The sequence below is a fragment of the Glandiceps talaboti genome, chromosome 5, assembly GCF_964340395.1.
Source record: "Glandiceps talaboti chromosome 5, keGlaTala1.1, whole genome shotgun sequence".
NCBI classification, from domain to species: Eukaryota; Metazoa; Hemichordata; class Enteropneusta; family Spengelidae; genus Glandiceps; species Glandiceps talaboti.
Window position 1 is genome coordinate 7,052,657 of NC_135553.1, and position 144,179 is coordinate 7,196,835.

General features: G+C 35.2%; 6 protein-coding genes and 2 non-coding genes across 8 annotated transcripts; 4 read left to right on the top strand and 4 right to left on the bottom strand.

The window, feature by feature from the left end:
• Positions 1–1,262: 1,262 nt before the first annotated feature.
• Positions 1,263–1,335, bottom strand: Trnar-ucg (transfer RNA arginine (anticodon UCG)). The gene has a single exon. It is a non-coding gene; the product is annotated as a tRNA-Arg (tRNA).
• Positions 1,336–3,881: 2,546 nt separating this feature from the next.
• On the top strand, positions 3,882–11,851 carry LOC144435879 (short-chain dehydrogenase/reductase family 42E member 1-like). The gene is made up of 11 exons (XM_078124518.1): positions 3,882–3,980; positions 4,404–4,575; positions 5,659–5,754; positions 6,498–6,558; positions 7,190–7,305; positions 7,941–8,016; positions 8,876–8,958; positions 9,328–9,465; positions 9,986–10,115; positions 10,655–10,728; positions 11,618–11,851. Exons 1-11 carry the CDS (start codon positions 3,934–3,936, stop codon positions 11,849–11,851), a joined length of 1,227 nt encoding a protein of 408 aa, XP_077980644.1. The 5' UTR covers positions 3,882–3,933.
• A 7,990-nt stretch (positions 11,852–19,841) lies between these two features.
• On the bottom strand, positions 19,842–32,276 carry LOC144434943 (bifunctional apoptosis regulator-like). The gene is made up of 7 exons (XM_078123472.1): positions 32,170–32,276; positions 24,239–24,616; positions 23,484–23,667; positions 22,023–22,334; positions 21,158–21,334; positions 20,440–20,636; positions 19,842–20,019 (listed from the first exon to the last, which is right to left on the bottom strand). Exons 2-7 carry the CDS (start codon positions 24,595–24,597, stop codon positions 19,842–19,844), a joined length of 1,407 nt encoding a protein of 468 aa, XP_077979598.1. The 5' UTR covers positions 24,598–24,616; positions 32,170–32,276.
• Positions 32,277–32,375: 99 nt separating this feature from the next.
• LOC144435321 (poly(A)-specific ribonuclease PARN-like) lies at positions 32,376–45,499 on the top strand. Its single transcript, XM_078123917.1, has 19 exons — positions 32,376–32,540; positions 33,016–33,161; positions 33,988–34,055; positions 34,759–34,840; positions 35,389–35,449; positions 35,792–35,972; positions 36,752–36,817; positions 37,154–37,192; positions 37,993–38,035; positions 38,450–38,530; positions 39,084–39,218; positions 40,149–40,235; positions 40,579–40,654; positions 40,964–41,144; positions 41,960–42,015; positions 42,463–42,624; positions 42,902–43,058; positions 43,438–43,616; positions 44,024–45,499. Exons 1-19 carry the CDS (start codon positions 32,522–32,524, stop codon positions 44,068–44,070), a joined length of 1,866 nt encoding a protein of 621 aa, XP_077980043.1. The 5' UTR covers positions 32,376–32,521; the 3' UTR covers positions 44,071–45,499.
• Positions 45,500–47,762: 2,263 nt separating this feature from the next.
• Positions 47,763–60,045, bottom strand: LOC144435319 (methylcrotonoyl-CoA carboxylase beta chain, mitochondrial-like). The gene is made up of 15 exons (XM_078123912.1): positions 59,941–60,045; positions 58,466–58,617; positions 57,590–57,691; positions 56,786–56,913; positions 56,481–56,593; positions 55,946–56,059; positions 55,432–55,496; positions 54,418–54,517; positions 53,810–53,978; positions 52,978–53,054; positions 52,346–52,412; positions 51,345–51,501; positions 49,504–49,618; positions 48,861–48,946; positions 47,763–48,303 (listed from the first exon to the last, which is right to left on the bottom strand). Exons 1-15 carry the CDS (start codon positions 59,995–59,997, stop codon positions 48,186–48,188), a joined length of 1,620 nt encoding a protein of 539 aa, XP_077980038.1. The 5' UTR covers positions 59,998–60,045; the 3' UTR covers positions 47,763–48,185.
• Positions 60,046–61,161: 1,116 nt separating this feature from the next.
• LOC144435222 (fumarylacetoacetase-like) lies at positions 61,162–69,887 on the top strand. Its single transcript, XM_078123805.1, has 13 exons — positions 61,162–61,339; positions 63,030–63,140; positions 63,448–63,569; positions 64,008–64,148; positions 64,622–64,719; positions 65,322–65,374; positions 65,862–65,964; positions 66,661–66,791; positions 66,958–67,033; positions 67,190–67,236; positions 68,091–68,192; positions 68,605–68,722; positions 69,141–69,887. The coding sequence occupies exons 1-13, from the start codon at positions 61,259–61,261 to the stop codon at positions 69,215–69,217; spliced, it is 1,260 nt and encodes a 419-aa protein (XP_077979931.1). The 5' UTR covers positions 61,162–61,258; the 3' UTR covers positions 69,218–69,887.
• A 13,402-nt stretch (positions 69,888–83,289) lies between these two features.
• Positions 83,290–83,371, bottom strand: Trnas-cga (transfer RNA serine (anticodon CGA)). Its single transcript has one exon. It is a non-coding gene; the product is annotated as a tRNA-Ser (tRNA).
• A 31,134-nt stretch (positions 83,372–114,505) lies between these two features.
• On the top strand, positions 114,506–115,531 carry LOC144434944 (allatostatin-A receptor-like). Its single transcript, XM_078123473.1, has one exon. It carries the CDS (start codon positions 114,506–114,508, stop codon positions 115,529–115,531), a length of 1,026 nt encoding a protein of 341 aa, XP_077979599.1.
• Positions 115,532–144,179: the final 28,648 nt, after the last annotated feature.

The window sequence follows — 144,179 nt, forward strand, 5'->3', positions numbered from 1 at the left end:
GTATAGTAGAGCAAGTGTATTTTATAGATGCGTGTTCTATTCGGGTGCAACTCGTGGATATAACACAACATAATATGAGTAAGATTTTGTTGTGGTCATGCAACACTTTGTACGCTAAGGTTATAGATTATAACCCGTTTCGAAACATTTCCCTGTTTTTTTACAGCTAAGTCCAATGCATATTGTTTACTTGACATCATGCACAATAGCAACTAGTATGTATGATGAAATATATGTACATGTCTAAACTGTTATTGGGAATAAAGTGGCGGATCGGATGTAGGTAGGAATCGGGAGGGAAAGAATAGCTGTTTTATAACACAATCAGATACACAGTGTGACACTCCCCCGTCTTCAACTTTGTTCATTCTTTGAAAAAAAAAACACCACAAAGCCTAGGCCCTATAAAATATGCAGTGACAAATGAATGCATCCACTATTGTAATATAGTCGTATTTATTTTGGTGCATGAAAAAATTGGCGGAATGGCAAGTTAGGATTTTAAGACAATGCAAAGGGGAAAGAAAACACTGCTTGTGTACATAACTTGTCCAGTCAACCCGTCGTTTTCAATGCAACTGTTGGGGACCGACACCTTTCACAAGAGCTGAATATAGAGAAATAAATGACAACTCGTAAAGTAGAGGGGGGTTTCTCTCCTCGGAAAAAAGCTGTGCGTGTATTCAGCTAAAAAAAATTGTGTGGTTCCAATGACATTCAATTTTAAAATAGGTGGGGTAGGTAGATTTTTAAGTTTATTTTATTATATTTTTTTTTTCATGTTTGAGTGTCTAGTTCAGATTTCCCATGGTCTCTGTGTTGTTTATTTCTTCCTATCAGATGTACAGCTATTATGGATGGAAGAATAGTTTTATATTGCCTTTTTAAGTTGATTTCAAGTTTCCGCACCCACTATTTCTTGCGAGACTTCACGATTTTCACGATTTTATGATTATTTTTCTCGAATACGTAAAAAAAAAGTTTAGGGTCGGCGTAAAAAACTAGGTTGGGTCGGGTAACCGGAACCAAACAACTTTTTTTATTTGGCCTTAAAAAGAAATCCTAGCGCCTAAAGACTTACGACTACACTACAGTAATGAAACCAATCAGTTTTCAAAACAGACCCTTGGATATGTTCAGTATTTAGATGGTCACTGTGAGATAACCACATCTTTGTTGAACATTACATTTACCTTTTCTCTTTTACTTTATAGTAGATAAAAGTAAAAATAAAATAAGTAAAAAATAATGCCGAAGCCTTTCGACCACGACGGGAGTCGAACCCGCAATCTTCTGATCCGAAGTCAGACGCCTTATCCATTAGGCTACGCGGCCGGCCATGAGTTACGCAAGGTGAATACAGGATTAAATAAATTGAAACAGGGAGCTTCGCTTCACAAAACGCAAATGCCGTAAAAATCTGGCTTTTTTTTTTCAATTTTCGTAGTCTTAAAAACAATGTTAATAAATAAGTTTTTGTATTTCTAACGAAAAGCTACGGTTTGAATGACAAATGACACTCGTTTTCTGTCATTACACATGTTGACACCGTCGAGGGCGCTGTTTCAATATCAGAGGTGAAGTAGGCCAAGGTGGAAGGTGAGTGTATTGTAATGTAACTTCAACAGTCAAGTACGAGTGTGGTACTTAGACCGACCGACTATTATATGTGCACAACGATAGGGAACGGTGATGTAAACTAGGTCGAGGTCGTGTCCGACCTAGATTTTCCAGATTTTCTCTCAAGTCAGCGTGTCAACGTGTGTGATTGAGTGGAACAATCTGAAATTATTGGTTTGCAATGGTTTGGGTCTCTCCTAGTCTCTCCAATTATCCATAATCGCCAATGCTTAACTCCAGACAACAGAATGTTGCGTCTTTGAGCATGGAGGTAGAATCTCATTCTACCCTAGCTGCAATAATTGTAGCGTTTGATGTGATTTTGAGGGCTTTTTCGTCTGTTTTTGTGCCTTTTTTCGTTCCGACGTTTAAACCGAATCAAACGTATAACGGTATACAAACATGTACAATTCCACTAATGCAAATGCAAATAGACGGAACCGATTCAGATCTGAATCGCAAAGTTGGGCGGACCTTTCTGCTAAATTACGCCTTACCTGGCAAAATATCGGACATTTCCTAACGCCAACATTAATTACGGAGCCCTCAAGACCAAAGAAATGTTCAGAGGTACCCCAATTCCGTCAAAATCGGCAAATGTAACAAGGCATGCAGTTTGAAACGGGCAGTATGCTGACCCCTCGCTCACGTTTTCAATGTGGTCTCGTCTATTTGCATTTGCAGAGGAATTGTAGCGTTTGATTCGGGTTAAACGTCGGAACGAAAAAAGGCACAAAAACAGACGAAAAATCGCACCAAACGCTACAATTATTGCAGCTAATTCTACCCTAGCTCTGGATTTATACGCTACGGGGCTTCGACACGTCTTCTCCTATAGTGTCGAAACCCCGTAGCGTATAAATCCAGAGCTAATTCTCTACCCCTATCTATGCTTATGGTTGGAGAGAGCATAGAATCACAAAACCATAGGGGTATAAATATAAGAAGGACTTCCATACTCTGTCAACTGATACATTTGTTCAGATACATCTAGCTGATGTCTCAAAGAACAAAGAAGCTACAAAAGAATTACAAATTATTAAACTATATAAAGTTACCCAAAATACATTGCAATAGTTTCACAGCTCAGTTGCATGGCCACAAAGAGGAATGCCAGTGTAGGAAATAATCTGCACTGGAAATATCATATTGTTAGTAATTTTATCATATTTTCCAAGCAAGCAGATGTACGCAGTAGTTGAGATTGTGTCTGCAGTGTTTTATTTTACCAATGGACACAAGAGGTACAGAGTACATTGTCACGCAAGAGTCCAATCCTGATAACAGTGCACTCTGTACTTGGATATCATAGTATTATATTGCTTATGCTAGTATTAAGTGTGGGTACAATCAGTATAAACTTGTATATAGTACAGAAATTAACGTTAAATATATTGGTAGATAAGTAGAAAATAAGAGTTTTGATTTGAAATATAAATATCATTGTGCTATTTATTTTGTGGAAAATAACTTTTCCAATGGGATTCAAAACTGAAGCAAATGAAAATAATTGTACTGAATCGGTGCCAAATTAATGCATATATATGTCTTCCAACTAATCCAGCATATGGACTGTAAGGTAACGTTGTCTCTCGTCACCGTCAAAGCAAGTCTTGATCTTTCAAGAAACGGACTGGCCTATGAGGGTGCCCTGGCACAGCTTACCATACAGACTACCCAGCATGGCATAGTGCAATTATGTGTGTTAAATATAGTATTATTTGATTTATTCTTATGAAATAAATTGATACTATATTTCAAATTAATTTTGTGTGTGACAAGTTACTAAGAAAGCTAAATGTCACATGAACTTTACCCACATGGTCAAACTAAGATTGTAAACTATAATAACTGTGCAGTCATTGGCTGTTACTACTTGTTTGTAGTCCCTGACATAAAATTTATCAGTTGGCTGTATGGTCTTTCAGTGTTTTTGCTAAGGTTGGGGAACCCCGGTAACAGAAAGGGAGAAAGGGGTAAAAATGTCAGTGTTTCCCCCCGTAGACTCTATGGTAATTTTGTTTGGGAACCCAGGTAAAATGACATGGTAACCCCAGTAGATTTTACCTTCATACCGCCCTTAGCAAAACACACTCTTTTGACAAAACCAATATGGCTGCTGCTAATACATGTATGTGTGGAGTATCCATCATTACTAGTGGTTGTACATTTTGGTGGTAACCGTAGTAACAGTGTAATTGGCACATGCAATATCGATGCACCATCCGCAATTTATGATTGAAATTCTTATTTCACTTTTCAGATACTCTTTAGCACTCAGAGAGACTGAGTGTGCTCCATAGTTTGATAAGAATGGATGGTAGGACTGATATGGAATGCAATAGTATCCAAAGAGACAGGTATGTGGCCACACAAGTATTTAAAATGTTGACTTGTAAAGGTCTGTTTAGATGGACATTTTCAGAATTCCTGAAATACGGAAATAACTTTCATGTCTTCAGTGATTTACTGCCCTGACAGTGGTGATGGGTCAGAAAGTGAGTTGGCAGAGATAATTGATTTATTGGTGAAAGTTTGGAAAGAGAAGTCGATAGTAAAGCTGATCTAATTTTTCTTTTATATTACCAGGATAAGACACCTTCTAACAAGAAATCAGTTTTATCAAATTGATCAGTTTAAAAATATGAAATTCCATTTTTGAGGGTTTGAATCATCTTCCACAAATGATCTTTCTTGATGAGTAAGTGAAAAAAAGGACAAAAAAAAATGAAATAAATTTGAAGTAGATGACCTTAATATTAAACTAAACTTTTATTTTCCAGACTTCAAAAGATAGTCCATTCTTTTAAAGACTGTAAAGTGGTGATAACTGGAGGCGGAGGTTTCTTTGGTTTATACCTTGGTCACTTACTGCATTCACTAGGCGCTAAAGTATTGTTACTTGATATAAGACAACCAATACAAGATATCCAGGATGGAATACAGTTTAGACAGGTAAATCTATGGACAAGTGTTTTTGCTAAGGTCTGGGAACCCTGGTAATGTAGACCATTGCACAGAGTGACTCTACAGTGTTTTTGCTAAGGTCTGGGAACCCTGGTAATGTAGAACATTGCACAGAGGGACTCTGCAGTGTTTTTGCTAACCCTGGTAATGTAGAACATTGCACAGAGTGACTCTGCAGTGTTTTTGCTAACCCTGGTAATGTAGAACATTGCACAGAGTGACTCTACAGTGTTTTTGCTAACCCTGGTAATGTAGAACATTGCACAGAGTGACTCTACAGTGTTTTTGCTAAGGTCTGGGAACCCTGGTAATGTAGACCATTGCACAGAGTGACTATGCAGTGTTTTTCTAAGGTCTGGGAACCCTGGTAATGTAGACCATTGCACAGAGTGACTCTGCAGTGTTTTTGCTAAGGTCTGGGAACCCTGGTAATGTAGACCATTGCACAGAGTGACTCTGCAATGTTTTTGCTAAGGTCTGGGAACCCTGGTAATGTAGAGGGAAAATCAGGTAAAATTTGCATATATTTCTATTCTCTCTAACATGATTTTGTGGAACCTTGGTAAAGCATCTGTGAAACCACCTTAATTATATCAACACGGCTAGTCAAGCTAGGGAGTTATTGTTTGGGTAATGTTAGCAATAGAAATAGATGTAGACTCCCTAGCATGTCTTGATTGCTATCTTTGTCCAATCTAGAACCACTCATCGTTTTAAACTTGGCTGGTATTTATACAGAGGAAGTACGTCTTATCAACATTTCAGAAACTCTGAAAGTAAATATTTTGTGACAGTATAGTCTAAACAATTATAAATCATCTTAACCTTAAATTATGAATTAACAAACCACATAGATTTGAAGATCTGATACTTTGGGAAATTATTTGAGAGATCACTAATCTAGAGTTTCCTGAAGATTAACATCAGAACACACTGTCAGTGTTATGTACATGTTGTGTGTATATTTGAACTTTATGTTATATCATATACGTTTATGTCAGTTTCATTCATTATGTTCTTCGTAATGTTATTGCCATATTATGACTTTGTGTTTTCTCTCACTCTAAAAAGGGTGATGTGCGTGATCGTAATTTTATATTCCAAGTGTGTGCAGGAGCTGATTGTATCTTCCACTTGGCATCCTATGGTATGTCTGGCAAAGAACAGGTAAATATTGATATCAAGCCAATTTTCTCATTCTTTTGGTTTCAAGTCAGTGTGCTCTCTAGCTGTTACATGTGTCATCTTAGGGCACAAGTCAGTAGGTAAATGAATGCAACTGTTACAGTAACTTGAATCTCAGACTAGTTTCACACTTCAGCCAGATTTTTTGAGAAGTTAGAAGTGAATGATTTAACAAAACCCAGAGACGCACGAGTGTAAGTGTGGCATGCTTGGGGTATTTGTATGAGTGCTGTAGTGTTCTTTGTCCATAGTGTAGCAAGTGTAGTGAGTGAAAGTGCAGCAGAAAACACTGCAAGCACAAGTGCAAATACTCATGAGTACCCACACTGGAACTCACATGGTATGGGGTTCTGTTATTATTGCATATGTTTATCTGAAACAAGAAATTTCTGTAAAAAATTACACTATCTGATCACACACTTTTGTGTAGAATGAATGATCGCGTCCTCATTTGCATATCATTTGCATGCAGGTATGCAATAATGTTTTTGGTATTGCAGTGTAAATACCATTAGTATGCATGTGCTTCAGTGCAAGTAATCTCTGGTACGTATGTAACAATAGCTAGGCCACATATAAAACCCAATATATGACTTTAGTGAATTGAAATGCATTTAAATTTTGCCTTTGCTGATGGAACGCTTAGACATATTAAGCGATGTCTAAGAAAATTAAAACATCCAAACTTATATTTAATGTCCTTTGTCATTCTATTTTCTCTATAGCTCAGGGGTAAAGAATTTATAGAGAGTGTGAATGTTGGCAGCACCAAAAGTATTATTGATGGTAAGTGAATTGATATGGGTTGTTAAGGGGGGGGGGGGGCAAGTACTGGTTTCTTTTACCACTGTGGTCACAGGTTTATATGAAAGGTCCAGCAGTGCTTTATTTCTAGTCTGAAAGTAAGAAGGGTGTCCATCAGTTTAACTCTACTAAAAACATGTAAGTTGATAGTAAGCATTAATGTTGGCAGTATGAAAACTATTTTTATGGCAAACAGAGGTGGTTATATATGATAGGTTTTGTTAAATCAACTTTTAAACTTTCTTTGGTGTCAGTAAACAAGTAGAATCACATTGCGGCTCATTTGCTAAATTTCAAAATTTGCCAAGGACAAAAAAAAACAACAACAACAATAATAGCTGGAAATAGTGAAAGATAATTAAAGGGCGAAAAGAGAAGAGATTATCTCAGATGATGCAATAGAACTGTATTGGCAGTAGGTATACACCCTGTGTTTAGTGAAATAATTATCTTATTAACCCCGGGATGCCATATATCAGTCTATATACAGTGGCTTACATATTCCAGTGCTGTGTTGTGTATATACCGATGCAGCTGACTTGTGCTAGAAGCTCGATTTTATAGCTAATTTTACACTAAACCTGTTGTATATATGTTTTTAATGTACACACAGCTTGCTGTACATTGGGTATCAGTAGATTGGTATATACAAGTACGCTGAATGTAGTATTTGCTGGCCAAGACATTGTCAATGGGGATGAAACTTTGCCAGTGTTACCACTAGATACGGTAAGTAAGAACATTGGCAAGAATTACAGCCCTCTTATATTGTTCGCTATCATGTAATATTAGATCAAATTAAAGAAGTTTAGACATCTGCTAACAGACCATAAACATGAACAACAACATGGCTAACTAGATATACTAGTAATTCCGTATATCATAGATCTTGGAGCAGACGTCTACTCTAAGGTCTATGCTCTTATTAATACTTTTTTATGTGAATTGAGGTACCTTGACATCTCATCCTTATAAAAGTTTATATCAATCAAAAGTTTAAGTCAAGTTGTATGTTGAGGGTGCTCAACTTGTAAAAGCATTGGCAATGCAATGCAATCAGTTCTGTGAATTTGACTTTTGAGTTTGGAAAGCCAGAGAGAGGCAACACAAGGATGTGACTTTTTAGGAATAGGCAGATCCAATTTGTTGTGTTTGGAAGTATCCATACGTACTTAATGTGGTTAAATAAATGTCACTTCATCTATATATTCAAGAGGTACAAGTGTTACTTATACATTAAGAAGTGAAAGTGATCATTGTGGGTGGAAGATACTGACCATTGTTCAGGTATTCAGTATAAAAATAGGCCGTGTGTAAGAATAGTAAGGTAGTAGGTTTTTGTGTATGACTTTGTTCCACTACAGCACAAAGACCATTACTCCAGGACCAAATCAATGGCAGAAAGACTGGTTATCAGTGCAAATGGTAAACCAATCAAAGGTGAGTTCATCTATTCTGAGTTAAGGGGCTTTGTCATTACTACAGGAATCAATGGTGAATAATTGAGTTCACGTATTCTGAGATGAGGGTATTATCATTACTACAGGAATCACTGCTGAATGACTGAGCTCATCTACTCTGAGTTAAGGGTCATTGTCGGAACTAAATAGAATGACCAAGTCTACCTATGCTGGGTTAAAGGTACTACTGTTACTACAGGAATCACTTGCAAATTACTGACTGGTTCCTATAGGTAGTTAGTGGCCATGAAAAATCCTGTGGTGTATTTGTCAGTCTGTAAGGTATGCCATGATAGGGCGCCCTCATACATCACATTCAGTCAACTCCTTGGAATGCTAGCTGATAGCCTAAGGCTTAGCATAACATGTCGCATCTTACAGACTAAATACTTGTCCGATCAGATTCAAAGTTTTGGTGTATTGAGACCTAAAAACAGTGGAGATAACATGATGAAGTGTGTTTTATTAGTATTATGTGATGGGATGTGATAAGATCTCTTCAGATCTTGGCTGCTATGTTTTACAGAAAAGTGACTCCTAAGTACTCACGGCCTTCAAATAAAACAGTCTGTCATGATATTTATGCTGTTGTATATACATATCTGCTGACTCCCATGAGGTAATGCATGTTCATAAAAGGGCCTACACTGAAAAAGTGTGACAATCATCATGTGACAATGATGTGAAACCAATAAATGACTGTCCTGAGCCCAAATTTTACAAAAATGTGTTTATTTCCTGGAGTAGTGTTTCCCTTTTAATAATGAAAAGGAGAGAAGTGTGCACTAATGTGACAAAAACACCTGACAGAACATGTTGATTTTGTGATCATTCTGTAGGAGGGGGACAGCTTTGTACATGTGCAATAAGACCACCTGGTATTTATGGACTAGGTGAAACAAGACATTTTCCAAGGATTGTGGTGAGTTTAAAAACCATGATTCAATGAATTGTGATGATGTTGATGATTTACATATAGATGTGTAGGAATTCACAGGCTTGTATTTATGGAATTAAATGGGTTTTGATCTGTTCTGACGATACAATAATTAACTGAATTTCTTACATTTTCTTTTGCTCACTTATTTCTCATTGAAAGATCTGTTAAGCTTCTTTCATTGGCATGCATTTGTTTGAGACAAAACCAGTCAGAGTGTAATAGAATAAAAGAACCAATCAGTGTCTTTGTTTACATGCTTAGATATGCCAAAGGACCAATGAAATGTCTTTGTTTACATGCTGGGATATGACTGAGGACCAATGAAATGTTTTGTTTCATTCATGTCATTAGGAAATGATGGAGACAGGAGTTATGATGTTTACTATTGGTGGACCTGACATATTGATAGAGTGGGTGCATGTTGATAATTTAGCAGCTGGTCATATTTTAGCAGCTGAATCTCTGTCAGAGGAAAAAGAGCACAAATCAGTAGGTATTATTTTGACAATCAAAATGGTTCGATCTTATTTTATCACTCAATTATCACATTTCGTGCTGCTATAGAGTCCATCTTGTCACGTCTCTGAATCTAGATATTTGAAAAAAGATATAATTGAAAAGCAAGTACATATATTGCATTTTTAGCACAGCTGAACTAATGGTCAGTTGTGCTACAGTTGTGGTAAAGTGTGTGTGCGTGCGTGTGTGCTTGTGTGTGTGTGTGTGTGTGTGTGTGTGTGTGTGTGTGTGTGTGTGTGTCTGTCCTGTACAAGTGTGTGTGTGTGTGTGTGTGTGTGTGTGTGTGTGTGTGTGTGTGTGTGTGTGTGTGTGTGTGTGTGTGTGTGTGTGTGTGTGTGTGTGTGTGTGTCAAAGTCTCCACAGCTGATTGTTATGATATTTGATGGGATGTTATTTTTAGCGTCTAACTTTGTAATTATCACATATTATTCACCAGGTTATGTTTTACAAATTAAAAACAATAATCCTCTGTTTTGTCTTCTGCTGCTAGGCAGGTGAAGTGTATTTTATATCGGATGGAAACCCAGTAAATCAGTTTGAATGGATAAAGCCATTATACCGTGGACTAGGTCTGACAGTACCCTTTATATCTGTACCATACATATTTATGTATTGTGTTGGTAAGTACACTTAGTTTCTTTTCACCTACACTTGCCTAGACTGATAGATCCATCATTGTTGGTGCTACTGTTAACCATTAGGGAAACACTGACTGATTAAAGGAGTGTACATAACAACCAATTATTCAGTCTATTACTGGCCTTTATCGGTGTTGTACTTCCATCACATTTACAGAAATAGTTGTGAGCAGTGTGTTCTCTAACGACCTCTAAATGCATGTTTAAAAACAGTCCTAGAAGTAAAAGTAGTTAAAACAGCCATTTTAAGCAAGGGTTCCCTGTCAGTGTTTATATGGCTATGCCAGCATTTGAAATAAATACATGTATGTGGCTAATTAGATGGGCTAGCAACCAACGCAATGCAAAAACTATGCATGTGTGTCTTCAGGAAATGACTGATCTAGAGACTAGAGTATGTGTGTTTTGAATATACTGTAACTTTGAAATCTTGCATTGTAGAATGAGAAAGTAGTGGTTGAGTAGTATATGTGTTAGTTGTCTATCATAAACACACTTTGGTTTACTGTTATATTTTTCAGGATTTCTTGTAGAATGGATTCATTTCATAGTAAGGCCTTTCTACAACTTTCAGCCACTTATAACTCGTACAGAGGTAAGACAGTACAGCAAGACAAACAATTAAATAGTTTGAACACTAGGAGTGCTGTTACATTTTTCAGAATTTCTTTTAGAAAAGACTCATTTCATTCAGTCGCTTATAGCTTGTAAAGAGTTAAAGACAACACAGCATTGTCCAATCAGCAGAAAGACAAACGGTTGTACAGTCTGGCCACCAGGAGGGTTGTTATATTTTTAGGATTCCTTGCAAACAGCACACCTAGTGGCCAAATCATGAAATCTTTTGTCTTTTGTATCATCAGAATGTAAGTTGATTGACATCAACGGGTTTTGTTTAAGTGCATGCTTCTTAACTATGATACAATATTTGGAGGAATGTGATTTTAGTTTTCACAATATTCTGAAAAGATGATTATTCTCATCACTATTATAGTGTAATTTGTACTTTACGCCTGTACACCTGTCTTGGATGACAGCAATGTTAACTCATGTTAACTGTTTTTTGATATGTCAGATGAAAAGTATGCTTTGATTTGTGAGAACGCTTCATGAGAAAAATAGAGAGGTGCAAAGTGTAGAAGTTTACTCAAGACACAAACCCAAATTTGACTCCTATTGGTTAGTTATCTGATTTGTGCCCTTGGGGGTCCCATGCTACAAAAACCAGTAGCAACTAGGAATACTCAAACAAACCTCAAAACAAAGTTACACAATTTACAAAAAACTTTTGCCTCAAATGAAATCTGACGTCGTCCAAATAAACCATATACAACATTTGGGTTGGAACTTGAGATGTATAGAGCTTTCACCGAGATGCACCACATCTTGTGTGAACCAACAAACAAAAAGCACTTCACACTAAGATATGCATATCTGACAAGAACTGCAATACATCCTTTTTGCCTTGTTTCTGTATTTTACAGTTATTCCAAGTTGGAGTTACACACTACTTCAATTTAGACAAGGCAGCAAAGCATCTTGGGTACCAACCATTACCTCATGACATCACAGACATCGTCGAAGATTTCAAGAAAAGACAACTTGCCAAGAAACTTCAAAAGCAGACATCGTCACTGTCATACTGGCTTGTTAATGTTATACTCGCTGTAATGTTTTCATCTGTACTTCTCTCCTTTTTACCCGTTGTGACTACATGAACTTGACCTTTGTACTCCCAGGTATAAATTAACAAATATAGCAATAACTTTCATTTAAAATGTTCATATATTTTATGAATTTTTAAACTCTAATGATAAGCACCAATTGTATGATTTCTGTTTAAATCAGAATTGATATTCTTAAAGTAAATTTGATGTAAAAGTGTAAAATATTTGAATGTAGATGGAATTTATATTTGGTATTAATATTGACCTGAATCGGATCATTCAACTGGAACATTTACATCTGCCAAAACATTACTTATGATTAGGAATACATTTATAAGAGGAAATATTGTAAAAAAAAATTTTTGAAATTGATAGATATTTTCCAGTTATATAAAATCTTTTAAAGAACTTCAATGAAGAGTTGCAAATTAGGATATACAGTGATATTGAAATGTAGGGCTTTATGGAAACACTGTGATTATGTGTAAAACATTTTTAGAAAGTAGTAGTGTGAGTGTCATAAAGTATAAATCTGAAATGATATGAAATGTGAAATTACTGATTTATGACATCAACAGGGTGGCTGTCAGGAAAACTTGTTCACCTCTGTGTATGACATAAACAGGGCATCAAGTCAAGAGAAGTTTTTATTACTGTATGTATCATTTGTATGACTGCAAGGTCAAAATCATGACTCCATGTCGGATTTTTTTAGTCGTATTCTTCAAAATACTGATATTGTGCAATACTATGACTTAATCCTGTGATGTGTGAGTGTAAGTGTGGCATACTTGGGCAATTTGCACGACAGCTTGTAGTGTTTCTTCCATCAGAATGAAAGTACAGCAGAAAACATGTCATGCACAAATGCAAATATCCCCCAAGTACCCATACTGGAACTCAAGCTAAATGGAGTTCTCATGTTATTAAATATGATTCTCCAAAACAGTAAATTTCTGTAAAAATCATACTATGTGATTGCGTGATTTAGTACGCATGGATACTACTAGTATATGCGCACACAGCTGCAAGTAATCACTGGTACATATGTAGTAAAACTGAACACTAAAAGAATTACACTGAAATCTGATTTTCTCTTAATGTGGGTATAAGATGTTTTTTTTTTACTGTGTCATTCAAGACACATGTATATCATGTTATATTTATGCTGTGTACAAAATATAATTATATGAAATAAATATTAATTATGAAATAAAATCGACATGGAATTGAAATAAATTGTACATCTAACTTGTCAACTGTATTTGTTATTTGTGATCATTTATATGATAGTAAAGTTTTCTGTAACAAGATAAGATGCAAATTTGACTTGGTTGCCCTCATCCTCGTGTAATTTCACGTGTCGTGGTATTAGATTAAGCTTTTGTTCCAAACACAAACTTGAAAATTTCAGGTACCAATTTTCAACTTTGTGTTTGGAACTAAAGCTTACTGTAATACAGATTCCAAATGTCTTGGGAAAAATGCAATAGCAGCAGGTGTGGACTTGTCATGATATGGTTGTCTTAGAGTGAAACTGCCTGTAGGTCTTGTTTTTTTTTTTATATATACACTTTTTTGAAAATTATCAAAGGACGAGACAGGGGTATAAAAGGGCCTTAACTTCATGGGGTTTATCAAACTTGAATGTGTACAGTGAACAACACAGTGATTCCTCTAAGAAAATCCATGACAACAATGAGCAGCTGGTGATATTGATAATAAATTTTGTAAGTATGGATGTGTGAATGTCTTGGGAATGTGTGTTTTGTTACAGAAAGTTGATATTTGTACATGGTATATACAACTTTGGACAAACATGATCAGACTGGGACTTGTTCGTTACTTGTACTGAAAATCCATTACTATTCATTATTCAAAATTCAGAAGTTAATGTACTAATGACAACCAGACTGGTGGCCAGCTCAGCCTTTAACAAAGATGACCCGGTATTTCCTCTACTTTCAGCAAATAGATATTTGCTCATTTATTGTGATCAATCAATATCATTGAATAAATCCACCTGATAAACAGTCAGATTTGAAAAATAACATCAATGCTATGAATAAGTCTCTGACTGTATTTACTACTTTATCAATATCATATTGCATATTATTATATAAAAGGTACATGAACAATTTCAAATCATGTCAAGTTAAAATTGACATGTCTCTGAACCCGTTAAAACCTAAACTTTATCCATGTGACTTAATGTATGCTAATACATGCAAATACATGCAAATATATGCTAATCTGATCACATAGGGTTGACGATGAATACAAGCATCAATTGAAATATTCAAATCTGGTGATGCAATGATTAATGACTACAGAAGTTAAACTTCAACCATAAAAGTTAACAGGGTTTGTACAAGAAGAGCTTGTTCGGATTGAAAAAAGTCGGTGCTCCACACATTGGGGTAGCAAAGTATGTGAAGAACCATCCAAGATGATATTTTACATAGAGAATAGCATACTAGAAGAGATACAATATTTCAGGCTGAAATATACATGACAGATTTGAAAACTTTAATTGGGCTGAATCTCAAGTCATGACAATGTGTACTACAAGAATGATAATGAAAGTAGGACAGTTCATGCAACAAAACCTCAAACTAAATATTTCACAACTTACTGATTCTTAACTTGGCCTTTTTAAAAAAAAAAATTTTTATTCTTATTTATTTACAATTCCTTAAAGTGATCACCCTAGTTATTCTTACACTGTAGAAACTAGCTTTATCATATCAGAGATGAATTTATCAGCTTTGTACGATTTTCTTCAAACTTTCATAAGTTGTGTAACTGTACGTAATCCTCATGTATCGTCCAAACCCGAGAAACTGATATTTGTTCTCGTATATACGCAATGTTTATACGAGACTCCATCAGTGATCATAACACAACACTTTTGGTTAATAACTCATGTGTACTCAGCTGACTTTGGACTTGAATCATCCTACAAAATTCAAACTTGTCAAAAAATCATATATACATAGATTTTAAATAATTTTTCAAAGAAATCAAACATATCAAATAGAGGGAAGGCAACAAACACTAACGAAGATGTTACAACACTTTTACAATGCAACTACTGTAAATGTCTATCATTTCCCACTCTTCTTTGGAACACTTGACATTCCATATAGTCAATTTCAAACACTTGACTTCCCATATAGTCAATTTCAAACACTTGACTTCCCATATAGTCAATTTCAAACACTTTACTTTCCATATAGTCAATTTCAAACTCTTGACTTCCCATATAGTTAATTTCAAACACTTTACTTTCCTTTAGTCAAATTCAAACACTTTACTTTCCATTTTGTCAATTTCAAACACTTTACTTTACATTTTGTCAATGTCAAACACTTTACTTTACATTTTGTCAATTTCAAACACTTTACTTTCCATTTTGTCAATTTCAAACACTTGACTTTCCATTTCCTCAATTTCAATCACTTTCCTTTCCTTTAGTCAGTTTCAAACACTTTACTTTCCATTTTGTCAATTTCAAACACTTTACTTTCCAATTAGTTAATTTCAAACACTTGACTTTCCAATTAGTCAATTTCAAACACTTTTCCATTGTGTCAATTTCAAACACTTGACTTTCCAATTAGCTAATTTCAAACACTTGACTTTCCAATTAGGCAATTTCAAACACTTCACTTTCCATTGTGTCAATTTCAAACACTTTACTTTCCAAATAGTCAATTTCAAACACTTGACTTTCCATTGTGTCAATTTCAAACACTTGACTTTCCAATTAGTCAATTTCAAACACTTGACTTTCCAATTAGTCAATTTCAAACACTTGACTTTCCAATTAGTCAATTTAAAAAAAACCCCATGGATGTTGAGACTATTACATGTAACCACCATCACCTTTCTATCCCTACCACATTAAACTACACGAAATGATGAAAACAACAAATCATATACACAGCTTCTAAATGAACAACATATTGAAATCCTACAACACTTCATGCTACACAACTCAAAGGTCTGTACTAGGTCACTTCTACTAAAAGAAAAATTTGGCTGTTCAACATTATCACCAACCATTTTGATCAACATTAGTATTGTAATACTAGTACCTGTCAGAGTGAGTCAAAATATTTATTCTCTCTGAGAAAAATTTGACAAGATAAAAGATGGTTTTGTGTTATATTTGCCAACCAAAGAAACAGTGTGATCTGATAACATACATGTACAATGTACACACCTTTCTGGACATGATGTATCTATTTGTATTCTGACCACACATATTTTCTTTTTTCATTTTGTGCAGTAGCGCTATTCTCAGTTTTACATACAAATGTTATCATTGCTGTTAAAGGGGCAACCCAGAGTTTATGGGATGAAGATTATTTACAGGAGACATAGTGACTATTCTGTTGTTTTAGAATGTTACTTAAATAAATAGCCCTACGTAGTGGAACAATTAATTATCACACCTTAAAATAATCCTGTCTGACTAGCCCCTTTTAACTGCCATTGCAATCTTTGTATAACTGTATAGCAGTCAAATATGCCCTGAATTGTACAAACTGCTACCATGCATCATTGTGAACAACAGCTTCTTTTATGGCATCATCCAAGATGTACCACAGTTATTTCGCAGTGCCGCAGAAGAAACAACTCTGGTTTGTGAGAATGCTACCATGTAATTAGTAACTATAATAATAGTTATCACAATGACTTAATTCTCAAAGTCTTTGCTTGAGTGTACTCTTATTTCTGTTATATGTACCCAGTCTTTACCATATTTGTAAGATTGTTCAGTTAGAAAAGCCCGACATTCATTTTCATAATTACACTGAGAAGTAATTTTGCGGTCATTCCAGCTTGATTCACCATAAAAGACTTGCTCAAGAAAGTACCCTGTCTCCTATAGTATGATTTAAAAGCACCATGATACAACTATTATACTACAGCACCTGTCATGGTACAATCCTGATATACTATTTGGGAAGTATACAATCCTTACTGCATCCTTCATACAACAATCATATCCTATCAGGTACCAATTTCTACCACTGGATCATCACTTCATAGTTTCGTTTTAGTCCGCAATTTAGACCAAAGGAGTCTTGTGTATGTTACAAACTGTGTATGTTTGCTAGTTGGAGAATCTGCTTGTTTGCAAACTGTATATATATGACCACATGTACCAATTGTGAAAATCAATATTTCAAGAAATATGCAGCATAAATATCAGTAAAATGGTATTGGTAAAAGACCTACATGCATTCTGTCACCGTCTCAATTCCTATCTATATTATCACTTTCAAATTTTCAGAGACTGTTATTCTCGATCTCATTTTACAGTGAACCTTCAATTACTGTGTTGAAGTTCTATTTCTGAAAGGGGTGAGAAATCAAGTGACTTGATCTGTTTGTTCTTTAGCACACTTCCCATGTGAGTGACTAATGGTGTTTTATGACCAATGTGGTGGAAACTAGGCATACCCTGTGTATGTATTGTGAAATATTACAGATACGTTATTATGTACATTAAGATATCCGTGTCTGGATTGAGTGTGGTTCTGACAACAGAAAGAACCTCACAGCATACTTCCCTTTAGCCAAACAACCATGCCATTGTGTGTGAGGAAATCATTTGCCAATGTGCTCTTGTACAAAAAAACGGCATACATTAATATTTTTATTTATTTATTTATTTATTTATTTATTTATTTATTCATTTATAATCGTAATGAGTCATACTAGGCATGTATTGGTCTGTGTACATTGTATGTAATCAGAACACTTTCTGGCATTCAAACAACCTCTTATAAAATACATGAAAACTCATATACACATACATGTACATGTACTAAACTGCAAATTTCTCAGGTGCCATCGGTGATTTCTTTGACGAATACTTATTCTATGTGTTCACGTTCTTGGCTTTCAGAATAGTGGTAGTGGTTCTTCATTGTTTTTAATGAGCACAAACTCTCCTTTGCAAACATTTATACACACTATATCTGTTGACCTTGACCTCATAACACCAAGGTCACGTGTTCAATGTAACTAAATTGTACATGTACACAACAAATAGTCAGTTTAATACCAGGAATTTTTCTACAGGTTAGGGTATTCCTAGTTTCCAAGATATATTTATAAATTTCATAGAGTTTGGGGTGGTTGCCATAGTAATTCAAGTAAAATCTTATGAATCAGGTAATAATACCACAAGGTGATCTCATATTTTCAAAATTCATGTTATGAGTTTTGATGGTATGGTATGGTAACTTAGCCAACACTGGTGATACTGATGAACTTGGCAGGAAGAAGATAAAAGGGCCAAAAATGTGGTGTGCATAGACATGTTTGATGCATGAAATGTGAAGGGTACAAATATATATCTGTATCTGAGAAAACATACAAGTATACACAGATGCCACATGGTCTGGTAAATATATATCAAATGTGAGAATATACAGAAAGCTGCGGATGAGATATCTCGAGAATACATTGTTAACTAATACATTTACCTGCAACACTGAACAAGTGCAGTGGTACTAGGTGAACTGACTGATCTCAGATTTGTACATGAGATGGACCAGACAACATAGGGACATCTATGGAAGAGCAGTTGGTTAGGAACTACATGTATGTACACTGAATGGCCTAAATATGTGTAAATCTGATTGAGATAGCTGCAGCATATACATGACTAAAGAAGACACAGGTTCAAAGTGGCACAAGCTATATTCTAGCTGCTAGACCCCTAAGACTATTCTGCTTACTGTATTAACTGTAATGGTGACCAAAGGATGTGACATGTGACAGCCTATGGATTATTAATGACCGATTTTGGGGAACCATGTTACAGTTTGTGGGTGTTATCAAGGGCAATCATGTGACATTACATGTGAGAATATCTAGGGCAATAATGTGGAACTACATGACATTATATGGGTGTTATCAAAGGCAATAATTTGACATTATATGGGAGAATATCTAGGGCAATCATGTGGAACTATGTGAGATTATATGGGAGTTATCAAAGGCAACAATATGGAGTCATGTGACATTACATTTGAGAATATCTAGGGCAATCATGTGGAACTATGTGAGATTATATGGGAGTTATCAAAGGCAATAATTTGACATTATATGGGAGAATATCTAGGGCAATCATGTGGAACTATGTGAGATTATATGGGAGTTATCAAGGGCAATCATGTGACATTACATGGGAGAATATCTAGGGCAATCATGTGGAACTATGTGAGATTATATGGGAGTTATCAAGGGCAATCATGTGACATTACATGGGAGAATATCTAGGGCAATCATGTGGAACTACATGACATTATATGGGAGTTATCAAAGGCAACAATGTGGAGTCATGTGACATTACATTTGAGAATATCCAGGGCAATAATCTGGAACTACATGACATTATATGGGTGTTATCAAAGGCAATAATTTGACATTATATGGGAGAATATCTAGGGCAATCATGTGGAACTACATGACATTATATGGGTGTTATCAAAGGCAATCATGTGACATTATATGGGAGAATATCTAGGGCAATCATGTGACATTATATGGGAGAATATCTAGGGCAATCATGTGACATTATATGGGAGTCATCAAGGAACATTCCTATGGAATTATGTGGCATTCAATGGGTGTTACTGTGGAACCATGCCACATTCTATTGGCAGTACTAAGGACCAACTGATATCATGTGGCATTTTAGAGAAATTTACGGCCAATAATTGTCTAATAGGTGAAATTCTCCTGGAAGATATTTCACTGCTAAAAAAACTACTGAACTACAGGACATTTTGAAACAAACAAATAAACAATGGTAACTGAATCAAGTGTACCACACAAAGTCTATCCTGAATTATCTAAGACTCACTCATGAAATCAAGCAGTGATCTCAATGTGATGGACATTATCTTGTGAAATTCTACTAAGAAGAACACACATTTCAAGTTCAAGTGTAAGTAAACAACATTCAGAAATTACAAGCACTTGGATGACTTGTTTACCACTCTCTTATCTCTCATTACTGTCTCCTTTTCAAAACCTTATACAATTTCTCCAAGTTCATAATTGGTGAGAGGTATAAAGCCCAATAGAAAAGTGCATCACATATGAAGAACGGAATGACTGGCCATAGAAAAACCAATATTGCTGTGCCTAGCATGGCTAAAACATGTCTTCGTATGGCTCTAGGAATTGATCTGTATGGAGAGAGAAAGAGTCGGTCATTGTACTGTACTCATTGTATTTTCAAGATCTCTATAAGTGCTGTTTCTGAAAACAACTTGTACAGATTTTCTTGTGTTGTCTTGTGCTTGGAATAAGTCAATGACGGAATACAAAATTAGTACATATATTCGAACAGTACACATACATGTACATGTGCATGATGTAACAAAAAAAACAAGGACTGGCATAGGTTGACTGAATGGCTGGCTAACAGTGAATGACTAACACATGCACACTTCATGATTGACACATGCATACTTCATGATTGACACATGCACACCAACTGACTGACACATCAATGTTCTAACATATGTGTCTGTTTTTGATAATTTTTGAGTGAGAAGGGAGACTAGTAACAGTATAAAATGAACAGCGAACATTTTTCAGCTTACCTAAGGCCATGTCTCCATAGCCATCTGACAAGAGCTGCCTCCATAAATGTTAGTAAGACACAATTGATGATAACAAACCAACATGTCATTGCATGATTATCTATCCAGCTCCATGCAAACTGTGCTATCAAGAAGTACGGGAAAAACAGGTACTTGGGTAGAAACTCTATCCACTGCTCTACAGTAGGATCATTTGACTGGAAAGAGGAAAACAATGAAATATTTGACATTTCATGCAATTTACTTCATCTTTCTGATCCTGAAATATTACCTATACAAATGTTAAAGTCATACAGTATGCAAGCCACATCCATCTAATCCACAAGACACACGTCATGATATTGTCAATATTTCCCCCTAATTAAGACGAAATTATGAGCAACCATTGATAAACACATTGATTATGCAAATTAGTTTTATAATATGTAAATCACAATAACCTTGGCTATAGGAAATACATCCATTATAGACTTTCTTCTAGTACATCACTAAAATTTGTTAGGTCTACGACAAGGCTGTCACAGGCCTAGTGAAGCCATGCCCATGCTGGCAAATGAATTCAGGTCTGTCCAGTCAGGGCTGTGACAGACCTGAACAGCTAGGCCTGTGGCAGGTATGTTCCATCAGGACTGTAGCAGGCCTGCTGCATGCCTGTGAGAGGAGGCCTACCCTGTTACAGGCCTGTGGGTTTCTAGCTGCGTATACTGGTATTACTTACTTCATTAATAACAGGACTTTCCTCTGGTATACTTTCATTAGCTGGTACAGGACAGGTACCATGAAGGAATGGTAGAAAGATATCTTTGTAATCAAACACATAGAAGTATGCCATGGCAATTCGTGGGAAGTCCTTCAGTGAGTAGGCCAGGAATATTGACTTGCCTTCATCCATGGCCTATAAAAGGAAACATTACAATGGACATGAAACCACACAAAACATTTCATCAGTAAGTATTTTGACAAAAGATATATCATTGACTGTTTTCAGCAAATAAAATAAACTCCAAAACATTACTCAAGACTATATATAATATTTATTTATACACAAAACTGTATTTATGTTTCAATGTGTACATACTGCAAAGATTTAAATGTACGGTGGGATCTTAGCAAACTCAATTCAACATACTACTACTTTTATGGTAAGACACAAATAAACAAACTCACCCAAATATTTGAAATGAAATGAAATTGAGGAAAGAAAAGTGACATGTGTAGGAGATGGAGACGAACACACGTCCCCTGAATACTAGCCAGAGTGCTTTAGCCAACTAAGCTAATGTGTCAACTAGTAGATTCCATTGGCCATGCTGGTGTGTATCTTTTCTATTCCTCGATAGGTGAGAAGTCAACTGATTAACCTTTAGCCTTTCAACCTAAGGAGCCAATGAATTCACAGGGTCCCTCCCTACTAGTACACTGAGTTAAATATAAATTTACTCAAATTTCACATGAAAAACAACTGAATCGATCACAAGTTAATTTTGGATGAGCATTTCTTTAAGTATCACAGTGTGATATGCATCTATATTATAAGGTCAGAGAGAAAAATCTGAAATGTTTGGGATAAACCCTCCTTTTACCTTAAATTCCCACAAATCCTTAGGTGGTTTAACTCCTAGTTCCTTGACAGTTTTAAGTTCATGAATGATAGCTCTTCTATAAAGTCCCATTTCAATACTAAATGGTGGTGCTTTCAAATCTTCCTCAGTGATTCCTAACAACAAACGTCCATTGATTCTATTAGCAAGGAACATTTCCGGGTAGAGATTATCTCTGGACCAGGATCCCATCTCAGCAATCCAGTCTGCCACTTCTTCTGGTGTCCACTTTATTACAGGTTTCTTGACGAGTATTGTATCATCATCTCTGAGACCCCACACCAATACTAGTAACTAGAGATGAAAGGATATATAAAGGTCAAAATATGTACAAGTTATGCTTTCTGATTACTTTTGATCATGTATAGCCCAGAGACTAGCCTCTATACTTTGTGATCTGTGATTTGGCTTCGCTGTCTTATTAAATGCTTGTAATGTTATCAACAGCAACTGATTAATGTGGTTTGAAATTTATTCTCTCAAACTGAATGGTTCGAAGAAATGCACTCAAACTGATTGGTTGCAATGGGGAGTGATAATGTACAACAGCTTAATTGATTATATTCAAATAAAGTCAATATGTAAATGTACACATACCATCGTTGAGATGATCACAAAAGCGATGGAATTTACATACAGTGAATATTATGTAAATAGATACAAATAGCTGATAACTGTCGTTGGGAGTGTGGCTAAATTAATAATTTGACATTGCTAGTATTACGGGCAGTTAGTGTGACAGCAAAGCAAAATCCCAGACTGCGATGTACACAGGCTACCAAGAGACTTATCTTGGTCCTTCCATAGCTAACTTTAAGAATTACAACATGGTCATAATTTTTGTGGCATATATTCCAGGTATATATCTACGGCAGAATCCCTCACGAGTCTTAAAAAACCCCTAATTTATAGCATTTAGGGATGCATCTTATTCTTACTTCTAGTCTATAGCTACTACACCTCTTGGGCTATTCTGCCTACTGAGGGTGCTAGCCCTGTGCCCAGACAGAGGTTATACTCATCACCACTCAACATTATTTGGCAACTCTGAGGTCTTACTACAAGACTATCTGACTTCTTGACTTGGCAAGAAACGCACTTACCAGGACCACCAACATTGAAAAGACAACTCCTGAACAGAAACCACCAACTGAGAAAGAAACATACTTACCAGGACTACCACCATTGAAAAGACAACTCCTGCACAGAAACCACCAACTGAGAAAGAAACATACTTACCAGGACTACCACCATTGAAAAGACAACTCCTGCACAGAAACCACCAACTGAGAAAGAAACATACTTACCAGGACTACCACCATTGAAAAGACAACTCCTGCACAGAAACCACCAACTGAGAAAGAAACATACTTACCAGGACTACCACCATTGAAAAGACAACTCCTGCACAGAAACCACCAACTGAGAAAGAAACATACTTACCAGGACTACCACCATTGAAAAGACAACTCCTGAACAGAAACCACCACTTGATTTTCGACTTCCATCTCCTTGTAGCTCTTTGCCATACGTCTCAAATTCTTCTAGAAGTTTTCTGTTGTCAGGGTCATTCAACTGACCCCTCCTTACTGTTACAGTGATTGGAAACAACTTTTCTAATGTAGTTCTGTAAAACAAGTAGAATACCTAGTTATGTGGTGTGTCAACACATGCACACAATACTGTGATTGTTTGTGATCTTCATTGTTGACATAGTCTGAAATTCACTGATTTATCAGTTGAATCTGTCAAGTTATAAATCTAATAAAACATCGTTATGTATACATCATTAGTAATAGTAGTAGTAATAATTATCTCTCTATACCCATTTTGATAATAAATATAAGGGCTATGGAAAACCACAACAAAGTCTTATTCAAATAAACCTGGGGTATCAATCTAGGATTCTCTTTTGGAGGCAAATTTGTAGAGTTGTGGTGCCATCCTGTGATTCCTAGAGAACACAAGAGGAGTATGTACCCTGCACCTCCTTAAACAAATAATAGTAATAGCACACCACCACATCAGAGGTCAAGAGGTCAAGTGTACTTAATACCAGTATGTAATCTACCAATGTGGATATCAAGGAATGATGAATGCATCTAAAACACGTAAACTTTTCTAGTACTGGTATATTAGCAATCAAATTATAAAACATCTTAACAACAAAATTATTACAAACATGAGATGAAAAGTACCTCATAATTATATTGATACGAGGGAATCCTCTCCATGGTTGTCGGCATCCAGGACATGTTGTATCTTTTGATGACTTCCACCACCGTGCTAGACACAGACGACAAAAGCTGTGTCCACAGTTCAAAGTAGTAGGTTGGACCATGAGTTCATAACAACATCCACACTGAAATGTAGTTTCTGACATAGATCGTCTCATCGGATTATGATGGTGTTCATTAGATGATGTGACAGCATCATACTGTACTGGCTCATGAAAATTACTCTCACTGGATATATAAACCCCATGTGTAAATGTATTACTATTGTTACTCAGCTCAGAACTTTCGGATTCTGGGTTGGAAGTGTCTTCTGTTGCCATTTTATTTGTAATATGTGTCCTGAAAAGGAAAGGGAAAAGAAATTGTATGATACAAAAGTGATCCGAAGCAGTTATTTCAAAAGCTGTGACTTGCTGTAAGCATTATTCGTTTTTATGATAGTACAATACATTGCCTGAAAATTGCTTAATTTCTCAAAGTGTGTAACAAATTTTTTATTCATTTTTTAAAAGATTTTTGTAATGTATTGCGTTACAAACAAGGACTTGGCATATGTTGTTTCATATTGATTTTTCAAGTAGGACGCCATGATAAAATTACTATATAAATTAAAAATCCACAATAAATACCCAATCCTCTTCCTATGGCCACTAGTTCAAATTAGGATTAAATGCAATTGTAAACATCTGTTGTCTGAGTTTTTAAAGAGAACTCTAATGTACCAGGCTTTACCAAAGAATATTACACATATTTTGATAGCACTACAAAAATGTAGATATGGGATTAGATACTGCACTGTGCCAAAGTCTGTTAATCAATATTGATCTCAGCATTCACAGTTTACATGTATTTTGATAACTGAACACCAGAGGAGGGAAACGTGAAATGAAACTGCCCCCCCCCCCCCCCCCCAACACAATCAGTATTCTTTTCATTTACATCATCATTTACATAATAATCATCATCCTAATATGCTGAGGTCAAAGTTCATTGGTAAAGAGGTAAGTAGGTCAACAAACTCTTGTGATATTTGTATGAATGATAGCTTATAGGGTCTATGAATAGGTGCTATACATTACATGTCCTTGTTGAATTTTTTCTCTAAATTTAATTACACAAGAAATAGTTACAAATTCAAATGTCAGCAAAAGAATTGACAACAGTGAAACCTTATAAAAATCTAAGGTGAATATAATAATATTTGACACTTTTGACAATGTTAAATTTACAGTGATTTATAATCAACTTACAAAATGTAAGAGAGAGAACTTATACCTCAACTGAATATACCTGTTCATACTAAATACATACATCACGGCTCGAATTTTGACTTATACAAGTGACCTTTTTCAGCTTCAGTTGATTTCCATTGGTCTCAACAGACTAGCTGCAATAACTGTAGCGTTTGGTGTGATTTTAAGGGGTTTTTCGTCTGTTTTTTTTGTTCCGATGTTTAACCCGAATCAAACGCTACAATTCCTCTAATGCAAACGCAAATAGACGGAACCGATTCAGATTTTAATCGCAATGTTGGGCGGACTTTTCTGCTAAATTACGCCTTAGCTGGCAAAATATCGCACATTTCCTAACTCCAATATTAATTATGAAGCTTTCAAGACCCAAGAAATGTTCAGAGGTACCCCAATTCTGTAAAAAACGGCAAATGTAGCAACGCATGCAGCATTTTGAAACGGGCAGAACGCTGACACTTCGCTCACGTTTTCAATGTGGTCTCGTCTATTTGTGTTTGCGTTAGAGGAATTGTAGCATTTGATTCGGGTTAAACGTCGCAACAAAAAAGGGCACAAAAACAGACGAAAAAGCCCTCAAAATCACATCAAACGCTACAATTATTGCAGCTATCAACAGACTACCACCTTACACATTTATGCTGACTTTAGTAGTCTATATCCCATGCACTACTAAATTTCAAGTCCTGCACATATAATGTACACATAGGGTACATATTCAGTGTTGCAGCCAGCCTTTTGAAAGAGTGGAACAAAGTGTCCCAAGACTCATTTTCCTGGGTCATCATACATTTTTGGGGGGACATTACAAAAAAAAGCGCTAATGGTATTGTACCACAACTGTACAGTGTTTTCAAAATATTTACCTAAATGCTGACCCATGCTAGATATTTGCTGAATGATTATGCAGTTGCCTGTCCACCCTGTTGTTCTCTGTGCAATATACACAATCATTTGGCTGTTCCTATAGGTGTGGTCATGTTGCTAAACATATTTGCATACAATTTTAGTGTGGGTCATCTATGACCTGTTACTTCCAAAATTGTAGGTCAGGTAAAAAAATGTGTGTCAAATGACCCAAAAACCCCCTCTGGCTGCAACACTGCATATTATGGTGTAGGGTACAGTACATACAATGTATGTCAGGTGTATAACAATAACTCCAGCTGCATACATCTGTATTTGTATGAGTGACAACTGACATATGTTGACTTGTAAATTATATCAATGACTTATCATTGCCATTCTGAACAATGGTCTGAAATTAACATATCAGAAATTAAATAACTAGAAACCCACCTGTATCTTTCAGTTCCTATAGCAACTACATGTAGTTAATACTGCTATGGTAGGGCTTTAGTAAGACTGGGTTTCTGATCACTTATATGGTATACTAAAAAGACTATATTGAATGTTGCTGCCATGACGAATCTCATTTCACAAAGACTGAGAGTTGAGTTATGTCACCTTGTATATTGATTATTTATGACCATAGGGGCAAAGTCTAAGATACAAAGATGAAATGGAGGGAGGGACGGTGGGGATGGGTGGGGGATGGGTGGGGGGCAAATGTTTTCTACCTGATGAGAAATACAACACAATTAATTGTTCTACATGTAGTTACTCTAGGTATTTTATCCAAATTTTAAATCACAATGTACACCTCAGATTTCTTATATATCATAACAATTTTAAATATGTAATCATATAAGACATAGTACATGTCAAAGACTATGTGGGTTCAAGTACATACAAGTGTGGCTTACCATTATATTTATGACGCGGTACTATAAATCTTTTATTACAGTGTCACTGAAGGTCATCTGGGAGATTTGGAAGTGTATGTACCTTTAATATCAATGGTTTACAAAAGATTTTAATGTTCTCGATTTTTTGGCATGTGATCATTATAATATCTATAATGCTATGAGTCACATAATTTTTTACTAAAACAGTAAATCAGAGATATCACTTACATACAAAGGCTACAGGATGGTACATAAAGCTATTACTATGTTAGGTGTAGCCTACCTACATTTTTTAGTATACTAGTATGTAGACTTGAACCACGATCACTACCAGTGTGCCCTCTATGCCAATTTGATGCCACTGACGCACACAATTTCTCAGTAGAGACGCACCAAAATTTGGTGTTCTCCTATCTCTTACCATGTGGTGACTCACAAGAAATCTCGGTTTTTAACATTTTGACTCACAACAACAAAATTTGGCTACCATTAGAGGGCACACTGATCTCTACTACACTATTCCGCTATCCAAATTGTCATCGTTGGGAATGATAGCGAAAATTCAAAAAATCAAAATGTTGGTTATGATAACGGAATAGTGTAGTAGCCATCATGGTTCAAGTCTACAGGTAGGTTACATGTATGTTAGGTGAGTGTCAGGATAAAAATCTGAAAAAATGAGAACTTGAATATATGATCCATTGACAGAGACATTGGATTCTCATCCTTTGAGATATGTCACCCCTTGGACTTGTTGCCGATTTCCTATTGTTTTCTTGAAAGACTGACTTATGTTTGCTTTTCATGTCTTTCCCAATTAGAGTTTATCACAAAGCATGTTCAGTTCTCTGTACTTGATATGGATGTTATAAATGATTGTGATACATAGAGAAAATACTTTACTTTGGTGTTATGGGTTGTACTTGATATGGATGTTATAAATGATTGTGATACATAGAGAAAATACTTTACTTTGGTGTTATGGGTTGTACTTGATATGGATGTTATAAATGATTGTGATACATAGAGAAAATACTTTACTTTGGTGTTATGGGTTGTACTTGATATGGATGTTATAAATGATTGTGATACATAGAGAAAATACTTTACTTTGGTGTTATGGGTTGTACTTGATATGGATGTTATAAATGATTGTGATACATAGAGAAAATACTTTACTTTGGTGTTATGGGTTGTACTTGATATGGATGTTATAAATGATTGTGATACATAGAGAAAATACTTTACTTTGGTGTTATGGGTTGTATTTGATATGGATGTTATAAATGATTGTGATACATAGAGAAAATACTTTACTTTGGTGTTATGGGTTGTACTTGATATGGATGTTATAAATGATTGTGATACATAGAGAAAATACTTTACTTTGGTGTTATGGGTTGTACTTGATATGGATGTTATAAATGATTGTGATACATAGAGAAAATACTTTACTTTGGTGTTATGGGTTGTATTTGATATGGATGTTATAAATGATTGTGATACATAGAGAAAATACTTTACTTTGGTGTTATGGGTTGTACTTGATATGGATGTTATAAATGATTGTGATACATAGAGAAAATACTTTACTTTGGTGTTATGGGTTGTACTTGATATGGATGTTATAAATGATTGTGATACATAGAGAAAATACTTTACTTTGGTGTTATGGGTTGTACTTGATATGGATGTTATAAATGATTGTGATACATAGAGAAAATACTTTACTTTGGTGTTATTGGTTGTACTTGATATGGTTGTTATAAATGATTATGATACATAGAGAAAATACTTTACTTTGGTGTTATGGGTTGTACTTGATATGGATGCTATAAATGATTGTGATACATAGAGAAAATACTTTACTTTGGTGTTATGGGTTGTATTTGATATGGATGCTATAAACGATTGTGATACATACAGAAAATGCTAAATACATATACTTTGGTGTACATTATACTATAGTCTGGAATCCAACTGTAGTTTACCACAGTAAAGGTTTAAATCGTAATGATACTGTATAGGAACTAGACTAATTATACTAAAGTCACCTGTGATTTAAGAAAACATAGACATATAATTTACATAACACTAACGCCTTATATGGAAATAATATTGTAATTATCAAACTAATCCATTTTCTGGAGACCAAGCAAAAAACAATGATATGAACACTTAATAGTAAAACCTTTGATTGTTCTCTACATAACCCTAAGCTTTGTAGGAAAATTCTCCTCCTCAGAGATTGTCAAGGTGCCATTTATATTCTTGTCTAGTGATAATGCAATGTTTACCTGGGATGTTTTACTAACTTTGCTGCCATACACTTAAAGAAATGAATTCAAATACAATATGAAGACACCCATATTTTCATGTGTACAATTTAACCATCTCTACATGTATGTTTACAAAATTACGTGTATGTATACCTCACCTGGATACATACATACATGTACTATTAGTACAATGTATCACTTCCATGTACATTTGTATGTTCACTGTTACTGACTTTGAACAGTACACAATATACATGTACCTACACACACAATACAGTGTTATGTAATAGATAATGACTCCTTTCAGCAGATCATACATTTGTGTCTAAGCATGGAGGTACAAGGTGAGACTTATACCACCATGACATAAGCAAGTCACCCTAAATGAAAAAATGTCTTGTGATATCCAAGTTGCAAGACAGAGAAATATAGTTTTCAGCTGATGAGTGAGTGTAATTTTAATTTTGTGAAATGAAATGATATTTATATCATATTAACAATATTTGATACTATGTTTCATATTTTTTGTATAATTTAGTAATGAAACTGGTGCAACACACTTCATTAAAACTACATCCATATACTTTTGATGATACAAATACATACTTACAATTTGTTATTTTGTGGCAGATACAGCTGTGTGCTCTTCCCTGAACAATGTAACCAGGGTGCTAAACCCCTTTCAAGTTTCAATTTGTAATTTCCAAGTACCTCTTGAAGTTGAAAACACCAAACCACTAAATTGCTATCAAAACAAACATCAGACTCTACTTTAATCCTTAACAACTGCTACAGAAAGTGTTACTAGTATCTCAGATGTCTTGTGACAAAATTCTCTGGCGAACACTGCAGATAAATAGATAACCCCCCCCTCCCCCCAGCTTTCTGGTTGACCGATTTTTATTTTAAATTATAATAAGTAAATCTGAACATGCAGTACATTATTAGCCATCATAAATTCAAATTTCTACCATTCATTCATTCATTCATTCATTCATTCATTCATTCATTCATTCGTCTCCTTTAGTTTAAGAACAAAACTATTACATTAGTTTTGCTCACATCATCCCTTTTTTCTCTACATGAGACATTAGCCCCATCTACACGGCACTAAAAATCCTACATGAGGTAGGATTCATGATAGTTTGAAGCCTGTGTAGACGCAAGTGCGTCCTGAAACCATCCTGAAACTGTCCTGACTTAGGACACCTTTGAGAGGTTTCCTGAAACCCTCCTGACTTTGTCCTATGTACTGTCACGACGGAACACGCAACATCTACACTGTAACCTTCCTACGTGTAGACACAAATCTATCCTACCTCAGGTAGGACTTGGGACTGCCTTAGGTAGGATGACCTATATGTAGATGGGGCTATTGTCAGAACTGAGTCCTGACTTACTCCATCTGCAAGCATGACTACTATCATATAAACAGTGTGTGTAATTTCACTACATAATACACTGACATTTGGCACAAACAATTCAATAATTTTACGAGCCACCACATTATCCAAAACAACCAAACCTTACAACTGAACAATTTTTATACTTCACTGGGTTATACATGTATTGTGGTCTATACATGCACACCCCAAGATATGTTGTTGAAATACTCAAATGTATATTTTACTTGTATCCCTTATTGCACTCAAACAAGACTGTTTTATTATCTAGGTCTACAGAATTAACAGGTACATGTATTGATCAACAATCACCCTATTATGGTGACTTGAGGTCAGTACTAAAATTAGAAACAGCAGCTGGGGCAGATTACCCTGGAATAGATGTGAATATTGAAAGGAGAGCTAATATATGTGTAACTGCTTGCCAATCTCTTTTCAATACACATGACAACTTGTCTAGACCCAAGGCCCCTCGAAATGTGTTCACTGGACTGTAGTGTAAATTCAAATACAGTCTATTGATAAATTTGAAAAACACAAGATACAAATACAAATATACATAAACTAAAGTAACACATGTATGTAATGGAATTTATAATATGTCTACTAGTACTATTAGTACTACCATGGATGTATTAGTGATATTAGTGATACATCCGTGGTACTACTGTACCATATTTTTTGAAATTTGAGATTTTAATTTATATTACAACGAGTAGTTGTATCAATAACTTTCCAGCAACGACATGACATGACATGACAGGTTACTTTATTTTGATCATTACAAATTATCCATTGGCAAGCACTCCTACCAGCAAAAGTTCCATTATCCACGCATTCAATTCACGTAGTGACGTACGGTTTTAATTACAACACACATACACACATACAGTACACACACGTACACACCACATTCCCTCTACCAGGGATAGATGGACGGTGTACAAACCAATAAGATGTAATGTCGACGAAATAATACATCGATATTTTTCCTAAACTGGCCCCGTTCCTATCACCCCTAATATTGTAGCACATTCGGACATTCGGCGTGTATATGCGCTGTTGAATTTCATATCCAGATACGACAAAAAATCTACGGCTACGCAAACGACGTACGCACGTACGTACTATTTATGGTGTGTGATGAGATGAGAGAGCAGCGGCTGATGGAGGTTATTTCAGTTCCATCAGGGTCCAGCTCTCACCTCTTACCTTCTTCTCTAGTTTATATCTCTTCAGCTGCTTGGATTCTGGGGTTCTCAACTTTCCGACCACTCCGTCACGTCCGCGAGGTACCACTATCGGCCATCACACCGCCATCTTTGACCTGAACCTTCTAAGTGTCTCACTTTACAACATTGTATAGATTTGATCACTTGCCTAGGTGGTCTTAAAAACACATGCCCAGAAAATGATGTGCCCGTGAACAACCAACTGATGCACTGTGAACAGCTATCTCCTTACATTTGAACTTGACGTGACGTAAGGGTGAACCCAGCAGCGTTTCCGACGACTCCACAACTGACACTGTCCGCAGGTTGAGGATAAATCAACAAGTGAAAACATGGAGGTCACGAGGTCAAGTAAGTAAACACAGTCTAAATCTTCTCGACCCAGACTGCAGACTGGCGGAGATGATATATAAATAACTTGTATATATTATGACAGAGCAGTTTATTTCACTCGATGCTAAATAATATATAAAAATGTGCCCCTGGTATTACAGTCAACTAATTAAACAATTATTAATTTCAATAATATTACAATTTATTTTAATAACAATATGTCCAGAATTTAGAGTAAAGGTAATATCAATCCTTGTCCTAGTCCTGCTTGCATACGGAGGAATTCGGGACTCGATTCTGACAATTGTCCCTCCTTAGAGTCAAGTCAGTAATACAGACTCGTGCACCGTCATGTAAGCAGGACTATCCTTGTCCTAGCTATGATGTTGCAAATGTGACTCTTGACTTACACCTTCGACAACACCGTAGCTAAACACATCTAGGGTTATCCTTGTCTTTACTGTCTTTCCCTGATCCATATCTTCCCATTTAGATTTCAAGGAAATGCTGGCTAAGCTGACTTCTCTGATTCCGGAGTCCTCCTTCCTGGCTATGGATGCCGAGTTTACAGGACTGAATACTGCCATGGTAATGCATGCATTTGATACACCACAAGAGCGTTATATGAAACTATGCCAGGTAATTGACATAATATTTATACAATGTTACGGTGACATTCAACATTTTGAAAAGATTAAAGGTGCAGATGTGTAATATATAATTCACATGGGGTCGGGGTGGGCAGGTATGAAAATGTCAGGCTGTGAAGGGGGAGGGGCTTGCAAATGTTGAAGGTATAAAGGGGTGGGAGTTGAAATATTTTACTCATTCTTTGAACTAGATATTGAAATAAAACAATTCTTGTTTTTTTTAAAAATATTTTTTTATTTTCTTTTTCTTTTTTAAATTTTTTTTGGGGGATGAAATTTTGACAGCACAAAGCGGCATTGCGAAAAAATTCTTGACCAAAAATTTTCTCCTTGGACCCCCTTCCTGCATTCCCTAAGGCTAGAATTTGAAATTGTTGTAAACAACATTATTGTAGACCAGTGGTTCAACCATATAATTAGAATATTATTCCCCAATATTTTTATTCGTTCAGCCAAGGAAAATACAAGTCTTTGTCACTAATGAGTTGATAGACAAGTAGTAACAACCCTTAGGTCACAAGAATTTCCCAGCTGAATAAAGACAAATATTGGAGAATAGCATAATTATACCAGTGCCAGTATTATCAAAGAAAAATCTGGAAAGTAATGGCAATTTTGATCATTTTGATTCATATTTCAAACACCGCAGAACCAGTTATGTAGATACGCATTGTCGTGACATAGATGCATGTTATTGTGCCATAAAACGACCATACATAGTGTGACCAGAGTATATATTCCATATTTTTTGTGGCTTGTGCATGGTATATACAACATTACCATAGTGACTGAGTATGTGTACTTTTCTTTTATAGGGGTCACTTGATTTTCTTTTAATTCAGTTTGGTGTATGTGTCTTTACATACAAGGAGAAAAAATCACGGTAAGTGCAAAATGTCAAACAGTTATCACATGAAGTTGTTTGGCTATCAGGGTTGTGAATATCAAATTGACTTTGACAACATACTAAAGTACATATATGTCAATGTTATATGTAGTTATATGAAATGAATGACCCTATAAAACTCTCAAACATTTTCTTTTGGGTTGGGTAACGATATATTTGTACTGTATAATCTGTTCCTTTTGCCAGAAAAATAAAAGATTGTATAAGTTTGGCCACTACGGGTGCTATTTGGAGGAAGAAGTGTGGCCAGGATCGTTTAGTACTTTACTAAGTGTACTGTGACAATCATCCTGTCCCAACATTTCATGATGTATAGTAATAGTAGAATTATGACAACATAGTTTGTGAACACTGATACGGGTTCACTGCCATGCATTTGACATATATTATAACAAGTTTATTAAAAATCATTATTTTCTCTGGTCTTGGGCACATTTCAGAAGTGCGATGGGTTTATTGAAAATGGCTATAAAGTGGGTAATTTGGAATGTGGCAAATTGCTGTGTAGCTGTCAGTGTTCATTGATTCTTCACTTTTTGTTGATTTTTCAACTGATTGATGACATCAAAGTTTCTAGTGCCCCCAATAGATTCAGGCACTGTTTCCTTCCGGCATTTCATTTCAGTATGCCGTTTATACAGCTGTGGAATAACTTATAATAATATCATTTAATTTTCAGATATATAGCTCATCCATTCAACTTTTATGTCTTTCCCAAACCATTGAACAGACATGCTCCAGATAAGAGATTCCTTTGTCAGGTAAGGAACACAACACAGTTAGGTAAAACAACTCTTTTTTCTATCACAAATAATGGTGCCAAATTTATGACTTGACATGACATTTTAATTCTGTTGATACCGTTAAAACCACAATATCTTTTTCTTGTCAAATACTGAGTGTCAGATAAAGAAATTAGGGAATTCGTGATGTATTCAGCAGAGGGTTTTCCCATAACCCCTTGCAGGAAATTCCAAAAATGGACCTGATATACTTGTCACACACAGTAGGGTTTCTTTACAAGATTTCAAAGTTGAATAAGTTACCGAGATGCTATTTTAGCACCTAAAATCATATGTAGGTTGATAGCAATAATCAATACTAGAGGCAGATATGAGTCTGAATGGACTTTTCATCCTACAGCCACAGTGAAGAGAGTTATAAGCTAGGACATTTTGTAGAAGAATCCTGTTTCGTTCATTCTGTAATTTGTATTTGAATTTAATTGTGCTGTTCTTCCTTCATCACATTTATGGATCTGTATCTGTATCTGTATGTACATGTACTGACTGTTGTTTTTCTTCACCAGAGTTCAAGTCTGGATTTCCTGATTTCTCAAGGATTTGACTTCAATAAACTATTCACAGAAGGTAATAAATACTCTACCAATGTTATCTTTACTATTAGGGTTTATGCTATATCATACAAAGTAATTTTGTTTAAGTTTTTCACTGTGATTGCTACATCATAAATGTTAATATCTTATATTTGGGAGAGAAAATGCCAAGGAAACGCAAAGTGAATAAAATTGTCACAAACAACAATGCTACATAGAGAAAAATGAATTTTCTTATTACAGTTCAGAATGGCAATAGATTGGATAGAAAATAACCTACCAGATTGAATTACTCAGTTTTACGATAGTGTGCCTATATGCTTATATTCTAGTTGAAGAAAATATGACATCTTTCTCCGAACCCTCTTTTCTCTAGGTATTCCATATCTTTCACACCCTGAAGAAGACATGATGCGTGAAAGACTGTATCAGAAGCATACCATGGCAACGGAAGAATCCAGAGGTCATGTGACCAGTCCTGCTATCCTATCTCCTGTGGCAACAGCTTCTGTTATCCCCATTCCTGATGAACACAAGGAGTTCATTAATAACATATGGTAAATTTTTAGAATTTTTTTTTAAAAAGACCCATATCGGATTAGGATTAAAATTTAGGTGTGGGAAACAATTGTCTCACAGAGCTATACAACCCATAACACTAAAGTAAAGCATTTTCTGTATGTACCACAATCGTTTATAGCATCCATATCAAATGTACAAGTATACTGTTTCATTTGCTAATTGATCACATTAGAAAGGCCACATGCTAGGCTTGTAAATAAACCAATTGAAACAGTATACTTTTACACTTGATATGAATGCTATGAATGAGTGTAGCACATGGAGAAAGTGCTTTACTTCAGTGTTGCTAGTTGTAATATGAATTCTATGAGTGTAGCACATATAGAAAGTGCTTTACTTCAGTGTTGCTAGTTGTAATATGAATGCTATAAACAAGTGTAGCACATAGAAAAAGTGTTTTACTTCAGCAGTGTTACTTGTAGAAAATGTTGGTCCAGAACAAAAGAACTGTCCTGTGTTATATGTCATGGCCCCAAAGCCTGCAATGGATAAGATAACACTACTGACCAGAACCTGGTATTGAATCCCTGCCTTCTCAGGCAAGGATACCAATTTGTTGACTTTCAAGGTGATGAAAAATGTATGATTATCATTCTTCAAATATTGTTGGTCCGTAAGTAAAGGCGTAGAAATGTAAGCGTTTGATGTGAAATGACAGAACTTGCTTCCATTTATTCAACAAACTAATTTAACTTGGGAAGAAAATATTTGCTCTCTTAAACGAAGTTGCAATGATCTCCATTTAAATTCACAGTGAGAAAATAAAGAACTTTATTGAAGACAGTGACAAAGATGTCTTACAACTTGAACCATGTAATGGGTAAGAGTCTATGAAGTTTGTTTTTGGAATTTGTTGACATTACTCTTCAGAATGAATGTTTTCTTGTTACAGCTGACCACTAGGTGGCGCTGTTATCTGTTATAGTCTAGGAGCCTCCTAAAAGTTACTTTATCAGCTATAATTGACCATTAGGGGGCTGTGTTACCAGAGTCATGAGTGATGATCCCTTTTCAGAATAATTGTCACTAGTCCCATCTGAACACTAGAGGGCAGTATGATCAGCTAGTCAATGTTTTTCACTCACCTTGACTTGTATGGATTGGTTGTTTTCCTGTACTTAACTTCAGTACTAAGAATCCTACTTTCTATTTTCAGGTTTCTCAGAAAACTCATTTTCCAAACAGCAAAATTAAAGTAAGTGTCTTCACATGAGCACATTAATGTTTGATTTAAAATATATGTTCCACATTTTATTGTCATTATTTATCAAGTTGAGTGATTTGATGACAGGTTGAGAACTTTAGTTTAGCCCATAAACAGACTTTTATGTCTTTTCCACCTACGACTATGAACTTGTACCTGTAACCAGCCTAATGAGAGATACAATGACTCTATTCTTGACCGTGGAGTGACATCACATCCAAGTAGTTGTACATTTTACAGGGCCAGAATGACTTTGGTAAAAACAAACCCTGCTGCACTGAAAGACAGCAAAACTTGATATTTTGCTATTAATGTTTGGCAACAATCTTCACACAACATTGTATTTATAATCAGCAAGAAGACTGCTGTTGGTACAATTATTTGACAAACTAGTATTTCAAATGTGTTTTCTAAGATTAACACCGTTTTGTATTAAAAATTTAACTATGTGGATGTCCCAGAGTCATGAATAGTGTACATGTACATGCTAATGACAGTACTAGCGTACAATGATGATATGATGAACAACAAAAATAGATATCTTTTAGTAACTGGAATATTTTATCTAATTTCTAACATAACTTCTATGCTAGTACTTGATATGCAATATTCTGTACACTTTTATCTGTTTTAAAACTGTTTGAAAACCGTTCTGATAACATAACTTCTATACTAGGACTTGATGTAGTAGTATTATTGTTATTTTGACATTTTTATCTCTGATTATAACTGTTTGAATAAGTCCACATAAAATATGTAAAGTAACCAAATAACTACTTTATTTTTGTTAGATTTCCTACAGGAATATTTCTGGATTCTAGAACTGGTGAGAAGGTGAGTTATATACATAACAGTTATCAGTACAGGTTACATTCTGTGTGATGACACTCGTGGACTACTTTGATTTGACTGACCTAATGATTAGAAAAAAACAGTCTGCAGGAATATTAGTGATGTAGTGGGATTGCTTCTACTCTTCAGTGAATAGGGATAGCAAAACAGGAATGATATTGCAATAAGATAATTTGGTCAACCATGTAGAGAGACTTACTCTAATATCCGCTATTTGCTGGACAGTATGTCAAGTAAATGTCTCCCATAACTCACACATATTTGGTATTTTAAGCACCCATCAAAATGCACTATGCCTTTATGATGAGTTTACATGTCACAAGAAAACATCCAATATCTCACTTCTGGTATATCTCATTTTAGTTTGTTCAGATTTTGGACTGTTTTCTCTTTCAGAGAGAAAGGTTTATTGTTGTAACAAAATTAAACGAAGATGACATCAAAAAGAAGGAAGAGGCACAAAAGCAAGCAGAGGTGGTGAGTATTTTATAATGATATTTTTTTGTTGATTTTTTTTTTTTTTTTACACAGATTTTGTTTATAATGAACAACATGTGCTAGGTGTCTTGTCGTCAGTGAGACTATAAATGTTACAGAACCACATGACACATGAGTACCAGAATGACAGACATTGGATATATTGAAGAAGTGCTTGAACAGAACCAAGCCATACTTTCACAATATGAAGTGATTGAAAGTACAGCAGAAAACACCCCAAATAAGAATGTAGATACCCCGAGTACCCACACTGGCAGACAGGTGTCAGTGGATTCTGTGATTACTCCATATATGTTTATCAGAAACAAAACATTTTGTAATAACAACCGGGCTCAAATGTCAGATACTGTAGGTCAATATGGACATCACTTTATTTCATGAACTTCATGATGGTTTAACAATGGCTGTCGTATTTATTTGTCGTTAAATGCAGATAATTTGAAATGTGAGGGAGTATGTGTTCAATGAAGATTTGTGGCAAATTATGTTACTTCTTCTCTCTGTTAAACACAAATCTTCTCTTTGTTGATAGGATGAGTTAGAGGATGCTGTTGGGTTTAGTAAAGTGATTCGTCTTATTTCTGAAAGTGGTAAATTATTGGTTGGTCATAATATGTTGTTGGATTGTCTTCACACTCTACATCAATTCATACATCCACTACCACACGTAAGTAACAAAGTGTGTGCTCCATATGGTGAGCAGCCATTTTAAGCTCAACTGAACTGAGGTTCAGCATGCTATAGGGATCAAGTTTTATCTGTGTGTGTGTGTGTGTGTGTGTGTGTGTGTGTGTGTGTGTGTGTGTGTGTGTGTGTGTGTGTGTGTGTGTGTGTGTGTGTGTGTGTGTGTGTGTGTGTGTGTGTGTGTGTGTGTGTGTGTGTGTGTGAACAACTTAAAGTGAGAAACCGCTGGATCGATTGATTTCAAATTTGATAGGGACATTGCTTCTGGTTTGTAAATGAAAAATTGTTCAAATAAACACAATCCATTCAATGGTTTTCAAGTTACATCCGAAAAGAGTGATTTTCTGTCAAAATAAGTCCTTTTTTACAGTGGAAGTATGGGTATACAATGTTACATAATTGCTTGGCTAAAGTCCATTGGATGTTCCATTATCCTGTAGGGGGTATTTTCATGTTTGAGATGTGTTTGTCCCACGGCATGTGTATGTCAGACTTTGGATTTCAGTTGTACAAATTGCCATTGGCAGTATTTTTTTGATTTCTGATACATTCCATAGCCTCCACTGAGCAGCGGCCACACATCATCACTATCTGAACAATAGATAGCTGCATCATGTCTCATTTGTAAACTAGGATTCAACTATATTAAATCTATTTACAAACAAAAGAAAATTTCTGAATATAAAAATGTATTATCATATTATGATGTCCTTCACTATCTTGAATAACATGTTAGGCATATTTGATTTCCAATCAGTTAACTATCGTCCAAATTTATATTGAGATTTGTTGTTTTTATTGAGAAATGAAGTTCTGTCATGATTCTGATGAGATCATGAAAATGTCAAAATCTATGTGATAGGATATTATACTGCATGGTTTCAATTTTTTATTTTTGAATTCTAATTTTTAGAATCTTGATGATTTCAAATCATTACTTCAAGCAACATTTCCTAAACTACTGGATACAAAACTTATGGCCAGTACTCAACCCTTTAAGGTAGGTACATTAGTACAGTACTAGGATTAAATCATTCTTGATTCAGTGTATAGAATAATGGGCCATTACTTTGTATTCAGCTCTCTTTCAAATCAATTACATTCAATTTTGTTTGGAAATGGGTGAGGTCATGCTATTAAAAAAAGAAGAGAAAAAACAACGCAAAAACAAATTCATGCGGCTTCCGTCTGATCAAACATCCCATTGTAACAATATGACTCTAAATCATTGCTTGATTTTTTGTCATTTTAATAAATCCCAGAAGCTGAGAACTAAATTAAAGATGGAACACAAACACACAATTTGTTAATATCAAGTTGTTTCATTTCACTCCATGTAATAGGAATTGATATGTGTGACTGCATTGGGGGATTTGTACAGAACACTTGAAGGGAAACCATTTTCAAAAGCAATCATCGGTAAGTTTCCTGGACTCTGTTTGTCTAACGATGTATTATTCAGTGTAAGTAAGTCATCATTTGCATTACAAATTGTTTAATGTAAGTGTTATTGCTAAGCTTAATTGTAAACTTTATTTCATAAGACTCCCTGATGTAAGAAAAGATAATTACATTTTATTTTCAGTAATTCATGTATATTTTGTAATTTCCTTTTTTCCACATGTAGGATACTTTCATTAGTTGAATTTGACCTATGACCTATGAAACATATCAACTGAATCTGTAGTTAAAGTCAGTATCAGATATCTGCTTCTGTCTTTTGTTCAGATTTGAAAGGTTGTCCCAGGTATATCAATCGAGGATCTGAGTTACTTCACGAGGCTGGCTATGATGCATATGTCACTGGTTCATGCTTTATCACAATGGCAAACTTCATTGGAACATTTCAAGATCCTGTCAAAAAAAGAATACCGCCTAATTCTGCACTACTTCAGCCATTTGTAAACAAGTAAGATTCGTGTCATGTCTATGCGTATTTGGGTTTTTTGATGAATTTTGAACACAAGGAAAAGAACAGTGATAATTCACACGCTTAAGTAACTGTAACATTAAGTTTGTAATTTGCCAACCAGTGCTGGCCTGAATTAGCACCATGCATTGATTAACTTGGAATGGGTTGATCAAATTAAGTCATTGAAAATATTGGCAATGTACTGTTGAAATATTGCCAGAGAGATGCAATGAAGTTTAAAGTTACCCTGCAAAAAACTGAATTACTTCTAATGACAATATTAAGCTTTTAAAGCACTTCAACGTGACTTTGGGGCAAACTATGACATTTAAAACTATCAGAAAAAGTTGAAAGCAAAGTCAACAAAAGCCAAAGATTAACTCTTATAGGATATTTTGATACCAGTTTCACAAATGACCCAGAATTAAAAAGAATTCCTGGAAACCAATATTTCATAGAAAACATTTTGACAAAATACAACGAGTAACACTGAAGGAAAGCACTTTCTCTATGTGCTGCACCCCATTTATAGCATTCATATCAAGTGTAAATGTATACTCTTTCAATTGGTTTATTTACAAGCCTACCATGTGGCCTTCCTAATGTGGTCAATTAGCAAATGAAACAGTATACTTTAGACTTGATATGGTCGCTATAAACGAATGTGGTATATACAGAAAACGCTTTACTTGGGTGTTATGGGTTGAAGAACTTTTGATAATGGATGCGATATATTGCCAACAAATTATGAAGTGAATTCTCATTGTTTTACACACTGTTGAATTTCAAGTAACTATACTTTGTACTTGCAGGATTTTTGTGATGAAAATGCAAGACATTCCATACATCAATCTGACTGGGCCAGACTGTAAGTATCTAATGCGTTCATTCGCAGAAATCGCTATAATATTTAAACAACTGACCTTTACCAGTAGTATGTAGTATGTAACCAAAGTTTAGTATTTACATTCATTATCTAGTATCCTGATAACTCTCGTTACATGAACACAAACATTCCAATCTAAATTTTTAGTCAGTCATTTCAAATTGTGCAGTGTTTAGCTGCAGTAGTTTACACTTACCATAATTGTCCAGTGAAATCATACCAATAAAACTGTGACTCGATTATATTTCTTGTACATACCAGTGTGTAGTTCTAAGGTTTTTTAGACCAAATAGTAACAGTGAGAGAATATATAGAAAATTGAAAAGTTTATGTATCTTCAATATAGATTTTATCACATAGGTATACTAAGGTTGGTATAATCATTGACTACACCCATATAAAAAATATTGGATATGTTTCCATCATCAGTACAACCATCAAGAGACCATGTTTATCACATCACCTTTCCCAAGGAGTGGCAAACCAACGATCTACGGAATCTCTTCACTCCATTTGGATCCGTGTACATTGCATGGATTGATGATACCTCAGCATTTGTATCCATGATGAAAAGAGAAAAAGCTGACATGGGTAGGTGAATTAGTTTTTACTTTCAAATAATGCTTTTATTTGTCATTCTGTTAAGCAGAATAGTCTATAGTCTGAAGATCTGCTCTTTGAGCTCACAAGACACAATATGAATAATGAATTACCCCAGGGACTGTTCCAGCCTATTTCTCCACATTTATTACAGCACACCTGTATACCTGACTGTTATGTACAAACTCTGAAAACTGAAATGTCTTCAATTATGCACTTCCCAGTTTTGAACATTTACTGATCAATGACGTATATTTAATCTTATCAGTGTTAAAAGCGCTACAACAAGGCGACTCCTATCACATACAGACATATCAACAGTACAAGAAAATCAAGACTACTGGTAAAAAGAGACACCATGTTGACGTAGACATTTCATATCCTGGTGAAGTTGATCCAAAACGAAGGAAAATCCTTGACGCAAGGTAAATCGTGTGTTGAATTATTAAATTGCCATATAAGTTGTATTTTGGTCAGACATTGATATGCCGTTAGTTAAACAAGGTGTAGTGAACTGACAAACAAAAAGTCAGCTTTTGGACTGCCAAATTTAACATGCTTGAAAAAATTCTTGAATTTTTGTGATCAGATGTTGGTAAAATTCGACCAATCATAATTGTATAACTTTAGCACATGACATTTTGTTCCAAATTGAATTGTTTTTTCAAAGTTGAGAGAATATATATCTCCATTTATTGTAAAAAGAGGAAAACTAATTCAACATACTTTTTCAAAGGTTTGTCTCTTGATATTTTTTTTTTATTTAGCTGAATGTTTGTCTTTCTGTATCATTATTTTGAATAGTGCGCCACCTTTTGTGTCAAGACGAAGTGTGAGTCCAATCGCTGAAGATCCTGACAATGAAAAGATGGAAAATGACGATGATAAAGACACCAAAATGACAACGGATGAAGATAAAAATGACAACAATGACAAAGATAACAAGATGACAGTGGATAATGATGATCCAACTAACAAAGGTGGTATGTAATGTCAAGTCTGTTTTAACTGACTATAGAAAAGCTGACGTGTCAAAACTTAGTTTCTCTCTATGGGGTACAATGTTGTTAGAGATGAAACAAAATACTCAGAATACACATTGAGATCTGATATCTCTATGATCTGATGATCTGATGATCTGATGATTCGTATGATCTGATGTCAACTACAGTTTTTGAGTAACATTTCATCAGATCATTCATTTGGTATGCCAAACAGATACTATAGACCTCACAGTCACAGTATGTAAAAATAGCATAGTGAAATTCTTCATAGGAAATGAAAGTAACACAGAAAAATTGCAGATGTGGCTGATGTCACTTGCTGAGTTGTGAAGACTGGAATGTGTACTGTGCAACTCAATTCACCCATATTGGATTCTTGATTTCAGCTACAAGCTCTGCTGACAAAATATTTGAAGAACCGACTACTTGGTGATAAACAGATCATTTTGGGAAACTGTCACCCCCTGCCACAGTGTTCTGTTAGTATGTACATGTACAAGAGAATGACATGGGTATATATAGTAAAAGGACTTGTTCACTATACACATGGTGACTGTCATAGTTTGAACTTTTGACACAAAATTACGTTTGTCATTTATGGCAAAAGTAGTAAAAGGTACTTAATAATATAGACAGTGTGTCACCTGAATTTACTTATCACAGTACATGAGTGACTATATTGGAATTATAGTTTTGATTTAGACAAAGGTTCATTGGAAAATAGAATGCTAACATTCAGTTTACTGTCAACCCTGATAGTCAGAATGTAGTCATAATAATGATCTGCATACAGTCTGGATATTAGCAAACTCCTACGCATCGATGCTATCCATCACTGCCTTCAATATGGCAGCCACTTTTGCCCTAGTCGTCACACATTCACTACTTTTTGAAATGCACATTTGATATAAAACATTCATGATGTTAGTTATCATTAATTTATCGATAAAACACACTGGCTGTATATTTTGATATCTATTCTGTTAAATTACAATTATGTACAATTCCACCAAAGCTAGTGCAGTGTATTAAATACAAAGTTAGTAGTTGATATGTCAAACAGCGACCGGCCAGTGCTCCTTTCAATATCTTTCAAAAATTTGTTCTCTTGCTATAGACATTTCACCAAAACAGAAATTGTAATTCATATTTGCATCATTTATGAACAAGTCTGCCCTTAAATAAAATTGATATCATCAGTATTTCAATGCTATGGCCTTACAACAAAATCCAATATGGCTCCTACTGAAATTTTCAAATCTAGGCTAAAGACCTACTTTTTTGAGAGAGCATATTTAAGTGACACTTTGTAAAGCGCCAGTGAACATTTTAAATGGATACCAGGCGCTATATAAATTTGTTATCATATCATATCATATCATTGAAAGTTGGACTGGAAGTTGTGAAGGGTGACTTTTTTATGGCAACGCTGTGTAGAAGCCTGAGTTTATTAGCTACAGAACAATTACTCCATTCTACTTAAAAAGCAATATTACTAAGTATTCCTTGACAGATCAATTTTGTTTTGAAATGACTCCATGTATTCCTTGTAACTTATGGAACTTCACTGTCAAATATTCCAATTAAAATTGATATTGATTGATCATATATTGAAGTCTATCATTGTACATGTATGTTATTCCAAGTTTAGATTTAGATTTCTGATTAGTTCAGCTGCTAGACCCTTGGGGCTAACCTGCTTACTTTAAAAGTTACCGGAAGTCACCACTGAGGGCGCTAGCTAGACAGAGGGCCTCGTCTTTCAGTTTTATTTGGCAACCCCCAAAGCACAAATGTAAGTTTTTACTTCAAGACTAATTTCAGCTATACAATTTATTGAACCATGTATTATTTAGTCATAGCATATGTAGTTTTTTGCTGTGTATTTGGGCTGGTAATATTTACATGACATTACAGACATAGTTTGTTGTATAGATTCAAGTTCTGTTGTATATTTGCGTAGCAATTTTGTATAAGTAAAAAATATGTCTGTTTGTTCATTTTGAAAGTTAGTCTCTTGTACGTTTGTGAAATATATCATAGTCTGTTGTATCACAACTATTCTGTTTCTAATAATCATATCAACTTTGTCATGAACATATCAACTTAGAGAAATTGAACTGACGTGTAAAACAAAAGAAAAATATAGAATTTGCTGTCTTGATGGATGGACTGAAGGATTACATTCCTTTAACCAGGTCTTACTAATGGAGAACACGCTAATCTGATAAATCTGGTGTACATGTGGTGAAAGCAGCTAGATGTCTTTATTTACCTCTATTTCCATTGTTTGGTCTTTGTTTTGTTCCAGGTGATCGCCGTTGGAAAGCAGTGATTCCCTCGGAACAAAACAAATACACAAAGCGATGGAAATAGAGAAAAATAAAGACATCTAACCACTTTCACCACATCAGATTTTAATCAAATTGGATAACAGGCTTGAAAACCTTTCCATGTGGGTTGATCAAAATGTTTTCAAATGTGTGAAGTGATATTATCAAGATATTTGTACTGCTACAAAAGAACTGCATTTCAAATTAGTATTTTTGTATAATAGCACTAATCAGGGTGGAAACATTAAATCTTTATCTCCTTTCAGAAATGTTGTCATTACTATTTTGCATGAAATAAAATATGTTTATCACAAACAATACATTTTCATTTTTTTCATTTCTTTATGATGATGATGATGATGATGATGATGATATGGTGGTGATGATGATGATGATGATAGTGGTGGTGGTGGTGGTGGTGGTGGTGATGATGATGATATGGTGATGATGCATTCACAAACAATACAGTTTGTAACCCTTGGTTTTCACAAAAACACAACCAAACACATAACAGTTTATAAAGTTATCTTTATTGTACCTGCATTGTCCTATAAAACCCCATCTATCACAACACAACATAACACAAGCAATCTGTGATTGTCATTGTCCAAATAGTGTGGATTTTAATGACATCTTGTCAGGGTTTAGTTTTTAGTAGTTGTTGGATTCCAAGTCATGGGGTACTTGCACATTCAGTAGTTCAGTGTCGACACATGGCTGAATGAGGGGCACTGGTAAATTACAACCAAAGTTATTTTACAGATTTTGCTATATGAAGATGGGTGGAGGCCAGAAGGGGACACAGTATTTGATAATTGGGAAATCAAAAATCTCTGTGGTGTAGTTTGTTTTGTTTTTACTGAGGGTCACTATTTTTGGGGAAAAAAATAAAATATTATTGTATCAAACCACACAGCAAATGTAAGTCAAACCACATTGAAAAGTACAATGTATGCAATCAACATTGTACAATAAAAGATTACTCGCTATCCTATATATTTGATCTTCACAAAGACATTTTCTACAATCTCGCATAAAATGACCTGTCATGATGTGCATAGAAAAGGACTGTCATGGTTTTGTTCGACTCCCAATCAAATAATTACTATGAAAGGTAGAAGACCTCAAAGCAATCTATTCCACACAGTAACAGATCATGATATGGTGACATGCCATGTTTTTCTAAGAAGCACATATTTTCTCAATAATGAAGTTTTTGTTAGTAGGAGAATGGGTAAGCATAGTTGTATGAATTAAGACTCCAATAAAATAAGTAGAAGCAACATAACTAAAATTGATTTTTTTTTACAAAGTACCATAACTCGACATGGAGACATGCTGCATTTTGTCAACGAAGCACACTGATCTTTTCTCAATAATGAAGCTTTTGTTAATATCGGAATGGCAATGAAGTTTTGTATGAATTAGATTCCAATAAAATAAGTGGTAGCAGTATACAGTTGAACTCTTTTCTATCATTTTCTCTCATCGAGTAAATTAAAAGTATGGAGTTATATGGTTTCCTATTACTATGACACTAATTTCAACTTTAAGAAAGTTTCCATATATTTCTAAGTATTTTTTACAAACAGAAAAGATCAAAAAACATACTACTATGGACAAACTGACACACTTTGTGTATGTATTTCACACTATGCACTTAAAAGTAAAACAAAGCATTTTGCAAATTATACGAGTACTACAAGTAAATTGCAGTATCAATTTGGTTAAACAGGAAAACAGCAACAATGAATGTTCTGAGAATTTACGAGTACGACTGAAGTGGTTGTCAATTTCTCAGTCAATAAATAATGGAGGAATATTGAATTATATACACGGATTGCAACAACCTTTGTTCATGTATGTGGGTAATCTTGATACTGATTGGTTGGTTTGACCTTTGACCTAGATCTGGAAAACAGGGTCTGGAGACTGCTTTATAGGGTCGGCTATTATCAAGTACATCCTCTCTTGGTTATGAAAAGTCTACAAATTATTTCTGTTGGGCTATCATCCCTGAGTTTGTCCACTGACTGCATTGTAATACTATTCGTCTAAGAACGACTATGGTCTTGCATTAGTTGTGATTCGGTGTAGAGGCTGACTTTAACATCCAAATTGAAATGATCTTTATCCTTCATTATCATCCATCAAGATTGACCAGTTTACAGTCCATGTAGCCAAGTATATGGGGAAGGTGTCAAGGTCAAGATCCTCACATTCTGAAAACACCAAATTTAGTCTTCTCAATGGGGGCATTTAATGCTGCACTTAAACTGAGTCCTAAAACCATTCTAGTATCCACAGGATCTATTACACCATCATCCCATAGTCTGGAAAAATGGACAAAAAAGGAAAAGAAAAACATGAAACAGTGTTTCTATCTCAGCAGACAAACCTTCATTCACTTCCCATAATTTTTTCTCCATTTAACTCATTACAGAAACCAAGTCATTAAAAGGTTAATATACACAAAGACAAGATAGTCAGATGAGCTGTTACAGAGCCTCAGAGGCACAAGCTGAATTTATACTTGTTTTACTCCAGTGAAAACACTCACATGAAACTTTGATGAAACTATACTAAACTAATGTAAGGTTAATGCCAACTATTTCGTTTTCAAGCATTGTTAGCAAAGTTGATGGCATTATTGGGGCTATCTCAACATTTTAGTATAGAATATACTAAAATTATGTAATCATATAATAAGTTACTGGTAATCCTCTTTCTCCCAACTTGTACTTAGTTGTATACAAACAAATACCCCCTAGGGAGAAAGAGGATTTCAGTATGCTACTGGCATCTTCTAAAATATGACAAAAATAGCCCATAGCACATATAAACACAGCTTGCATATTTGATTAACTTTTCCAACCCAGAGGTAACTCACCTTGCACTTGCATAGTATGGATTACCTTCTTTCTCATACTTAGCTAGGATTGGTTTCTTCATGGCCAGAGTATCTTCCTCAGTCCACTGTAAATAGATTAATGACATGTATCGTTATCTGTAGCTAATACAATGGCATGCTGTATAGAGGGTATAATGTACAGTTCCCAAAACAGTGTCTGTTTTACTGACTTTGGTAACATGGACACACAATTCTGGAATTTATACTCTACTAGAAATATTAATTCGTATCAATACATTTTGACATTTACACAACAGTAATTGTGACAATTTATATTTTGTCATATGACAATGACCTAGACAAATTGTTTTTAGTGTTCCAAAATATAGTATATGAACATAACGTTTCACAAGTACACTCTCTGTTATGAACTTATACAGTTACTTCTGTGTATAGTCTGTAAGGTACACCGTGACGGGGCGCCCTCACACATCGGCCAACTCCTACGAGAGGAGGCGGTGAGGGCAAAACGTCACAACGTATCTTACAGTCTATTCTGTGTAGTGATCTTGACGCAAATTTCACTCTAACTATGACCTGAACTAAACTTTGACCTTACAATGACCCTGACCTTGTTGAACTCTGACATTTGAATGATATGGAGTCCATGGCTAGAACTTACTTTCTTCCCTTCTTTTCTGACTTGTACTTCTTTAACGGTTGCTAACACAGTAGCTGCTTGCTCTCCACCCATTACAGAGATCCTAGCACTAGGCCACAGATACAGAAACCTTGGGCTGATAGCAAATAAAGAACACAATAAATTACTTTCAACATTTTCATTTATTGATTAAATTTGTACATTTGACACCCTACCAAGGACTTTCAGTTTGCTGTAATGATTCTCTGAGTTCACCTGTAAGAAGTCTCAGTTGGTAGGATGTCTATGGAGAAAGACAAGCTATCGTTAAACAGTTTAATCTTTTTGATAAAGAACTACTGCTATTCACAACTTTACAAAGTGTTGACTGTTTTCTATGAATTATATAGAGAAATAAATACACATCGTATATTGTACAATTTGTGTTGTAATGAAATAAAGTTACAACTAAAATATAACGAACATTCCTGATTTTTAGTGCAAGAAGTGACACAAATTGATATCTCAACCAGTATATCTTTGCATCAGATACTAATAACTTGAGGGTACCTACTAGTATGTTCTACAATCCATATGAACCCTCCTATGAACACTGTAATTCTAGGTACTTTGGTGTAAGACACTGACGTACCTACCAATATGCTCTGCCAAACATCCCATAATTGCTTGCTCTGTAACAACCCCGTGATAACAGTAATTTTTGGTACTTTGGCACAGGTTACCAACTTAGGTACTTACCTATATGCTCTACCACACATGCCATAATTGTCTGCTCTACACAAGCCCCCCGTGATAACGGTAATTTTTGGTACTTTGGCACAGGTTACCAACTTAGGGGTACCTACCTATATGCTCTACCACACATGCCATAATTGTCTGCTCTACACAAGCCCCCCGTGATAACGGTAATTTTTGGTACTTTGGCACAGGTTACCAACTTAGGGGTACCTACCTATATGCTCTACCACACATGCCATAATTGTCTGCTCTACACAAGCCCCCCGTGATAACGGTAATTTTTGGTACTTTGGCATAGGTTACCAACTTAGGGGTACCTACCTATATGCTCTACCACACATGCCATAATTGTCTGCTCTACACAAGCCCCCCGTGATAACGGTAATTTTTGGTACTTTGGCACAGGTTACCAACTTAGGGGTACCTACCTATATGCTCTACCACACATGCCATAATTGTCTGCTCTACACAAGCCCCCCGTGATAACGGTAATTTTTGGTACTTTGGCACAGGTTACCAACTTAGGGGTACCTACCTATATGCTCTACCACACATGCCATAATTGTCTGCTCTACACAAGCCCCCCGTGATAACGGTAATTTTTGGTACTTTGGCACAGGTTACCAACTTAGGGGTACCTACCTATATGCTCTACCACACATGCCATAATTGTCTGCTCTACACAAGCCCCCCGTGATAACGGTAATTTTTGGTACTTTGGCATAGGTTACCAACTTAGGGGTACCTACCTATATGCTCTACCACACATGCCATAATTGTCTGCTCTACACAAGCCCCCCGTGATAACGGTAATTTTTGGTACTTTGGCACAGGTTACCAACTTAGGGGTACCTACCTATATGCTCTACCACACATGCCATAATTGTCTGCTCTACACAAGCCCCCCGTGATAACGGTAATTTTTGGTACTTTGGCATAGGTTACCAACTTAGGGGTACCTACCTATATGCTCTACCACACATGCCATAATTGTCTGCTCTACACAAGCCCCCCGTGATAACGGTAATTTTTGGTACTTTGGCACAGGTTACCAACTTAGAGGTACCTGTGATAACTGTAATTTTTGGTACTTTGGCACAGGTTACTAACTTAGGGGTACCTACCTATACGCTCTCCCACACATGCCATAATTGCCTGCTCCGTAAGAACCCCCTGTGATAACTGTAATTTTTGGTACTTTGGCACAGGACACTGCTGTCACCAGCTTGGCACCATTCTTAGCAATACCTCCTGCTTCAGCTGCTTTGCCAACCATGAAACCTATACATTGATGACAAAATAGAAATAATAATAGTGATATATACAGTAAACTACACTTTTCAAAATTTTCTCTCCAAGATTAGTCATTATCATGACATGGACGAAGTGAGTTTTACCTCTCCAAATACATAACAGTTTTGGCCATTTCTGCACAAAATTTACTGGACAGGTGCTAAAATTTGGAATTCAATCCCATCATATATAAAAGACACCTGTTGTTGGAGTAAGTTTAAAACAGACTTCAAGAACTACCTCCTCAACCATAAATAGATGCCATCTTTTTAATTCATATTTTTAGTATGTCTTCTCACATATTATAAGCTCTGTATCATATTCATTATTATTTGCAAGTTTTTCTTGCTGCAAATCTGTATACATTGTCTATTTGTCTTCATTGAGTGAGGTAAAACTTGATTAGTTGTTTTGTCAACTATGGTTGTCCTCATTTCCACATCTGATCAAATTGACAAATATATTTTGTTGTTTAGTCATTTTATAGTTTCAGTTGTACAACTTTTAATTTAGAATTTAGTGGAAATAAAGAAATATTATTACATCATTATTATTATGTGTAAAAAAAAAATACCAGTTTAGATATCAATGGAACTCCTTGCAAGTTCAAATTTGTGATTTAGCAAAATCTGATCTATGGCTTGACATAGCCTTTAAGATGGTTTCAGACAATGTCATTCACACTTATATAAAGCTGATAGCACCATAAAATATTATGAAACTAGTGTAGTTCTTTCATGTCTCCAAAATTGTAAACTGTCACGGTCTCTTCATTAACATAATGGGAATATCTACTAGCACTGATAAATTGTTAAAATACTCTCTCCAATACCTGTTATGTTCTGTAAGAATATAAGTGGTATTCCTCTTTGGCAACATAATTCTATGAAATGAGTTCCCTGTTGGATAAAAGAAAACAGATAATCAGAAATTTTAGCAGTCTAACAAAATTGGGATATGAATGTTTATGTTGGCCTTAGTGCAGCAGTATCACTGTTAGAGTCATGTGACATTTGACTACTGTGATTAAAAAACTAGATACTTGGTAATTATGCAGGTCATATCACCACGTGAAACTTTATCAACGACTAAAAATCTGAAATGGATTGAAATTGAATGTTTTCCATTATAAAGCATATTTGATCTCTGTAGAGATACATACAAAATCTTACTAAAAGGATTTCTATTGATTTTTGTTGTTGAAATTCTTGCACAGACTGACAAAAAAGCATATTTGATCTCTGTAGAGATACATACAAAATCTTACTAAAAGGATTTCTATTGATTTTTGTTGTTGAAATTCTTGCACAGACTGACAAATAATTTCTATTAAAATCAAATCATTTGCCAGTGTGTATGTGGATAGCATGTACGATATGACATGTCAAGCTATGCCTATCAGTCTGATTAGGGCTAGACACGATGTCTGGTATGTGGAATGACATAAAATTAATCTATTCTTACTTTTAATGCTGATTCTGAAAATAAGACACCATTGTTCCCTAGAATACCAACTGGATAACCATGTATTCTGGCAAAACCTGCAATCAAGTAACATAACACAATTATTACCAAGAATACAGACTAGACACCCATATATTCCCACAAAACCTGCAATGAAGTAACATAAGTATTCAAAATAGAATTCCACTTTGTTTACAGGTACAATAAACGACAAAAGTACACAAATACCAACATTTACAACCTTACAATGAACATGAGCATTAAAGAAGGCCACACTATGTATCATCAGTGGGAGGCACTTTCTTGAAAGTGGACACACAATTCGGAAAAAAATTATCTATTGATTTCTTTCATCATCTGTGGATCATTATACTTAAACAAGAACTCTTCTCTCCACTGGTCCTTTGCAGAGGATGTTTATTATTCTTTCTTTCAAATTCTCATTGTACATAAAGCAGATTTGAGGAAACTGTTGCAGGAATGTATGGTTGACAATAGACTGACACCAGTCACTCAGGAGATTTCTTTTTTTTTAAAGTCACACATCGTTCAAATGTTTTCAAATTAATTTTTAGTTTTGTAATGTCCATAACATTTAAAAAACATTTTCTCAGTTACTAGTAGTCTCCCTGTGGGCTTAGAAGATGTTTGTTTGCAATCACTCACTCAGGTCACTATTTCACACAAAAGAACACACTTCTGTTATTCAAATATAAAAAGAGTGGGAAAAGCCCAGATACTTGAGAACGTCTAGGTTAACAATAAAAAGTAAGGTTATACCCCATTCCAGTCCCTGACTCCCTAGCTTGGAAAAAAGGTTATCTCTACATACCTGTAACTAGTGTGGTTCCATACATGGCTTTGAATTCATCAAATCTACTGCCGTCAACAATTCTGGCAATAACTTCTTTGACATCGTACGGTTTCAGTAAATTAGTTCCTACAATACCATACATCTCATCAGCTGGGTGGATAGGATTGTCTGGTTTCTCTGTGGTTACCTAGCAACAAACCATAGATACATTACAGTCACAGTGTCTTCATTCTTCATTATATGTCAGAGTTCATGACTCAAAGACACATCCGTCATTGGCTTCACCAGACTAATATAAACATCCATTCCTGGAACCGTCACCTTTAATTCAACTCAATTCAGATATGAAGGTTTTCCATTCACTTCCTCTCAAGTAGCTTTCCATGGATACTTTGAAAACGTTGTCAGATATCTTCAGACTTCTCAACTGGAACTTAGTAGTAAGCAATTTTTCTGAACATGTGTGAAAGTAATAATATAATGTATAGCATAAAAACAGGTATAGCAATGTTATTCTGTTTCTCCATTTCATCAAGTGCATGTTTCAGACTGTTTGATGGAATAATTTTTTTTTAGAATTGATTAGCAATTAGAGAGAGTTAGCCTACTTAGTAAAACTGACTTACGTCTATACTCTTTTCATAGTTGAGATTTCTAACAACTCTCCTTGCCAGATACAATGCATGTTCATCATTTGTGGCATAGTGGTCTGTAACTCCTGATGTTCTGTGAATAAATCATTCAAACAAACTTGGTTAGAATGGAGGTACAGATCTACTCTGATACAATTTTTACAATGGCAGTATTGAAGTTGATATAAATTATACAATGGGGACACCTATTCTATAAAACAGAGGTGTTCACTTTGATACATTGTATAAAAGAGGTAAACACTTTATACATTGTACACAACAGAGGTTCCCACTTTGAAAAATTTTATACAAAAGAGGAGCCCACTTTGATACATTGTGTACAGGTGTACAAACTTTGATATATTGTATACAGCAAAGGCACAATCTTTGATACATTGTATGTAAGAGGTTCCCACTTTGATAAATATTATACAAAAGAGGTGAACACTTTGATACATTGTATACAACAAAGGTACACAATTTGATACATTGTATACAATATTGGTACAAACTTTGATACACTTTGTACAATATAGGTAACCACTGTGATATTTTGTATGTAATATAGCTAACCACTTTGAGAAACTTATACAATATAGCTAACGACATTGATAAAATTATACAATGTGCAATGAAGGTTTCAATTTTGACACACTGTGGTCCAAGCAACTTCTACAATGAGGTACACATTTTGATATATATTGCACAATGTAAGTGCAAACTTTGATGCAAGCATACAATGTAGATATTCATTTTGATACAAATTATACAATGATATCAAGTTTGATACAAATACTTTAATGCAGGTACCCACTTTGATACAAATTATTCAAAGAAGGTACCTCAAGATGATACAAATTATTCAATGAAGGTACCCACTTTGATACAATTTGTTCAATGGAGGTACCCACTTTGATACAAATTATTCAAAGAAGGTTATCCACTTTGATACAATTTGTTCAATGAAGGTACCCACTTTGATACAAATTATTGACTGATTGTACCTACTTGCAATGTAAATCAGCTCCACCTAGCTCTTCTGCAGACACAGTTTCATGTGTAGCTGCTTTGACCTTTATTGAAAATAATCAACATCATATTAACTTTAATATTCAACTGATCAAAAGAAGGCCATTCAATATCTTTATTGGGAAATAAAAGTACATATGCATTCATGCTTACTTCAACAGGCATGCAGCAAATCAAGTACTACCTTCTTATGATATTAATACCAGGAAAGTCATCACCCTTATTTTGCAAATATAGCATATTTAATTTCAGTAAGCCTAGTATATGTAGTTCAACATGATACTACCATAAATAAAAAAACCCATCAAACCCATTTCATCTAGTTCAATATCAAAATGGAAATGTGAACGGCTGTATCATTATTACTGGTAAGACTATATATTGTATCTTTTTATACAGCATATTTTATCAGTTGATGAACAGTATTAATCAAAAACAGCGACAGATTAGCTACAAAGACTAACCATTGTATGACAAGCGAGAAACAACTTACCAAAGGAGGACCAGCAAGAAATATGGTTCCCTGTTTTCTAACTATAATACTTTCATCTGCCATTGCTGGTACATAAGCCCCACCAGCAGTACAACTGCCTAGAACAACTGCAATCTGAATAGAACAGGATATTGTTAAACCTGAACTAGCTGTAACTGGGACATTTTTTTAAAGCTATACTAACTAAAAATTGGTCAATATCCCATGAAAAGAAATTGTATCTTTTAATTAAGTGGTCAATATTATCCATAGGTAGTGTAGTGGCAAGTTTAAATCTTTAGCAAAAGCTCAGTTTAGAATCTGTCACCACGAAAGCATTTCTTAAAATATGGAAAGTTCTATGATATGATTTTAGTGTAGTACTTTCAAGTTTGCTATTTGGTTTTCTGGTTCATTTTGTATTAATGGCATACTATCTGACATTCTGCACTGTACTACAGTTTTATCCGTATTGGTCATACATTTCTGACAAATTGTGGTTGGGTATCTGGGTGAACTAATAATACAGTTATTGGCATATAAGGAGAGGTCAAACCTGGGGTATTCCTTGTGATGACATTGTCGCTTGGTTGTAAAATATTCTACCAAAATGTTCGCGATCTGGAAACACTTCATCCTGTCTTGGAAGATTGGCCCCACCAGAGTCAACTGAAAACAAATAAAGTATAAACATTTATATAAACTTCAAAGAGGAAAGTGTATTTCATTATTATGAATACAAATCTCTACTCACACAGTCAATCATCCTCTGCAAAGAGCCAAAGGCTGTCACTGGGGTTCAGTTCCCATTAGTTGTAATGAAGTTACAATATGTATGTGTATTCCTTGAATGATACCTACCTAAATATATACATGGTAATCTATTTTCACGGGCAATTTCTTGTGCTCTGACATGCTTCTTCACTGTTACAGGGTAGTATGTTCCACCTTTGACTGTGGCATCATTTGCGACAATCATACACTCAACCCTGTAAGTGAGATGGTGAAATCATTAACTTCAAGTTGGTAAATCAATGAAAAGAAACTCAGACATGTCAAAACACAGTCTGTCTTTGAGTGGGAAGAATTTTGAAAATGAAGCAAAAACTCAGATTATCTTTCTCAAATAATGTTTGAATAGTTAGTGTAATTTCCTTAGATTCTAAGCATCTGAAGCTTATCTCGTAAATTTCTGTTGACCAAGATGATAAAATGTAGTACTGATGGTAAGATTTTTGTTGTGCCAGACGATAAAATGTAGCAGTGCTTTGTCAGATGATGTGTTGTTTTATGTTTCATGATTTTCATTGTACTGTGTATTCCCTGAGACCACCAAGACTACAGTATTATACAAGTAACCAGACATGGTCAAATCAGAAGAAATAGACAAAAGACAACCATACACTAGTACCCAGATATGAATTTGAAAGCGATAAGAATGATAACAATCATCTGATAACAAGATAATAATAAACTTCTATTAGTATGAGAGTAACAGTAGTTTAATTTTTTGAAAAAATAGTTTTTTCAGCCATACTACCAAAGTAACCAGACATCAACAAATTAAGAGAGATAGGAATCTTACCAAACACCTGGTAACAAAGAGATGGATAAACTACCAAAGCAAAGTTGAATTTTTTGAATGAGTACACTACAGTTTCTTACCCAGCTACTCTTCCAATTCCTGTAACGATGCCACCAGCAGGAACATCTTCACCGTCATATAGTTGATGACCAGCTAGTTGGGAAAACTCTAGAAATGGCGACCTAGATTTACATCAAGACAGAAAAAAACAAATCATTCAAAAATCAAAAAGTAAAATGCAGTTTAATATTTACAAGAATTAATCTCTTTCAATGAAGGCTGTGTTGTCTCTCTGTCCATTTGCTTTCACAAAGATATTTGTCTCTTACTGTCATTCACTCATGTCTGACTTATTTATATCTCACTTTGTTGTCTCCCTTGAAATATGTGCCTGGCATTTGAGAGTACATATATTCCAATAAAACAGTGTTATGAAAAATATAAATCGAATGAATCATCAGGATTAATTAAAATCACAGGCCTATAATACACAAGTATACTCTGTAATGTGTCTATGCCAAGTAGTGACAACTACTTGTATTAAAGTTGAAACATTTGATCCTGCACATTTTGAAGCCAAAATTGACATTGCCAAATTGGGCAGGGGGGGGGGGATAAATTGCAGATTACCACTCTTTTCGTCCATCAGTTTCCCTACAGGTTAGTATGATGGTACACAAGAGTGGCAATAAGTTTGAGTTTGATGAAAATTGCAGTTTTCCAAATCTCTCAAAAATAAAAAAAGAGCAGATTTTGTGCATCAGTCATTTAGCATATCTTTTTCTGAAAAATGTGTATGTGTCAGTTTGATAATATAACATTCTGTTAAAATTTGAAAAAGTAAAACATTTCAAAAATGGTCTGAGTGATTCAAATGAAAGCTATGTAGTTGCTGTGTACACTAGATTCCAAACAGGTCACTTTATCTCAATATTTCATTAAATAATGGCACTTACCCTGGATCCACAAGAGTTGAAATCCTTTCCCTAGCTAACATTTTACCTCTTGCTGTATGTTTGTTTCTAGCCTTCTCTCCTCCACCTTTAGTTATTATCGCTACATTGTTTTTGAGCTCATCTACAACTTTCTTCATTTGAGCATAATTTTCCTGGAAATCAAAAAACAAACAAATAATAATTATGAGGTGTAGCCTTCATTTTGAGATACATATACTCTGGAACAATACTGCAAGTACAAATTTTATCATCAAACCGGGGTATAGTAATGCTGTTTCCATAACATGTATAAAGTTGATCCCAGATTCAGAATCAGATTCACACTGGAGGACAATGTGAATATGAGACTAGTTTCATATTGAACCTCAGATTCAGCGTCATGCATGTATAGTCTCCGACTAGTATACAGAAAATCACAATGACATCCAAAAAAAAGCAGTCATACAAGAATAATACCATTCAGGATACAGGCAATGTTCCCTTTCACACCCACTTGAGGGAAGGGGGGGGGCATCTAAGCATTTACAGGAATAATTACGAGAAAATTTTAGATTTATAATTGTCATCGAGACATATAGTAGGTCAAAGTTCAGCTGATGTATGTTTGTTGGTTGGTACTAATTCCAAAGATGTATCTGGTAATATGGCTGTTTATAAGGGTTTCAGTCTCAAAAGTCTGTAGTCTGGGTTTGAAGGCGAACATTTCCTGTAGCCTCAATGGCATTATTTCTTGTTTAATGACAGCTTTTGTATGGTGTCACCATGATTTTCCGTATATATGAGACTATATGAGGCTGAATCTGACACTCAACATGAGATGAGTCTCAAATTGTCCTCCAATGTGAATCTGATTCTGAATCTGACACTATGTGTTTCCATACCTGGAGAACACTTTCACCCACCCTGCTAAAACTGATTAGACAGTAGACAAAGAGATGAAATAAGTATATATAAATAACAGCCATAGACTCAATCTTTCAATTGTGGTTCCTATGATACATAGAAATCTATCGATAAATTCTATCTTTCATAACTGTAACTAAGGGTCAGGAGACAGTCATCTATTTTTTAAAAAAAATTGGCCTTACAAACTCTTGTTCGTTTTTGCCACCAAAATTATCAAACATTCTATGTAATTAAATATTTAGTACATTCGCGATATGTACATTTAATAAGAAGTATGGCTTTAACATTTTTAGTAACAGTAGTATACGTACAAATGACTGCCTGGGGATGTACAAGTTCAGATGATCTCATGAATATGTATTCATATTTATGTATGTCTGCAATATTGTCAATGTAGATCATTTCAAATATTTCTTAAATTTCCAGGCCCACCACTAGTACCATCTCATGGTTATATAATTTAGATATTGAGCAACTTAGTTATGCCGCGTCGTTAATATCAGGAAGAATGCTATGTGGAGTTATGCATCATTTCCATCATCTGCATTGGCCATTGCCAGGCACCTTACCTTGTATGTATCCGAGTTAACATCGGGTCTACTACCTATCGGATTCACTTTATCCATGTAATATTGCCTTGAAAATGAAGTATACACGGGCCTGAAGCCCACATGTCGGAGTTGTCTGGCTAGTTTGATCATTCTGTCTTCTAAAACTGAAAGTACTATTGCTAAACAAACAGTCGGCAAGTTTATCTTATGGACAGCGCCATTACTATACCATCATGCAACACGAAGAAGGCGTGGCCACTTTAGGGACTTCGCACTTTGCATCGGGGTAGATCCAAACACTGGAGTTTGACAGAGTACACTGAGTCCGGTCCCGATTTATCATCTAGGGGGACTTTGGGCGAAGGTTTTTGTTTTCACGTCTGTTTATTGAATGTATGTCTGTTTCTTAGTAGGTTATCTAAACAAATAAACATAGCCTGCTAATGTGGTTCTACCATGACGGAACTTTTGTGGAAAGATGCATGGACCAAGGACCGGTCACCCGGCGATTTACTCTAGATGTACGATTTTAGTGATGATTTCACTGATGTCACGGTAGAATGAAAAGTCTATAGTTTCAATAGTTTTGGCAACTTGCAATGGCCGTTTCAATCTACTTTGAATTATAAAACACAATTTGATTTTAAATGTCAACAGCGAACGTTCACCATATTGTAAAACTAGAAAAGCACTCGTGTTTTGCACAAAAATTGTGCTGTAGTTTCTCAACCGGAAAATTTATATACCACATCTGATCTCTCTCTCTCTCTCCCTCTCCCTCTCCCTCTCCCTCTCTCTCTCTCTCTCTCTCTCTCTCTCTCTCTCTCTCTCTCTCTCTCTCTCTCTCTCTCTATGTTTGTCAATAAAGGCTTCTAGGTAACAAGTGAATATGACAGAGCGAGCGAGTGAATTATATTTATAGTAGTGAAATATTGCGTCAAAAAAATAGTTTTATATTTTAGCATATGATGTATCGTATTTTAAAATCGTAGTTGGTACCTCTAAAACTAATTTATCTATAAATCATAATGTACTAAATGTCATGGGAATGTTAATTGGACATGTTCGAAGACCAATTTCAAAATACAGCAAATATTATGTGCTAGACTGACACTTCATGTCATGTTGTAGTACAACGCCCGCTAGCGTTTGTCATCACGAATCCGATATACCAGTATATAGTTTTGCAGACCTGCGCTACCGGAAGTACTACTACTGTACTATAGGCTTTATATTGACCTTTACCATTGTTAGAAGCAAGCATCGTGTTTGGCAACCCATATTGAGATTTACCCAACACTGAGCTTATTGACAAGCTAGGCTCAAAGTTATAACGATGTCTTTCATTCAATATAGCCCCGAATGCAACTTTTCTATTCACAATTTGCCGTATGGGGTGTTTTCCACGGCAAAGAACGTAAGTAATCAAGGTGTGAGGTGAGCATGTGTACTGATTGGGTGAGAGTGGAGGTGTGTCGAGGGCACGTTTTCTGTTATACATTAATTGACACCATAGCAGACGGAATTCAGTGGTTCTCAGTAAATCGCTGAACTGACATTGTAGCTACGTAAGATAAGGCGTGTGATCAGTCATTTCGTATCGATGTGTGTAATTGAATAACGATTGCCTGCCTACACAACAACAGTGTTGTTCGCTATCGATCAAGCCAGCCATGCTGACACACAAGCCATAAATAAACCACTTCACACTGCCCACATTTCCATATATTAAAAGGTCACAAAATATTGCCACATCATTTGAAAGCAGGGATGAAAACGTCAGATTACTACGTTTACTGTTATCAGAAATCAAAATATGAAACAAAAACTACCGTACACGTGTTCAGCAAATAGCAAATACATTCTTACAGTAAGTTACACATGACTAATTGGAAACTTTGCAAATGAAGTAAAATTATCAGACAAGCAAACTGTACCACAATTTTCTGTTGTTTATTAACGTATTATAGCACTAAGAATTTATAAGGTACATATGTCATTTCTGTAAAGTGTTTACATGTAAAACTCACAGCAAAGCTGTCTTAATATTAAACTCAAGTTTTGTACTTCTGTTTTGATACACTTGTTGTTATATTCTTCCCCATTATGATATAAATACTTGAATTCTAGAACTCCAACAGTTCAATTGTCAAGATAATACTAGAGATGCTGTTTTTTTAATCCCCTTCAGTTATTGTAATTTGTACAAGTCCAGTATTTACTTATAAGCTCCTCTTCTTATTGTATTAGAGAGCTCTAAACTCTACTTGATTCAATATACAGTCAGTCAAATTGTTTCAACATAATACAAACAGCTTTGTTTGTGAAAGGATTGAGTTGACAGTAATACCAATATATGATAATTGTGGGCTTGATTTGGTGGATGGTGGGGGGTGAGGTGAAATTGGTAGGGGAAGGTGTTACAGTTGCAATTCAAATCTGCTGTAAGTTCAAAGAAATGTATGGAAAATAATGCAGATTTTACTACGATGTATGTTATCCTGTATCTGTTCTTTGACAATTTTAAAATGTAGCATAAAAATTGGTACATGTTGCATGTGTTTAGCAATTTATACATATTATAAAAGTACTACAACTCAAATGAAATATTCAAGTCAGTTTAGATGTAACTATTGAAATGCACATAAAACTGTTCTGATCACAGTATAAAATCATATACAAGTTACCCTAGGCCAGCCCTACTGTCATTTTAATAGTCAGATAAAAGAGACCATTTTCTAAATGAACATTCAAGAATAAAGACTTTAGAAGTTTTGCTTGTATGACTTCAAGAATTTAGAAACAGTTTCCAAGCAGTGTAACTGGCAAGGACTACAGCAGTGCTGTGGTTGTTATAGTTTTATTGGATTTGTTGTACATCTGTTTGTAGTCATAAGATGACCTTGTGATAACCTGTCTTATCAAAGTTCATCCCTTCACCTCTAAGGACTGTTTGTTGATGGGAATGACAACAAAATCACTCAGCTGTTGTCATGAAGTTGTCTTAGGTCCATTGGCCCTCGAAGCCAATGTAACCCCGGAGTTAACTGAGTACAACAAATGCTTATTTTAATCTTTTGCGCAATTCCATTCTTTTGTATTTGCAGGAACGTCATCGTATTGGTGTAGCCATTGGTGATCAAGTCTTGGATCTCAGTGCCATTAAAGATTTGTTCACTGGTCCAATTTTGTCAGAATGTAACCAAGTCTTTGATGAGGTTAGTTTTCCTATCTAGATATTACAGTGTTTTGGTTTGCATGAAATCTTGTGTATTTTAATTTGTATATTGTGCTGTAGTGTACCTATACTCAAAATAATAGAATTGAGATACATATATAAAAAAAAAAATAAGTGAAATTACTGGTATGTCACCATGAAGCCCCATTCAAATGCTGTGCAATTCAAGGTCACCATGATGAAAATTTGTCAGCTGTCATTTGTATCATGTTTGTCTGGAAAATTTTATATTGTGATATTTAATTTCTCTTTGATGAGTGGATCTTTCATCTTTTTCCCTATTTCAGCCTGTTTTGAATGGATTTATGGCTTTGGGCCAACCAGCATGGGCAGAGGCAAGATCTACACTGCAGAAATTGCTCTCAAAAGATGATCCAACATTGAGAGATAACAGTGAATTAAGAGCTACGTAAGTGAAATATATGGTGCCAATTGCACTGAATGATATGTGACTTTCAGGTTTTGATAATGTTTTGTATTTGTTCATTGTGTCAAAAAATGACAGAAAGAAAATCTACAAAATGGTGCAATCTGAGTGAATGTTTATGGACTCAAGGTTCATACTTAATAATGAACATTTCTACACACTTAAAATATAAAGCAAAAACATTTTGTTGACTGTATGAATATTTCTTGGACTCTAGAGTAATACACTTTCAAACCTGTCCCCGCTTTTTACAGAGAGACAAAAAGGCTGAACTTTAGTTGAAACAAGCAGGCAACCATAGTACCTCATATAGGTTAATGAAAAATGTCTTACATCATCCAGCAGGCTTTAATACCAAATGATATTTGCTAAGTGAATGCATTGGTCTAACATGTCCATTATATTTGTATTATTTTATAGAGCATTAGTTCCTCAAAGTGAGGCCATAATGCACCTTCCAGCCAAGATAGGGGACTACACTGATTTTTATTCCTCCGTACACCATGCAACGAATGTTGGTATTATGTTTAGAGGAAAAGAGAATGCTTTGATGCCAAACTGGTGAGTTTTACTGAAATTTGATAAAATCAGACAAGGAGAACATTAACAGCTCATAAAGTTTATGAAACTTGAAGTTATTTGCCTCAAGCAGTATGAGAGCCGTTTACGGTAGGATAGTAACTTTTAGAAAAACAGTTCATAGGATAGCAGCTGCTCACTTCTTTGTAGGACAGTCACCTTCAGAAAGATAGTTCAGAGTAAATCAAGACTGGTCTTTATACGAAGAAATGGGACTAAGAAAACAACTTGGTTAACATATTGCTGTGATGACATGAAATGGAATATTTTATTAATATATTAATAGACCAAATGATAAACTTTAAAGAAATATTGTATTGGTTTTGATTAATGTGTGTGTGTGTGTGTGTGTGTGTGTGTGTGTGTGTGTGTGTGCCTGCACATGCATATGAATGAATGAATGAATGATTGATACCATGTCATGAAGTCGTCAACATGATATTGTGATATTACAGGAAGCATCTTCCAGTTGGTTATCATGGCCGTGCCTCCTCAGTTGTTGTGTCAGGTACACCCGTCAGAAGACCATGTGGTCAAATGAAACCAGACGAAAGTAAGTGCTAGATACACCATTGAAATGACACCGTTTACGTGCATGTCAACATTCATTATGTTAAAGGCTGTCTAATCAGACTAATTTTGTCCGTATGTTTTGAGTCTCTCAATGTATTGTACTTCACAGGTGTGTATTAAAAGTTGATGTTCCGTTTTCTCCTATAGTGTATTTTGGTTAATTAACATCACTTTACATGCTGTACATGATGTTATGAACTTGCTAGTGAATTGCAGGATAATATTTCAGATACCAGTTAACAGCACAATACATGTAGTGTTGGGATGGGGTGGGGGACTATGTCTTTGAAAGTGAAAGACTTGTTTTAGGACATATTGTAGTGAGAAATGACAATGACAGTGTCTTGTTTGATAAATTAATTTCTACATGTACAAAGCATCAAGTGTAATTATGTTTTAACAAAGCCTCTGATTCAGTAGACTGTAAGATATGTCGTGTCACTCCACCCTCACCGACCTCCTCTCTTCAGTGAGAAGGATTGACTGATGTATGAGGGTGCCCTGCCATGGCATACATGTACCCTACAGACTACTGATTCAGCTGTGTACAGCATTGACATAGTCTCATCTAATTTGTTTCAGCACAACCTCCCACCTTTGGTCCTTGCAAACTCTTTGATATCGAACTGGAAATGGTAAGTTAGATGTTTGAAAACAGCATACCAATGTATAATTAATAGGTATAAGGAAATGGAAAATTATAGATTTTACATAATATATTAAATAAAAGGGACTTAAAATACTTATTCCTTTGTTAACTCCAGTGTGTGTGTGTGTGTGTGTGTGTGTGTGTGTGTGTGTGTGTGTGTGTGTGCTGTCACTATGTCTGTCTATAGGAGATGGGTCTTCAGAACATTTGATTATGAAATTCAACATATGAAACTCATACATTTGTGGTTCAACACACTGATAAGACAACCTGTTCAAAAGTTTTTGGGTCCCTATTATAATACTATCATTGATGCAATCCTTTGGAGAGACTCTTGTATACACACACTGTAAATCAGTAACAATTCAGTGAAATAATGCTGTAAATATTATACCTAGGATAGAATATATGTGTGAATATAAAAAGCGCAATTACATATTTGTTGTATATATTTTCTGTTGTATACATGGTAGGCATTCTTCACTGGTGGACCTGCAACAAAACTTGGTGAACCTATCTCTGTGGCTAATGCTCATCAGCATATCTTTGGAATGGTCATTATGAATGATTGGAGTGGTAAGTTGTCTTAGTTGGTATATACATGTATGTAGAGCAGAGATTTGTCATTGACTTTCTAATCTAACAATCCTAGCTATACCAATGACAAGCTCAATGCATTTCTCAATCTGTTGTTTTGGACTATACATCAAGCTGGGAAGCCATAGAAATGGATGAATCACATTGCAGTGTTTCTGGTACATTTTTTGTGCATATGCATGGACACCCTGTCAATGCATATACACTGTGAAAATCATTGCATACACATGTATTTCTATAGAAAGATCTTCAAAATATGTTTATTTATTTATCTATTTATTTTATTTATTTAATGGGAGACTAACGAGAGCAGGTTCCTAAAAAGAAAAAGACAAGAATACAAAACACACAAACATGTCAAACAAACAAACAACATTGGTATAGGATTGTTACATTAGAAAACCAACAGAAAGTGTCTGGTCTGACAATTTAAACATTATCTTTTTTATTTTGTCAAATCAGCTGTAACTTTACAAAAATCACTAGGTCATCAAAACCAGTAATTATACACACATGTCAAATGAATCTCAAGTTCTCCTAATGTTGATTATGTATTGATTGGAACCCGAGTGTGAAGTGTTGTGTCCTCTAAATTATTAACAATACAAACATTAACAGTACAAACTGTACCCTAATATTCTTATGATTGCTTGTTCACTGTCTTTTTTTCCACAGCCCGTGATATACAGAAATGGGAATATGTTCCCCTGGGTCCATTCCTTGGTAAAAGTTTTGGTACTTCTATATCTCCATGGGTAGTCACAATGGAAGCATTAGCACCATTTGCTCTCCCAAATCCAACCCAGGTGAGGAATATATGCTTTGAAATTCCTGAACTAATTTGTTGAGAAGTCTACACAATGAATGAAACTATTTGAACATGTAGTCTGGCATTTTAATGTATATGTTGTGTGAAATCTATGATATCTTTTACCCGTTGGATTGACTTGAATCATTTATATTTTCTAACAGGACCCAGAACCACTGCCTTATCTAAGACATGAAGACCCATACACATTTGACATCAATTTGTCTTTTGCTGTGAAAGGTATGTCTCTTTCAACCTGTGCACGTTTGTGAGCCAGTCCAATCATTAAACCCAACCTATGGTTAATTTGTTGCTTTTGTACAGCTTCAGGAATTTGGTAATTTTTGATTTTAAGAAATTAATGTTTATCTACCATGATCATTTCATTTGTTATAGGGGAAGGAATGGCAGAACCAACGGTTGTCTCCAACTCTAATTCTAAGGCAAGTAGGATGTCTTGTGTGAATTATTTAGTTTTCTTATCCTTGTTGGTAGAATGCCTCAAAGATACAGTGTTGCATTCTAGGATTTGACATCACCACCACCACCACCACCACCACCACCATCATCATCATTATCATCATCAACATCATGACACTAAAATCAAATTTAAGTAACATCATCATCATCATCATCATCATCATTATCATCATCGTCGTCCTCACTTTAATCCTTACCTAAAGGCTTGTAAAGTGTTACAACAATATATATATATAACAACACTCAAATGTAAAGATTCACCCATGATACGTCTACCTTAAGTAGATCATACTTTGTTCATTGCACAAGATACAGTACATCACATTTCACAGAGAGAAATTTATGATTGGAAATATTTAAAGAAATGTCACAAAATGTAACTAATAAATTTACAACACCACAAATAACAGATAGAAGAACAAAAACAGTTATTATGATATTGGGAATATAAAGAAATGATACTAAATTCAAATTTAAGTATTATTTATTATTATTAATCTTTATTTATTAATCTCGATAACTCCATAGGTTTTTAAACCTCTTTTCGTGGAGGTCGAGATACATCAAAATACAAAATAACAACACAATTAAATACACGGCAATACAGTGCACTACAAATATTCAATACCAAACAAACACAGTAACAGTATATACATACATTGTATGCAGCTGTTGTGATAATTCTGATTGACATTTACTAAAGCATATCCACATCTTCCATGTTCTTATTTTGGAAACAGAATCATTGAGCTGGAAACAATCCAGAATATTGTGTTTTAAGTTTATCAACTTGAAATTATGTTTCGTTCTCTTACAGTACTTGTACTGGACAATGAAGCAGCAGTTAGCACATCACACTGTCAATGGATGTAATATTAATCCTGGTGATTTGATGGCATCTGGTACAATCAGTGGTTCAGTAAGTTTTATATCAGTGTTCCAAACACAACCAGAAATGATGTAGTAAGACGATCTAATTCTCAAAAAATGTAGGGGAAAATAACTCAGCAAACAAAAGGTTACTTTATGTCTTTACTGCCACACAATTTGACATAAGTATCAATTTTCTCACAGTATGGTATCCTACAAATAACCAACAATTTCACCAAACGAAATGTTACTTTATAAGAAGGTTTTCTGACTTGAACAAAATTTGACATAACTATCAAATTTCTCAAGCATGGCCCCTTACAATCAACAATTTCACACCAAGCAATTTCAGATTATATGTACTCTGTCACCTGACATAACATGTGACAAGATTTACCATCCATACTATACAATGTATAATCTGTGCTTATTCCAACTGTTCTTTCACTGATTCTTTGTAGACTGAGGATTCTTATGGCAGTATGTTAGAATTGTGTTGGAAGGGAACTAAAGTCATTGATCTTGGAAATGGAGAGACTCGTAAATTCCTTAAAGATGGTGATGAAGCCATTTTGTCAGGTAAGATGATGTTACTCAGGTAAAATGTGTCTCGGGGACCAATTCTCCTTAAAAAAAAGTTTTAAAATATTTTCAATATTTACCATGTGAAAGTTTGCTCCTTGTCCTTTTGAAATGATAAAAGGATTCACTGTTGTAAAGTGACAATCTTTTATTTTTCATAGAGTTAATGCAGTAATTTGGAGGCCATATTGAATTCTCAAATGACTTAACTTTGACAGCTTTGATATCTTTGATATTTGACCTCTGTTTCAATATTTGTGTGGTGACCTCCTGATTTGTTTTAAAACTGAGAATGATCTGAGAATGATCTGAATCTGAATCTGATGGTCCGACAAAAATATAGTTTTTTTATTAGACGGCATACTGGGAGTCATGTTTTATTAACATCTGTATCATGTTGTTGTTATTAATGCAGGATACTGTCAGGGAGATGGTTATCGTGTTGGTTTTGGTGATTGCACTGGAAAGGTTTTACCAGCACGTCCACTCTAAATTGTCCATACTACAGTAAGGTAACAGATATTGTGTTGCACGATGCAATGTAGGTGGCAGCTGAGATATCCAGGATGACCTAGTATTCTTTATAAGCCACACAAAAATCTAGCTTTATTTAGTACTCTGGCCATTCTGCTGTTTGAGTAGTTTCTACTTATGTGGTATTTCCATTTGATGTGATCTAATATATGAAGTTTTAGTTTTCTGTATTGTTTATATTTTATTCATCATCATAGTCTGGTCTAAGACCGACTGACCTTGAAAAGGGTGTAATTTTATTTTATTTCTCCTAATTTAGCTATATTGACACACCACCTTACCTACATATTTTAAATGGGCTGTATTTTACATTCCAAAGGCTGAGATTTATAACTATATCCAGAGTTGAAAAATATGATTCAGAATTGTAAATCTTAACAGATTTCATTATGTACTGACATTAGACACAAATCTCTGGCTTGCAAGAATGTATTCAAGTAATCCTGTAATAAGTGAGGTGACTCAATGTGACTGGTTCTTGACTTTGCTCGGGATCCATAGACTTCCACCTAGCATTTCATCAGCATTATTTGCCATAAGAAAAGAATGGCTACCTGTAGAAGAGATATTTTACCTGCCATGGTATGCAATGGATTTGCTTTATTTAGGGGATAACAATAAAGATATATCTACACTGATACCGTTCTTTTTTCTTTTATTGATCACAAGCATTCACCAGAAAACACAGCAGTCTTTGTTCTTATTGCTTCATATTAAAGTTAACTAAATATTTCATTGTGGTTTTTGAATGATTAGCTTTCCTGTGAAGTAATCAGTTTTATCCTTTTCCTACCATGGTGGTTGTTGACAATAAACTACAATGTGCGAAAAACAGGTTTAACTTCAACCAAGAGGTAACACAAAGGGGGCTACTACAACTTATTTTGATGCGCACGTGTGTGTGTGTGTGTGTGTTATGAGAAAGCGTTAAAAGCAAATGGCATGTTAATTCAAGTTCATCATTACTATGGTGAGTATGGTGAGACTTGTTGATACTTGAGCGGCTACAGTAGGAGAAACAGCAACACTGTCTGTAACAGCATATTTTGTAACTCTAGCTATTGATGAATGATATTGGATGTTAAGGAATATTCACATACTGTGCCAAGTTGATATAGTTATTGTTAGCTGTATGACCACACTACACACGAGTATAAACTCGTTGAAGGTTTGGCACTATGTTCCTAAAATGTTAAGATGTACAGAGTCTTCTAGGACTTGGTAAATGAGAATGAACGAGTCATTTTACATGGAGGTACTAAAATATGAAGAGGTTGTGAATTGTCTCGTTAAAATGTTGTTTAGAGTTTGTGTAAAGACTTTTCCAATATTATATTTATATGCATGTCATACCGAGGTGAAAATTTCTTTGAGAGGAGACCATGTGAGGTTAAACATGGTCTGCTGGGAAAGACACTGAAGATATCCTCTCTTGACAACACTGGATAGGTATATATTATCATAATCCTTTCAGCCTTATACCATGGTCACATTCTTGTTTGCCTTCGACACTTAAGGTGAAGATATATACTAGGTAAGATCACAGTTGTGTGTGGTAAGATGTAGAATGGCATAACCTTTGGTTGGCGATACCATATCCTTCAAGGGGGTATTTTTTGTGGGGGATGGGGGTGTTGGAAATATCCCATGCTTAATGTATTGACATAGTACAATATTATAGTAAAATGTATTTATATACTCTAGGATGGATCTGGACAGGCGATATTCGGATGGACATAAAATGTAGGTTGGGTCTGGAATTCCGGAAGGAGATATTTGGGTGTAGGCGTTCTCTAGGTCTGATTTGGGACAGGAGATATTCGAGTGAAGGAATACTGTCGGTTGGATCTAGAAGTGAGACATTCGGGTGGAGGTATACTCTGGGTTCGATCTGGACAGGAGATATTCAGGTGAAGGGTGAATTTTTCTGTTCTATGTGGGACCACAGTGGAAATAAATCTGAAACATCCCAGCACAATGGTGTATATATTGTATATTTTCGGTATACTGAATTTTTGTGCTGAAATAAATCAAATCAAATCTGGACAGGAGACATTCAGGTGAAAGCATGCTGTCGGTTGCATCGGGACTTGCGGCATTCTCATAAATGATATCCTTACATCACAATAGTTGTGTGTAGGATGAACATTCCTTCCGCTCAAGCTACGACCCTTTCTTTTAATTAATCCGTTAACATGGGAGGAGGAAACACCCATTGGTGTAAAGACAATGATGTACTGATTACTAATACATGGAATACTCGAAATTGTAATGTCATATTAGCCATACTGATTGTAATTGGACTATCATAGCTTTTCCGACATGACATGACGTGAGGTATTTATATAAATTCAATCCGTTTGTCAACATTAAATTTGCTGCATTCTTTCATTTATAGATCTCTATATTAATTACTGAATAACCCGGAACTTCGTTAAGAGAACACTAAACTGCTTTATTTCAATTAGATTCGATTTGATTAGATTGAAAGTAAAGTATTATTTGGTATTAAATCGATAATTCAGTTCTCCGACATGGTATCTCTTAGACTAGTTCTCGTTTGTGAAAACAGCAATGGACAGCAATTGATCATAAAATTAATTTCTCTTCCTACATACTGATATTCAAAGTCTGGTAACGTGTTCCTCAGTATTGAAAACAATATCAAAATATTCGACGTTTGATATTTGTAGAGGTATTATACGATTATCAATAAATTGGTGTGTGATTGAATTTGAAATGTGACAGTATACCATAGGTGTACAGGTTGTTCAGAGCAGTTTGATATTGTGTATCCAACATACCGTTGACTGCAAGACAAGTATAAGTATGCACACAGTGAAAAAGTCCTTGAAATTTCGAATATACCGCCACCAATGATTATAACGCCTGGTAAAATTTATTTTTAGTACGCTCACGACGTCAGAAAGTTTTATGACGAAAATGTAGCAGGTGTTTATATGTTTGGTTACCTATGAAAAAAAACTTCGCTGAAAGGGTAGTTTATGTTTCCAAAAAGAAAAAAATATATATCAACGTATTTGATTCGGTGTATGATCGTCAGCCCAAGAATACTGGTTACTAGACATCGTCCTTTCAGAAGGAGTTTTAACGCATCGTATTGAAATATGCATCGGATACAACTGATTCCAACCACAGCCAACACACACACACACACACGCACTCCCCGTGATGTCTTTATACACACCTGGAGCGTTTGATATTAAGACAGACAATATATTTGTAATTGAATTCCACGGTTATTCCTCGGCTGAGTTCACACCGATGGAGTTCATTTATCGGATGTGTATATAACTCATCATGGGTGTTCCCGACTCCTTTTAAAACGTCTGGTCGGTGTTCTATAATACTGACTGACTACGTACTGTTTTTAATAATATGTTCGGCGTCTCTTTAAGAAAGTGTTTTTTTTTTTTTAAATTCTCAAACAGGCAAGTTGGCCTTTGCTAGGAAGTAACGCAAACATCAACACTGTGGGCTTACTGACGTAGATGAAACAGCATGCTAATCGCAGGTACAGAACTCGTTACAGTTGTCATAAAATGCCAGACTGTCATTGAAATGGGTCCAAGGAACTAGATAAACACCATCACAACATAATGCAGTAGCTATCTGACAGCTGTAACGATGTAAATGAAGGCTTCAACTACTATACTATACCATACAACTTACTGATAAAACTTAAAACCCATTTTCAGACTAACGGATTAACAACTTTAGAAGTTTTTTTAGTCAGGGACCAGTAAATAAAGTTGTTTTAATATACATTTCTTTACTTCGGGGAAAAAATTAAGGAAGGGTTTGAAGTGAATTTATAATTTGTACTATTTCAAATTACATACATGTTTTGAAATAGAATGTAAATATTGATTTTAAAACATAGCAGAAAGAGATTACCAAGTTTCGTTGTTTATACCATGATGGGTATTGCACATTATCTCTAAAAATGATTGTATAGATCATAGAGGTAGAAGATATACGCTACAAAGATGATGATTGTTTGCCCTTTAAAACTTTAAATCATTTTATAACTTTGTGAAAGATCTAAGACTAAAATTATAAAATGATTTAAAGTTTTAAAGGGCAAACACTTACGGGAGGTAAATATATTTGTCTGACGTTCAACCCAGCACCGACTATTGTGGAACAGATCTTGAAGGAAACAATATAATTTAATTCCTGAAATCTCTTAAAAAGCACACTACATTGTGTCTCGGTGCGCTGTACAATGCTAAACATGTAGACACATGGCTGGAATGAAAACAATTACATAAATATACGTGGCTAAAACTGATGATGAAAATTAGGAGGCAAAAATAAGAATAAACTTTACACAAAACTACACTCTGTAGTATTGCTTAAAAAGACAAGTTTTAAGATCGCGTTTAAAAGAATTGACAAGAAACTACATCAGTTGTACAAACCGAGCGAATGCTAAGAGAAGCTTACTCCACAAAATTGGAGCCATGACTGAAAAGGCTCAGAAACCATAATTTTTTGTAGCACTATTTGTATCTCGTCTCGTTAAAATCAATCTTATCGGATGAACGAAGTGTACTCTGTGGAACATAAATATCAATCATTGAACGAATCTTTGCCGGGCAGGTACGCAATGAAGTTCGAATAAAACAAGTGTAAAGTGTTCTTGTTCCGAGTAAATTCTTTTGTCGGTAAAGTTGATAGAAAAATGATTTGCTCTATTATCAAATCATGATCTCTGATGCAGGTATCTCCAAAATAAACCACTTCTTCCTTCCGATAACATTATCACGTGACAAATTGTAAGAAAACATCACTTATTAATCGACAGAAATTCTACTAATACGTGACCTCTAGTAGCTATCGGATAAAACACCTGATAGTATGTTTGTTATGTTCGACACGACTCGGAGGATTTGACAACAATCACCAGTTTTTGATGCCTTACACAATATCAATGGCCATGCACGGGTAATTTAGAGACCCTAACATAAATTCAGATGAGTATATCCTTTAAAAGAGTACATATTAGTATAGTTTCCTAAAACACGGCGGATGTCGTTTCTTGAGAAATACAGAAGCGAATTTCAAGATGGAAGTATATATTCATTCAGCCTACCTGCGGTCGGATGAATCCATTAGATTTGGCGAGTTTACATTTTGGTGTCTTATGGTGAATTCATGTTACAACATAGACACAGCAGATGCGAGTACTTTCATCATGCCCTAGGCGTTTGACACATAATGTCACTGCGGATGCGGAGAGCAGTTTCTTAAATAACAATGGGATGTATGAGCAATGCTTAACTTGGTAGAGCTGTTAGTACTAGTAGATAGTTGTCGTTTCTAATATTGTTGCTATTACTGTAGCTATATTGAAACGGGCTTTTCATATTTTTTTTCTGAAACGTGATTCACCCTCATTTGACTTATCCACCTCACTATCTAGCTTACATCCATCCATCCATTCATACATACGTACGTACGTACATAGTTTTTATACATACAGACATACAGACAGACATACATACATACATACATACATACATACACATACATACATATTGCATACGTGACGGAACGAACCTCCACCTCCTAAGATTGTTTAGTGTTTTAGTTACCATAGTAATTACTGTTCACTATAGTTTAGATCCAAAGCGTGGACAGCTACCTTAAGGAACCGCCAGTTTCTTCGGCCGGGGAGGGGGGGGGGGCGGTGGATTGGTAATGGGGCCATCCTCTTCTTAAAATTGGCATGGGGGGGGGGGAGGGTTATCCTGTTTTGAACGTTTGGGATGGGGGGGGGTTAGTGTGTTTTGGATTTTGATGGAAGAAAAAAATCCACGAATTTACGGTGGCTTGACCTTGTCTGCACTGTGGAATTTTTTCTTGTCCCTATTTCTTAGCTATATTCTTTAAAATTACTTCACCTGAAGTGTCGCTCAAACATAACTATACAAATACATATACATGTATTCCACACTAGTTACAGAACATGCCATGTAAAAACTCTGGTATTTCATAATCAATGGTCAATATGCTTCACATACATTGAACTTTGCGGCAAAAGTTGAAATTTCCGTAATGGTAATATTCATAGATAGTTTATAAATTAAAAGAATTTAAATTATTCTACTCTTCGGTATTAAGGGAGTAATACAGATTGTATGCTTTCTATTTCGGACACTACATGTTATCGACACTACAAATCACCTCATCAGACTCCAGTTTCTATTATACATAGCAGGTGTGAGCAACTGAAGTTCTCTAACCATACCAGTGACTTTACTATACTAGTATCTGCAACAGCAATGTCACTACAATGGCGAAAAAATGGCAACAAAAAATATCATTCAAATGTACGTAAACAATCAACAAGCAAAACATATAAACTCATCGGACTACGCAAAGTTTTTGAAAAACTTCCCAAGCACACTGAAGATGTTTTGCGAAGCAAATTTGCCATTTTATTAGTTGAAACATCATTTAGCATTTTATATGTTTTCCGTCGCTACTTTCTTAGTAATCAGTGGCCACGTCGCGTCGCGTCGGTGGACTCGGGAGAAACTTCAGTCCTTGAACTCCAGTAAAATTGATCACGCAACCCCGATAACATCGTCACTTACCGGCCATAAAAAACACCATATAACAAATTGATAACAGTACTCTTTTGTAAAAGGCTTCCAAAACTTATTCTGTTGTCGGTATCCTGCTCTCCCACGATAGTGTGCACTTGTTTGGTTTCGCTAGGGGTCTAGTAGTCCTGCTTGCATACGGCATAAGGGAGCGATTACGACATACATGTTTCTTGTGATATGCAGTGTCTCAGCAGGAATACTTTTATTGATGCCAACGAAGTGTGAGACTACATTCATTTCATGTATTTAATCAAATTCCAGTGATGAATTACAGCAAACTACGGTTGGTGAACACTTTTAGATATTTAAAAGAAGAACGCAATATACAAGGTAGGTGCGATGCTATTGCTTACAATTTGCAGATGTTTTCGATAGTTTTTGTTAAAGCCTTTTTTGGTAAAGTTTTCAGCGTGGTTTCCCACTATTATTTGTGGAGAAATAGCTATATAAGCAAAACGTGACTATTCAGAAGTATATTGTATAATGCTAAGATAGACAAAGACACACATGTTAACATGCACAAACATTTTACAATTTAATGCAGGGGCATGTCTTGTTATAGGAGTATAATAATGTATATCGATACATTCCTGTTATTTCGTGAGATATTTATATGAAATGCCATACTTCTATCTCATAATGAGAATGATAACAGCATTAAAAATAAAAAATAGCTTCATTTTGTGATAAAAATAGTCACACCTCAGTATCAAAACCCGATTTACAGTATGGTAATTGCAGAACACCAAAGGGAAACCCTCGCAACGCAATATAACATACAACTGTCAAAAAATCGACACCAAAATAAAAATGGAAAGCAATTATTCAGAGTGTTTTGACATCAATTTCCTGTAGTCTGCGAACACGTGGTCTTTTTGCAAGGATATTTATGAGAGGCATAGCAACAGACGTGGCAAATACGGCACAATGGCACCACATGTCGTGAAATGTTTTTCCATAGGTGCAATAAGGGTCAAATATAGGGTAAGACTTATATAGTATGATAGAAAAACTTTCAGAACAACCTTGCAGGCGCCAATCACAGTTTGATATGTTCTCATACAGTTTTCTCATCAGCAAAACTGTTCGTATGTGTTTCATGTAGAAAACACGTCGTCATCTAGTTACCTGAATATTGTGAAAAAAACTGTATGGCCGACTTTGATTGAACTTCGTGTCAATCCCATTTTCTATACAAGAATCTTGCAATTTATTGTCACTGAGGACAAGGATGTCATATGAAAGAAGAACGTCAATTTTACGTAGGGCACAAGATTGAAAATGAGGTTCAAGACACGTTACAAAACATTATTATGACTGATATAAAACACTTATATACGTTGAATCGTTAAAAAACCTATATGAATGGTTTGCTCAAGGGACAGGAAAACCATTGATTTGAAAGTAAAAGGATGACATCGGAATTCAAAACGTCAACATTTAAAAACGGAGTCAGTTTGAAATAGTATAGTTAACTGCTTTTTGTGGTTCTTTATGTTGACACGTTTCAAATTCATATCTGAGTATAAGCTTATGGATATATGGATAAATACAGCTTTGTGTATAATGACTGGAGTTATGCAACCGTTAAGAGACAAAACATGTAAATAAATGGGCAAAAATGAATTTTATAGAGCTATACTTGCTTTGGTATAATAATTATAATAAAGAAGCTTGTAATGTTTTGGTGTAATCAGGTAGATAGGGATGGGTCTAATCTAGCACAGTAGAAAAGGTTACAGTGAGAAACTACGAATGAGTCAGTCCATGTAAAGAGATTTATTGGTAGATCACAACTTTGTTTAGTCAAGGTACTATTGGTGGCATTGAATCTCAAGATTTCTCTCTGCGTCTAGTGCATTGAGATCCTGAGATTAAATGCTACATTCAACCTAAGCCACCCACACAGTCATTAACATAATTATTGTTAATAAAGAACAGAATTTTGCCAGATGATAGGTTGGTGTTTATTGGGGCAGTTACATAAAATATTAATGTTCACATATGGTATATTTGTCAGAGCAGGATGTTATTCATGCATTGTTTTTAATCATTCTAACAGTTGGGAGTTTTATACTCATTTGCGTGATAAAATTTTGGTTCATGATTTGTCATTGAGCTAGACGTGGTAATGAGCGAGAGGATGCGATAGCACCGGGGGAGTTTCGAGACTAAATGCAATCACAACAATGTAAACCAGTTAAGTAGACAGATACAAGTCAACTGAAGCAAGAGAAACCTTGCTATACTCTGCTACATTATTTTGCCTGGCTTGAAAAATAACCTATTGACATTACTAGATCGTCGCATCTTGTCTATCAGGACAACATTTTCATTAAAATTGTTACAGATTATCACCTGGCACAAATCCAGAAATCGACTTGTTACATTTCAAATTACTGACATGCCTGCAAAATATAAGTTGATACAATGTATATGATTCGTCGGTGATCCGAAAAGATAATGGTAGCTCACGAAAAGAAGTATATATAGCAACGTTGGTAAGATTTCTGTGGTTAGGGATCGATCTCACACAACCAACACAATACAGCTGGGGCCAGATAATGCAAGGAGACACAGTTAGCAAGACGTCTGTTGAGCCAGGCGGGAAAATGTATAAAAAATTAATAGAAATATCTTTTTCGAGCCAGAATTATTTGTTTCTACTCGACTCGCCGTTACCGACTTGCATGAAGGCGTAACCATAGCTTTGCAAAATAGTCTAAATCCTTATCGCTGCTCTTTGAAGACAGTTGATTGGACGAAAGTCTAAGATGAAATCATAAATCTACATCTGCACATACAAAAGATGTCCAGTGACATTTGAAAATCAGTATTTAGAAATAATAACTAAAGATGTTATGGACATATATAGCTGTATTACTGTATAAAATGTAATTGTCATGAACGATGGGAATGGCACGTACTCGTTATTGAAAAATAACTACCTTTGATATATATTTATATAACATAATGTAAACACATCTATGTCGTGTTATAATGTTTTGTAATGGGTAAACACATAAATGTTATCATATCCGTCCCAGTATCACCCAACCGTAGTATAACTGAGGTAGAGACTGATGTATTGTCAATTTTCGTTTTGTTATTAAAATCTATATTAACCATAATCTTTGTATAGAAATCGGCTTGGGCTTTGATGTGTAAAGCTTCTTCTGACTGAACTGATGTATGAAAGGAAGTTAGGTGGATACGTTTTACTTTTGTCAACTGAAGTGTAGTGAGATAAGGGAAAATGCATGTTACTTCAAGTCATGGTCAATTACACATAGAATAATTCACAAAGGGCATCACCTTATAGTGAAGGCAGGAATAGTAATGAACAAGCGTGGTGTGAAAATCTAGGAAACAACATTTTGTAACACTGAAGGTCAAATGTTTGATAAGAATGCGCAGGTTCAGGGCTAGTAATGTTTTTCATCAAACTTGCCATTCATCTGCGCATCTATTACCGACAGTAAGCTTGTGAGTTTTATCTTAAACTTCAAACTATTTCTGCCTTTGATATACTGTTGGAACATATTGTTTCGCAATTATTCAAGCTTGAAAAACCATGCCAATAGAACACATGTATTTGATCAATCACCTATCTGTGGTACAGGGTGCTTACTTAAAATATTGAAAGGCAGTGTTTGGGCCATACTCAACATTGTCAACAGTGCTGTGAAAAGCATCAGCCAACAAACCCTTTGCTAGGTTAGCTGTATCGTTAGTATTTAGTTAGTAGTTTATTCTGTATGTAGATTAACTTCCCCTTCCTACGATGTGTATAAACATTCAATAATTATTTGATAAAACACCATCTCTTGTAGCTTTACAGGGTCATGGGAATTAAACAGCAACATAACAAGTCTTTGCCGACTATCATGCTAATGTATATATTTCGGACAAATGTGGCCGTCATTCAGTCTTGAACGTGATATACATTTAAATTCACATGTATGTGTCATATGGTATATATCACCTCTTTTTAAGAATTTGAAGAAATTAGCCATACTCAAATACTATAAAGAGTGTGATGTAATATAGGCTTGATTTTGACATTTGGCCATGCAATATAGCAGTACCAGCTGAATTGTTATATCTTACAATATAAAGATAGTCACTTGACTTAAGACTATCGTAAAAATACAACAATTATGGTTTCCATTCAGTGAAAAGTGATAGGACCATCAGCATAATATATGCAGATATGTTCACATTCTGCACGACCTTCAACAAGATTTAAATCTAATAGCCACATTTAAAGACTTCAATATGCCAATAACTACTTGCCTTCGATGATGGACACTGGTGTACTTTCATGATATCAGATGAAGATCGTATCTGGTTAGTGGAACCCTATCCCCTTTCACAATGTTGTTTCACATTGAATTGACTTTACATGTACTCAGGTAAGAAGCTATGATAAAATTGTTTAATGAAATGAAAAATCCAAAAATAGATACCCAAATACCAGATCCTTATCCATATGGCCACTTTAAATGATCTGACATTATAGTAAGTTTCCTGTTTTAGCTGAAATGTTTTGAAATCTATTAATATAACTTTATATATCAATGAGGTATGATTGACGGATTGTGCCTCGGGCCATCTTCTTGTTGGCATATCTGTTAGTATTTCTGAAGTGTATTAAATGCTAAGATCGTGAGTTTTTTTCGAAATTTACGAAGGGAATTGTTATGCCACACAAATAAACGGCTGTGTTATATTAGTTTATCAGTCGTGCTAGACCATGGTTTCATAAAACGCTACACGTTTATGAAACAAAATCTTTAGTGTTTAATAGGAGACGCATTATGTCGGAATTTACCGCCGTTCACTGAATTATGTGATTAATCCAGTTTCGATTCATTCATATGATTGCAATGTGTCTTGCGCATAAAGGTACCTAGTTGTTAGGTTTCGATTGAAAAGTTACACGTACTACATGATCAAGGAGTTCATCTTCTGAAATTTTTCGTCGTCCTTTGTCTTCAAAACGCCTATCAAATTTCCTAGCACGTTGGCTGTTAACAAGAGTATTGTTGAGATTGCAGTAGGTGTTGCGTCACTTCCAGTGGCATTTTCAATATATCTTTAGCTTGAGGTACTTTCAATGGTTTAATAGTGGTAGCGAAATACGTGTTCATCAGTTGTATGGAAAGTATCAGGATAAATAGAGAGGTGTCATTGTGATTAGGAACATACACACACAGCAGACGTAAACTTAATATTTCCATAAGGACAAAGGACGGCAATTGATTGTTTCTTACCTTTGTCTTTACAGCTTGTATATCGAGATGCATTGACATTAAAAACTATATCGACAAACCTCATAGGACATGTGCGCTTCATTTTTCATCAATATATGTATCAAACTACACGAATTTTGAAGACTGTCTAATTACGAAAAAACATTAATTTTGCAAAAGACATAATTATTTATCCAAATGATTTATTGATATTCATAAAGATGTTTATCAAAATTAAACCTGATTATGTCTTGCTATTCCTATGAGAGATGCGTGTATTACGCTTCAAGAAGATTGATGTTGTACAGACAAAGAGACAAATAGTCAAACAGACAGACATTCAAACAGAGAGGTAGGCAGGCAAACTCACAGACACGCATACACGCACACACATACGTGTTGCACACATACATACATACATACATACATACATACATACATACATACATACATACATACATACATACATACAAAGGTGATATGGGAAAGAAGCCTTTGGTTTCCATTTTGTGTAGTATAATACGAAGTATATGGTGTGGACACCTTCCGCATAGTAACTGCGTAGTCTGTTCATTGACTGAACTGCCATTGTGTCTTACACATTCAACAATCTATCCACCGATTACTGTAAACAATGTACTATTTGTCAACATAATCGTAAAAGATACTATGCTAACATTTTTTATAGTAATGTGAACGAGTTAAAACAATAACATTAATATACTAATTTCAGCTACATATTTTAAGCATATAAAAGTAAGTGAAGACAAATAAAATGTTGGCTCACATGAAACTACATTTTAAAACCGGAACCGGATATAAGTCTGCCATTATCAGTTGAAAACAAGGTTGGCTTCTCAAGTTCGTCTTTCATATTCATTTAGATACGCTGTGGGCAAAGTCTGTCAGTTTCAGATCAATTAACCTGCCCACTTTCGAATTCTTCACTAGGTTCCCAATACTTAACGATCTCTAGCAGCCATTGAAACAAATGAACCTGAGGCTTCACATTGTTCCACACACATATTACTTTCAGTAATGAGCACAGTATTTGTCATCACGAACATCGTTAGAAATCTTGCATAGTTCATGAGCGTTTCATCAACGAATGTGTCTGATTGAAAAGCGTGATTTTTATAAACTTCCGGTGTTTTTTCCGGTGTAAGGACAAGCAATCCATACAAGTTGTATCCGGTTAAATTCTGGATTGTCAAACTGTGCAGATGTTGGCGACATCCAATTCTAGTTGTCATTCATTATAAGTATTTAAAAAAGTACGTTTCCATGGTGATGTCTGAACGTCGGCAAAGCAAAAATACTTGTTTGAAAAAGTGTGTGCCCACACGTTCTGCGTTTATGATATTGCATCAGTAAACTCAAATGACGACATGAAGTGTTTAAATGTCAACGTATCAAAGATTATTTTCAATTCTGACTAGATTGAATTTTAACTGAAAAAAACCCGCACCAATTGGACCAAAAATCAATTACGCGCGTACGTATCCTGTCATATCATATCTTTGATAGTTCACACAAACTTGTCTCATTAAAACTTATCACCTCTTCTATTCAAGCCTCTTGGAGTTAATTATGGTAAACGTATGGTGTGATAGTGATACAAAAGAAACCCTCGATAACATGGTATGACAGACTTGTGTAACAACAGTCTACAGAATTAGAACAAATCTCCCAATATCAGTCAAAAAGTGCATGCGTTGCTTCCAAAGCACCATTCGTTAAAACAACATTATATGTTTCTTAAAAATAGTGAACATGGTGAATTATTAGGACTCGAATGTGAAATTACCGAACGAATTAGACTCACAACTTGACAAGATTCGTCTGATTTCATTTTGATGACGCAAACCCCCAGAGAAATGTTATGTATGGCTTCACAATTTTGTATGATCTTGAAAAGACTGATAACGCTATAATTGGCTATTTCGTACTGTTAGTTTTCTGTCAGTGAATCGCAAAATAAAACTAGTATTATGGATTAAATCGTCAACTAAGCTACATGTACAGTTTGTACTATATTGTACATTGTGATAATATGCTTACAGCATATTGATCAGTTGGTATTGTAGACGAGAAAAAAATACTCACTTCAAAAATAGTTTTTGAACGCAAAATAGATCGCTGCGAGCAGGGTTCGAACCTGCGCGGGGAAACCCCATTGGATTTCGAGTCCAACGCCTTAACCACTCGGCCATCACAGCATGTCGTCTTCACTATCATTTCGTGGCAGGATCTAGTTAAAGACAGTGTTTTTGTAAAGACAGTCAAACATACGATGGCAAACATTTCAATAAACTAAACCACCTTCAACTGAGATGTCTTAACAGTAATGTTTTGAATATAGCACACAGTTGTCTGCTTGGTCTTTACACAATTTATCACAACAAAATCATTGCTCGTAAAACCAGGATATTTCAGTACAGTGTTTGCAGAAAATAAGACAAGATATGTAATGAATGATGATATCGCAAGTTGCAGAGTAAATTCAATCTATGATACTGCGACCAGTCCTTTTGTGTGAGCTACATGCAACGCATAAGTGACGTTAAAGGGCCACAAACGTTTATACTTTTTCGGGAGTAACTTTTCCTGTATATTTAAAAGGTACTCGCAGCAACCTATTTACTAAAACATACTTCCCCACCACGTGCAATAGCGGCTGAACTCAAACCTTGTTTTAAGATATTACTTATAAACGAGGTAATTTATAATACGTATAAATATATTTGATTGCAAAATATATATATATACCCATGCTCTGTTGAATCTAAAGAGTAGGTATTTGCAAACTTGTATAACTTGTGATTCTAGCGTCTGGTTGTGCAAAAGACTTTGTGACATAAATGTTTTGTTCGCAAACCTAAGAGCCCTTTGTTGGTTTTAAAGAATTTGTGACATAAAGGTTTTGTTCGCTTACCCCTTTGTTGGTTTTAAAGACTATGTGACAAAGGTTTTGTTCGCAACCCTAAGAGAGCCCTTTTGTTGGTTTTAAAGACAATATTCGCAAAACATTTGTACACGCTTTTGTTGATTGTAAATTCTTTGCTAAGCATACCGTTCCAATGATGACAATTTACAAACAATATTTACCTGGCAGGATGTTTGCCTATAACCATTTGTTCGTTTTGTATTTGCAAGTTCATCATTATACTGCATGCGGAAAGGAAATAAAATATAATGTATTTATATTTTGACAGTAACTAATAATGCCTCAGACCTAAATGTTGATCGGATACGTTCCTTCCAGCACACACACGCACTCAAGAGAAGACATTAGTGTTAGCTTATACTTGTGTTGCTTACGAGAACTCCCCATATCTTACCATTTGGTAGTTATATCTCTCATTATAGGTACATTTAATCTCTCCATGCTATCCTCTTTTCAAAGAACTCATTCATTCATTCATGTTCTTCAAGATTTGGCTTGCAGGACAAAATATAACCACATATGACGCGGCTTCCTGTTCCCTTGTCAGCAATGGTTACTAATCTGACACAACTCTGACGACACGTTCCATGTTATTGATATCACGATACAATATGCTTTACATGTTTCACCGTATGATCCATAAATTCACCGTTTGTGGTTATCTTAAACATCAACGCAAATGCACACTTCTTTTAGTGGTGCTACCACAATAACGTATCGTCATTTCTTTGTTGTTATTAAGCTGAATTGAACCAAACATGATGGGCACACTAAATATATTTTCGAATGTTATTATTCTATGGGATGTACAGAGAAGCAAATAAATCACTCTTTTATTATGCATAATATTATGATAAAACACCAGCTCGGTGTTATACTTTAAAGGGACAGTAAAATTATAATATTACGTGTCGGATATGTGTAATGTGGACAGCGACTGTACCACAGAGTCACTGATCTTTCGCTGAGTGGTGTCTTTGCAAGGCTAATAAATCAATTAGCGCCGCAATTCTTTTTCGTCCTCTGTCATCACTTCGCGTTCAGCTGAAAGACCTGTGTGTTACACACGTGACATTATTTTTAATTTTTAATTTTTTAATTTTTTTTTATAAAACTGCATCTTATTTATCGAAGACATTTTCATAAGGAACTTGCGCGAATTGCCAACCCGCCATCTTGAATATCTTGAATGGTGCATCATGGGAAATAAGATGATAGATATAAACAATCAGTATTGTAAACAATAAATTTCAGCCTAGGAAGTCAACCTTTGGGCAAGTTATTCTTGGAGCGCAAAGTGCAGGTAAATTCTAAATCTTACGAGCAAATGCTCCGCAACTTGAAACTTATGACCGAAGTAAAACAACAACAACAGTCATTGCCTCTTCATATTCATAATGTTGTTCATATAATGCAGCTAGATGTATACTAGTACCTGGTAAATAGCTACTCAGTATGGGTTGAGTTATAAGTATACTGAGACTGGAGGAAATAAAAACTTTCCTCAATCATATTTATTGTCAATAATGGGTCACTGCTCATCATTTCCAATAGCATATTGGATAATCATAATCCTGGTCAGTAATATTTTGAAGGTAATATTGATATCAATCCCACAGTCCTTTTGCGTCTGCATGTTCGGTATGGATAGCAAGTTTCCTATTAAGAAAGCGCTGACTGTCAATTATTGCACAGTCCAAGTCTCGTAGTCTGATGGACACATAATGACGATGATGTACAGTTGCATTGATAATTACTTTGACAAAGAAGGAAACACTCATTTCCATAGCCCTTTTTGAATGTCAATTGACGCGCTAAACTTTGATGATCATTTTCAGGGTGTTTTTTTTTAAGTTCACTAAGTATTTGATATTTCCTTTGTAATATTTACTTGACAAATTAGGAACCCGCTCAGCACCATCTGCAATTTCCAATATTAGCATACGAATATGTAGTACAGAGTGTCGTGCTAACTTGAAGAAGGCATTATCCCTTAAAGATACAAATATTTGTCGAAAATCCACGTCAAGATGTTTTCGGTTGAGAGCTTATACCATCGATATCTTAAGGGCATGTTTGGCTTTTGCATCTTAATGGCCTGAATGTGGGTACTGAATGAATGTTGACATCTTATGGTCGTGTAAATCTCTGTGACTGTAAGGTTCATGTTGATATGTTGATATGACATTTTCTTATCATCATGAATTCATAGAAGTACATCTTTACTAGAGGATACGTTAGGAGCATTCCGAACATTGCTTTCAGAGATCTCTTCTTCAATAGTTGTAGCTATAGAGATGGGCGTTATGTGTAGAGTCAAGTATACGTATTTTATATAGAAGCTCAGACTTAACAAAGATGTGTCCACGAGATAATACGTTATGTATTCAGAATAGTGAACATAATGTGAAGATTCCTGAGGTAAAAATATTGTATTGAGGAATCTAAACAAGCAATAACGCTTTGAACTTGAGAGGAGAACAGTAGTACATTGCTGAATAGCTTTTGAACGCTTCCGTATGATAAAGGATGTCATGTTGAAAGAACCAGAACTAGATTTGGTGACAGAGAAATGTCAATTGGTGTACGTATCACACAATCTAAATAACTCTTAGGCAATTGCACTATGGACGACACTGTTAAGTCTGTTGACTTATTTCTGATTATTTAATGAGATGTTTATTTGATCTCATTTTCACCACATGGATATTTCATTTCTGTGAAGACCACCCATCCAAAAGCTACTCGTTTCGTCGGATGTAATATTACATTTCTGAGACTACCTCATTCTAAAAACCAACATGATCACCCATTACATATACAAGACTCTTAATAATACTAACAAAAGTAACAATATACGTTCGCTGCATTTATTGAATGCTTATGTATTGCTGCTGCCGGAGAACATTCTAAACGTGTTGATAATACTTCCGCTGTAGACTAACTAAACCTAAAAATGCTCACGCTGTCTTTCTCTGTGTATAGCTAAATATGCACGCGACTACGTGGGAAATGAATATTTCTGTGAACGTGCTCTTTATCCTTGTAACTTGTAAAACGTAAATTGTGAGTACTCGTTTTGTTATATTTATATCATGAAAAGAAGATTAATTTAGTTGATATAGTTCGTGAAATATGCGGTGCTTTATAACATTTATCATTAGCGCTACTATCTTGTTATCACTTATTGCGTCTAATCTCATGCGTACATGTGATTTGCTATTAATGCCCTCGTAATAAGAAATCAAGACTGTATATCACATTGACACCACTCTCTCTGCAATGAACATGAACAAGATTGAAAATGAATAAGTTAATCCTATGGGGAAAAATGTGCGTAGATCTAATGAAAGTAGCGTTCCCCAAATGTTCTCTCTGCATGTAACGTTTTCCGGCAGGGAATCAGGGGTGTACTTGAAATGCTTTAACTTTATCAAAGTGAAATTGCTGTACAGTCTTCACATGATTGTGATTCGTTATCAAAGTGGATGAGATTAAAATGAAACTAGTTTCGATAACATCTTGGTGTATAGCATGTGCAATCAAACGAAATAATCTGTCGTCGTCACCACTACATGCTTCCAACATGCTTCCATATGAATAGCTGTATCACGTGAATTAATCTTTTAACTACACAATTCTTTAGTAGTAAAATACTTGTGGACGTTCATACAATATGCCTACAACTCTTGTGAAAGTTTTTAAAGTAGTCATGATTCCTTTCGAACAAGTAAAAGCGAATACGATGATTATGGCAGATCATGGGATAATTTCATGACCGTTAATATTAGAATAACAAAATTTAGTTTTTAAAATTACTGTGTGAATTTAACTTAAATTCTTACTTATACCTATCATATTGTAAGATACATGCAACATCATTAGCTACCACAGTTCACCCAACTCAGATGCCACCAAGTCAAATGGTAAGCCATTTCTTGTCAAGCTCAAGGCGGAAAAGCAAATAGGGGGATTAGGTTGGATGATAAAACAAAATGAAAACATTCTAATTGACCCTGGTGGCATCACAGTAAGTGTTTCAGTTTAGGAGAAATTCGATAATTGCTTTTTGTTATCCAAACTGAAAAGACGGATTTACAAATGAGTGTATATGAAACAGTGCTTGTCCTGTTACTAGTAGCCTGTCGAGTTAGCACGAATCGGCCCATAAGTCTCAAAGTCTCCTTCAGGGAACTGACAGCTAACCTCGAGGATATTCTCTCTTTACAAAACACTATAACTCATCGATAGTATAATGATAACGTAAGAACATGTGGATCATTTTGGACACAGCAAAGTTATACTGTGGACAACAATTTGAAGGCTATCTTACCACGATCAAAATCACGTGTCTGACAAGGTAATCCCTATTTGATTAGTATCTGTACAGGGTTATTTCAACATCACAGTCTCATGGTTTGTAAAACCGTCAAGAGACGTAGGGCACTAATAACTCTAACTTCAAAGCAGGCCTTGACCGTGGCCTTGTTACATGTTGATGCAAGTGTAAGGGCAATTGTAATCTGGTGCATTTTCGTTTTTGTTTTAGAGGACACACGTAGCAGCTAGGTTGGTTTCTTGACGAACATGAGCAAAATGCAAAATTAGTTTTTATTTTTATTCGTCAATTCGTAGAAGGCAATGCAGGCTGTCGATAACAAAATTATGACGTCGTGATCAAACAAACAAACAAACAAACAAACAAACAAACAAACATTGGTTTATATCAACCCATAAAAGACAGATAATGGAAAAATGAACGATTCTTTGCAGAAATGTAAAAAGTTTCATGTAGGAATAAAAATGGGGCGTCAGCACCACATGTTCCAAGTCTCTCATTACGCAGTTATATATCTTCTAAAAACAAAATCCAGCATAACGCATTGGAAAATGACGAAACTATCACCAAACTGTCAATCAGTCATGGAAAATTAAAGAGTGCATCCATAGTTTCCACAGTAAAAATGGAACGGAAAGAAGTCTGACTCCAAACAACGGCCTTCAATTATTATTTGAACATAAAGACGTGATAGCACGTCTTAGTGGTATATCATACATTTTGGATCTATGATTTGCATACACAGTTGTTACATTATCAGTTATTATATTATCAATTGTTAAATTACCAGTTGTTACATTATCAGTTATTATCACTGCAATATTCTGATAATGATACAACCAATAACATCGATAATTTTGTCGGAATTTCGCACATGGTTAGTTGTGAAATGTGAGCGATGCATTCCAAAACACACTATCATGGGCAGTGTTCATAATTCTACTTGAGGTTTTCTATGCGAATACCGTCAAAGGTAAGTTGTTATTGTATCACTGGTGTGCACTTTCACGCGTTAAGCAACTTTCTACGAGTTAAAGATAATTATGCTACATAGGTACGTACTGTTGAAATAATAAGGTGCAGGTTCTAATACGGACTTGTGAAAAAATCAATTGACTGCTTGTTACTACGGCAATTGGTAAAATTGTGTTGTACATTGCTGTGTACTTCCTAACATGACCATTACGGTTTTGTTTATAATGGCATACATCCTAACATAATTGGCATTTATGCAATATTACATGTCGGCTAGTATAACAATTGCCATTTTCTACTTCATCATACCTGAAGAGATCTGATCAAATTTGTTTAAAAAAAGTATTCCAACCCCAAAGGGATCACAACTCTTTGTTATGTGGCATTGGTTTTTGAAGTGTTTGCCGTCATGTTACCCACAAATACGGCAAGTCAGATAAAAAAGTAGTAAGGAAAGTAATTAAGTCAGTGTTATGTGTACATGGTTGTTATTGCCTTTCATAGACCAATGCGCATAGAAATCCCAATGGTAATCAACTCGCGTTATTAAAAGCACGTCCTCAAGTGTTTTTCTTGTCTGTTTTCATAAAAGTCTGGATTTCGAGAGATGAGGAGGCAGCACTAGAATTACATTATAAATGCTGTAAAAAGAGCGAATAGAAAAAGATTGGTAAAACAGCTAGATATCTGGTCCATTCGCTTCAGCTATGACATGGGTAAGAATACCAGATACCTCCAATGGTCATTGTGAGTTAGTACACAGGCCTTCCATTTCCGGGTACTTGATTACAACACTCGTTCGAAATGTCAGCTTTGAATTTTCGCCAAAGATGGACAGTTCCCTTTTTGTCAACGTCGACTGGTTATGTATTATGTGCGATAATATGATATTTTCCATTAAATAAGACTTTCAGAATTCTTGTAACAAACTTTACTGTGACATTTTGTAAAGTGCTGTGAATTCTTCTAAAAAAAATCTCGGTAACTGAATAGCGTAACGCCCGGGGGGATTATGGGAAAGTCCATTGCACTTCAGGGGGTATCAATTGAATGAATGCAGTGGAGTATAAAAGTGATACTGTGCCTAGTTAGCTCTCTATATGCTTCGTACCGACAGGACGTGTACGTTGAATTGTAAGAAAACTAATTCAGTCAGAACATTGATTTCTTCAGGCTTTTGTTCCTATGACAACCAATAACAAATAGTCTACTAGTTTGGAAACGTATATATTCGTTTCTTCTTGTGATATGCTTTAGTAATCATTATTTTTCCGAAGACTTTTACCTCGGCTTCGACAACGTTAGGACTGCAGTATATCTGACTGTGGCGATCTACAGCGATACGAAAACTAACCTAATTAGCTCAACAAGGGAAGCAAGGTAGGTGTACTTACGTTGACTATGTGTGTCTCATTTAGTACATTATGGCAAATAACCAGGGCTTAAATTAACTAAATATATTTTGTAAAGAGATGCTGGTTTTATTTAAAACAATGTAATGTGCAGCACTGCTTATCCGGGTTTCGTTTTGAGCTGATATGTTGTACAATGCTTGGTATTAACTTTTGATAACTGTTATCGGTCATGTTTATCCAACGATTAGTTTAGTGATACCTAGTGAACAACATCATACATGCAAGATGTGTAACATAGACATGAAAACAGAGACATTAACATTGAATATTGACTGAACAATCAATTATTGTCATTTTGCCTGGACCTCTTCTTGTAGTAAATCTCTTGGGTATGCACACAAATTGATAAATGCGTTGAAAACTGTCTAGTTAAGGCAACCAGTGTGTAATAGGTCGTCGGGGTTAGCTAATGCACTATTCATTAAGGTAATTCCTTGATTATCCTAGAGTCATTGAGTTTGTTAAATAAAACGACCAGTATTAAGTCGATTCTTTCATACTGGGATCTGTATTCGGTGGATCCCATTATATTTTACGGAAGTCTTTGATGAAACTGATTTAAGTAACAGTTTTACTCGCATCATTCGGAAATTGTGTTTTAATATATGAACACAATCGGAGACACAAAAAACATAAAGTGTGCTAGCACTCGCGCACCGATAAACCGACACACATGCGTATACACATATGTACTCCATAAATTTGATACGTACATTTTGTGTTTATGACAGCAACAACCTTTAAGAGGTACGAATCACCATTATCAAAGAAGTTTTTAGATTCCATATTTCATTTTGTCCCCAGAGTACTCATAATTAAGTAATACCTACAATCTATTGACGCGGGACTATCGCGAAACAGTAGAAAGAGACAACAGCAATATCTCCACCAGCACCGCAAACAAAATATAGTTCAATGTATTAAAGAACAAACGTTATAAGATTTATAAATATGTACGAGCTGATGCTGTTTTTGTGATTTTGTCATATGGTTGTCAATGTATAGTATGAACATATTAAAAGCAAACACAGACGGACACATAGATGAATGTTGACACATCCATACATGTTTATTTGATATTTACCTCGCAGGAACGGTTTGGCAAAATATTTGTCGTATAGAACCATTTGCAGTAATGAACGCGTAAACGGGGTGTTTGCGCTACCACCTCATCCTAACGTAAATTTGCGATTCAAAAACCTGCAGCTGAATTGTTATTCTCATAGCAAGCACGTTCGTGATATTCTGATATTTCGTGATAGTATACTACTGTAAATGCCAATATCGTCCTTCCACTTCCTTCTTATTCCTAGAAATGGTAATGTCGCAACAGGAAAATACTGCGCCGCCATCATTTGGAGCTACGTTTGTGGTACAGTCATCTCTGTCAGTTACACAATTACATTTACTACTTTAAGAAGTGTTGATACTGCAAGAAGGCTTTAGGGGAAAATGCAATCGGTCGATAATGTACAGTATTAATTCTTATGTCTAGTTCAGTATGCAATGAATAGGGAAAGTCGGATATTCAGATACCACTTATATTTAGTTGAGAAATTAAAAGACCACTGTTTCTCAGAAATAACAGACAAGTTTTCGTCTTTGTTAACGAACAATTTTGGTCTCTTTTTTTAAAACTATTTCTATGAGATGCTATGAAATAAGTTGTCTGAATGACTGCTGGTATGGATGCAATTAAAATAAGCGTGTAATGTGTGTTTTTATTGCTAACATTTAATCAAATAAGTAATACCTTATTGTTTCTGTCAATTATTTTTCTACTAAAAATTCATTAAACGTTCAATGAGCGTGAACGATTTCCCTTTAACAATGTAAACCAGGTGCATGGATTTAACTGCGTTCCAGACATACAAACTAAAAGTTTGCATTTCGAGCTTTCTCGATAACTTCACTTCGGGAGATCTATGATTGTTGAAACCATTATTTTAATATTGAAAATCAAATGTTACCTGTGATAAACCTTTTTACCCACAAAGTGTATCAACAGTCTTACACTTGGATTACTCTTATACAGAAACAATTACGTTATCTGAATATCCTCCTTGACAATATCTGTTGTAACATACATGATTTTTGTGTTATCAACGTAACATGATAAACCGTGAATATTTCATATACGATGGATAATAAGCTGATGAATTAGATGTTTGCATCTTTTGCTACATTTTGGGGGCATTTTACTTTTCATTTCGGAGTAATAAAAGCAAAGCTAAATTGTGTTCGTGATAGTATGCGTCAGTATAACCTTGTGTTGCAAAAAACTAATCAGAAAGGCTTCCACCCCAATTCATTCAAAATACCATACCTTACAATTTTCGCAAATCTATATAATTCGTCAAACGTTCAGTGAGTTTCGCACGAATAAACAGTCATAGCAGGCGTGTGAGTGTAGCATCAACTTTATGATTCACAAATTACAGCAAATGTCGATTCTCTATGCCAAACAGTTGACAATTTTCAACCATACCCACAGACATATATGACACAGACATATGTATGTATGTATGTATGTATGTATGTATGTATGTATGTATGTGCGCGTATTTTAAAATCTTTGTGAGCGTACCTTACCGTTGATACTCGTGCGGTTATTGTTCTATTCCATAACATTCAAATATATAGTCGGGTTGTTTACCTGCTGTATATCGTCCTTGATAAAGAATGTTGATTCGAAACGTCGGATTGTATATATTTATTCGGACTGTGTAACTTGTTCATTATGCATTTTTCATGTATGTATGTATGTATGTATGTATGTATGTATGTATGTATGTATGTATGTATGTATGTATGTATGTATGGTGTCATTGCAGTGATGATTTCTTGTAGACATCAATAGGTCAAACATACTTATGTACTTATTGCTTTACCTATTCAGACCTATGAACACACTGACGCAAAGTTGATGGTTTTGTCGTCATCTAACCTCAATTTGCTGTCTATACACACTTTCTACCTCTACAGGCTATCGAGTATGGCAACACTAATTAGCTTGATTATTGAAGTTTATAACTAAAATAATGTCAGGGATTTCAATTTAAATGAAGAACTTAGACCAATAAAAGACTTTGTTTGTTTTGGAAAAAAATGAAAACGATTAATCTATTATACCAATAACAAATTATTTTCCTCAGAGAAAGGTCTTTGTTACTATTTACTTAAAGTGTTTGTGTTAATGTAAACAGTTCAGGTTTCAGTTGACTTCATCTTGCAAGGGACAAGTTGTGACATGCATGTAGATTAGGTCTTGTGAAAACCTGAAATTTGCTGCATATACTAAGAAATTCGTGGTCGCATCGTTAACCCTACAAGATTTAATGTACTGGAGTAATTTTGGTTTTTTTTGAGAATCAGAAGAGTTCGCTTACAATAGAGCACATTCTGGGTAGATTGTTCAACGGTACCATAGCAACGTTAATTCTCCCTGTTATGGTCTGCCTGTTTATCTCTCTGTGTGGCAATACCCATACGGAGTTCCTATTATAGAGATAAAGGAAAGTGGTCTACGCCCCCATTAATTAAATCAACTCATTGTAATGAAAATTTGACAAACCTAAGTAATGATTAGAATTCTGGATGTTGAAAATATAGGAGACAGGCCATTTTCACTCTTATCTTTGTTTTTTTTTATCTGACGGCGTCCATTTGGCCTTTTTTCTACCCTGACTTTTCATGTCCAACTTTAAGAAGCGCTCTTGACGAGTTACATTCCATTTCTTTTATACATATGGTCATAAAATATCTTAATCTTAATCCGAATCTGAATTTATGAATAACTGAATAAATCTGTAAGTGACGGCCATAAATGACAAATTTGCATTCCTCTTTCCAGATTGTCAAAACCATTATCTATAATCAAAATTTGCCATCATTCACTTGCCTCATATCATGTTTCGAAGAATTTAAATTTGGGATAAAATATATAAATGACAAATGTAATGTTATGGCTTATGGGATATCCTACACGATTAGTTACCCGTTGACGAGCTTTACTACACGGAGAAGGACAAGTGCTATGTTTCCCTCTCTATTGTCTATGGTTTTGGGGCATATCGTCTTTACTAAGGAGATTTCCATATGTTGCTTTGTTTTTCGGTGGTAAGTTGAATACCAAGTCAATGTAAATGGTTGTATATGCAGATTCAAATGCCCTTTCCATGTTCTTTAACGACTCAGTTACGTGGGTTAAATTCTCGAATTTTTATCTTTCGCAAATATGGGCTATAATGATGGTATCAGTGGTATTTTCTTAATAATGAATCCCAACATAGGTTTTATCACAGAATCATTTATGTTACAAGAATGAAATTGACAAACTGGTCCGGCTTTGCAAAGATGATACTATGGATTATTACATATGTACCATTGTGTACGTTGGTGTACAGTCAAAAATAAAACCGGTATTTTCACTGGTGGCTATGCAAATGAGATAAAATGAGATAAAATAGATCCAAAGGTAAAACCAATTCCCGATGAAAATAAGCAAATAAATGCATTTTTTTAAATGCACATATGTGTCTTTCCTGTTGTTACACACTTTTTGAACAATTTTTTGTTGGTTCATAATGTATTTCACTATTTTTCTCGACCATCGCAAGTTCTGGGGTATCAAATAACTATGCAAATTAGTGCCTTACCTATCAAATAACTATGCAAATTAGTTAGGTATTTTCACTGTTCATTATGCAAATGAGTAAACAACCTTTCGAACTACTTTATGTTTGTAAATATTGCCGGCGACCACTACTTTACAAATGGAAGATATTTCGGTGGATTCTGAACATAACGATTTGTTTAATTTGAATTATTTTGAACTTTCTGAGAGTGAATTTTATTATGATCAACAACAAAATAAAGCTGACCCGAGGCATGCGCCCAGCGACTACGGCCACCGATGCTTCGTACACATCAACAACGCCCAACAAATGCAGCCGATGGGAGATCGTGCAACACAATCCTCAGGACCATCAACCAGCCAGAACGCAGTCAATCAATTCCCACAGTTATGAGGAATGTTTTGAAAATACCCGTATTAGCGGTGGATCTTTCAATTTCACATTTCATGTCGCCGGAAACACCTCTGTCAAAGTTCTTGTCAGTGTGTTTACATTATAAAACGCTGCAGACAATCCGTAATCTTTTCCGATTCTGATGAAGACTAACTTTTATAATATTGTACATTTTGAAAGATTTTACTGAAGTACTATTATATAGGACACTAAGAATACCACGCTGTTGAATTGTATCTGTTTCTACTACTAAAATAATCGTGTATGCATTTCTTCTGATCGGTTTTGTGAATGAATCACAGCGGAGCTAGCTAGCGAGAGCAGGTCAACACGTAATTTGCATATCAATACTTATTGTTGTTGACAACCAATCATCGCTCATAATTCACGTCTGTGACCTCTGCCTGACCTGAATGACATGAGCTGGTGACCTGATACATATTCATGCGAATATGTTGTTCGCCCTTCCCCACCTGCATTTTATTGCGTTTTTGGTGTACATATGTAATAATAACAGAACCCCATGGCCTCGCAATGGACGGCAGGGCATACAGAAGTTATTTTCACTCGTGATTCGGTTTATTCTGCTGTATTTTCACTCGCTATCGCTCGTGAAAATACGCGGCAGAATAAACCGAATCACTCGTGAAAATAACTTCTGTACGCCCTACCGTCCATTGCGAGGCCATGGGGTTCTGTCATATTATTCTTTCTGAGCTAACGTCACTTCAAATTTTGCAATGCAAGTGAAAATTCTGGACAAATTGTTGTTCGAATATGATGTTTCAAATTAACACAAAATATAGCCACTCAGTGTCTTCTGTAGTTAAGACTGTTTTTCAGCATGCTTGCCCTTGGTACATTGAATGTACTCCTTTTCCTTTCACTTCGTTTCACACAGAAAGTTAATAAGCATCTGATTTTGATTAATATCTGTTAAGGAGATATCAAACGCTATGGGGTTTCAATATCAAACACTGATCATCCAGAAACGGTATGTTATGTTCTGATTTCATATGACGTCAATTCAAAAAGTCCTCTATAAAATACAGTAGCGACAATTAACTACACAGTTCTCTCATCGTTTATATTTTTCAACGGTGTGTTACTCCCCCCAAGTATATACATGACATTGTTTACATTGAAATAGTTATTACAAGTTACAGGGTCCCAATTTTTTTTCTTGATATTAACTCGGTCATGCGTACCATTTGAGGATCATTTCAAGCGAATCATTTCAATATCTATTTCCGAAAGACATATCAGGATGGCTGCATACAATATGTGAAAAAAGACGTAAGACGGACCCAATCCACAATATGTTGAACGTATTAGATATGCAATTCTCAAGAGAGACGTGAAAAGAAAGATTTAAAATGTCTAAGAGGGATTCAATCATAATTGCCGTTTATAACCCAGAGGTTGATTTTTCTTCATGTTGTATTCCATACACGTATGAATTCGATAGTGAGATAGTTTAGTGCTTCTATGTTCAGGATATTTTAAAGAGTTAACCCCTTAAACTTACCGGAATAGAATCTTGCATATAGTATTGCCTACGGACCCCATATTACAATCCATGAATTGCCAGATGACACTTAAGACGACATACTCGAGACCGACGGCTGAAATTTTGGTACGAAAAACGGTCCTGACAAAAAGTAGAATTCAACATCAGTCGTCATTGTAACCACCGGGGTTTTAGTTATTGAAGATTTATCCGGACTCCTAGAGTTTCGATTTCACTTATTTTCAGCTATGGGATTGACGTTTCTCAGAAAACATGATAAAACGTTAATATCCAGAGGGTGCAAATGCCATCCAGCAGATAGCGGCAAGAAGAACTCTTTATCATTGTAATTAGATGTCCTTCCAGTGTGTTGAAACTCTTCGTTTATGTGTTGAGCAGTGTGAACGACTTATGTGTTATAATTGTTATCGTATCAAGCTACAGACTTGTCAGAGTAAGGAAACCGATTTAAATAAAGTATATGATTTCTATGTAAAGGTTCAAACAATCACTGTCACCAATACAAAGTATTATGTTCGTCGCTACGTTATAACGAATGTCGATATGCCATTCTCTCCATAGTGTTTATTATGTGTTGTAATGCTTAAAGCTATTTTAAAACAGAGACACAGAGAAAGAATCTGAATTATTTTGTTCTAAGATTATTGTACATAATGACAAAATGCCGGCAATCCACGAAACTTAATCTTCGTTTTCCCTTTTATAAGGACAGTGTTTTTGCTAAGGTTGGGAACCCCAATATCAGAAAAAGGAGAAAAGGATGTGGCATAGTTTCCCATATTATCTGCCATAACTCTGTTTGGGAAACCAGATAAAATGACTAGACACCTTTGATAGATTTCATCTACTCACCACCCAAAGCAAAACACTGACGCAAATGTGTGAAAAGTTTCTTTTGTTATATATCTTTGAAACTGTTTTTTTATGGATTAAAGAATCAATCTACATTATGTATTACATCGCAGTATCACTTACATCTTTGGATATCATTTCCACAGACGGGTTTCGTTAAAACATCTACGCTCAATCCACCATTCGTCAGGCTAGTACGTGTTATTTGGAACAACTCACTTCTTGCTTTTGTTTTGAAAAGTTTCGCTATGTTACCCTGTAAGTGTTTTTTTTCAACATGTTTTGCATATACAATCCCATTTTGGACTTCCAAAACTTCTAACCTTTGAGGTTGTCACGAAATAGTAAAAGCTAACGTGATAATCTCCAATAGTCTTGTATTTCATTCCGTACACAAAGTGTGAATTTAACATTTCACATTTACCTATTTTGTATAGCGCCCTTTCTATTATAAAAAATATATTCTAAAGCGCTGAACAATAACAATAACAAAAGCATTAGGAAATGAAATAAAACTAAATATATGTACAGTTTCTCGTTAGAGAGTTCCATAGTTTTGGCCTACAAATAGCGAAAGATCTGTCAATCAATTTATTGAACGACCTGGGCACTATTACATTGTACTGAGGTCAAGTAAACCTAACAATGCCACTTTTTGACGACACACACATTGAAGAATGTCAGACATCATCCTATAAAGTGAAGTTTCAGTACTATCGAAATGTCTATAAGCTGACTAATTAGCTGGTAGAGGAGCATTGACTTGCATGTGGACGGTGAATTGATCGATAACAGTGCGTTCGACTAATTTTGAGATGAAGCTGAGATTACTGACTGGTCTGTAATTGGATAAGTTTGTCCCGGCATCTGTCTTTTTAACAGTGGTGTGACTATTGCATCTTTCCAGGATTCCGAAATATACCATGACGAGGATTCCGAAATATACCATTACGAAGAGAGCAGTTGGTCATTCAGGTTATAATGGGTAGCAGGACATCAACACATTCTTTCAGTAACCAAGTTGGAATGGGGTCACTCATGCATTGCTTTGAACGGAGCCTTTAGGATGTAACGCCTTATTTCGTCAGATGTCACAGGTGTGAAACATTCCAACTTATTTTCAACCATCCTGGTTGCACAGTGGTTCATTGGTGGTACTTGTTCAGACTGATTGGCTAACTTTTCCCTTATGTTTTTGACTTTATCGATGAAAAGGCGATTAAACGAGTTTTGCAAGTTCAGACTTTTACTCATGATCGGGCATCGGTGTCTCACTTGAATATAACAAATTAATACTTTGAAACACAAAATAGTTGACGTTAAACATTAACATGTATCATTTTTTGATTTCAACTCTGTCTATGCTTTTAAAGTCTGTTTATCCTATGATTATTTGCTATTGTCATACATTTTACTGCAAAATATCACGTTCTATGTATACTAAGTTTTATATCCGACAATCTTTCAGTGGATTATTTTGCTATCTTGAAACTTGAAACATCAACTTAATCGTCGATCCCTGACTAGACTCATTCGTTACATTACAGTCATGTCTAAACCGTGAATTAAATCTCACTTACCATGTGAAGGAATAAAAATAACACGAGTCGTGATATTTACTGTTACTTTGAGTTACTATTGACGTGCATACCGGATCATAAAGTCAGCAAATGGAATGATTGAATTTAATTTTTTTTAAACAGAGTTTGTTTTCTAAAGCTCACTTTCTACCAGTTGGTTTCATGTTTTATGTATATTAAAAGGGATAGTCACAGAACATACATGGTGTTTTTCCCCTTTATGATAAACCTCACCTGGTGGCCATGAGAGATTACTGAAGCATCCCGTTTATTCATCTCAGTATTGCCTAGATGACAGACTGCAAAAACAGGAAATCCCCTTATCAAAATCACATTACCAAAAATCATTCAAAATTCTATCAATAGTTGAATTATAATAGATAACGTTTCACTGCGGTGCGCAAATCTCCCAAATGGAGGTTTTTACGATGAACGTTGTAATTATGTTAGCATGTTTACGTACGTTAGTGGCTGTAAGAAAGGCAATGTGTCCAAACGAACTGCATTTGTTCACTTTTTACACTGATAACGATGGTCGATGTTTGACAATATATGAATTGAACAGGAAACCATATTTTCACACGTATTCATGATAGCCACGATAAGTCTAGTACTTGATGCAAACTATGTAACATGTGCCTGTGTATGTGTAGCGTCGCATTGTTGTTGTTGATATGTTTTGTGCCAGAAGGCGATGTGACTAGGTGTGAGGATTTTTCTTATCCACTGTTAGCTTTGATGATCAAGTCCATTATTCGAAAAATCATCTATTATAACCGAAACCTTAGTTCATAGGTGTCTCAAAATTATGATTTATACTTTCGCATTTAACAACAAAATCGTAACTGTACAGGTTGATGTTTACAAACAATTCAACGTAGTTCCGACTATATTCACTATACTTCTGATGTCAGAAGTTTAGTAATATGAAATGTATGGATTTCATAATACTGTCCTTTGATGTCACACCCTGGGAATATGAGTGTTTATGTATAATAACGGAGAGTATTATGTTTTTAGTGTTAGATCTGCATTGACATTGGACAGAACAATTTCAGACCACTAAAGGCATATAACAATAGAGCATTGCGTCCGACACTCGATTTTGACATAAGTTCTAGAGAATATTTAAAATGTGTACCTCACATAAAAGGCGAATCGGCAAGACACTTTCACAAAAGGTTGTCCAAATGTGTTAATATTGGTAACATGTGTTTTACCCATGAAGTGCCTTTCTGTAAAGACAGATGATTTTATATCGTACTCATGTTAAAGAGATGTCGCCGTAATACTATGCAGGACTAGCATACAGAGCAATTAGCCGAGTTTGTGAGTGAAACTGTCTTTTAAAAACATCTAGCGATGACTGATATACTGTATCGGACTACATGACGTCTATGTCACACAGGACTGGTTGCATGTAGTACATACACATCAACCAAATGAACAGATTCTTGCTAACAAAGCATAGAAAAGCGTACCAGGTAGCTTATTTCTCGTATTAATGTATTAGTTGACTAATAGGTAATCATAGTTTGTCCTTTTAATTTGAGTAAATTGAAGGAAGCTATTCACATGTCAGCGCTACATAATAACACATACCTGATGTAACTGTAAATCGCCATACAGTGTAGATTCGTCTGTTTTCTGCTGGCGCCAATCTGTTGTGTTCATTCTGAGTATTTTCGTGAAAAATTTATCCTATTAACTTCTCTTAATTTGTATCAAGACAAATAAACTGTCAGTGTCAAGCACATTTCCCAGATCAAACGTTACATGTAGCTTGTTAAACATACTATGTCTGTTTGACCACCTGTCCTACTTTACTCACCCTCCTCTCTCTCCCCCTCTCTTAGTCCATGGGCCAGAGGGGGTTACCGTGCACCCCCTCCACAAACCTCCAACTTAGGTATGTTTTGTTCATTGGAGTCTACTGACTGAGAAACAAAATGTTAACAGTGAAAATGTTGGGATGCACTACCTGTTTGGCCTCGATTTCAAATTACATATGCGTCCCGCAATGGCGTAAAAATGTTGAGGGTAGGGGTAACACATTGTCTTCCATATGGCAAATGCAAGCATGGACTTTATTATCCATTATATATTTGGAAAGCGTAGGAAATTTCCTTTCTAATGACATAATGTTTGCTATACATATGCCAAGAAATAAAATTTTGGCTTTAAGTTGTCGATTTTTGAAAAGTCAACAATTTTTCCGCAAAATTAAGCATAAACTTTCCATTCTTTTAAAAAAAAAAAACATGTCTGATACATATAAGGGGTGTTTTTTATTCAGTTGAATGAGCTGAACAGGAAAAAGTAGGTCAACATTGAATATTTTGAGAGTTATTAATGATTTCTCAGCATCTTAGGAGCATGCTGATACATTTTTCTAATGGCTAGACATAATAGCTTATATTTGTTTACCCCTACCCTCTACTATCAGTATTTCAAAATAATAGTGTATAGTATGCCCGAGCTCGGCCTTCGTCCCTCGATATCAGTATGCGATTATAGTAGTGTTGCGCCGGATCGGAGCGCGGCGACGACTTAAATTTAGATAAAACGTAGGAAAAAAAAGGCGCGAGCGACTGTCGACAGTCTAGGGTATAAAGTTTTCTTGTATCATATAATAACGCGAATCCTCTCTAGTTGTCTCTCTGTCGGTCGGCTGGCCGACACGACACCTCAAATTACAGTATCAATGCTCGCGTCAGGTGACGCACATTCATGTTCCTTATGGTAATCGCAAGAACTGATTATATTTTGATTGAAACCCTATGCATTTTAATGATCCTTTGCTTAAATAATGATTTTTAGTAATTATTAGGAAATCTGTGCAATCCCCTAATGGGATGATAATGCGACAATTAGTGACTACAGGAGACAAATTGTTGTCTTTCCTCGCTCTGTCAAATTTGCCTACCCAGTTGTCTGGAAACCACATGCAGTCAGCCTTTTATAGAATTATTGTTATCTAACAAACTTTAAGACATTCGTCATGGCTTTTGACAGATGGCGTAGGTAATACCGATCACGTGTCATGACGTATTTCGTCTAAAATGACCCTACGATAAATACCAGATAGTGCTAATTCTACAGTCTAGTTACATTGATGTCAATCAAACCTTAAGAGTTATAGTCAGGTCACAAAAGTCACAATATCTCATAAACACAGTAATGAAGTATAGATATGATTTAATTGAGACCTTGAAATACATGTATTAATTACTTATGCCGAAAGGCAACCTTTGACTTTGTATCAGCCAGTTCATTAAAATATGTTATCGTACAAATTTCGGTGGTATTTGGGGAAATGTTATTGATTTCGGCGAGGTTATCTCACCAACTTGGGTTTGTTCATCATTATGCCATCGGCAATGTTCATGAAGAAGTAGTAAGGAAAATTGCACACACTTAAAAAGGAGGTGTAATAACAGCAATTTAATTTTTGAAATGCAATAGGCAATGGTACAAATTTGATGCTGAAGTACATTGTGGTGACTTTCTTCGCACACAGGTAAGGTATTATCGAGAAATGAAGATCTTAGGAGAAATATCTTGGATGATAGTTTGGAATATCAGGTATGATATAAGTTGCATGATTTAAGGTTCTTGTAGATACTATATAAACGTCTACACATTATTGCGCAATAAACTTAAAAGGAAACAAGATACGTAAGCATAGTTCCTCAATACCTATTTCATCTGACCCATCCAATAATAGAAAACTTGTTCGCGTTATTTCCAACGTGATTCGGCAAACCTCTGAGAGCAGTTATGAGTCAAAAGTGTTGCTAAGGCAACCTCTGTTGTAAACCACATAAATTACTAGTTTATTAAAATAATTCTACTGTGCTCACTCTCTGCCGAAACCATTGCTCCAGGTAAATGTAATCTCTACTCTTGACCATTTGGTGAATACTGCCTTTTACTTAATATACGCCGAAATGTGCATTTATGAGTATGTTTTTCTTTAGATGTGTGTTCAACATTGTAATTGCATATTTTGTACTGCAAGTTCGCTTTTTTGTTTCCTTTGAGTTTGCCTTTCTCAGAAGCCTGGAATTGTGTTCAAATATATTTATTTAAATGCAGTATAAAGAGAAGCATGGATTTCTCACTATCTGAGAATATTTTTGTGGCTCTTTACACAAATTATCTCGTCTATTTATTGCATGGAGAACAGGTCGGTAAGTCAGTATACGACGCTTATACATTATTTTATTCATATCAGTTTACTAACACTGCGTTAGTGCATAAACGTGTATAGACAATATGCATTGCGCGTCCCTCCATACAATTCCATGTATTGTGTACGCGCTGGGGGTTTGCACGCGCAACTCGGGGATGGTCGTCACCTGACCGTACGCTGGGTTTACCTGTTAAATCACTGTCTGTCATTGATGGTGTTTAGTCTTTGTTCTGTAAAATCTCTCATAATCAAAGAGGTCAACATGTGTTTCAATAATTTCCTGAAGAAAATGTTATTTCAAACGTAATATAAACAAAACAAGACTAAATGCAACAACATAAGCGTCATCATCTCGCGCAATGCATCTTGGAACTTGAAAATCGACTATTGTGGCGCAGGTGCATTTAGGTCTAGAAGCAAGTCAAATGAACATTTAGATTAGGAGACAAGGAGGTTAGTGGAATTAGAGTTAAACATATAGTAACTGTTGGTGACTATGTACATGTTTTCAGTATAGACTTTGTCTTACCACTTTACTTTAAATCATAATAGTATTTCTTCCTTGGTGTCAGTATTAAAATATTGTATTTCGATCTCTTTAACGGTGATTCCTTGATGCTGACAATGACGCAACGTTCAAAAACTAAGGTTGATTCTCGGTCTAACCAATGTTGCCGGCCCTTATGATCAATAGGAAATGAAACGAATCAAACTACATTTGAAGAAGAGTAGAAACCATTATTCTATCAATACCCGTTTGTCGCCAGTTGATTGATCCCTTCAAAAGCAAATCTTAATCTCAACGGACAAGTTACTAAATTGATTCAGTTAGTTGAGTCTGTAGTCGTGCGATACTCATTCAAATAAGCCCTCATCCCTTTTGCGTCGTGTAGCATAATTTTTTTCTTGTTTTTTCCCCGACAATATTTCTATTCCCCATTCCTGCACCAAAATTGTGATTTACAAAATTGACTATGAATAAGTAGTTTGCATGCAACTGAAACTATGCAGTATTTCGATTTAAATGTCTTAAAGGAATTTTTAACAAGGATTTTTAACAAGGATCTAAGGAAAATGCTTATATCGAAAACTTTGATTGAGACAGACTGTAAACCCTAGAGCTTGTTGTGGTGAGTAACATTTCTATAATTATGTGGCTTCTTAATAGGTATGTATGCAAGTCATATTCGATTATAAGTTATATTTCAATCTCGGGTTTAATTTCAGTTACCTGCAAACTTGCAAATGATAGCTAAGTATAGTTCAGAATGTACACTACTGTGAGCACCGTTTAATATGCAGACAAAAATTACACCCCGCAAGCATACTAACTCAGCTTGTGTCCCTGAATGTCGTCTTTATATTTTACATAGTTGCAATCGGTTTCTTTAAACCTTCCCCTTGATTTACTAGTCAAGTGTACCTAATTGGGCCCTAAGGCATAAAACATTCCGATTATCCGACCATCCTAGTTTTCCCGACCCTAAACTTTTTTTAAATACATATTCGAGAAAAAAATAATAAATCATAAAAGTCTCGCAAGAATTAGTGGACGCGGAAACTGAAATCAACTTAAACGGACAATATAAAACTGTTCTTCCAATTTGTAATGGCTACACTTGCGATGGGAAGAAACTAATAACACAAAGCCATTTGGAAAACACACAATTACCTGAACTAGACACTCACAACTGAAAAAATAAATAAAAATAAAATAAAGAATCTACCTACCCCACCTATTCTGAAATTGAGCATAATCGGAACCACACAATTTTTTTTATTAGGCTAAGGCCTAATAACACATTGTTAATCAAACCTCACTAATTCAATCTCAAAGTCTAAGCCAGTTGTATCAAAAGATACACACGCATGCAAATGTTAAGCATGGACTGTTTACTCCAGTATATCGGAAAACGACGATATACTGAATTTGGAGCTGTGGATTAACGTTTCCTTGCTAATGGCTAAATAGGGACTACAAATCTAAAAGTCAAACCTTTCTAGAATTAAAAGTTCGCCTTCCTTTTAGGAGTACAACTAGGGACAAGGTTGATTACGCAAAGTGGGATTTTTCGTGGGTGTTTCCATACTAGAAATTTCTTGAATATATAAAGTGAAATTGAATACTAGGAAACGTCGTAACCTGTAAAGATTTTCGAAATGCGTTGCTATAGTACTGTATTTCAAAAGACATTTATTAGGAAAACCCGTAAACCTCAGTATGCTCGAGCCCCCATGAATATCACGTGTTAAAGATAATAACCATTTTCATGTTAGCGAAGGTGAAAAGAGCACATGTGAAACATGCGATTTTTATGTTCATTATTTTAGTTGTTCAATGATAGAGAGTTCATATGATATTATCCCAGCAACCAAATGGCTCCATGTGGAAAATTGATAACCGGTACATCTAAGAAAAACATTGTTATGCTTCATTAGGTAGTACACTTTCTTAAAAGGGTATGTCTCTCCTTTCGTGTGGTGTTGAAATTATGACGTATCGATCGTAAATCACTGTAATTATGGAATTATCGGTTGCCAAAGACGACATGAGTAGGCCTAGACGGATGGAAACATCCGTACAGAACCCAACAAAAAAAAATGTATTAATACCTTAATGTAATTTGTACCATATTCACAGGTGTAGTTATAGAAATTGGGACATGATCTACACAAGAAAGTAAAGAGTGTTTATTCTATCTGTATTCTACCTAGTTTGCAGCAAAGAACTTGATCTTCGTTAACAGTTTTTAATAGGTATTTGATAGCGTCAACGAATGCCACTGCCTGTTTTTGTTACACATGATTATACAGCTTGTGAGATAAAGCAGATGTGACCATAAGCATATTAATTTCATCTCCAGTCCCGATCTTCTCTCTCATACTATATGTAGAGTTTATTGTGAGAATTCGTAAGGAATATGTTTGTCTTACAATTCTACACTTAGCGCATTACATCAAAATTTCGATACTTTACATAAAGGCAATCATTACCCCTTTTGTAGACCAATAACGTACGGCACAACGACCTCTTGTAACTTTTCATAACTCGGGGATCATACATCCGTTGAGGCACACAGGGTTAAAATCCTCTGTACCAGATCCCCACTTGTACAACTCGGTTAACTGGGACACACTCGTAGTTCAAATCGATGATCAACTTTCTGTGTCTTCAAACTTAGGGGAGTAAGGGGGGGGGGACTTCAACAGTTAATTTCAACAAAACTCCAGTTTACGTGTTGAGCCTATAATACAGGCATATATTGTTCGTTGATATCCCCTGTGATATTAAGTTCATTACATTCAAATCTTTAATCTTGATATTTGGCAACCTTTATTTGATAATGCAGCATCAAAATAATCTCATTGATGTCTTCGATCAGCACTATTTAAATCAACGCGAAGGTGATTTAATATCAAAATATGTATGTATTCTCCTTCAGTGACTATCTGTTCTTTGAACAGCGGTCTATTCTACTAGGACATTTCTATACCCATTATTAGTATTTTCGATCAGTACTCCGGTCCTTTCCTGTAAGTCAATACCATTGACTCGCAAGTAACGTCTAGGGCATATTAATCTTGTGGCACTGCTGTGTGAAACCATCATACATGAAGTAATCTTGTGTATCTTTATCGTTAGGACTTTGAAGTAGAACATATATAAGCTGCAAATTGAAAGTCACCAGATAGATAACACTAGATGCGAGGCACGTAGGGATAACTGCAGCTTTTATACAGTCATGTGACTCACTAAAAGGTTTGGTCTTTGCAAGGTTCATAGGACACAGCCACCTTCTCCGTCATAAAACCAGGTATGGTTAATTCTTTGTGAAAAATATGTAGGAAATTGACAATCAAGTGGTACCTTTTGTTATTTAAACTGGATTACAGACTGGTATGCTGTAATTGCTTCCTCTCTGTATGTTATTTGATCGAAATTCGTATGATAAAAGATTAGCGAAGAGAATCGACGTAAACGTTGGAATATTACTCAATCATTTACTTCGGGTTATGAGTCCTCGATGAACTTTGGTCAACATGTAAAGTTTTACAATCAAATTACTGTGCTGGAATGTGACCAAACAATATACCGTCTGCACATTAAGCGTTGCTCTCAGTTCCAGTCTGTAGATTCGGATATTGCGATGCAATTTGATTTCAGAAACAGTATGGCGTGCCTGTAGTTAGAACCAGTAATTGGCTGATAAAAGCGAGCCTATAATCTTACCCGATCGGAACATCAAAGCAAGACTCTTAATATTACGCAAGTTGTTTATATTCAGTTTTTTGATAAAGAAATTAATGAAGTGGAAGTCAGTCACATCTCTTTTTTAAATATGTGTCCCCCTGCCACAAGCAATTTAAAAGAGAATTGTGGCGTCCGTCTGTATTGATTACAAAGCTATATCTATATTTGGTCTCGGGGTACCAGTACACATAACACAAATGCAACGAGTTGCTTACTACACAAGCTGGCTGTCGTAGTCCTTCGTCAAACGGTATGTATATAGCATTATTGCTGTAGTTTATTTTACACATCATTGGTTTCCATTGTTTGATACTATACTGCTAAGTTTATATAATAGACACTAGCGAACCGATAGGTCAGTGATTCGGAATAATTGGAAATATGTCTTACTTTTGTTATCGATTTATGAAAACTAATATTCCCCACTCATGCAGTAAATCTCAAGTCCTCCATACTTACAGTTTTCTTTTGTAATCTCAACTCTACCAACTCCTTTCTACAATGATCTCTTCCCCTCCACCCCTACCCCATGGCTAGAGACGTTCCAAATATGAAATATCTTACTGTATTTCAAACATGAATTTTCCATATGATTGGGCAAGAACTACCCTCTTAACCGACTGATCGTGTCTTTGTTCTCGACTGATCGGAAAAATAGTTGCACTCCGGCCGGTAGAAAAGGGTTTATTTATTTATTTAAAAAAATCTTTAAGGGTTTAATCTTTCTCCCATTGACGATTTAAATATTTTCTCTCACTAAAAAATTGTGTAAGAATATTTCTTTGGCACACACACTCTTATTTTACGCGTACAATATGAGAATTTACAAACAAAGGTTGTTTGTTATTATATCGACCACGTGCGAAGCCTTTTAATTACAGTGTAAAAGTGCATCTTCCCCTGTCCCTGGTTTAGATCAAATTTACGGACGATTTCATGGTGTAATTAAATAACAAAATGCGCGTGCCACTGAACCCTTGTAGATTATTAGTAATCGGAGCTGCCTATTCAGTACTTATTGTCGCTTTGGGCACTTGGCACTGTACGTCGTTCGAATTGAAATAACTCTATTCAACATGAATCTCGAACTGCTACAAGTACACGTTCGACCTCTACTGTATACCATCAGATTCTTTAACAATCTCCCTCAGTATGTTATCAACACAAGCAAAATAAACCGTGCTTCACACGTGGTCTACGTAGATGAGTTCATAGTACAAATAAGTACGACAAACTTTTCAACATAAATGGACTTGAGTATGGCATAACTCGAGTTTGAATAACATATAACAGGACAAGTCAAAGACTGGTTAAAAATTCTGCTTTATTAGAATCCTGACGTTTCGACTGTGCTGTGCACAGACAATATTTTTCAAGGGCTATAAAAACAGGAGAGCAGGTAAAGTAATGTCATAGTAAGATCTCCAACGTAGATACAATGGTAGGCAAAAACCTCTGTTGAAGTTTTTCATTCGGAGAGTTCATTTTTACAATTTATTCGAACACTTAATAATTCCCAGAGGAATTATTAAAGATTACAAAGCACAGAAAAAATAAGTAAAATAAAAGAGATTTAAAGTATGCAGTAAGAAATACAAAAAGAAATATCAATCTATTATAAATTTGAAATATACCAATGTGTTAAATGAGTTACATGTATAAGAGTCTGAACATATACTTATTCCATATAGTGCGAGATTAATAATAATGTTATCGTTAGTCATTAAAGATATGAATTGTAAATCATTTGCTAAATTTTCAAATATGGGCACATACAGTTTAATTTTTTAAATTAACATTTGTCTGTGATGGTGATATAATGGGCAGGTTAATATTAAGAAATGTGCCTCATCTTCAACATTATTTGACTTGCAAATTAAACATATTCTTTCCTCCAGGGGAATTTTTAAGTGTTTTCCTATTTCTATCCTTAGATTGTGTATGCCTAATCTGAAACGAAACAATAGATTACGTAGTTTACTGTCATTCAACTTTGTTAAGTATTCTTCAAGTTTAAAGTGAGTCTTGAACAATCTGTATGTTCTCAGTTTGTTCTTATATTATTTGAGTGATGACCCTTTCGCTTGTCATTATGTAAGTCACTATGCCAATAATCGATAAAAGACTGTAGTTCTATATTGTATTTATGGGATCTTCCTTTTTGGTATTTTAACGTCACTGGACCACCAGGAAAGTTGTCATGTAATATGTTTTTTGATCAACCGTCTGATTGTTGAACACATTCCATGTTTTAGACTGTCGCAACACAAAGTAATGAACCATCCTCTTCTACCTCGAATTCTCAGCTACGTTGTATTTTATTTCATGCTCGTATTTTCACCGTAAAATGAACTCAGTTGAAAATTTTGCAAAAGAAGTCTGAATGTCGGAACTCGGTTAATTTTGAACTATTAAAAAATCAAAGTAAATCTGGATTGAAAGTCAAATTAAAATAACCCACGTCGTTTTCCTTGCAAACATGTGTGATGACACTAAGAATAAACCGTTCGAGCCCGAATAATGGCTCTGTCAAACTTCCAGATGTAAGGAAACAGTGATATTAGTTCAACTTCTTATACGACATAGATTGCATGACATGGCATGACACGACTTAGCACGACTCGATATATGGCATGATATAAGACAATATAAACCATCCTCTGGTGATCATAGATGGTAGATCCGAGGTGTTGACCAGTTGTGTTGACGATATATATGCACGAGCAACACAGCATAACACAACACAACACAACACAGCACAACACAACACAACACAACACAACACAACACAACACAACACAACACAACACAACACAACACAACACAAAGAGATACAATATGAGAGGATACCATGCAGTGCTATACAATACAATACAATACAATACAATACAATACAATACAATACAATGCAATGCAATGCAATGCAATGCAATACAATACAATACAATACAATACAATACAATATCTTAATGTATTTTGCCACGCCACACCACACTATATATGTACTATACTGTACGAAATGATCTGATATGTTTTTCTCTGGTAATCTGCGTGCAAAAATTCAAGCGTACGGTATCAACGTCACTATATTTTTTAGCTGAGATCATACCCTTATAGTCAGGGAGTAAGAAACGGCACGTCACAGCCACGCATCAGGTATGTAATATCAAGAACAAGTAGCTATTAAACACGCTCACGTCAAAGTGAAACAGCATACCTTTCAGATTTTCAGATTAGCTTGAAAGCTAAGATACAACTTTGATACATTCTTGACGTCGTTCAATTTCCTAGAAGCATTGTCACTTGAATGCCGTCTACTAATTGAGGTTATCACGAGGGTTAAATTCCCTAGTAGCATCACTCGATACTGGGAAAGTTCTACGCCTTCCGATTTATAAGGAATGGATTTTCATAAGTGCTATTATACTCCGGGGCCTAAACCTGATATCCAATAGATTTGTACATCTGTCATGGGATTTGTCGAGAGTATGAGATGCAGTCAGACATGTCGATCATATGAGAGACTCTAATATCGGACCTTAAGTACTTATGAGATGAACTCTAAGGTGATAAGAGCCAAGCATCAACTTCTGTCGTCCTGTTGGCGGTTGTTTGGATTATGCAACCAGGCCACTGATTTTGAGTGCAGAGTAACAAGCAAATTCGTTATACACCCATCCCTTCACACATGAACGTATATATATATATATATACACAGCCACCTACCTACCTACCTACCTACATACATGCATACATACATACATACATACATACATACATACCACCCACGAAACCCACCCACCCACCCTTCCATCCATCATGTTTATTTATGTATGCATATTTATTGATATATGCATATAGCAAATATATTATGTATGGTAATATGAAAGAAACATACAACACAATGTAAACTATAATAAGATGACATCGAATCATCCACCATTATAAACGACCACTCTTTACATTTCATACTAACATCTCTGAAAAGAACTACTCACCGTGATCACTTGAGAAATTGCATCATCGCCACTATACTGTGGTGTTTGCTGAGCAGCGACATACTCCATTGTTTCCCTGAAAATAAAACAGCTCTGTTAAATAGCATTGTACATTAATAGTCCAAGACACAAAAAATGTAATGATTCAAAGTGCTTTCATGTTTTGAAAGACAACGGTATAACAGGGCGAATGATCTTGCAGTGCTAGTGAAACTGTTCAAAATACATCTCACTTAGTTTTTTTCAGCTGTGCGAACATTGATCTCTTCGATGTCTCGTGTGTGTTTCTGTTTACACATTGTGTTAGTTGTTTTATAGTATTTTAAACGCAGCGATTTTTTCTGATTCATCTGAAAATGGCTACCTTGTGGTGTTGTAGATGGAAAAAATAGATAAATAAATTAATAACTAGAAAAGTAAATAAATAATAATGCGTCAGTGTTTATTGCCAAACATATGTTCTTGTGAATGAAAGTGTGCTGAGTTAAATTAGATGCAATTTAACTAAACTACTGACCACTGCAATGTTTACACCCATTTGATATTTACCGTTATTTATATGTTTGATCAAAATATTATTTTGATTAAAAATGTTATTTAATTAAAGTGTCATTGAAAATGTCTGTAAAACCATACTGTTAATTTGATAGCGTTCCTTGTTATACAGTTACCATAAGTCTCTTAAAAATGTAACAAGCAACGAAGTAGAACATGAAAACTTTATTTGACTTTGAGATACGAAAGAAAAACTCACCACCAATTAATCCAAGGTCTATCAGACGTCATTTGACAATTGTTGCAGATGTAAATATTTCTATCGATAGGTCGTATCATTATTTTCAGACAGATTTCTATTTGTAGCGTTCGTTATCTAATATTATTGTGTTTTTCTAATTGGCCAAATCACAGTAATATAAAGTTGAAAAATTGATGCAATACATCTCTATCAGCCAAGGCCATGCACTTATTTGCCAAGGGACACATTTTTCATTCAGTGATGTTTGATAAGTGATATTTTTGTTAATCATTGGATATAATTAATCTGCCTTAATCTGTCATATGCGTTATCAGTTGGGATTTTGTTCATTCTTTTAGGACTGACTTGGGATTAAAATAGAGAGACTAAATAAACTCAGTACAATCATTCAATAATGAATAATTCACATATAAGTAGTGATTGTGGCATCTTCGAGGGTGCTTGGCGGTCTTTGGTAAGATTTGCTATGATTGCGTTGTCCGAACATGAAAGCTCAAATCCAAAATGATTAAAGCTTCTTAAATATGCTACTTCTGTCCGTGACTCGAGATCATCGACCGTTCACACTTGTTTTCATGAAACTATTTTGATATTAGGGCGTACAGACATACTCTAACTATGTGTCTGCCTCACTGCCTGCCTGCCTGCCTGCCTGACAGAGGGGGGAGGGACGACTAAATATTATACTGAGAATGTATGTTTTAAATGTCAAATGTTACAAAGTCCATTAGATATATAAACCATGGGTCAATCTTAGTGTTAGTTCAATGGTTTAGTCGTTTAAACTCAACATTGTATCCAAAAATTCGGCTTTCCACACAATATGCACAGTAAAGTTATATTCCTTCATATTCCCGAAAACACTAAAATGATGAAGGCAGACAAAACAGTACTACTGTTATATCACAGAAATGACCTCTTAAACCAATAAGCGTTCTCCAAATAGCGTTTAGCTACTATTGCAAACGTCTTCTTTGATAATCACAAAGTCAAAGCTATCTAACAATGACTAAAAGATTGAAAGGTGTTATGTGGGATTTCACAATAACATCCAATGTTATTTATGTTCAAATAATCTACTCTGCAATTCTCATCCAACTTTGATGACTGCTCCTGAGGTTTAATTTGGTTAAAATAATGAGCAAAATATTTCGGGCCCTCCAATCAGGATTTTCATGCCCCCCCCCCCCTGAACCCTCAATTGTTTCATGTCCCCCCCCCCCTACTTCTCCTGGCCCCCCCTGCCGTAAATTCTGACCCCAGACTAATGTCTTCAAACATAAATACGTGATACCAAAAGTAAGGTTATTTCACCTACTTTCCTTGATGGAAACTAGTAGGGATATGAGAAATTCTAATAATGTCGTCAACTATTTTTAACTTTGTTGACTATGAACATCTTTCCTTAACAAATTGTTTTTCTAATAAGAATTCTCTCTCATTCACTTGTAGATTTATCGATTTTAGTGAAAGCTGCAAAACATGTCGAGCATCAACATCAGCAACGGAACTGGAGAGAATACGATTCCTGAGACGAACATCGTATCGTACGTAATTCCAATAGTTTACGGTTTAACCTGTCTGGTTGGGTTTGTTGGAAACACTCTTGTTATTTACGTGGTGCTAAAGGTGAGAAAAATGAAAACCACCACCAATTTATTCATCCTGAACTTGAGTATCGCTGACTTCCTGTTCCTGCTCCTCGTCGTTCCGTTCACAGCTGTTGGTTACACAGTCCCGTCTTGGCCATTCGGAAGATTCATTTGTAAACTTACAAACTACTTAACAATTGTTAACTTATACGCTAGTGTTTTCACATTGATGTGTATGTCGTTCGATCGTTACTTGGCTGTGGTCTACCCAATTCGTTCTATGAAATTCCGCAACGTTCGCAATGCTACCATCGTGGTCGTGGCCATGTGGTGTATCGTAATTGTGGCACTGTGTCCTATTCTTACAAAGTGTACAACAATTTCCTACCTCGACGCTAACACTGGCAAAGTGATCACGTATTGCGGTTTCACATTTACACCGACAGAAAAACAAGCCTTCTGGGGCCAACTGTTCTTCACTTCGTACGTACTGCCCGTCGTTCTTATGAGTATAACTTATTTCTTCATGCTCAAGAGACTATGGACAGGCGTGGTCCCGCAAGGTGCCAACACTAAAGAAAACGTCAAGCAAAAGAAAAAAGTAACCAAAATGGTGGTTTTTGTTGTTGTTGTCTTCTGTATTTGTTGGATGCCAATCCAAAGCGTTATACTAACTGATGCTTTCCATGTGCTAAAAGTTACACCGCCGGTACAAATCATCATTTGGATCGGAAATATCATGTCCTACGCCAACTCCTGCATCAACCCGATCATATACGCCTTTCTGTCTGACAATTTCAGAAAATCTTTCAAAAAGGTTTGCAAATGTCAAGATGGAAAGAATGTCATCGCATTTGATGGCACCAATGCTGCAAATTCAGATCCTACACGTGGACCTCAGACAGAGAGCGTCTAATAGATTCAAAGTTGTCGAGGTGACAACGGCCACTTAGAAAATATTGGCACATCAAGGGAATCAGTATAGGATGTCTTAGACAGCTAAATAAACCACAGAGCCGTCAGTTAATGTGTAACATTACAGACATGAAAAGTTGCAATAAATGTGTTTTTTAGACTGCATTATTCTGTCGTTGACAGTGTGCATCAATAATCGAGGCGAAAAGTATCATTTAAAAGGCCTTTGCAAAATATGCCATGGTGGCGCTCTTCTTCCTGTCTGTGTGTACCTTGGGGGTATGGTATAGGTTACTCAGTTAATCATAGAGCACTGCTGCTTTCCTCAATGACTGAACAATACAAAAAACATCCCTGATTTACACTTCTACAGAATACCAAGGGACAAAGCTCTTAAGAAATGATACTATGAGGTGATGATACCCCCAATTTCAGCGAGGGCGCTGTATTCTCAATTTCCTGTTTGCAGTCTGAAATGGCCTATTATAGTATGCATCTATATGCTGTAGACGACAAATGGCATTTATTTTACTCGAAATTGCACTAGTGTTAAATTTTTAATGAATGGGATATATATAGCAAACTGGTTGGTAAACGTCTTGAAATTACGTCACAGTAACTTTATACTCAGAAAACCATGGAAACAGACGACAATTGTGGCAAATTATCACAAATAATAAACAAATATTGTTTAATTTTGTAGACATGACAGAAAATTCACACTGGAAGCAAGAACTTTAAAAGTAACATACTTATATCTTATCAAATGTCTTTGATTTCCAAAGTTCTTTATCATGCACTGCCAGTTTTTTCAATTATGTATAGTTTACCTCTCAAATACTTTTAGAGTCATTTAGTTGTACTTCCGTTTAATGAGATAACTGATTCATAGTCTGTCAACACTCAATGTGTATTTTTGATATGTTGTGCTGATCGACGATCACTGTGGCAAGCATTGAGCTAACAGATTTTAGTGTTCCTCCAACAGTTCATATTTAGCCATAAACGGTATTTTTAAAGGCTCTAAGATCGGAAGTGTTTAACAGCTTCTATATCTCATCAGAAACTCGATAAGACGATGCTTTGGAGAAGTTGATATACATGAAGTCTTTCAAAACATGGCAAAGATGATAACCAGCAATACATACGATTAAAAAGAGTTACACTCAGAATGTAAGGCATGCTGAATTCACTGTCCAGACAGATTACCTCAGCACTAGTACTCTTAAAAATAACTGACACCAAAATCTGGATAGTTACAGGCTTTGGCTTGACTACATTATACCATAAGAAGTAACCCAATTTGTTTTTGGAATGCAGGGATATGAGTACGTTACTTATGAGTAGATATTTATTCAATAAAATGTATTTGAAGGAATCTTTTCGTTTTAAGAATGCCATATTTTGAAAGAATATGTCATTTAGTTTATTTAGTAAATCCGAGTTACACATTTAAAAAAAATCAATTTGCAGTAATTTGACATAATTATTAGTAATAGTTTTAATTCATATATGTCGACTATCTGTTTTTCGTATCTTTGACAGTCATAATGTGAATAGCAACGGTTGAATGTGTACAGTATTGTAAACACTTTGGTATATTTTTGGATTAAGTCTATACAATCATAATAATATCTGCACAACCAAACATTTCTGCACAAATTAAAGACAAAGCAGTTGGGTTTCCATTAGATAAACTGTATGAATTATATTATAAACGATATTTACAGTCGTCAATTAATTTAAAGTGATATACCAAATGCTAAGTATCTTGTCTTGAAGCTTCATCTAATTAAGGCCAATATCAATAATTAAATGATCAACAAACACATCATTTATTAGTTACAATGCTTAAGTAAAATGGCCAGATAAATTGATCGTACTGCAAAAGTGTATTAGAGTCTACCTTCCGCATGGGGTTACTTAGTATGACAAGGAACGTTTAAAACAATTTTATAACATCAATATAAATAAATAAAATGTATATATAACTATATACATATAACTATATGGTAAAATATCTTGCAATTCGTTTTCACGACTAGATAATTTATATTCTTTGTCGTAGATAGTGACATAGCATATCAACTATATGTAACTATATATATATATATATATTCACGATAAGTATAACCTTTATATTCACGATTAGAAATAACCTTTGTTGTAGATAGCATATCAAATGGAGCTCACTCTACGTGTATGATTGTAATTGATATATAAATGTTATAAATCGATATCGAAGTTCATTACCAAAATGAGCCTCTTTATACACGGATGGGATACCTATTGCAAAATGAGAAGCGTTACTATTTAAAAAAACAAAGTAAACGATTTTCAGCTTCCTTTCGATTGTTTGTGTGTGTGCATTGATATAGATTTGTAACTGTAAAATGTGACAATGTCGTTATTTAGTTAAATAATCTTCTATAAGATGGGTTGTTGTATATCAGTAAGGGAAACAATTTGATGGAGTGATAAGATGTTACCTTACTTTCTACGATAAGCAATGTGATGTACGACGTAAATACTTAAAGAGAATAAAATTGCTGCATATGTAGTTGTTAAAAAGTGATGTAACTATGTATTTGCCAAAGGCATACTTACTCAATATCAGTATATAATTGTTAGTATATTCACTAGATATAAATTGCCTATTTTTCATGTCGGATCTGTGGTTGTGAATATGGAGCATAACAGAGGTGATTCTATGTGGTATCACAATTCGCTAATGCTTGATGATATTATTGCTATTTTGTTCCTCTATTTAGGGGGAAATGTTGGATTTTAAAACTCCATAGATAAAGCTGTTTATTATGTACACGTTACTACCTTTCATTCATTTTATCACAATGAGATCAGTTAAAGGTTTCAAATCAAATTTTCTTGGTAACAGTGGTCATTAATAACTTGACAGTGTGTTTTGACGTCCAAATGCAGATTCTCCAATGGTGTTTGCGACATTCTCCTGTCGCGTGGGATAGTTTTCTCTATCAATATATAACTGGAATATCTCGGGGATATATATTTCTAGTTCCCACGAATCGTGATGAAATGACCCCGGCGTTTTTATCTCCTCAGAGAGTCTACACAAGTCTTAGGTGTGCCGATCATGTAATTTGTACTTTATGTTGTGAGGTTGTTATGGAAACGCTTGTTATTGAGGCTAGACATGAAATAACTGTTACTGTAATGCTGTAATGGTGTTATCGAAGCATTAAAGAGCTGTAAAGGCTAACTAGGGATACTTGAGAGGTAAGTACTGTCTTGACATTTCCATTGCGATGTTCTTTTTAAAACCATGAAAGAGAGGGCTCGCAAAATGTATATCAGGCAAATAGAAGATTGAAAAGTTTGATTTCCTCTCTCTCTGATATTCAGACATCTTGGGGTCGTTTTAATACTTGATATTGTTCATGTCTAGCATTCCCAAGGGATAGTGACAGATTACTTTTGGATCATGCATTTTACGACTACACTTTGTTAGTGTCGACATGTTTGACGTGAACTGAATAACCTAAATATAAACGCACAAGGTTTGCTTTGTAGTACGATATTCAATACTTTATTGTACAACTCATGTATTTACGAAGAGCAACGTTTTAGAATTCATAGGAATGCCTTAGTTGTGAAGTTGTTTTAGCATATGTACAAATGTGTTACTTTCTAGTTAGATGGGGTAAAGAAGTTTTACTTATTTATTTGAAACCCTAACGCACCAGCTTCCCATCACCACTTTAAACATATTATCCAATCACTTATTTGTATTCCTGTCATCGCTTGTATATGATTTGCACATAAACTTTGACCATTTCCTTAGCCATTTACTTTACATCGACATGCATAGGGGATTAGGTCAAGGTTCACAATCCATTGATTGGGTCATGGGTCACCATCCATTGATTGGGTCAAGAGTCACCTTATACATCACGTATTAAATCATAACTTAATGAAAACTGTCAAGTTCAGAGACGTTGAATTTTAGTAAATATACGAGAAAATTTCGCACGGAGAGACTCGTATTTTTTCTTTTTCCCCACAAAGAACAAGATATATGAGGAGTGTACACTGTGCCTTCTTCAATCGCCATCCTGTAGATCGTAAACCAATGAAACGTAAACGATGATCTCATAATCTATATAATAATGAATAATCGGTGATCATAAACGTAATAGTAGATAATCATGTTACAGACGAATGCCTATGTGTATAAAGTAAGTGGTTACATTATTTTCGAGGAAATCACTTTCGACTTTCTATAGGTTTCAAAAAAGTTTGTCAGACTTCGTTTTAAGTACAATTCCGATTGATTAAAACAACCCAGTATATGCTAGGCTCCAAGCATAAAGTACACTTACTTATGCCTGAGTTATGTAGTTAGATTGAATTACATGATTATAGTCTGATTAATGTTTACTTTTTACTGACAAAAGTGCAATACAGAGACCAAAGCATTTGCCCTTGGAAGTACAGAAATATGTTCTGAATTTGAGATTACCTGTGCTAAATCTAAGTGGATCTTCAGGCAATTGTAATTGGCTAACCTCCAAATTTAAGTCACATGGGTCGTGATTACGTGATAGATGTGCATATAAAGATCCACTTAGATTTCGCAGAGCTGGTGGTGGTGGTCAATTCAAATTCAGTTTTACATGAGATAATTCACTGTATTTTTCATTTCAAGTTATGTAGATTTTACTTTCAATTACTTCTCTTTGCCACCATGTACATTTCTGCAAAATGAGAACTGTAAAACTTCAGTCATTTATTACAAGTCTTGTAACGTTCATTGAGAACTTTGTAAAAATAAATGTGCAATAAAATGTATCATTATATATAGCAATTATGTATTCACGAAAGAAATTGCAATTGATATTTGTTTTTTTTCTTGTTTTTTTTTTTTCAAATGCACCTTGCATTTACTCTGTTTTCGGGAACTACACTACCTACGCCAAAACTGTGTATTGCTAGACAAATGATAAAATGGAAAGTATATGTTGCCTACTTTTAATCATACACCATTTCAATATTTCATCCCAGCTCGCCAATTTTCAACAGCTGAGTGGGTTCTCTAAAAGTTCTTCTTTATAATGGGATCCCCAGGTTAGTTGCATCATTTTACATGCCTTAATGAAGATGAAGAACCTGTCTACTGCTTCCTACTATGGGAGCGGAGGGGGGCAAGTATTATACTGAACTTCGAGCGTCGTTATCAATTCAAAATACCTTGTTACAGTAGTAATTTTATGTTCCTGTTAAGTCAACCAACCTTTCCCCTACATATTACGTAAAGGAGATTGGTTCCTAATGATACTTATATACCTTTCATGTCTTGACTTGTATTCTTACACTACTTTTAAGCTTGCCTTTCTGCTTATCTGCACTATTAATACATTCGTGCTGGGACTGATAAGAGGCAACATGCTACCGGGTATGTTTTTATTCTTAGAGTGCAGGATATGCTCATTAGAAGTCTATTTGTGAGTAAGGTACCATGATTAATAACGCCTGCCAGAAACTGAGGAAGTTGTCAACAACTATATCATTGAACTTTGGACCGATTTTGTCTTCTTCCAAGACTTACACTCTTTAGACACAGTCTGAAAAACAACAGTTGTAAACTCAGTATACAATAATTCGCTATACATTGCCAGCAAGTATAGCATATCAGTGCCTATTTATTTTTGTTTTGTATATGGATGTCATTGTGATCAAAGATAAGCCTTAAAGTTCTGTAAAATTCTAAAGTGCAGTGTGTTAACCTTGATTGAATACATAGTATGTCTTATAAACATAGTTCCCTCTTTTAAAAAGCCCAAGGACAATGTCCAGCGTTAGCTTTAGCCATCGGCACTACTAAAAGTGTTGTTAGAAGTATTTAATTGAAACTGTTTGTTTTTTCTATATTTTAGTATGAACAGTTTACTGGACCGCAATTATCACAGATATCATACATAAAATCGTGTATTTTAGATGGATAATCGAGAACACAACACAACACAACACAACACAGCACACCACAGCACAGCACAGCACAGCCACAACACAACACAACACAACACAACACAACACAAACACAAACACAGACACAGACACAGACACAGACACAGACACAGACACAGACACAGACACAGACACAGACATTGAAAGGAGTTGAATATTACATGTATTTTCTTGAACATGATAACTTAACCAAATGACCTACATGACCCTGTACATTCCAATGCACCTAGTTTACTGGTCATTTAGCTTGTGTGAAATTGAGTGTGAAACTAAAATGAAAAGGTGTAATTATGTTATCAGGATACCTAGGGATTGGCTTAACGTTTTCACGCGAAGTCAATTTAATGAAATCTCAAAGTGATTAACAGTCACAATCGCACCATCTAGTATGTCAAACATTTGATAATAATGTCATTCTATTAGACTAAGAGTAAACACAAGCTTCTCTACGTTGAAGCTAAATGGTCTATTGGAATCCCCCTATCTGCGTGTAACCTTCTCTTCCATATAGTTCAAAAACAGTCACATTTATTGAACATGCGATCACAAGTGGATGGGTGGGTGGATGGGTGTTATTTCAAGCCTAATCATTCAACAATTTTAAGGTGTATACCATGACCCCATGATTACCAAACGTATGTGAAATCTGTCGAACTGACACAAGTATAACATACAATTTAGCAATACCATAGCGAAAAACGTTCATTTGTTCCAAAGACAGACAAACAGAAAACCACCGCATTACTTTCAACTCAATTCACTTTCTTTTTTAATTCTAAATGAATAGCAAATTCCTATTACTAATACATGTAATCTTAATAAATGTCACGCCATTTTCACATGCTTTGTTCCATTTTCTATTACTGTTACATTACATACTATGCATATTGCATAACCAATCTTTATATTATGTTCACTAGTGTTGAAATCATCTCGTTTGTCGGAAGCTTTGTACAGTACACCCGTGTGTGTGTGTGTGTGTGTGTGTGTGTGTGTGTGTGTGTGTGTGTGTGAATATGGGTATTATGTTACCAACATGTGAGTTGGTCCCTGGATGAGGAAAATCCAAATGATGGCATAGGAGGAAGTCCATCTTTTTTCACAACGAGGGCGCTATGCACTGTACAAATAATACATTATATACTTGTCACTCTACATCTGTTGGTATGGCAGCATTGAAATTACAGGCAATTCAATTTTCAGGCACAATGGCATATCTTAACTTAGCAAAATAATCCTTTCAATCATTCAATCAGTTTCTTATCATGTTTTTTTGAACGATAATACTGAATATGTAATAAAGGGATACACTTTATGGAGACCGTACCGACCGTTACTGGTGGTTTGTACAAACAGCTTATATACACACATCATTGATCAAAACATTTCTAGCGGTACGATTGAATAAATAACTGACGACTTATACATGACAACTCAATAAAACTGAATTGGTGAAATACCGTTTTGCTTAAAGAGAAAACAATTTTTTGAAAAGATTGTTATATATTCATGGAAAAATTCTACAATATTTCCAATGAGTTTTAAAATTTGATTATATCGACGCATAAATTTATTTCATAATTGCTGCTTCAAATTACTTTCAGCGAGCATTATATTTTAAGAATTGGTTATTTAAATGTTTATCTTAATAATGTCGGAATAAAACCTTCAGTGGTAAGGGAGAAAGTAATCAAGGAAACGTAGATTTATTATGACAATGTAGCGCCCTTATTTCACTTTATAGTAATCTATTATTAAAATATACAATCCAACTTTATTTCATAATTCATTACATTTATTGATTCAAAAGCCGTGTATAGATCACAGCGACAGCATATACATGTACATGTGTATAGACCACAGCGACAGTAGACGTGCAAGGCCCAAAAGCGAATACGTGCATATCTAGAGAGCAGAGCAAAGGGTGGACTGTGGACAGACCTTAGCGACAGTTATAAAATGGACACTCCACTAGTTCTATTTCTATTACTAATGAATATCCGATTTGGAAGGGGAGCAGAGTTTTCACAAGGTAAGATATCGGAAGCACAATCTGTTACTCTATTTTCGAGTTTATATTTTTAAACATGAAATACAGACAAAATATATTTATTAAAAAATGTGTTTACCGGCATGACTACAGACGAAGACTTCAATACTGCATTTACTTTATGAATTTGCAAATAACACTGATAGAATATTTCATTGAATAGTTTGAATTTACATCAACATATTGCCTTCGTCATTATGAAGATTTTAACTAATTTTGTAAAAAAAAAACCAAAAAAACAAACAAAACCCAACAACCGAGATTCCCAATCTCAACTGGCGAAGTTGTTAGTAAGACCACGCGCGCGTGGGTTGGGGAGGTGGGGATGGGCTGGGGTGGGGGTAGGAGAAATGGATTTCGATTAAACATTTTGGAACAATTTGCTAAAATACTGTTCATTAGATTTGGATGACAGTCCAATTTCCGTTCTCGTTCTAGTGACGATTTTACTGAAGACATTGTAGAAATGTTACATACTGAGTTACATTATGTGTTTAGTCCATCAAAGTGTCATATAAATGAACCCCCTCCCCAAAACACGTTATTTCAATTTTAAAGCATTAATTACAATGCAATTAAAATTACTGACCAACACTACATGAAAGATGTCTGCAAAACTCATACACACGTTATCAAATTTCAGTCGTTTCGTATTACCACGATTTCACCAACCATACATGGCTTACGTTGGTGGGGTATGCGTGTGCCGAGTGTCATCGTGTACTACCCGCCCATTCATGTTAGTTTTCACCGGTTCTGCTAGATAAAACAACGCAGAAACCAATAAGAAAATGTACACTGTATAATTTCAGATATCAAGATCATAACCTCTTACTATATTTTGTCTAGTACTGCAACTAGACTCAGACACCAAAATTTCGATGTCAGCATGGTGGCACATTGGTTCATTTCATTTACACAGAGTTGCAACAACGCTTGCGAGCTTACATGTAAAGTGTAGCATGTGCAGTTTTTCATTTGTTCCTACATGGTGGCATAAAATATAGCCAGTGAACGCTAATATGTATATCATGTAACGCCGATGCCAAAGGTACAACAATTTACGAGGTACACTGTTGGACTTCAAAGTCGTCCCATACATGTTACTTGGAATCGATTTTTGTACCCCATTTAGAGAAGTTAAGCACTCCACATCTAAATTACGTAGCTTGGGAAAATCTATATGTTCGTCGGAAATCAGTATTTCATCATCATATATTGTTACCTGGACAAAGTACACCTACGATGCACATTTGTAAGATTACCACCCATTACTTGTGTGTAATAGGGGTTTTCTTTGATATGCGAATTGCTATCATTATATAGTTTTCTTTATAACCTATCAGATCATTATCTCATTTCAATCTCACAAGATGTAATAATTTAGTAATCACCAGTATGCTTTGTCTCCATAAATAACATATCTCCCATTTTGATACGTTCTCGCAGCTTTTGTCATTGACAGGATTAATTATAAACCCTTTTTTACACAAGTATATTACGTTTCGAGGACTATGGTTACAATATGATGAAGTGCATTGGTAAAATTTTTTGTCACAAACGCACAACTTGCACAACGTTAAAATTAGTTCTAGGTCGTTCAGATGACTGAAATCAAAACTGTCACGTACACGTATTTGTATTTTTGGGCGTTCCAAAAAGTTTCGAATGTAGTTCGCTGTTTTTGTTGCATTGTGTATAATTATTGTATATACATTGAACAAAGGAAAACATGATACTGAACCATAGGCTGCAATGCCAAAAACCAAAACCAACAAAGTTAGAATGACTGTTACTGGTAGAAATCATTTTGTTACCCTCGTCTATTTGAGAATATTTGAAGATACTACGATCTGATATTTGTCGTGCAAGTCTAGTTGTGTTGTAATATATAAAGTGACTTAGGTATGTTTCATAGCATCGATTTTTCATAGATCTCCATAGGTTGAAGGAAAACTACAAAATGTTAATAACGACTTGTCGTGTGGTTTACCCAGGTATGGAGACTAGGAATTTGGGAGGCGGGGATACAAGGCGAGTTGAGTAGTCTACGCCCTTAATTTGACGATCGCGATATAATGTAAAAACAAATTGCATTAATCAATGCCTTAAAATATCGTTAATCTTCTTTCATGTTTAGATCTCGAAAATGTAGCCATCGGTAAAAGCGCAACAGCTGGCGCTCTTTCTTCGGGTTTGCCTTCCGATGCTATTGATGGTGATGAGAGTACATGTGCTGTCATGGGGGATGTCACAGACACCACTCTGTCTTCTCCAGGGTTGACAATTGATCTAGAAGATGGGACAAAATCTTTTCATCTTATCCATAGGATTGTTATCAGAGATTTTGACTCTTCTTATACGGGTAAATATTTTAATATAATCATCTATTCAATACATGTGATAATAAATACAAATAAATATAATTATACAATAAAATATCATTATCACTTCGTAATATTTTGGGTAAACGGAAAATCATACATTGTTAGTGTCATATATCACTCAAGTTGATGATCTTTCAATTCTAGGCTGGATACCGAGTGCAACTGTCAGCGTCATGTCCTCACTGGACGGTTCTACTCACCAATCGTGTGTTGCAGACTTAGTACCCAATACCGCTGGAACTCATGAGTACACATTTCAATGTAACTCAATCTATGGGCGATACGTCAGTGTCCAGCAATTAGAGACATACGACCTAGAATTGTGTGAAGTGGAAGTATATGCTGGTTCGTAGTAATATTTATCAAACTTTTATATATAGTACACTTGTTATCTCAGATACATGTTGAATGAAATATCTGTAAATTGCCATATCAACAAGGTTATTCATCCTAATTCAATATCTCATATCATGTAATAGCATGCACGGTAAAACACGCCACAATGGGAGCTTTGATAACCGGGGCAAACTTCATGGCTTGGATGTTCTTGAAGAAGCTATATAATTCATTATGAAATTACTAATGCCGATTATAAGTCTTTTCAGAATTAGGCAGAAAAGTGAACGATACAGACATTATTCTATTACCCATCTGTCCATTCCCATACATCCGCTCGTTTGTTCATTAACCATCATGCCCAGATTAGTGAATCAATTCCCTCTTGCTAGAAACAACGATACCCGTCGTGAATTCAAAGACAGGAGTCTCTGGTGCTCTAATGGGCAGCATGAACAGCCTTTAAAAAAACATGTGGCAAACGGTATTAAAATGGCTTTAGAGTGATATCATCGTTGAATGTCATTGAAAGACCGGTTGGAGGGGAAGGGGTAATAATTTTAATGTGTCCAATAATTGTCCGAAAACGGTTATGTTCATGGTAAGGCAAATAGCGTGAATCTATAATGTCTTGTCGGAAATATGAAACTTGTAATAATTCAATCAATCAACACAAGCTCATTTTTTCCCACTGAAATATTATCTTCTCTGTTATTTTAGAACATAAAAATATGTATAGTAGCATAAACAATGACCCACATTTCATAAGACTGTCGTTCTTCAGTTTTTGTTTGAAGAAAAATGCCATTGAATCGATTTTCTCAGCTGTTGATAATGTGTTATAGTAAGAAAGACCAATTAATGTAATACAAATTATTACCTTTCATTCATGATCATGAACTATTATATTTTCACACAGACTCTGTCAATTATATCAGCCTCGGATGCTATTTAGACATGGAATACGTACGCAGCATTCCTTTTGTGCCGATTGACAGTGACCAAATAGCTAATTTACTGGACGGACAATATTATTACAGACAGGACGCCATGGAAAAATGCTCCCTAGCTGTAAACATTCTTGGATATCGAGTGTATGCTTTACAAAATGGGGGCGAATGTTTCTCAGGTCCTGATGCTGGGTTAACCTTTGATAAGTATGGTCCTGCCAATTGTTCTGACGATGGTGAGGGAGGACATTATATAAATCATGTCTACATGAGAGTTAATAGCTTTCTACGTAAGTATTATAATTGCAGTATTTATCATTTCTTTTGTTTTCATTTTTTTAAAAGAAAATTTTCTTGTATTGTTGCTGTTTGCATTCTTTATATTGCTGTTGTGTTTACCATACTATATCTGCTAAAAGTATAGGGTGTGTAATAATAACGTTAAGTACTTGACTCTTACTAAGTTGTGTAATGCGTACGTAGATATTATTTCAGTGAGCATTGAGGTAAACGCGCATTGTTGTTGATGTAGAATGACAAAAATATTTTCTGTTCGAAAGCTTACAAACATGGCTTTGCACATGGTAGGAAGACATTAGCACTACCTACATGTGTCAATGAATTGACAACCTAGGGACTTGCACATTCAATCCTATTGACGAGGAAGTTCGCACTAATCAACTTTATATATATTTTTATGGCATAATCCTGTTATCCATTTTTGAGAAAATAGTTTAGATCTGTATGATTTGTTTTCAGCAGACTCACTACCAATTCATTATGTTGCCCTTGGATGTTTCGAATATCAAGTCTTGAACACATCTTTCCCTCCAGTGGCACCCTTAGACGATACATACAATGCATTACTGGATTCAGGTTATTCAACAAATGAACCCGATGTCGTCCAGAATTGTGCCACTCAATCAGCTAGATTGGGTTTACCAATTTTTGCTCTTCATGAGGGCGGTCAATGTGTGTCAGGCGAAAATGTCTGGCAGACGTTCGATATGAATGGGGAATCTACTAACTGTGTGAACAGGATGGGTGCATCAAATGCCATTAATGCCTACGCTATTGTCCACACAGAGGGTTGGTAAAAATATTCAATTTGCACTTACTTGGCTTAGCTGATAATTTTTGTATAATGTCCTTTCTCAAGTTAAAACACAATGCAAGTTTCACCAACGGTATTAGTAGAATTAAGTAGTAGTGTGCAAGACTGAATGGATCATTTACTACGCAGTGTGACTGTGTACAGGTCAGATGTCAAGTTCAAAATGTGTCCTCAAATCTATGCCACTGTCAAATTAATTCTCGTTGACTTACATGTTTTTTCTAACACAGAACTACCGGAAGTTAATCTTACCTGTGATGATGTCGAGCGTTTAACAAACAATGAAGTCAACTATACCATGTTGTCGTCATTTCCTGTGACTTTATCTGACAATATCTACCAAACAGAAACAAATGACATCGTTTGTAACCCAAGTCTGAGTGATCGTTTTTATTTAGGAGAAACCAACGTTTCCTGCCATTTCACAGGCAATGCCAAGAATACTCCTACATGTACATTTGTGGCGACAGTTAAAGGTAAATATCACAAACTTAAGAGCAAAGTTATCTAGACTAGTTGAAAAGTTGAAGAACTGTGTTTATCTTTCGTTCTGAAGAGATGTATAGAATATGCACATTTCACCCTCATGTGTGTCATGATAGTATAAGTAGGTATGCCCACCAACTTTAACAGATGAAATTCTTTGAAATTATGGATTTTAATCTAAAGATCTTTCCAACGTCTAGTGGAAAACCTTATTTTCGCAAAACTCTAGCTAGGCCTCATGTTAACAAAGTTAACAAAAGCACTTGTCCGAAGCAGTCCATTACACATTGAATTTCACAGACACTTGTAAGTGTCTTCTTCATTCACCATTTCTTGTGTAATATTTAATGTATAGCAACAAATCCAATGACAAACTCCATCTCCATTCTGAATGGAAGTCGCGCATGATCGTGTACATGATAACGTCATCGGTTTATATAAATGCTCCAATTCGAGTAATAAGCTGTTAGTTGTTTTAAAAGTCAATGAATTGTCTCTATGCTTGTCATTATCATAGGGAATATGTCTTCCGAATTTCCTCTCATTTGAGCCAATGGTTTTTGAGATGATTTTGAATACGCGCATAGCCAGACAGACAGACAGACAGACAGACAGACAGACAGACTGAACAAACCATTACATAAGCTCCCTTTTTTGGTGGTAAAAATGAGTAATGAATACATTACAATTTGTAAAGTATATTTGATTGTGCAAAAATGAACGACATTCTTGTCAGAGACGTCCTTTTCTCCAATGTAACATTTTGAAAGATAACACAATTAACAGAGTAGTCGTCATATCAATTTAATGTAAAAAGTATATGCATTAACGCCACAATCATGTTTCAATCCACAAATTGCTCGACAACTTAGTTTTTAATAGTGTTTCTGTTTTATATCAAATTAAGCAAACGTTAAAAATATTTCATTTATACCTTGACTGATCTATATTCAATTGTTTTCTCTAACACAGAACCACCGGTAGTTCATCTTACATGCAATGATGTCGATACTTTGATTGATAATGGCGCCAACTATACCATGTTAACGTCATTTCCTGTGACGTTGGCCAACAATACTTACCAACTCGACCAAAATGACATCGATTGCTCACCTAGTCTGGATAATCGTTTCTATATTGGCGTAACAAACGTGTCGTGTAATTTCACAGGCATTGCCAAGAACACTCCCACATGTAAATTTGTAGTGACAGTTGAAGGTAAGTATCAAAGAATGTTAAAACAAATCAGTTGTCTTCAAAATTGAAAACAATAATCTGGTTCAAGTTATTATAGCGTGTATTTGGTAATGCTGGAGGATTGGGAGGAAAACTCTGAACCTAATCGTGCAAATACTCGTTTTGATATTTTATTGTGAAGACACCTAAAAAGGATAAGATTTAAACATTAAATACGCCAATATATAATTCACAATATATTAGATGGTTTTAATTTATTTCATCATTGGTGATTTAATAGGAAAAAATAAACATGGAAATGCAGAACAAAAGAAATTAGTAGTACGCGAGATAACTTCAGACTGTTTTCAAAAAAATATAAAATGGAATAGGCGCATAAAATATCGTTATCGTCACCTCCATCGTCTGTCATCGATTTGTGTTTTTTTTTTCAAATGCAGCACCGGAAGTTAATCTTACCTGCCATGATGTAGAGATTTTCACAAACAATGAAGTCAACTACACCATGTTGTCGTCATTTCCTGTGACGTTATCAGACAATACCTACCAGGCAGACGCAGATTACATCGTTTGCAGTCATAGTCTGAGTGATCATTTTTATTTTGGAGAAACCAACGTTTCCTGCCATTTCACTGGTCCTGCCAAGAACACTCCTACATGTACATTTGTGGTGACTGTTAAAGGTAAATATCACAAAAGTTGTCCAGCTGAAAGGTTCAGACTTCAACTGGTTTGTCTTTCCTTATCCTAGAATATGCAAATTGCAAACATATGCACATACGTGTCATTATAGTATGAGTAGGTATACCTACCAAGTTCAGTAGATGAAATTCAGACCAACCATTGATGATGTGTAATGTACCTACTTTGTAGTAGCAACGTTATTTATTATGCTAACTATGCCAATTTGTTTTGAAGTATTTCGCTCAACAACTATTCAGCTCTTCTCATTACCCAGTCTAGAGCTATCCGTTGGCTTTTAGTCTAACGATCTTTCCAATGTCAAGTGGAACGCCTTAATCTAGCAAGAAATCTAGCTAGACCTCATACTTACAAAGTTAACAACATCACTTGCCAGCAGAAATTCATTACACATTCACAGACCCTTGTAATTCGCTACTTCATTCACAGTTGCTCATTTATATTTACCCTTGTTTCTAATTCAATTACAACCCTGCCTCCACTCTGAAATTTAAAGTGAGTCATACATTGCAGTGTACATGATGATGTCATCGGTTAATATAAATGCTCCAATTCGAGTTATAAGCTGTTAGTGGTTATCTAAATTCAGAATGGAATGTTGTGATAGCTTTAGGTGTTTAAGGGATTGACAGATTTTGAAGCCAATGAATTGTCGCTAGGCTAGTTGTTACCATCTTAATTTCGCCCAGTTTGAGCCAGTGGTTTTTGAGATGATTTTGACACTCACATACATGCGCAGACAGATAGACAGACACACATGCAGACAGACAGATTGAACAAGCAATTACATAAGCCCCCTTTTGTTGGTGGTACGAAAGAGCAATCAGTGAATTGATTTATATTTAATTGTGCAAAAACTAAAGACATTTTTGACAGAATATACTCGCCCAAAACTTCATGTTCTCCAAGGTAACGTTTTCGTTTTGAAACAAGGATATCACTATTGACAGAGTCATTCTTCAAATCAATTCCATGAATATAGTATATGCATTATTAACTCAACTTTTATGTTTCAATCCAAGAAATTGCATAGTTTCATAGTTTCTGTTTTTCGAATTCGGAAAACTTTAAAAATATTTCGTTTGTACCTTCACTGACTGACCTATTTTCTCATCATTTTCTTTTCTCGAACACAGAACCACCGGTAGTTAATCTCACATGCAATGATGTCGAGACTTCGATTGATACTGGCGTCAACTATGCCATGTTACCGTCATTTCCTGTGACGTCAACAGACTACGACTACCAAATGGACCAAAATGATATCGTTTGCTTACCAAGTCTGGATAGTCATTTCTACATTGGCGAAACAAACGTGACATGTAATTTCACTGGCCTTGCCAAGAACACTCCCACGTGTACGTTTGTGGTGACTGTTGAAGGTAAGTATCACAGAAAGTTTAAAATAAAGTAGCGGTCTTCAAATTTGAAATAATGATCTAGTTCACGTTACTACAACACGTTCAACACGTACTTGGTAATACTGGGGGGGGGGGGGGAGTGGAAGAGTGTTCGAGCCTAATGATTCAAAGTCTCGGATTTATTATGTATTCGAAAAAGACCTAAAATAAGATAAAATCTAAACATTGAATAAGATTATGATGAATGAAACGTCCTGAAACAATCAAAGTGATAAATTTAGAGAAAAGGTTTAAGGTATAATAATATAAAAATTAAATATAAAATTGCAATTAATATTAATGTTGCTAGAGCATTATCACATCAAACCATGTTATTGATGTTGATGTTGATGTTGACAAAACAATATATAGTTCATATCAGATAGTTTTACTGTATTTTATTATGGGTCATTTCAAATCAAAATCAAACGTCGAAATGTTATAAAGTTGAAGAAAAAGGGAAATTAGTATCACGCTAGATAAATCCAGTTTTTTTAAACAACAACAACAACAACAACAACAACAACAACAACAACAACAACAACAACAACACCACCACCACCACCAACAACAACAACAACAACAACAACAAACCGGAACAGGCGGACCTTCATTACATGTCGTTAGGTATCGTCATTTACATAGTGCTTTTTTTCAAATGCAGCACCGGAAGTTAATCTTACCTGCCCTGATGTAGAGACTTTGATTAATAATGGCGTCAACTATGCCATGCTAACATCATTTCCTGTGACGTCAATTGACGATACCTACGGACACTTCGCAAATGACATCATGTGCTTACCTCGTCAATATAGTCGTTTCTATATTGGCGATACAAACGTGACATGTAATTTCACTGGCCTTGCCAAGAACACTCCCACATGTACATTTGTGGTGACTGTTGAAGGTAAGTATCACAGAAAGTTAAAAAAAGTAGCGATCTTCAAAATTGAAATAATTATCTGGTGCACGTTATTACAACACGTACTTGGCAATACTGGAGGTGGGGGAGGGGGAGGGGAGTGGAAGAGTTCGAGACTAATGATCCAAAGCCTCGGATTTATTATGTATTTCGAAAGAGACCTAAAATAAGATAAAATCTAAACATTGAATAAGACTATGATGAATGAAACGTCCTGAAACAAAGTGACAAATTTAGACAAAAAGTATAAATATAAAAATTAACTATAAAATGCAATTATTGTTAATGTTGCTAGAGCATTATCACATCAAACCAAGATATTGGTGTTGACAAAACAATAAGTAATTCATATCAGTTAGTTTTACTGTATTTTATCATGGGTCATTTCAAATCAAGCATGAAATGTTATAAAGTTGCAGAAGAAAGTAAATTAGTATCACGTGAGATAAATTCAGAGTTTTTAAAAAACAACAACAACAATAAAACGGAATAGGCGGACCTTCATTAAATATAGTTAGGTATCGTCACTTACATAATCTGGCAATGATTTGTGTTATTTTCTCTAATGCAGCACCGGAGGTTAATCTCACCTGCCATGATGTAGAGACTTTGATTGATAATGGCGTCAACTATGCTATGTTAACGTCATTTCCTGTGACGTCAATTGACGATACCTACGGACCCTTCGAGAATGACATCACGTGCTTACCTAGTCAATATAGTCGTTTCTATATTGGCGATACAAACGTGACATGTAATTTCACTGGCCTTGCCAAGAACACTCCCACGTGTACGTTTGTGGTGACAGTTGAAGGTAAGTATCACAGAAAGTTTAGAAAAAAGTAGCGTAGTAAAATTGTGATGAATTAAACACCAAAAATGTTACGTTTAGAGAAAAATGTAAAGTATAATAATTATAAAAAATAAAATTATAACGATTAAACTAAAAATGCAATTATAATGTTGTTTGACTATTTAAATATTAAATTATCACATCAAACCAAGTTAATATTGGTGTTGTCACAACAATATATAGTTGGTCATTTCAAACTATAGTTAAGCATGGAAATGTTATAAAATTGCAGAAAAAAAGGAAATTGGTATCATGATCATGTGAGATGAAATTGTTTTAAAAAATAAATAGGCGAGCCTTCATAAAATATTTTTAGGTATAGTTACTAACATCATATCGTCTCTCATTGATTTGTGTTTTTTAAAAATTAAATGCAGCACCGGAAGTTAATCTCACCTGCTCTGATGTAGAGACTTTGATTGCTAATGGCGTCAACTATGCCATGTTAACGTCATTTCCGGTGAAGTCAACAGGCTATGTCTATGACTACCGAACTGGCGAATATTATGAGGAAACTAACATTGTTTGCTTACCTAGTCTATATGGTAGTTTCTATATTGGCGTAACAAACGTATCATGTAATTACACTGGGCTGGCCAAGAACATTCCCACATGTACATTTAAGGTGACTGTTAAAGGTAAGTATCATAAATGAACAAAAAGAATGAATACGTGATACCCACGGAAGTTGGGAGGAACACATTCGACCAAATGAGTCAAATTCTCATCCTTATTTTGTGATTTCAAGAGAGCTAAATTAGAGAACTAGTGAGAACTAAATATAATATCGTGAATTTAATATACACCTAAAACAACACACAAAGTCGTAAGTTTAGAGAATAAGTATGAAATACAAGAATTTACAAAAAGAGAAATCAGATTTAAAGACATAAATGCACTAGTAATTTTATTTCGGGATTAAATGTTCAATGACCAAAGTAAAATATCATTGGTTGTGCCTTAAAACCAAGTCTTTAAATATCAAAATATTTACTGTATTGTAGGACAAGTGCAGTACAAACTGAAAACAATAGCATGATGTGAAATATAGACTGTTTAAGAAAACTTTTAAGTAAATAACTACACTTACATCGTTATATGTCAAAGGTTTTATGTTTTCCTTCTAACACAGCACCTGAAGTTAATCTTACCTGCCATGATGTGGAGACTTTGACAAGTACTGGAGTCGACTATACCATATTAACGACAGTTCCTGTAACGAGAGCAGACAGTAACGACAAACAAGTCGCAAGTGACATCGCTTGCTTTCCTAGTCTGGAGAGTCGTTTTTATTTTGGCACAACAAACGTGTCATGTAATTTCACTGGTTTTGCCGAAAACACCCCTACATGTTCATTTGTTGTGACAGTGAAAGGTAAGTATCACAGAAAGTTAACTTAAAGTGGCCATATAGATGAAGATTGTGTAACTTTATCACGGCTTCCTACTTGAAAAATCAATGTGAAACAACATGTGCTAAGTCTTTGTTTGTAACTCAATAACGTGCAAAGATTAATAAACCTGTACAAATGTACAATGTTTGTAAAACTTTGTACATACAATAACAAACATTTTGATAAAAAATTTGTACGAACAATAACAGACGTTTTTTGTAAAATATTTGTGCGTATAATAACAATAATTATACACATTATTTAGGTTTTTTTCAATGTATTTAGTTAAAAACACAGACTTGATCAAATTTGTTTCACATTGATTTTTGAAGTAGGAAGACATGATAAAGTTATTTATAAATTAAAAATCCAAATTAAATACCAAATCCTCATACATATCTTTAAGAGTAGTTTGTTACACAATGTAAAGTAACTATTGGTTTAAAAAAACACACACACACACACACACACACACACACACACACATATATATAAACTGGTTCAAAGTAGCACAGCAATATATAGAAGGATAGGGAGGATTGATCAAAATTAATGGTGTAAGGTCTTCCAAGTTTAGTTCAAAAGAAACCATGCGTACGATTGTGTAAAATGTAAATAATTTATCAATTATGAGTATTTTGAAAGACTTACTCATCAACATGCAATGCTAGTCGATATATATTTCTTAAAATAACAAAAGTAAATAGAATCATGTGGGATACACTTGACGTCTTTGATATTCATAAACTTTATTTGGTATTTTGATACTGCACAACTATCATGTTGATCGAGTACCCATAATAAGTACGTTTTTTCTTCTAGGTTTGTAGGTTTGTTTGTTGTTACAGATATCAAAAACTTCGTCATGATATAATAAACGTTTCTGAAAACTGAATAAATGCTGATGTTTTAACAATGTCTCATTTGGCACAACTGGAAATCCAAATTAAAGCCAAAAAGAAGATGTTGTATTGAAAATAACGCCAATATTCGCTGATAAAAATTAAGTACAGAATGCAGTTTAGATGTTAGAGAGCGTCTCGACAACTAAATTTCGCAGAAAATATCTGATTGTCGCTATGTGAAAGCTTTTATTTGATTCTTTTGTAAATAATTCAAGAAATCTGGGATTCACTGTCTTTTTTGAAAAGGGAATAGACAATGTTTTATTTTCCTATTGCGTTAACACAAATTTCGGCGGCCATATTGGATTATAGAATAGTTTATTATTAAAATCTTTATCGTGACCTTTATTTCAAAACTTTGTAAGGAGATGTGTTGATTTAAACTGAGAATGGGGTTAAGCTTAAAATAAAAGTTTCAGATTTTTTTAATTTCAGAGTCATATAGTACGTTCAACAAGGCGTAAATAATCCTCACAATGCAAGTATTCTTACCCAGACCTCAACCTGTATTACATTCATAGATGAAGAACCACCAACATTATCCTGTCCCGAGGTTGTAACATCAGAATCATTCAAACTCGTATATCAACCACATTTTAGTGTGAGTGATAACGTAGCTGTAGCTCGCCATGAAGATGGTGAGGTGGTTTGCTACCATTATGCTGGTTTATTTAAAGTGGGCAGGACTGAGGTATCATGTAAGCTGCATGACCTTTCAGGAAATGAAGCTTCCTGTGTCTTTGTTGTCGACGTTAAAGGTAAAGTGCTGTTACACTGTGGTTCATAGTATACTAAGGCGCGCGCGCGATCCATAGTCCCTGTCTGTATATAATAGAATGTATTAATTGATGAATAAGAGCTGAGATGCATATCTTTTAAGCAATGACAATAGTCAAGTACAGTTTGTATATAGTATAACAATCTGTTACTATGTGTATTGTCACAGTTGCTAGGCATACTGAAACATCAATTTGCATATTTAAGTGCAACCATAGACAATAGAGAGGGACAAACATTGTAGATTTGCAGACGCTATGAGCACGGTGAGTGTGTGGGAATGATTGCTAGGTATACATTCCATTATGTCTAGAGCGTATGTCCACTGTACATGTAGTTCGATCGATTACAATCGATATCTCAGTTCACTGTTCGTTGGGTACGTCATGATGTAAGAAAACTGCAGTTCTTATAGTATATGTATCCAAGTTTACGTCTAACATTTTACACGTATAAATATATGATAATAATTTTGTTTGTGAATATTAAGGTAGCCAGGCTACAGTTGATATGACAGGAATTTAGTTTCTATCAACGTATAAATGGTTCACATACCTAGAGGAAGCATTTGTAGAAAATTCAAGATGGCTACTAACCCTCCTGTCGACTCAGCCCAACTGACTTAGATTGTTAATAAAGGAATGACTTAACGTAGCAACGTCGTGCATGATGACTTTTTTGTTTTTGTTGTTATTTATTCAAAGCGATTTAGTCAATAACTTTCCACGTGTGCGATTTGTATCACACAAGAAAATAAAAAGGATGCTTTATCAGGAATGCTCTACAATGTTTAAATGTTTAAGAACCAATTTACAATATAGATGTATATACTTCTAGCTTGAATCGACAATAGAAGTACTGATCCAAAATAGAAAAAATACAAATGTTATTCTTTGTAACCAAAGCAATGGAAACATGGAAACGTTACGCTTAAAAGTTATATAAAGGAATAAAGATCTGTCTTAACACTTTTTAATTGTCGGATATTTCATTCTGATTATTTGTAGTGCCATCTTTAGAACTCGCCTGTTCCAAAGATGTCATTAGAAGTTTACCGGATTTCGAAGCCAAGGAAACTCCTGTTGACTGGACAGTACCAAGTACCAGTGGTCTTGGGGACGTTGATCTTTTTGTCCACCCTGAAGCAGGGGGACTTTTTCCTCGTGGCAGTACGGCTGTTTCCTACAAAGTATTCAGCAAGAACAGTGATTTAGAGTTGTTTTATTGTTCTTTCAATGTACAAGTAGGATGTAAGTAAATTTTTCTGAAGCTATACCATGTTACTCTGTTTTCAGCATTTGGTATGAATTTATCCCATTCCTAGATTACTTATTGGGCATATGATTATGCAGAAGTCATTAGTTGACAGGGAATAATCTAATCACAGCTTTTAACATTGGGGATACATCCATCCATCCATCCATCCAGCCATACATACATACCTGCATACATGCGTACATACATACATACATACATACATACATACATACATACATACATACATACATACATATTATCAATTAGGTGGATTATGTGTCTGTTATGAAAACATTGTCAATAGAATACTTAAGATATTGTTCATTTATACTCCCTTCATAATTTATTTTTACAGTGCCATGTAAACTTTCTGATTATGACGGAGAATCTATGTCGACCTTGCTGACTATACCACATGGAACTAACCTGACAATTCGATGCCGAGAAGGATGGGAGATGATAGAATCGGGGATGATAATATGTGATGACGGTCAATTATTAAGTCACAACCCAATATGCTCTGGTAGGCACATTCATGATGATGTTTCTTCTGGAAAGTATTGATCCTTTATTTTATCATAATTTCACTCGTGATTATCTTATCAAATTTTTCCACTGTTGTTTCTATGTGATATCACGGTTTTGGCGATCGACTGATAGAGTTTCATTGCTAAATTGTTTTGAGAAAGGAGAATCTCAGGATGTTTAATACCAACGTGTAAGCCGTATATTGTTATAATGATTGTTGATACATACGATTTCTCTTCTCTGATAGACGTGAATGAGTGTATACGTGGGACACATAACTGCAACCATGGAGATAAATTCGCACAGTGTGAAAATTTCCCGGAAGGTACCTACACCTGTGGCTGTATGTTTGGCTATGAAAGACAGATTGGTGTTGACTACTGTGTACCTATAAAGAAAGACGCAATAGTTGACGAAATAAGTGGTTGTCTTGTAGGTATGTTAAACTATTACTTAGGGTTCTGTGGGGATAGGGTCATTCGATGCAAGATATGCAAGCAATTTGCGTTGCGTAAATAACTTATATATAAGATATTTCATTGGATTTCATGTAGAAATCACAAGTTCCAGAGTCTGGATTGTCATTCTGAGTGTTGATTTCCTTTTAGATCTTATAGGTTTGCGATGACATCATTATGGCATTTGATTGGACAGGTTTAATAATCAAATTCTAACAATTAACCCTATTTTCAGAAGACAAGTAACAGTCACCAGCAGAAAACTTTCCCTCGCAGAGTGCTACCATTTTGTCGCTTTGAAAATTGCTCCCTCGTTTATGGTTTATATATGTATTTGTAAAGAAAAGTCTCATTATGGTGGTTTAACAATTATTAGATTTTTACAATATATATGCATAATTTTGGACCACACTTTGATTTGGTGCATGCTTTTCCTCTTCAACAGTTGAAGCAAATTCATAAGGTTATATTCCCAACTCCCCCCCCCCCATGCTATATTTGTTATGCTTGCACATCTTGTAATCTTCCCTTCATAATCTTCTGAATAGTAATTACCCTTTAGACTTCTTACAACATTCATGTAGTGGCAATGTCTGTATCAAGTTGAGTCACTGGTTTCTATTTCCAAGTGTCCAAATCAAGGGGCAAAATCTACATTTTGTAGTATATATTGCTCGGAAAAGATAAACTGGTTCTCTTGTTTGATGAATATTTTAGTTGGTAAGGGTTTACATTGCCTGACTGAATGGGATGAAGCCAATAACGTGACGTGGCCAGCAACCCGTGCAGCTTGTACAACACCTTGGCTGAAGTGTCCATCTAATTCACATGGTAAGAATTGCATTACATTGCTTCTTTCTGTTCTGTTTGATGTATTGGATATAATTTAACAAAATCCCTCAATACGTAGCAACCTTTAGTGATACCTAAACGCTTACATTTATTTTGGGGAATATATAGATAACGTTGAGAAGTAGGTTGTAGAAATATTTATCACATGATACTCTGTATTTCATAGTATTAGCCATACGTCACACGTTTGTTTCAATTTGTGGACAATGCAAAAAGATGGCAAGATAATGAAATTGTTGCTACCTATATCAATCCAGTGGGTTATCTTTAAAGGTAATATTCCTTTCAATTTCAGGTACCTTTAGACGTGAATGCAGTGAGGATGGAAACTGGTTTATCCCAGATACAACGTTTTGTTCTAGTGACATCTTGCCTGGGATAATTAAAAAGGTAGGAGCTACTGTAGGCGAGTTTTAAAAAGAAGTAGTAGCCCGAAGGAACAAATTCCAAGCATGCATATTATTTAGTGGAGACTAATCAAGTGATAAATGGCCTTGGTGATTGTGTATTCCGGGGTATATGTTATAATTCTTAAATGTAATTCGAATTTATAGTTATTGAGTCGTTTACCTAAAATGCAGAGTATTTCGCGCCAACTGTTCGATTATGCCCATCTAAAGCAACAACCGAGAAAAACGATAAAATTCCAGCCGATTTAAGCTACATACTATGGAACTGAACACTTCTTCCATGATTACGTGTACAATAAAAACTTACACATACATGCAATAAATCGTGTATTGGTTTACTGCCGATACATGCCTTGAACCTCATCAAACATGCATCGTCCAGCCTGTGTCCATGCGACAAGTGGCCATGGGTTGACCTGGAGGTTGAACGAATGACCTGCCATAATATATAAAGTTGGTTTATATTCAAATTTATCCACCTGCCAATCATCATCACAAGTCGATAATCCTGGTCTTCCAATCCACTTTGGACAACTGTGTACATCAGTAAATGACATTTCAAACTAATTTCTCAATTTGTCTAAAAACATAATAGTTGTGACAAGGAAACAAAATAAATAAGCACCTGTTCCAGACAATGTCCCTTTAACTTCTTAGACAATAAATTGTTTTCACACACTTAAGGCTAACAACATCACAACAACTGACGACGCTACCGCTGTGGTTGAAGAGACCTCTGAAGTGGTATTTATTGGAAATTTGACTTTGGGAGGTGACCTTGTTGAAGCGATGGACATTCTGAACACTGTCCTTGACAGGAAACCACTAGAGATGGAATATAGTGTGCAGAGTAAACAAGGTTTCGTGGAAGTAAGTCTACCTGTTTTAGTTATGTCAAAGTAGTATGAGCGTGGTTTGTCTTCAATATTATGTGTGTGTGTGTGTGTGTGTGTGTGTGTGTGTGTGTGTGTGTGTGTGTGTGTGCATATAATTTTATGTCTTGAATTCGATTTGAATTAGATTAAAAAATGTCCTCGTTGATTCAGAGAAAGATGTTTAGGTTGTCTTAATACCATTTTGATATTTAACGCAGCAATATAGTGTTTACAAATGATCCTAGGAAAGGTGTGGTACTGGACACATTGGCAAAGTATATGTAACATTCATTAAAGTGGTATTAAATATAACTCCACTGTCATCTATCTCAGGCATTTGTAAAGATGGCGGATGATTTTCTCGGCATAGATAACAGAGAGCAGTGGCAGAACATACACCTGGTAAATGTACACGTCTATCTGTTTGTTGTTTTAGTATGAGAAGAAGACTTTTTCAGTTTTGCACCAAATATATTTTGAATCGAGTATTTACATAAGAAGATACGTTGCGAAATCAATGTAGACCAATGGTAAAGAATTATGGTAGAATTTGCAATTTGATATATGGTATACTCAATGTACAGTAAAAGTTGCATTTTATCGTCGCTTTTTGTTCAGCATTTATCGTATATGATACATCAAAGTGAAAAAGACAATATAACGTTTCAATAATGCATATGCGATGTAAGAAATGTATTTTCTTTACAGTTCAAAGGTGTAGACCAGGGAGCTGTGACTGTATTCGAGGTACTTGAACGGTTTGGACAGGATGTTGCACGGTTTATATATGAAGAAGGAATTTCAGTTCATCTGATATATACCAACATAGGTAAGATAGTTTACAATTTGCAATCACTGTAAAATGCATACTAAATACGTTTGTGCTTTTTATTCGGTGATCGCAGGATGCTTCATGTAATTGTGTTCATAGTAGGATTAGGAATAACATCTCGACGTCTGCGAATTGACAGTATGTATAAACGTCTAGACACGTTGGTATAATTTTGCAGGTGGGTGCCAAGGGTAGCAAATAAGACACTACGTTTTGTGTGTTTTTTTGTTTGTTTGTTTGTTTGTTTGTTTGTTTGTTTGTTTGTTTGTTTGTTTGTTGTTGTGGTTTTTTTTGGAGGGGGGGGGGTGGATAGTTGCACCATGTAAATGGTAGCAAATAACAGACTGTGTATTTTTTCGTTATTTAAAGAAAAATCCATTTATATTTATTTTTTAATTGAGGGGGGGGGGGGGTAGAACAGTAGAAGTGTTACACCATTGATTAACTCAATTTTCCTTCCACGTGAAGAATACCAGGCTTATTTGACCTCAGAAGGAAGCAAGCCGATGAAAACTATAACGATTCAAAATCACAAACCACCAAGGCGAAAGAGAAGTCTGTGGAATACGGTTAACAATGATGATATGGCATCCTCAACAGTATGGACAAGTGACAAAGGTAAGTGGGACAATTGTCAAAGGTAAGTTGGACAAGTGAAAAAGGTAAGTTGTATGATCATAATACTTCCCAGATTTCAGGCATTAATTGTTTTGTCTGTTTTTGTAATGCCACGTTTCATCAACGAAAATGTAATTTACATTTGGAAACCACTCTGTATCCTGACAATGAAGGAAATCACTAACAAACAGCAACGTATATATATATATATATATATATATATATATATATATATATATATATATATATATATATATATATATATATATATATATATATATATATATATATATATATATATATGCCATTCTCATCCCAAACTGACTTAATGGTCACATAATTGATAGGCCTTCGTTTTTATCGATCCTAATATTAAAAATAGCTGCGACAATTCGGAATTGTTCGTTAATATTTGTCTGTTTTGACAACTTTACGCCAAAATGTGTATTTTGAAACGCTCTGTTTGATTCTTCTAGTAAGTTTTATTTTGTTTGTTAGTCATACTGTGTGCACTGACTTGAGATCCGTGTGTTAAAGGTATCAAATCACCAGTATTTAAATTAGAAGATCGTAAAATTATATATTTCTGGTTGATATAATTTGATCATCTAATGATCATACATGTTTCAGCAAATACAACAATATACAACAATATAAATAACAGCAGAAACTATGAAAAAGTAATCAAAGTTGCATATACCGATATCTTCTTGTTCTCACTCTGTGGATGGTATCCAGCTTTGCAATGGTATATTAATTCTAATGTTCTAAACCTTATAGATTCAGCCGTTAGGATTATCTTTCAATACACGGATAAAGCTGACATATTAACAGCAGGAGATGGCTCTGAAAGGTTAGTAATCAAAACGAGCATAGTTTTAGTTGTGGCTAGCCAATGAATATTCCACTTGGACGTTTAAGGAAGGTCCCAATCTTTTAAAACCGAAGACAACTTTCAAACTTTTCAAAATATCGCATAATGTTTAAGTATGGCTATATACTAATACTTTACTTTACTTTTACAAGGAGTGATGTTCATACTTTGCACTATTCATGTACAATAAAGGTTATTGTTTGTACTACGACAGATCCAAACTGAGAACTTGGGTGAAATCTGTCACTGCTGTGGAGAGAATTCTGCGAATCAATTCAGCTGTTTTATCTGTAATGATGTATTCTGACATTGGTAAACCAAAGCCTATAAAAAGATTAACAGTCAAATTAAACCACCAAGAGGTAAGTGCATTGGGTGGGTGTTAATTAATAGGCTATACCAGCTAGAGTTAGGCAAGCGCAACAATGTTTACTTTAATATGTTGTTTTGTTGCTTATTACTTCTCAAG

Bases quoted from the DNA above. Each gene is read 5' to 3' on its own strand.
- LOC144435319 (XM_078123912.1), bottom strand. From the start codon at position 59,997: ATGGATAAAGTGAATCCGATAGGTAGTAGACCCGATGTTAACTCGGAT. The intron at 53,055-53,809 runs GTATGTAGAGAT...ACTTGATTGCAG, and splicing joins TGGAACCACACTAGTTACAG to GTTTTGCCAGAATACATGGT. The intron at 49,619-51,344 runs GTAGGTACCCCT...ATTTGCTATCAG, and splicing joins ATGTGTGGGAGAGCGTATAG to CCCAAGGTTTCTGTATCTGT.
- LOC144434944 (XM_078123473.1), top strand. From the start codon at position 114,506: ATGTCGAGCATCAACATCAGCAACGGAACTGGAGAGAATACGATTCCT.
- LOC144435879 (XM_078124518.1), top strand. From the start codon at position 3,934: ATGGATGGTAGGACTGATATGGAATGCAATAGTATCCAAAGAGACAG. The intron at 6,559-7,189 runs GTAAGTGAATTG...ATGTACACACAG, and splicing joins CACCAAAAGTATTATTGATG to CTTGCTGTACATTGGGTATC. The intron at 8,017-8,875 runs GTGAGTTCATCT...ATCATTCTGTAG, and splicing joins AAATGGTAAACCAATCAAAG to GAGGGGGACAGCTTTGTACA.
- LOC144434943 (XM_078123472.1), bottom strand. From the start codon at position 24,597: ATGGCAACAGAAGACACTTCCAACCCAGAATCCGAAAGTTCTGAGCTG. The intron at 22,335-23,483 runs GTAAGTATGTTT...TTTCATCTCTAG, and splicing joins TTTCAATGGTGGTAGTCCTG to TTACTAGTATTGGTGTGGGG. The intron at 20,020-20,439 runs GTAAGCTGAAAA...CTCTCCATACAG, and splicing joins CTATGGAGACATGGCCTTAG to ATCAATTCCTAGAGCCATAC.
- LOC144435321 (XM_078123917.1), top strand. The intron at 35,450-35,791 runs GTAATAAATACT...TCTTTTCTCTAG, and splicing joins CAATAAACTATTCACAGAAG to GTATTCCATATCTTTCACAC. The intron at 43,059-43,437 runs GTAAATCGTGTG...TATTTTGAATAG, and splicing joins AGGAAAATCCTTGACGCAAG to TGCGCCACCTTTTGTGTCAA.
- LOC144435222 (XM_078123805.1), top strand. From the start codon at position 61,259: ATGTCTTTCATTCAATATAGCCCCGAATGCAACTTTTCTATTCACAAT. The intron at 64,149-64,621 runs GTGAGTTTTACT...GTGATATTACAG, and splicing joins AATGCTTTGATGCCAAACTG to GAAGCATCTTCCAGTTGGTT. The intron at 67,237-68,090 runs GCAAGTAGGATG...GTTCTCTTACAG, and splicing joins TCTCCAACTCTAATTCTAAG to TACTTGTACTGGACAATGAA.